We start from the raw sequence: 136180 nt of genomic DNA, 5'->3' as shown, positions 1-136180 counted from the left end.
CAGAAAACTGCAAACAAGGGGGTCTCAGCAAGAGTAGCAAGTGTTTCTTTCTTGTTCGTGTAAACAAAGCGCAGTGCTCAGCAGCCCAGAGCTGTGTCGCGGGGGAGCAAGCTCCACCTGGTGAGCGCTGCAGCAGCGCAGAGCACATGCTCTAGCGGGGGACGAAACTGGGGGGCTGTAAAAGCAGCATTTTTTGTTCAAAGTGACAAGATACACATGCATGCCCAAACTATCACCTATATGTAGGCTTTAAAAACAAACAAAATGGAGAATTTGAGGGTCCACTTTAATTGAAAGCAGTTTTCTAGGGAGAAGGCAGCTTTCTAGCCTTTCAGAAGCTTTATGAGCTGCCAGTTCTTTGGACCGCCGGACTTGACGGGCCCCAAGAAGACACGTGGAGGCGCTGGGGAGTACAGCCTTCAAACCTTGCCCCTCAAACGCAGCCAAGGACCTGTCTCCTGAGACACACGGAGCGACTCCCAAGTTCCACTCCAAAGCCTCCGTCTCTGAACGAGCACACCCACCTGTTGTCTGTCTCAAGCACATGGAGCACTCCTTCCAACTCACTCCTTTTAGAGGCCAAGCACATAACTGAAACTACAGCAAAACAAAAACAGTACAAGAAAGGAACATTAGAGGCCAACATACTTGTGAACAAAACCCAAAAACTGCCTAACTGGCTGTATTAAAATAATAACAGGTTATGACCAAGTACAATTTGCTCCAGAAATGTAAGAATGACTCAGTCTTAGAAAAAGATGTCCAACAAGAAGTAAAGGATGATAATCACAGCATCATTAACATTCACTAATTGATCTTTTAAAAATGCTGTGACCCCTAGGAACAGAAAAAGTCAATAATAAAAGTTACCCACCAGAAACCTCAAACACCATACTTTGTGGCGAAGCATTCAAATGCTCTCACATAATCCAAGGATGTGACGAGCCCACGCACCGTCCCAGCTAGTCAGATATGGTCAGCCTCGACAGTGGGGGCTCAGGCACATCATGAAGGAAGGACTGCAAAAACGCTTCTTCTCAGCAACAACCCTGTCAGCTAAAATCCCTCCTATTACAGACCAGTTAAAAATGTCACATGAAAAAAAAAATCTGAATACTTTTTAACTGTACACCAACCTAATGTGAACATTTCAGAAGAGGAAAAAAGGAAAGAAGAGGGGAAGGAAAGGAAATAAAATAATCTTTACAATATACAGTGAGCAAGGAGTGAAGCTGGCAGCTGCTTCAGCATATTTGCTCTTTTTCTATCACCATGAGCCTCAGGTTGGGCAGCGGACAAGGCACTGGGTTTCCATGAGAGAGGAAGTGAAAGCAAAAGACATAAATGAGGCACTTCAGAGGGGATGTGCTCTAAATTAAATACTAAACTAGGGGAAAAGACTCTCTCTGCACAAGGAAACTTGTCTATGTCAGCATTGGCTCCACATGGAGAAAAACGTATGAAGAGAAGTTTTTCCTCAGAATTAGATACTGTCATTATCACTTGGGGCTTGTATTTCCACTACTGGTTTATTCCAATAAACCTAAGCCACAAGATAAATGTTAAGTGGTAATGGATGAGTTTCACCCTGTGATACCTACAAAAGCAAAGGAAAATCCTTTCTGAAGGAATACTCACTCAGCTCAGAAGTCAGAGTCCCAGAGGTATTATCTCAATAAATATCTGCTAAAAATCAAAATTCACAAAAGACACAAGAACACAAGAAACAACAAGTAAGCAGAAGTGGATCACCAAAAGTTTCAAACATTGGAAATCACAGGTCTGTAATACAAAATAAATTTGCTTTTAGAAATAAAAGAGCATAGAAAAGATGAGGAAAAGAATGACAGACTGTCAAAAATATTAGGCAAAAAACCAGGAAACTGCTGGGAGTGAGTGATGTAACCTCTGTAACCTTATACAAACTCAAGGGAGAAATTAAACAGTAGATCACACATAGATGACGAGATGACAACACACTGGAATTTGAGCTGAACAAATGATTCCACTGCAACCAAGAGGTTAAAAGAGATGGGAAACACAGAGACGAAACTAGACGACACAAAGAGTAAGAGAGAAGCTAATACAGAAAACAAGCAGGATTCCAGAAGAGGACAGAGAAAGCAGAGCACAGGCAGTGTTCAAACAAAGAGCAATGGGCGATTTTCCAAAAGCGATGCAACAGCATTCAGGTCAAGCAATCACAACAGGCCCGCTGCTCCGAGACACACTCAGAGCAAAACGTCCAGACTGCAAACCAAGAGAAAATTACAAAAGCCTCCAGAGAGAAAACACGCATCTGGAAGCGAACAGCAGTTATATCCTGCGCAGGCCACAGCTCAAACTGGGAGGCAGAGGGCAAGGCAGTGGCAACTTCAAAGCGCTGAAAGAAAACAGCCAAAAAGTAACTTGGCCTTGAATACTAAAAGGCTGTTTACAATAAGTAAAAAATAAAATGGTTTACCACTGACTAGTAATTACTAAAGGAACTCCCCCAAAAGCATTAAGAGGAGTGAAAATAATCCCAGACAGCAAGACGGAATGCAAGAAAGAACCAATTTTTAAAAAACACGTTAATATGTGGTGCCATGGACTGTACTGTATCCCCACAAATTCCTGTGTTGAAGCCCTAATTCCTGGTGTGACTGTATGTGGAGGAAGGAAGTAAATAAGGCTAAGAGGTCATAATGGTTGGGCCTTGATACAAAAGAATGAATATCCTTAGAAGATGAGACTCCAGAGAGCTCTCTCTCTCTCTGCCACGTGAGGACATGGCAAGAAGGCCACCATCTGCAAGCCAGGACGAGGGCTCTTGCCAGAAAATGAATCATCCGGTACCTCGATCTTGAACGTGCAGCCTACACAACTCTGAGAAACAAGTGTCTGCTCTTTAATCCCCCTAGTTCACGATGTTTTGTTGTAGCAGCTGGAGCAGACTAAGACATGTAAAGTGAAAGTCGCTCAGTCCTGTCTGACTCTTTGCAACCCCAGGGACTACACAGTCCATGGAATTCTCCAGGCCAGAATACTGGGGTGGGTAGCCTTTCCCTTCTCCAGGGGATCTTCCCAACCCAGGGATTGAACCCAGGTCTCCTGCATTGCAGGCAGATTCTTTACCAGCTGAGCCACCAGGGAAGCCCAATTGTGGATAAAGCCAAATAACACTAACAAGATAGCCCCAAAATAATATTTTCTCATTTGGAAGGTTAAAGAAAATAAGACCATACTGGATACAAATGGTGTGAAAAGGCATGAGGCACATGATTAACAATGAAATGTTCTCTGGTTTCTACGTGGTTCACAGAGAAATCAGAGATGGCCATAGGCATAAAGGGTCAATGCCAAAGTGTCACAGAAATGGAGTTTGCTACCTTCTACCTAGCAATAGAAAAAAGAAACCAATACTTGAGAGAAAATGGATAGAAGAAATTTAAAGGTACTAAATAATAGGTGATAGAAATGCATCTGTATGCCTTAGCAATCACAATAAATCAAATCACCAGCTCAGAGACAGACTATCAGATTGAAGTTTTGTTTTAATCCAGAAAAATACTCAAAACAAAAGACCACGGAAAAATTCATCATAAAAGACAGAAGAAGATACAGTAGACTTAAACTATCAGTGTTAAACAAACAGACTTTAAGGCAAAAATCACTAACAGACATAAATAACAAAATGTTCAACTTACCAGAAAAAAGTTTTTAACAAATTAAAATTTATGTGTATCTAATGTAAGTGCTCCAAAATACATAAAGTAAAAAGTGTTAGAACAAGGAGAAATGGACAAAACCAGCAACAAAGTGGAATATTTAGACACACTTCTCCCAACAAGAGACAGACCTGAGGGCAGAAGTTGAGTAAAAACACTGAACAACGCAATTAACATGCCTTGAGCTCTGCACCCAGCAGTCAGTGCAGGCGCTCTGCTGAAAAACAAGACCCCGAATGAAAAATGTCAAGTCCTGCAAACTGGACAGTTAAAGTCTCCACAAAAAACAAAAAGATACACAAGGGAACACGGAGATAAAGCTATAGCATCTTCCAGGGGGAAAACTGACAAGCATTTTAAAACCTCAATTTTTATAATAGAAGAACATCAGAAAATCAAGGAATTACACATTCCATTTTGAAAGTTAAAAAATAGTAATGAGACAATAATGAAGTGGCAAAAATTAATGAAATAAGAATCTAGAGTATGACAGAAAGGACCAAGAGCTGAATTAGCAGCATTTGAAATAAAAGCAAAGACAGGGATTTCAGTAATGGAGAAGAGCAGTAGGTAGAAAACATCAGACTGAACACTGTACCACTTTTAAAGAATGGAAAGAGCTTGATAACTGGGCCATGGTGAAGGGTCCAACATACTTGAATGCAGATGTAAATGTGGACTCCATTTTTTAACTAGTACTTTGCCATGTAACTTTGCAGCCCCATCAACCAAAGGCTGGATTTATTTCCTTTGACTTGACTTGGGGCTCAAACTTCTAATTTGTTAAGGTCTACTTTCTTATTTATGCCTCTATCACCATCATGAGTGGGGCTTCCCAGGTGGCACGAGTGGTAAAGAACCCGCCTGCCAGTGCAGAAGACACAAGAGATGCGGGTTCAATCCCTGGGTTGGGAAGATTCCTTGGAGGAGGGCATGGCAACCCCACTCCAGTATTCTTGCCTGGAGAATCCCATGGACAGAGGGGCCTGGCCAGCTACAGTCCATGGGGTCACAAAACGTCGGACACGACTGAGCAACTTAGCATGTATGCACAAATGTACCATCATGAGGAGAAACTGCTCATTATAACCCTCGTAGTGGAAGGATGAGAGACACATATGGCTGAATCATCTCAGCTGAGCCCAGTTCTGAATGAGAAGCACAGCTACCCTCTGGGCCCAGCCTACCCTCAGATGCACAGATGAGACTGTCAGTGCTTTAACTCTGAGAACTTTCGAGCCTCTGGTGACATAGCAGCAGCTGAGACAATGTGGATCCATTAAGTGGAAAAGAAAGAGAATGGGTCAGACACAACATTTCAAGATTCAGGAGCTAAAACTTTCCCAAAACTGATTACATATCACCCCATAGATTTAAGAAACTCTTTACAAAATTGAAGTAGGATCAAGAAAAATCATATCTATGCACATCGTAGTGAAACTAATGAACACCAAGAATAAAAGGAAAATCCAAGAGCAGCCAGACAAAATAGCCACAAAATAAGAGTTCCAAAACAGAAAGTAAGCAATGAAAGGGGACAATGCAATGACACCGTCAAAACACTGGCAAAAAATAGCTACCAATCTAGAAGCAAAAATACTGCTCAAAATTCAAAGGTGAGAAATGAAATATTTCCTGCCATATCAGTAACCAATGACGCCCCAGCCACCAGGGACTGCAGCCATCGTGCATGGTGAGCTGGTGAGCTCTGAGGAAGCTCAAGGTGTGGACACAGGGCACTGGCCTCAGGCAGCTGAGATGCATATGAAAGTAATGATTCCGGTGAGCCCAGGCTCCTGCATCTTCCTATACATAATAAAACACTAAACTCCTTAATTTGGGATATTTAAAAAATTATTTTAATTAATAATAATCTTTTGATGTTCAGACTAACTGCCCTTTGCTGCAAAACTTCTAATAACCAGACTCCTCCCCGCATCCCCTCGCAACGGTCTTTCAGGGTTACTTGAGACGCTCTCTCCTGGCTTAAAGTCCTAAAACTTCCCACAGAATAAAACATAACTCTCAACTTTTAGGTTGTGAATATTTTTTGGTAAGTCCGCAAAGGTTAACAGCAAATTCAATGAAACAAAAATCTCAAAGAACTTATCCCCAGCGGACCACACTAAATACACACACACACACACACACACACACACACACACGAAAGAGCTAGAAAAATGATCTCAAACGTAAGCCCAGAAATGCAGAGAAAAAAGAAAGAAAAGAAGCAAATGTGAGTCAATCTAAATGAATATTGAAACAGTAATAATGAGGTCTTGGGGTGTCACTATATATAAAGAACTACATACATCGTTAACCCAATGATATCAATAGTGTAGAGAGTTGCCTATGACAGGAGCGGCACAGGGGTCAGCGAGAAACCAATACACGGGGCCAGTGCTCTGAGAGGCGGTAAACACGACAACAGACGAGCCTAGCTGCGTTCCAAAGACACCTTTACTTTTGGTCAATGAAATCTGCATTTTATAGATTTCCACAAAAGATGCCCCGCCTCCCCCACCCCCGCCCCCCCATCGTTTACGTGTAGGAAAGACATTCTCAGCTCCCAGGTGCTGTAACACCAAGCGGCCGGCCCGGCCTCAGGAAACCGCTAACATGCAGAAGCGCCAAGGAACGGGCCAGCTCACGGAGCTGACGAGACCCCCCTCCATGGGGAGAGTGGAGCCCGAGGCTTCCGGGCCAGCACAACCGCGGCCTCGTTAAGCAACTGCGGACGGAAACGCTCAAACCTGCGCAAAGGCCTCAGGCCCCAAACTCGGCAGACACGCTCTCGGCCCGGAACAGGCCAAACACAACCGGAATTACCGCGGAAGGAGTGTGTGCTCCCCCGGCACCAGCCCCACCGCTCCCTCTGGCGCCCCTAGCGGCCCAGCCTCGCTTGGCTGCACCAGGACGCTCCAGTGTGATCTCCAGACTTGGCGGTTGCGGGTAGGGGTGGAGGGTGGGCAGTGTCCTGGGCTGGTGCAGATGTTGGATCAGAAGCTAGTCACGGGCATAGGCTTCAAACAGTAAACGAAGGAAGGGTGGTAGAGCATCTAATGTCAGACAAAGGTGATTCCAACACAATATGCATTACTATAGTGGAGAGCTTTTCGTAATTACCAAAGGGTAAATCCGAGGCTGAAATGATTCTAAATGGATAAGCATCTATTAACATAGCCACAAAATTTAAAGCAAACATCAACAGAAGCAAAAGACAAGTTGGTAGATTTCAGTACATTTTTCTCTGTGTAAGATAGAACAATTTCAGTTCAGTTCATTCATTCAGTCGTGCCTGACTCTGTGATCCCATGGACTGCAGCATGCCAGGCATCCCTGTCCTTCACTATCTCCCGGAGCTTGTCAAACTCATGTCCACGGAGTCGGTGATTCCATCCAACCATCTCATCCTCTGTCATCCCCTTCTCCTCCTGCCGTCAATTTTCCCAGCATCAGGGTCTTTTCCAGTGAGTCAGTTCTTCGCATCAGGAGGCCAAAGTATTGGAGCTTCAGCTTCAGCATCAGTCCTTCCAATGAATATTCAGGGTTGACTTCCTTTAGGGTTAACTGGTTTGCTCTCCTTGTTGTCCAAAGGACTCTCAAGAGTCTCCTCCAACATCACAGTTCAAAAGCATCAATAGAACAAGGCAGGACATTAATAAAGCTATAGAATATTTGCACATCATGACTAACAGTCTTGACCTAGTAACTGTCAACTTCAATAATATAACAGCCAGATAGTTTACTGGCAAAAGCAAGTTTACTCAGGAACAGCAACAGAAATTTCGACTTCAGACAAGCAATCTGGTGCCGACCGTAAGCAAACCCACAGGACAAGGACGGAGAACTTGCGTTTACAGGAAAAAGGAGGAGATGGGCGGGGCCGCAATGATCACTGAAGAGTCCATTGGAGGAACTAAGAGTATGGTTGATGGAGGCTTCCCATTGGTTCTGCTGCTGCAGACTGGCTGAGCTGCGGAGAGGTGTCTTTTCTGCTGGAGAGTAAGCAGAGGTTAGTTCCTGTGGGGATGTAGGCCCCTTGTCTGTTCCCCTTGAAGTAAGTGATTATGCATGTAGGGGGAGAGCTCCCCACTTCAGGTCTGTCCCAGCAACAACTTTAGCTGCTGCTGCTGCTGCTGCTAAGTCACTTCAGTCGTGTCCGACTCTGTGTGACCCCATAGACGGCAGCCCACCAGGTCCCCTGTCCCTGGGATTCTCCAGGCAAGAACACTGGAGTGTGTTGCCATTTCCTTCTCCAATGCATGAAAGTGAAAAGTGAAAGTCAAGTCGCTCAGACGTGTCCGACTCTTAGCGACCCCATGGACTGCAGCCCACCAGCCTCCTCCATGCATGGGATTTTCCAGGCAAGAGTACTGGAGTGGGTTGCCATTGCCTTCTCCTGAGATTTCTTTAATTCCACATAGCATATGTGAATTATTACATCCAACAAATAAACAATGTTGTCAAGGGACACGGAATAGTCACCAAACATTTGTCCATATGCTTGGGTGTAAAGCAATTCTCAACAATTTCAGTGGATTGAAATCTGGAGTATGTATGTGTTTTACCATAGTGACATTAAATAAGAAACTAAGAACAAAAATTAAAATACTCCCAAATATTTGGAAATTGAGCAATACATTCTTGAATAGCCTAAGACTAAAAAAAAAATAATAATAGAAATTAGAAAATATTTATATTAAATTGCAATGTGTCTGACACATTATTATCTGTGGTATAGTGCTAAAGCCATGCTTATAAAGAGAAATTTGTGATCTGAAATCATATATTAATGGGGAAAATCTGAAAATCAGAGATCTGGGTATATATTTCAAGAATTAGAAAAAGAATAGCAATCCCCAAAGAAGTAGAAACAGACTAGTAAAATAGAAATGCACAAAAGAATAAAAATCAAAAGTTATTTCTTTGAAAAAATAATAAAACTGATAAACCCCTAGAAAGAATGATTATGACTAAGAGAAGACACAAATTATCAATGTAGGGAATAAAAATGATGACATTTCTACAGGTCCTATAAACATTAAAAAGATATGGAAAAAGGTACCATCTAGGACTAGGCAACGGAGAAGGCAATGGCACCCCACTCCAGTACTCTTGCCTGGAAAATCCCATGGATGGAGGAGCCTGGTAGGCTGCAGTCCATGGGGTCGCTAAGAGTTGGATATGACTGAGCGACGTCACTTTCACTTTTCACTCTCATGCATTGGAGAAGGAAATGGCAACCCACTCCAGTGTTGTTGCCTGGAGAATCCCAGGGGCGGGGGAGCTTGGTGGGCTGCCGTCTATGGGGTCGCACAGAGTCAGACATGACTGAAGTGACTTAGCAGTAGCAGGACTAGGCAAAGAGTTCTTAGAGTTGATACCAAAAGCAGTCCATAAAAGGAATGATTGATAAGGTGGGCTTCATTAAAATTAAAAACATGTTCTGCTAAAGTCTCTGTTAAGAAGATGAAAAGAGAAACTACAGATGGAGAAAATATTTGCAAGCCATATATCCAACAAAATATCATCCAAAATTCTAAGGAACTCTCAAAACTCAACAATTAAAAAAATATCCAATTTGAAAATGGGCTAGAACACATGAACTGACATGTCACCAATAAGCAGATGTAGGTGGGAAATAAGCACATGAAAAGATGTTCAACATCACTATCCTTTATGAAAATGCAAGTTAAAGTCACAATGCCATAGCACCATACACATTTCAAAGGGGCTAAGGTAAAAAATAGTGACCGCACCAAATGCTGATAAGGATGCATAGAAACAGGATCATCCATACACTGCTGGCGAGAAGGTAACATGGCATCGCCATAGCGGGAAACAGGGAGACAGTCTGACAGCTTTTTCTAGGACTCAACACGCAACCACAAGACGACCTACACTTCACTCTAGAGCACTGAAGACATGTTCACAAGAAGACCCTGTGGATACATGTTTATTGCAGCTCCGTTCAAAACAGCCCCAGACTGGGAACAACCCAGATGTCCTTCAAGGGGCAAGTGGTTAAACCGACTGTGGCCCATCCATGTCACGGAATACCTCTCAGCAATAAAAAGGAGCAGACCAGTGATACGGGCAACAGCATGGATGAACCTGAAGGGAACGATGCTGGGTGAAAAAGCAACCCATCTCCCCCTCAGCCAATCTCATTATGGAGATTCGTCTGCATAATGATACAGACTTTCTCAAACCATCCAGAAGCCCAGGACTTCTTATAGGGAAATCTCACAGTAGAGTCCCCATGATCAGAAGGCAGCTGAGTCTTTGCAGCTGGTGATCAATAAATGAGTGAGTTGTATGTGGCGGGCTCTTGTCCTGAGCTCGCCACTCACAGATCCACCAGTGAGAAGGGCACTCCCACCTTCTCCAGCCTACACATATTGAACACATATTGCAAGCTTGCCACAAGGGTAAAGCCCCAGAGCAAGCCAAGTCAGAAACCTTCTTCCTCTCCAGGACACTTTACAGGAAAAAGAAGTGGTTAGACCAGCACTGATCCTCGGGCTCTGGTGGCTCGCTCTGGGCTCCGCTTACCTTCTCAGATCTTTGAGAAACATACTCAGGGCTTCAGAAGGTGCGACAGAAAGCCCAAGGGCTGGGCTGGAAAGTTCTATGGCAGGGCTGCCTCCTCACGCACTGCCAGCTCCTCTGGACAGCTCTTTGTCCCCTTATGGCAAACGGAGGAAGACGGGATCATGGTCACCCCCCACAGGACCACTGGGACAAGTGGAACTTAAGAGACAAGGTTGGTTTGCAAGCAGAAGAACTGTGCACCTAACGGGAGTGCTGGTTTGTGTGTGGCTGGGGGTGGGGGCAGGAGGAGAGCGGGGGTGAGCAGGGCTGGGGCTCTCCGACTGTCAGCACCGCGCTGAACCGGGGCCACTTCCACTCCACCCGCCCGCAGGTGCCTAGGGCAGGAAGGGTTGCTGCTGTGATGGAGGAACTGATTTTACGTTATTTAATTTGCATTAATTTGAGTTTAAATACCAGGAGATGTCAGGACATGATCCTAACAGATCTTAAGTGTCTGTGTCTTGCTGTTTGTTGCAGTTTTTAAACTGAACCAAGAAAATACATTCATTGTGTCCTAATAGTTTAAACAGCAAGTTAAGTGCACGGCTTTCCCTGCTCATGGGGTCTCAGCAGCTCGGGAACGGTCTGAGGGACGCGCTCGGCTCAGCTCCTGCTCGGGGAGGCTCTGCGAACTCAGCAGCCCAGGGCAGATCCAGCCACAGTTTCCTGAGTCCTCGGCTGCGGGCAGTCAAACAGACCTCTGGTCTGCTGTCCGGGTCCCCGGGGCCTCCCTGGTGGCTCCGTAATTCCTGGAATAATGATGAGCCTCAGGGCTGTGGTTGCAGGCTGCCGGTCAGCTCTGGGCCAGGTGCCGAAGGCCCCCAGAAGCAGACCAGAGAGGAGGGCTGAGGGCTGATGGTTTCTTCTGGAGGGGATGGCATGTCTCCAGGGCAGGCAGGGAGGGAGGGCGCCATCCAGCTGTGCTGCCGCCCACACAGGCAGGCCACACACTCTGTCCCGGGCACCCGAGATCCTCAGAATCGTCCCAGCTGGGCAAGGGGGTGGGGATGCAGGCTCCCAACCCCAGGGGCCGTAGTTGGGGCCTCAGAGACTGAGGAGGGGAGATGCGGTCCAGGCCAGGAAGTGCCGACCAGGCCTGGGAACCTCAGGCACAGCTGTGGGTGCTGCTGTGGGTGCAGCTCTTCCAGGGCTGGCCAGGTGGGACTCCTTGGTGAGAACGAGAGCAAAGCAGGAAGCCTGCTTAAGGCCCCACTGCTGAGGGCCCGCAGCTGCACACATGCAGACCCCTCTCTAGATCTTCTCTGCTTCCTGGGACTGTGCGGAGTGTGTTCAGAGACACAGGGGCCAAGGCTGGGCACAGTGCCCAGCGTGTAGGAGGCACATAAACAGATATTTGTGGGATGAGTGAATAAATGCATGACTACAGTGTGCAGCGGCCTTCACTGTCTCCAGCTTACCTGTCCTCCCTGACCTGTCTCCCAGCTGTAGACTGAGAAGAGCTGCCAGGGTCCTGGTGGCCGGGGGGTGCCAAGGCCCTGCGTGCCCAGCATCTAGACCTCTGCAGCAGAACCAGCAAGGTGGTGCCGCCCTTGGGGGGGCCAGCGGGCTTCTCCAGGCCCAGGTGCGGTCCTGCAGGAGCCGCCTGCCCCACAGTGACGTGGGCCGTCCAGGTAGCAGGCCCCAAGATGGGCACAGCAGGCACAGGAAGGCAGAGGGGGTCCAGTGGTGGCGTGAACTGCGTGGGGTGGAGCTAGGAGCAGGACCCTCGCCAGCCGAGAGGGCATCTGAACGCTGGGGAGGAAGAACCTCAGGGCAGCATTAAAGACACAAAGTTCTCCTCCTGGCATCCTCCAAGCTGGGGACAGACAGGTGGCAACGCTGTGCCCACTCTGCCATGTCGGTGCCCATTCAAGACCCTCCCCCACCTGGGAAGGGGCACGAGCTGAAGGTCTGGACCTGGCAGAGACAGCCCACTCCCTGGACAAGCGTGGCCTCAGCTATCCCCTGCGTCCTCACATGGATGGGGAGTGTGGCCCTGGAGCCACCCTGCTCCTGCCCCTAGGTGGCCTCACCCTCTGGAGTCCCAGAAGCCTGACAAGAAGTATGCTCCAGGCCAGGCCCAAGACGCCCTCAGAGGGGTCTTCTGAGACGGGAGAGAGATCAAAGGCCCCAGTGAAAGTAACAACCTTTTGCTTTCTCTTCCCTTATCTTGTTTTAAACAGCTGCTGCTCATCAATCACCACTTTCGCTTCTGTGATCTTGCTTGCTTGTTGCAGGGGAGGGATCTGAGCTTTTTGAGCTAGAAGTTTCTGGTGTATAAAAGACACCCAGAACAAAGCCAGGACACTCAGCCTTTGGAAGTAACTCTGCCGAGCGGGCACCAGTGCTGAATAAACCCTGCTGTTCTGTGCCGGGGTCCAGCCCCGGCTGATCCAGGGTATTCGAAGCGGGGACGGCGTCGACAACCTATTTATTTAAATATTTTATCAGAGATATAAAGAGTAATAGGATGAGGATAGCTCAGTGAGGAAATTTAGTGGAGAAAAGAGGCTGAATAAAATTCCAAAGCAGGGAATTTACGTCACCTACGAAGGCCGCAGCCGTCCTCCCGTTCTCCCAAAGGAGAGGAGACACTAAGGCCTCCCCGGTCGGATCTTAGAAGCCCAGGCAAAATTAGTAGGCTTGACGAGCTTCCCCGCCTCAGAGGAAAAATTCAGCTAGAAGGTGAAAGAAAGAACGACATGGGGAGATCAAGTTTCGGTGAACAAGGCCCGCACTTTATTTTCCAAAGTAGTTTTTTCTACCTTAAGTTGTGCATAGAGGATAATGGGGGAAGGGGTGGAGTCGCGCAAGGACAGCAGTTCCTGGTTCTAATCGAAGCCAGGCTTTCAAACTTATCATATGCAAAAGTTCAGGTGAATTACATCATCTTCTTGCCAGGAGGCCTGTTAACATTTTAAGGAACTTATTTTTCTCTAAAGGTGATTATTCCAAAGTCAGGCACCAGCCTCCAAAAAAGCATTGGACAAAGCTGCATTCCTATAGGGCAAAGGTGAGGTGGGCTCAATCAAGAAAAGAATTAACTCAAGGGTCCAAGGTTACAAACATTGAGGCTACTACTTACATTTCTATACACCCATTATATCAATCAATACACCGCCAAGGACACAGTAGGTAAGGGGTATGGAGACTTAGCAGCAAACATTGGCCCAATAAGTGAAAAACCCTTCACCAATACAATTTCTAATCAATCTTTTAACTGCTCAAAGGAATCTGTGTTTAGACAGTTTAGAACATCTCATGCCTCTCACAGTTGGGAGGCTCTGAGCAATCACATGTGGCCGGGAAAAACCTATTCAGGCAGGCTAGAGGATTTCCAAAGGAGTTTGTAGGTTGAAACACTGTCAGACCCAGGAATTATTAACTGGAGCTGTAAGCTAACTCTTTTTTCAGAGAGAGGTGGTGGGGGACAGCCCCCCGTAAAGTCAGAGGTGTAGGTGAAAGCACAAAGCAGAAAGTAGGCAGACTCTGGTTTTGGGGGTAGATGCTCGAGAATTTTCAGGGAGACTCCTGAGGCTCGATCCCGCCTTTGCGTATGCCGAGCCTCCTTCCTCATGACCTTTGCCACGGGCGGAGCTTGCTCCCCACAGTTCTGCATCTTTGAGTGCCGCTTGTCTCTTTCCGACGCCACGGTTTCTATAACACTTCCAGTCTTGAACTGGAGCGTCAGTCCACTCCACTCCCCGAGGTTTGATGGAACCCTGAGGGCCGTGTGGTCTCTGCCAGGGGAAGGGGTTGCTAACAATAAAGCAGCCATTATTTACCAGCCAAATGGGTTTATTCGGGAACAGCAAAGGATCGCAATTTGGGATTGGCAAAGAACGCAGCTCTGGTGAGCTATACGCACTGCACGTCTAGAAAACCAAAGACGAACCGCTTTTGCAGAGGAGAAGGGGAGAGGGGAGGGGCCGTTATGAACCAAACGTCCACTGGAGGAAACTGGGAGTTCACACCGAGGTGGCTTTTCATTGGCTGTGCTGCTGCTGGGCGGGGAGAAAATCTTCCTTCCTCCTGCTGGTCTGAGTCACCGCCCGCCAGAGAGGCGAGGTAGATGTCTTCCTGTCAGGACCTGCACTGACCTTGAAGACGACGTGCCGGGCGCAAGTGCTCCTACAGGAGCTGCCTGCCCCACCGCGACCCAGGCCGTCCAACTCAGTGACTTTCCCTTTGTTACTCTCACTGCTGGTGGTGAACCAGGCTCAGCTCCACACCCCACTGGTGCACAGCTTCTGGCAGCGACACTGCCTGCCACACTCCCACTTTGCCAGCAGGGGGTGCTGGAAGGAGCTGGACGCTGGAAGGTAGGAGCTTGCCTCTGACTTGGCTGTTCCTTGGCATTACATTTAACAGGATAACGGAGAGTGAAATTCCCCGGCCAGGCTCTGCCCAGGGTGTGCCAAAGTTTCCATGACGTGCTGCTGCAACAGAACCCAAGGGCACAGTCTCAGACAGGGAGCCTCTCTCATGCACCACTTCCTGGAGGCCTTGGCCCCTGCTCTGGTTGATGAGCTTCCTGGCCCACCTCCAGGGCCCCCATTCCGTGACTCAGCCCCAACCTGCAGGGAGGGAGTGCCAGGCTGTCCTGGGTGTGCCGCACAGGATGCTGGCTGCTGGGACACCCCTGTTTATCCAGTTTATCACCCTCCTGCTCCTGGAAAATACCAGCTGCCCACGCTCAGGGGCCCAGGCGTCCTAGCACCCTGGCTCCTTGCTGCCCAGACCAGCTGGAACTGGAGCACCTGCCCACCCAGAACGGGGGGACCCAGAGGGAATGATCTCATCCTGCAGCTCGCTCTGTCTCACCTTGGAAGGAGGCAGCTGGGACAGTCCTGTCCACGTGGACACTCAGAGAACCCCGCCCCAAGACAGGGGTCTTTAGGGATCAGTATGGAGAAGCTGAAATTGTCCTTGCTGCGGGAAAACAGAAGGCTGCAGTGCTGGGAGCAGGGGCCAGGCTCTGTGAGAAGGAAGGGAGGGAGGAGGCGAGACTGGTCAGGGTGGGTGCCAGAGTCACTCAGGACACATGGCTTTCTGCTCAGGACACTCCAGGACCCACCAGCCTGAGCTCTCCACTGACTGCTTAAGCCCTTTGTGAGGCACCTGGTGCCCCTGAGCAAGCCAGCCTTCCTCTCCTTTCCCAGCACTCTGCTCATGGGCCCTAAGATGAGAAGAGTTTCCATTCTTTGTGGCCAGGACTAAGGCTCAGCGTGTGACCAGGGTCAGGGCTCAGTATGGGACCAGGGTCAGGGCTCAGAGTGTGTGAACAGGGTCAGGGCTCAGACTCGGACCAGGGTCAGGGCCCAGAGTGTGACCAGGGTCAAGGCTCAGAGTGTGTGAACAGGGTCAGGGCTCAGAGCGTGTGACCAGGGTCAGGGCTCAGAGCATGTGACCAGGGTCAGGGCTCAGAGCATGTGACCAGGGTCAGGGCTCAGAGCGTGTGACCAGGGTCAGGGCTCAGTATGGGACCAGGGTCAGGGCTCAGAATGGGACCAGGGTCAGGGCTCAGAGTGGGACCAGGGTCAGGGCTCAGGAGACTCCTTGCTGGAATAGACATAGGAACACCCTCTTCCCAACCTCTGAACTCTGGGGGTCCGAATCCCACCTGGGACCTCACTGCCCCTTGCCCAGCACGGGGTGGGAGGTTGGGTAGGAAGCAGGGAAGGGGCAGGAGCAGGCCTCAGCCCCCTGTTTATGGGGAGGCCCTGGGCTTTGTCCCTGGGCCAAGGTCTTTTCCTGGAGGTGGGATCAAGCCCCTCTGGGCAGTGTCCAGCCTCGGGCCTCACTGTCACCTTAGTCTCCTCGCCTGCCCCACAGGTGTGCGGGGCAGGATGCTCCAAGGCCCTCTCAGCTGCTCTGGGGAGAGGAGGGCAGTGCCAGCCTGAGGAGGCCTTATGTCAACTGGCCTGTGCTGAGAGTCTAAGCCTTAACGGGAGAGCACCCAGCTTGTAGAAGAGTGAGTTTTAGATGCCTTCTGGGTAGACTCTCCCCCTACCCCAGCCCCTGGGTGAACAGGTGCTTGGACACACTTCTCTGCCCACACCCGGGCCAGGCAGCCTCTGCCCTCCTGCTCTCTTTGTGGGGAGGAGAGGACCCCCTCCCTGGAAGAGGTCTCTACAGGTAGCTGACCCTCTCAGACCCCCACCCCACAGGACTGCAGAGGCTTTGCTGCAGAAGAGAGTCTGCTTTTCCATGCCGACCTACTAGGGGAAAGGAGCTCTCACAGGTCCCCAGGAATACCAACCTCAGCTTGAGGAGCGCTGTGCCCGCTGGCTGAGACCCCTCTGACCTTGCCTGTCGGAGGGTTTTGGGAGTCCGCCTCCCTTGCCTATTGCTCTGCCCTGGCTCCTCCTCCTCAGAGCACCCCCTCCCCACCCTACTTCAAAATGCAGCCCACCCTGGAATCTGCCCTGTGTGTGCCCCGAATGACTGATCTCTGATTGTGGCTCTCCCAGTTCCCCACCCCCAGCCCCTCGTCCTTGCACCCCGGACCCAAGCCTGGCACTGAGCAGTAGTCAGCAACACCTGAACAAGTGGCTGTTAGCCACCTGCAGCAGTGGGGCTGGGGCTCCAGGTGCTGTCTGCCTCCCACAGCTTCTCTGCTGCGTGCACAGACCCAAGGCCGTGTCTGGCCTCCGCCTTCTGGACCCTAAGCTGGGTCTTTGGCTGGCTCACTGCTCCAAATAGAACTCTCCAGTCTGGGCTCCATCTTGCACTTCCCAACCACATGCTCCTCCAAGAAGATCAAAGAACTTGCTCAGGCTTGGGCTGAGTGCTCAGGCAGAATCTGGAAAGGCACCCAGGCTTCAGAGTCCAGTCTGTCTGTCAGGACAGCTCCAGGCAAGACTGGGCTTCAGGTCAGGGAAGCCATGGGCTGCAGCGCAAGGCCTGGTCATTGCCATGGCTCATGGCCACAGGAGGTCACCAAGCTAGGAGGGAAAATGGAGTGGGAGGAGTGGATGGAGTGGACGCCAGGATTGCTCAGCCAGTGTCTCCCACAGTCTTAGGGGAAGTGAGGAGAGCTCTGGTTCCTTACCCACCCTCATCTTTTGGGGTCTGGGACAAATGGGAGCCCACACACCATAGAGCCAAAAACATGAATGTTTTAAAAGAAGCATTAGAAAAGCTAAAATATCATTGACAAATGTACCATCAAAACAAACTGGACAGGGACTTCCCTGCTGGTCCAGTGGTTAAGACTCTGCGCTTCCAACACAGTGGCACAGGTTCTATCCTCGGTCAGGGAACTAAGATCCCATGGGTTACGTGTGCAAAGAAAGAAAAGAAACGACAGTCTAGTGTGAATTTAGGTTCCAGGTTCCTTGGCTGCACAGAGAGAGCTTGGCCCCAGCTGGAGACCTGACCCATCCTGCCCTGCAGGGGCCCAACATGCGTGCGTGTGGACCCCAGCCCAGACATCTCCACCTCCCACCCCACCGACAGCTGCCCTGTGCTCAGCAGCTCAGCCCATTCTCTGCAGGAGGATGGAGACTGGGAAAGACCACAGGCTCCAGGTGGGCACCTTGAGGCCACAGGCAGGGCAGCGGGGTCTGAGGGTGCTCTAGACAACACACTTCTCCCGGGGAGGGGAAGCTGGGGAGAGGGCCATGGGCACTGGCCAGGTCTGGGTGAGGGAGGGCCAGGAGGTGAGTGGGGGTCCACTCTGGGGGCTGACGCGGGGGCAGAGTTACTCAAAGCAGACGGCGCTGACTCTGGGCAGACAGACCCAGTCGGAGCTGCATCCAGAAGGGTGGCTGTGGTCACTGGGGAGGGGACCATAGCTGCAGGGGAGAGAGGCTGGTGGCCCCCGGAGCGGGTGGAGTGAGACATCAGGAGATGTGAGCGCCCTCCACCAGATGCCAAGCGCGGGCCGCCCACTGTGAGCAGGCTGCACCCCCCAGGGCACCCTGGTCACCCACTTTCCCACAAGCCTGGCCTGGAAGCCTGATGGGCAGTGTCACAGCTCCCAACAGGGTGTCAGGTGCCCCCTGGCTCTGCTCGCCTCTGGTTAGTTAGCCCCCAGACCAGCAGCACTAGCTCCTCAAGGATCTTGCTAGGAATGTGGGCTCGGGTTCTGCCCAGGTCTCCTAATCACAGCAGCATTTAGCAGAGCTCCGGGTGGTCCAAAGCCAGCTTGAAGCCTGTGATGCCTCAGTTTCTCCATTAAAATGAGTCTGGAGCCTCCCTGCTTGCCCTGGCTCAGGGGAGAAGCATGGGAGAGATGGCTATGCCTACTTGGAAGAGCTCTGGGGGACTGTGTCCCCCAAACCCCAGAAAGGACCCTGTCCCTAAGACTCCAGAGCGGGTTGTCACCACAGACACCATGCCTGCGCCTCCTGCTTTCTTCCCAGCTCAACCTGGGCCTTGTGATGATGGCAGAGACAGGGAGATGGATGGTTCCGAACAGAAAGAGGGGAACGGAGGCACAGGGGACCTTCTGAGAGCCCCTGGGGACCGTGGGGGCAGGGCAAAGGGAAGCCCAGGCGGCGTGAGTCAGGCTGGCCTGGCTGGCCCAAGCTCATCTCCAGCTAAATTACTAGGTCTGCTCTGGCCGGGAAGCCAGCCATATAAAGGCGCCCGCTGCTGGCTCTTCCTCAGTCCCAGCTGGCAGATACCCCACAATGAGGCCACTCCTGGTGCTTCTGCTTCTGGCCACGCTGTGCACTGACCTGGGTAAGGGATGCTGACCTGGGTGGGCGGCGCCGGGCAGGGCTGGCTCCAGTCTGAGGGTCTGTGGCGTCAGCCTGGTGTGAGGCTTTAGAGAGTGGGGGGAGAGGCCATTGAGGCTGCTCCCTGACCAGCCAGACACAGAGACCTTGGTACCCTTTGGGGCATGGTTTCTGGAACATCTGCCTCCTGTGGATGCAAAAGACTGCAGCGAGCGGTCTGAGGCTGCAGAGCTCTGGGCCAGGCAAGGGGACCCGGGTTCCAGCCAGGGGGACCAAGTGTTCTGTTTCCCTGGGATTTCTGGGAGGTGGGACTCCAGTGCTAAACCAGGAAAAGAAACTGGTCACCCCTCTTCAGCCCCGGCTCTGCCCCTACCTGATGACCTGGCTTTATGACACTGAACATCAGTGCCTGCAGCTTTTGAGGTCACCGGAAATGGGGCCTGGGGAGGGGTGATACAGCCTGTGATTATTAACTGAATAATTATCACCCAGGGGTAATTAGCCCCAACACTTCCCCTCACCCCCAGCTTGGCTGGGGGGCGGGTGTGGAGGTGGTGCTGTCTGGGGAAGGCCAAGGGGTGAGCGGGTGTGGAGGGTGGCAGCAAGGGGGTGCTGCAGTTGGAAAGGGGCTCCTTGGGGATCAGCCCCAGGTTGGGAGGCCTGGAAAGACAGATGGACATTTGTGCAAGGACGTGAGGCTGGTTCGGTGGCCCAGGCAGTGTGCAAGTTCACTTCTCAAAAGACAGCCTGGTGCAGAGGTGGAAGTGGGAGTGGAGAGCTGGTGCTGGGAGGCCCAGTTCAGCGGTGGGAATCAAGGAGGGGAGGGTGACCTCTGGTCTTGGGTTTCCTGGGAGCATTAACCCATTAAGGCTCAGCACAGCTCAAGCATATGGGGACTACCTGGACCCTGTGGGGGAAACCGAGGCACCTCAGAGTGTCCCCTGCCCACCAGCACCCAGGACTTGGTTGCACATGGGGGACTAGGAATGGCTGGGGCTCACCCTCAGGCAGAGAGGCCTCTTCTTGGGGAGTTCCAGAACACTGACCTGGGAAGGATGGCCTCGAGCCTCGGGCTCTGAGGGTCTGAGCTTGGCCTTCCTGCTTGCCCACGGCACAGCCGCCAGCACCCCGACTCTCCATGTAGAGGGGAGAGTTTTGACATCAGTCGATCCGTGTGTGCAAGGACACCCCCATAGGGCACCCCTCCCAGAAAACCCCCAGGGACCCCCACAGATCCCCCTGCCCAAAACCCTGGCAGAGAGGTGCCCTCTCCTGCAGCACAGCCCCCACACCGCAGTAAGGGGCTTCTGGAGGTCCCACCTACCCGCTTGTCCTGTCACAGCTCCGGGGCCCTCCCAGCCTGGTCCCCGTCGGCCTGGCTTCTGCCACGCTGTACCTTCTGCCTGAGAGCTCTTTCCCTGGATGACAAATAAAAATCCGTTCATCTGTCCGGCCCAGCTCCGGGGCCACCCAGTCCAGAAAGCCTTCCCAGACGGCCCCTCCCTCTATGAAGACCACAGTCCTTCTCGGCCAGGTGCCCACAGCGTGTCCAGTGCATGCCCCACTCCAGCCCACTCCGGGTTACATGCTGTCCCTTTGTCCGCCACACTTGCATGGCCTGTGGGGTCTCCAGGCTGGGAGCCTTGTCCCCATCTCCGTGTCTGTGGGACTTGAAGCCAGGCGCTCAGCACTCTGGGGCTGGCCGGGACAGGACTTTTGCTGCAGACTCCCCGTCCACCCGCCTGTTAGTCAGCAACCCGTAGCACTGCTGTGTGCAGAATCTCAGAGCCTCGGTCCTCCGGTCCAGGCAGCAGTCCTGGGCCAGGCGAGGACACTGTGGCCGAGAGGAACAGGGGCCAAGAAGGAGCACTCTGGTCGCTTCTGTCCTGGGGGCTGCCTGCAGGCCCTGCCCACCGTCTCCACCCACACTCCTGCTGCCAGACTGGCACTTGCAGGGGGCCTGTGGGGCACAACTGTCCCGAAGCAGAGCCCGAACTCACAGCTCATCTCAGGGGACCAGGGACGCCTCCAGAGCAGGAGGAGGAGAAGGAGGTGCCCAGCCCAGCCCCAGGCCCAGGCCCCAGGGTCCCTGCCTGCCATGGCTGCCCGAGGCCTGGCCCAGACTGACCGGGAACACCCCCAGAGCAGGAGGAGGGAGAGGAGGCACCAGCCCAGCCCCAGGCCCCCAGGGAGCACCCCGTGGCTGCCCGAGCCCCCAGCCCAGACTGACCACGGGCCTGTGCTTCCTTCCCTCCCAGCCCGGGCCCTGCAGTGCGAGCCTCTGGTGGAGTGTGCCCCGCCCGACAAGTACTGTGTGATTACTCGGGCCGGTGAGTACCCACACCGGCCCCACCTCCTGCACGTGGGCCTCTCGGCCCAGCCCGGACCCCGGGGACACCATGTCCTCCTGCAGGAACCCAGCAGTGGGGCCCACCCAGGGCTGTAGGGGAAGGGACGGACCCATCCTTCTTTGTAGACTTCGTGTGTCCATGCAAGGGCTGGTTAAGAGAAACTCCTTCAGCAACCCAACAACATTGTCACCCTGAGATCCCAGTGCCGGCTTCCTGGTTTGAGTGAGTCCCTGCATGGCGGGAGATCGGAGTTTGATCCCTGGTTTGGGAAGATCCCCTGGAGAAGGAAATGGCAACCCAATCCAGTATTCTTGCCTGGAGAATCCCATGGACAGAGGAGCCTGGCGGGCTAAGGTCCATGGGGTCACCAAGAGCCGGACACGACTGAATGACTAAGAACAAACCAATGTAAAGTATTTGGGAGGGAGGGAGCAGGCAGCCCATGGATTCACCAAGACAGGGACAGGGGGCTGGAGGGGACATCTGCACAGCCTGGCCTTGGTCGGCAGCTCAGCCAGTGTGCCTTTCCCGGGCTGCCTGCCTTGCACCGTGGGCTGCAGGACCCGTGACCCCTGACCTGGGCACCCTGCACTGTGCTCGGGCCCCCCGCCTGCCTGCCCAGCCACACCGGGACCCTGCCTTCCCCAGGGCAGGCCCACGCCTTCCTCTTACCTCCTGGGATTCCTCCTCAGGTCTGAGCTGCCACGGGCCGGGTGGTGCCAATGACAGGCAGGGTCAGGGTGCAGGTGGGGCCCCAGGAGGTCACATGGCAGGAGTCTGCTCAGTGGGAATGCCTGGCCTGGATGGGTGGCAGAGATTGGGTAAAGATCTGAAATGAAGGGGGCCCCTCAGAGAGAAGAGATGTGAGGGGCAGGGGCAGACGTGGGCACTGCGTGAGGGCCCAGAGATGCGGGCTGGGCATCTGGGTCCGATTCTGGGAGGGAAGGAGGCACCCTCTCCCCTTGCAAGTGTGTGCTTAGTCGCTCAGTCATATCCAACTCTGTGACCCCATGGACTGCAGCCAGCCAGGCTCGTCTGTCCATGGGATTCTCCTGGCAGGAATATTGGAGTAGTCTGCCATTTCCTCCTTGCAGGTAGCTGCTGCCACTGAGGTCATGTCTGCAGAGGCCCCGCAGAGTCCCCCAGGCTCCCCACATGAAGCAGGGCATCCAGGCAGCCTCACAGGGGTCACCCTCTGGGCCATCGCCCCTTGTCAGTCCCAATGACACAGAGGCCCTTGCAGCCAGGACACATGACAGGGTCATAGGGTCTGGCCCAGAGCCCCAGTGAGTGCACAGCAGGGCTGGGACCCATGCTGGGGTCTATCTCCCCCAACCCAGCTGGCCATCAGCCATGTTCAGCCCAGAGACACCGTGCAGGAGCAGGGCACCCCTCTGATGCCTCTTGGAGCCTCCCCTTCTGTCAGGCAGAGAAAGACCTCACCCAGAGGCATGAGCATGTCCCTGTCTCGGGACTAGGGGACGAACCCTGCTCCCAGCAGAGCCCCGGCTGCCAGGGCCGCAGCTGCGAGCTACTCCCCCTCCAAATCACCTGGCCGGTGGCCCTGAGTACCCACTAGGTGCCCCTGCCTCTGGCCCTGGTGTGAGGCAGGGACCACAAGATTGCTGGCTTCAAGGGGCTTACTAGGGAGAGGTGGCCAGGACATAGTGAGCCTTGAAGTGAGAAGGAATAAGGGGGTGGACGCTGCTTCTTCCCAGCAGGCCCAGGATGCCCCCTGGCGCTCCCTTCACCCCAAGAACCTCAGCTCTCTCACCCTGGATAGGACTAGACACCCTGAAGGTGCACAGTTCCATCCCGGGTCGGGGCTTCCCTTAGACACCCCAGGTCTGCTGTCTCTGCCTTCACCCCACTTCCCACCTGCCCCTCACCATCCCTCTGTCTGTCCATCCCCCTGTCTGGCCAGGCCACACTCCCTGAGTATCCCTTCCGGAGCCAGCAGTCAGACTCAGCCCAACCTGAGTCAGGGGTTCCCCGGACTGAGAAGTAGGGACGGAGCAGTGAGACCCCACCCGAGGGGGTGCTGCAGGGGAGCCTGGAGCAGCAAGTGGGGGGACAAGGACCCTCTGGCGGGTCAGGCCTGGGCGGGGGTGGGATGGTCACTGCTCTGTGCTCCCTGTGTCACCCAGCGTGCCTCCAGGAGGTTGTGAGTCCTCCCCAAGCCTCAGTCTTCTCATCTGACCATGAGGACGGCAGCTGGGCAACCCTGGGAGTTGGGGTGGTTTCTGGGCCTCCACTGCTGTGGATCTGCTGAGGAGGGGCCTGAGACCGTGGCCCCGCATAGGTCCTCGCTGCAAAGAGCCAGCCCCTACTGGGCGCCAGGCCAGAGTATTAGTCATCTTCTCAGTCAGTCCGCTGACAGCCCCGCCTAATACACCATTCCTCAAGCCAGGAAGCTAGAGCTCAGAGCCTTCAGGGGAGGACGTGGCCACACTGGGAGGTGTCTTCTCGGTTGTAACTCAGAAATGGGTTAGCCAGTTACCAAACAGTACTCAGGTCCGCTCAACCGACACGCAGCAAAGCCAGTCTGCTCACACCAGGTGGTGATGAAGGGAAGTTAGCATTTATTACAGGATCTAGCAAGGAGAATGGACAGCTCGTGCTCAAAAGCCCCAAACTTTCCGAAGGCCAATTTTAAAGGCAACATTAGGGACGAGGGTGGAAGGTGCGTGGTCATGGGTTGGTGGAGAAGTTTTAACTGCGGGATTTTCTGGAATTTTGACCATCTGGTTTCAAGCCATCTGGAGTCCAGTGCTTCTGGTCAGTGTAGTCATCATCCCCCACTGGCTGTGGACAAGCATCAGAGTGTCATCCGTGGCCCTTCCAGAGGAGCCAGCCACCCTGGCTCTGTCGTCCTGATCATTAGCTGCTTGAGTTTGCTCTTTGGAGTTTGAGGAGGGCCAAACAAGAAGCAAGGACACCAATGGGCTTGTATCCAGGAGACCCCCAAGTTCCTACTGGTTTCACCAAGACCGCCCCTGTTATGTTCTGCCCACAGAAACACAGCTCCTTACCCAAATAACTCAGCAGAGCTGCAATTAATCGTTGAATTAACTGAATCCACTGCTGGGGTACAGATAAAGAAACACCCCATCCAGTGTGCAGCCCTGGGCGCCCCGCATCCAGGGGCTTCCTGGGGAGGGACAGCTGCCCATCTGGGCAAGCTGGTCTTTGCTCGATGCCCCTCAGAGGGTCACACTGGCCTATGACCCTCCTGGTCAGGGCACAACTTTGACCCTCCGGGAGCAGGCGTTTCTGTCCTCCTTGGCCAAGGCCTTGGCCTTAGAGAGCGAGAGCCTTCCTGGCACCGGTGGCTCTGATGACAGCACCCTAAACATGGCACCCAGCCACGCCGGCCGAAAGCCGATGCTTATTCAGCTTGCTCTCAGTGCTCCTCACAGATGAACCCATCTAGCCCTGAACAATTGCACAGTTGGTTCTCTGATTATCCACACTCTCCAGACGAGGAAATCTCCAGCCTCTGGGCCGACTGTGAACGGGAGTCCCCTTCGGGCGGGCTCACAGTTTCCAGCGCGTTGTGCATTAAGAGAAGTGACTCACGCTGACCTAGCACCACTGGGCTCTGAGCTGCCAGCACCATCATCTCAGGAGCCCCGCTCAGCATCCCCCCCAGGGCAGGTGCAGAAACTGAGCCAGTGTCCATGGAGGAAGGCATCTTGCCAAAATGCCTTGCTCACTCCCCGGGGCCCCAGCTCACCCTGTCTCCCTGCACGAGGGATGTGAAGCTCTGAAGGCAAATGTGCAGGCTGCCCCGTGTCCTCTAGCCCCCACCCACCTTTTCTAGGGCTTGCCAGACCCACAAACAGACCAGTGAACACAGGGCCTGGCCTTCCCTCTGGAGCCTGAAACCCAGAGCAGAGAAGCGCCCGACGTCTGTCAGACGTCCCAGGCAGGGCGTGGGAGCCACTGTCAGTCCCTGGCCCTGGGCATCCTGGAGGAGCCGGTGTGAGCGGGAGACACACACACTCACACTGGAGAGCCCGGAGCCCGGAGCCAGCTGTGCCTGCGGTGCCTGGGGCCCCAGCGGCAGGCCCTCCCCGACGGCCGGCTGGGTGGTGGAGCAGGCACCCACGGGCCCTTGCCCCTCTCTCCACAGCCAGCCCCAGTGGCGTCCTGGTCATGAAGTCCTGCGCCCCGACCTGCCCCAACAGCACCGTGACCTCGGACGGCCTGGCCCTCTCTGTCTCCTGCTGCCGGGACAGCCAGTGCGTTAGCAGCGCAGCCACAGGCCTGCCAGGCGGCCCAGGCGCCCTGTGGGTCACCACTGTGGCCAGCCTGCTGTGGGCTCTGCTCCGGGCGGCCTGCTGAGCCCAGTCTCACCCGAGCCCTCGCAGCCTGTGTGGGGTCCGTCTACAGCACTTGTCTCCCCGTCTCTCCTCCCTGCCTCCCCCAGGCCCCACCAGCCCCCTCCCAAGAGCAGTTCTCCCCGCCACAGGGAACCATCAGCTTGGACACACCTTCAACTCAGCCTTCTCCTGGGTTCCGGGGGTCCCCTGACCATCCAGCAGTGGGAAGGGCGCCTGGATTCTCCCCAGCCCCCTCCAGCCCACTTGAGGGGCTCCCCCTGGGGACCCCCTCTCCCTCAGGCCCTGCCTCTCAGGGCCCCCTGTGCTCCACGGCGACCCCCGCTCTGGTCATTCCTGTGCAGGCGAAGGCAGACTTGAGAGCAGGGCTTTGCACGCACCCCTCCGGCCACTCATGCCCCATGCGGACACTCGCTCACCCGTCCACCTGTTCGTTGCTCAGCTGGAGCACCCATGCCTCACAGACCCAGGGGACATCTTCAGGGCCAGTGGGCCTGCCTCCTCGGGCTCTCACGCTGGGGCTCGGGGTGCTGAAGTCCAGGGGTGGGATGGGGTTTCTGGAAAGTCATCAGCACCCCTGCCAGCCCCTGCCAGGTTGGCTGACCACTGCGGGGATGGACCTATCTCCCCAGGGGCTTTCCCCCAGGATGTCAAGAGAGAAGGAATAAAGCTGCAAGGCTGCTCTCAGCTCAGTCTGAGATGTTGAGTCTGGGGCGGGGGGCGGTTCCCGTCCTTCGTCTTGGGGAACCCCGTGCCTTGAAGGCAGGTGGTGGACACGCTGTAAGTGTGGGGGAATTTCAGCACACATGCTCAGGTGGGGAAGAAGCACTTCTGCTCCTCAAAGAGCAGGGTGTCCCCAAGCCCTCTGGCCAGGGTGGCAGAAACACACTCTCAACAAACCCCGAGTTGGGGGGCTGACATGGCAGCCCGTGGGGTGCCCGTCTGAGCCTCAGCCTCCCCCAGCACAGGTGGTCAGCTCTGCGCCCCTCTCCCCTGCCCACCCTACCTCCCTGATTGGGGAACATCAGGCGCCCAGAGCTCTGGGGCTCCTTCCAGGCCCCAATGTCTCCAGTTCTCCCGATGGTCTGCTCCCCAGCCCCTCTGCCCAGGGCCTCTGGGAGCCCCCTTCCTGCCCCAAAGGGAGGAAGGCCCTTCTCTGGCCCCAGGGCCTTTGTCCCCAGCCACTGCAGGGCCGCTGTGCCTGTCACAGGGCAGTGGTGGCCATTCTGTCACAGCAGTCCCAGGACATGCGGGACAGCAGAGGTTCAGGCCAGTGGCGGGGTGTAGGGGGCCTGCCCTCTCATGGGGCTTCCTCCTGCCGTTGCATCTTGGGCCGTGTGGAGGACAAGACAGGCTGCGGGCGCCCTGCCTTGAACCAAGGTGGTCAGGGTTCCCTCGGGGCCCGTCCCAGCCTCCGGCGCAAGCTGCCTGCACAGGCCAGGCTGGAGACCCAGGAGGAGGTGGCCCTGCAGGGTGGCCATCCCCGCAGCAAAGTTGGAGCTCAGGGCTGGGCCACTCCGCCCAGCCTGAGAAGCTTGGGGTTTCTCTTCTTAAGGAAAGTGGAAATTTCCTTCCTTGATTCTCCTGTCAGACCAACCTTCCCTCTGGGGCAGGCCCCACCCCTACAAGTCCCAGCGGAAAACCACGATGGACGCCACCCCACGACTCGTGTCCGCCTCCTCTGTGTTCGGCAGACGGGTGGGGCGAGGAGACTGTTTCCGGATGAAGTCGTTCACTTGTCCTCAGATCTCAGAGCTTTCTGGACCGCCCCCAACCGCCCATCCCACCCTATGCCTGCTCCTGGGGGCCAAGTGGTGCACCGAAGCCTGAGTCCTCTCTGAGTTCTCCCCAACCCTGTCCACAGCTGCCCGCCCCCGCCCCCCACCCTGTCTCAAGTCCGCAGACCCCCGGAGAGTGCCTCCCGCATGGCAGGACCCCACACTGACACACACGGGAGCCACGGCCCACAGACCGACAGGCCGAGCTGGGCCCGCGGTTTCCCACCGGGGCTGGAGGGCTCAGAGGCGAGGCTGTGGTGGCGATCCTGACTGCGGGAAGGCCGCAGGGTGGCAGGTGCAAAAACCTGGAGGTGGGCAGGACTGACCCCCGGCAGGAGGCCGAAGGGCGGGCAGCAGACGCCCCCACAGGACAGGCTCTGGACAGCGGGGTGGGGGGCCGGTTCTCACCCTCGAGCCCCTGCTCCTGCTGCTGGCTTAGGGAGCGGCATTTTGGGTGGCGTGGGGGTGGGGCTGCGGCCTGTTATTCCTGATGTCCCTAAGGGAGAGCCACGGTGGGAGGGCAGGCACCAGCTCAGAGAGACCACTGGCCAGCGGGGGTCCTGGAGCCCTGAGCCCTGCATGTGCCCTGGGGTTTACTTTCAGAGCTGCCTCCTCTGGCCTGGGCACAGCCCTGGGGCTCCAGGGTCCCCTACAAGTCACGTTCTCCCCCACTCCCCAGGGGGCTGCCCCTGCTCCCCTCTTACGTAACATCACCAAGTTAAGATAACACAAACCCCTTGATCCGCTAAGCTCTTGTGACTGAACTCCTGACAGGCCCAGGTGGGGATCCACCTCCCTGCCCAAGGGCCTGTCCCCACACCCAGAGCAGGCTGCAACAACACGCACACCCCTGGACTAGGCTGGTGCCAGCACCAGGCCCCCAAGGCCCCAAGCAAAGCAGAGAGCGGCTGGGTTGGGCGGGTCCAGGTTTCTCGCTCAGCAGCAGACACCAGGTCTCCTCCACTCTGGGTCACGTGAGGACAGCGTGCCATTAGTTCCCAGGCCACGCGGCTGCCGCAGGGGCCACGCTGCTGCTCCCCATCATCCCGGACCCAGGAACCTTGTCGGTAAAATGCAGGATCTGAAGAGAGGCTGTCCACGTGTGAAATCTGGGTCTCAATGACAGACGGAAGCCCTCTCACCGCAACACACGCTTGGGAAAACAGTAGTCCCCATTCCACAGTTTCATCAGCTGTTTCCACAGAACCTGTAAGAAAATTCTAGGTCGTCCTGGCTGTGTTTCACTGGGGTTTAAAGAGTCGTATCTCCAAATAAGGGGCCATTTCTTGTTCCCAAGGGGCAAGGGACAGAGAGACAAGGGTGGAGGGTTGTCATGGAAAGGAATTTATATAACGCTCTGGATAAAAGGTATGAGTGCCAAAGATGGACAGACCAGCAGGGCCCGTGATTTTCATTAGATATTTATTACAGCCTTAAGGGTTATAGTCAACGATGTCCTCCCAAAGCCTCCTCCTCCCCTGTTTCACGTATCAGTCCTGTTCAGTTGCTCAATTGTGTCCGACTTGGCGACCCCATGGACTGCAGCAATCTTAAGTAAAAAGGGAGTATCTGCATTTCAGGTGTTGCAAATCCCAGAGCTGCCCACCAACTACCCACAGACCTAAGGCTCTTAGAGCCCCATCAGGTCTCACTCCATGGCCTCTGAGAATGACTAGACGTGTACATAATTAAGAAAGGGAAGAGGACTGAGGACATAGAGAGACATCATTGTAACTATCTCCTAGAGCACACGTGAGTGGTATGAGTGGCTGGGTGGATGGATGGACAGATGGACAGATGGACGCATGGATGAATAAATGGGTACATGGAGTGGTGGATTAGAGAGTGTGTGTGTTAGTCACTCAGTTGTGTCCAACTCTTTGCAACCCCATGGACTGTAGGCCACCAGGTGCCTCTGTTCATGGAATTCTCCAGGCAAGAATACTGGAGTGGGTGGCCATTCCCTTTTCCAGGGGACCTTCCAAACCTAGGGCTCGAACCCAGGTCTTTGGCACTGCACACACATTCTTTACCATCTAAGTCACCAGGGAAGTCCTGGATGAGTAGATGGATGGACAGACAGACAGAGTAATGGATGGATGGAAGAAAGATGAATGCATAGTTAGACGGGGAGGTGGAAACATGGACGGATGGATTGACAGGTGGATGGATAGATGGACGGAAGATGGAAGAATGCCTGGATAAAAGGATAGGCGGCTACACGGATGGAGAGGCAGATGAGTGAATAGATGGTGGGGAGGATGGATGGATGGGTAATGGATGAGTGGGTGGATCCATGGATAGATGGATGGATGAATGCGTGATGGGTGCATGGGCAGGTGGGTAGGTGTTAGGAGCAAGTGATGGCAGTGAGCGAGGGAGGAAGGGGAGAAGGGCTCCATGTTCACTACCTTAGAACCTCTACCCAGGCCTTCAAGAAGGACACGGCTCACATCTGAGGGCTTCACCCTCATCACCCAGATCCCCAAGCTCCGGTGTCCTCTCAGGGATGCAGCAAGAGGAGCTGACAGTCAGGGCCCATGCAGGGCTCCACGGAGAGGTGCCCAGGGCTTGTCCTAGGTGCTGGTGTGGGCAGGGGTCCTGCAAGGGCTCTCCCAGGAGAGTTTGTCTCTCTTGGCCCTCAGAAAGCTAAGGCTCCTGTCTGGCCATTCCTGGCAACAGGCTGCGCCCCAAGGCAGGGAAGGGCTTCCCATATGGCTACTCCTTGGATTTCCCATCTAGCAGAGCAGGAAAGAAGGGCCCTGCAGGTAGGTGAGGCCAGCACAGTGGGGCAGAGCCAGCCTGGAGCCCCATCCCCCAGCCTGGCCCGAGGACAGTAAGGGCATCTGGGAGCCTCACTCAGAGTTGGAGGAGTGCCCCTGGAGAAGGGCAGCTGGTGGCCCGGGATCGGGCTACGACGGGGGGTGGGGGCCCACCTTAGGCCCTGGGAAGTAGCTGGCCCATGGCCTTGGGTGACAAGGTGATTCTCCTTGACTAGGAGGGAGGAGCAGGGGGGCCTGGGCGGGGGAAGAGCCCCGGCCAGGGGGCCAGGCCCGCTCTGCTCCCACGCCTCTGTGCGTCACTGAGGGGCCCGAAAGTGTGGGCAGGTGTGGGACTTACAGGAACAGAGCAGGTCAGAGACGCCGTGTCATCGGAGGCCTGACTCACAGGGAAGTCATGGCTCTCCAGCTGCGGAGGAAGGAAGACAGAAACGGAGCCTGATCCCCAGGCCGCGCACGGCCTCTGAGCCAGGCCCTGGCTCCCTTGCCGGCGTGTCCTTGCCCCACTCCACCCTGGGGGAGCTCCTCAGGCCCCTGGCCTCTGCGGCATCACGCCCACGTGCGGCACACACAGAGATCGCAGGTGCACCCCCACACCTCCCCAGTGAGTCGGGGGCCCCAGAGGCCTGTCTCTCCTGTTTTGGTCTCTACTTCACCCTCTGTGCCTGGCCTGTGCCGAGTCCTAAAGCTCGGTTGAAGGAATGAAGGAGAGGGTGAACTGGGCACCTTGAGGTGGAGGGAAGTCTAAGGGTACAGCTGGGTGATGCTGCCCCTGTAGTGGCCTGCAGCTGAAGAAGCCTGTCCCGGCACCGGGTTTTAGGGGGTCCAGACTGGGCCTGACTCGCCCGCCCCGGTGCCCACCCTCAGCCCAGGATGGGCCTGGGGGCCTTCCCAGGGCTACACTTCCAGGAGGCCTGGGTTGGCCACTGTGCTGCGCTGAGCCGGGCCCTTCCCTCTCTGGGCCACCCTCCTGCTCTGTGGTCCTGATCGCCAGGAGGTCTGGGCCCAGTCCTGTCCCGTGCCCAGGCTGAGACTGGGGAGGAGGGCAAGGAGGCAGGGAGCAGGCAGGGGCAGGGCTTGTCTTGGCTTCCTGGCCTGCTGAGTCCAGGGAACAAGCAGAGCAGGGGGGCGGGGGAGGGGTGGTTCCCCTTCAAGGCCTCTCCTGGCTATCATGCCTGCTGGTACCATCAGGCCAGGGACCCAGGCTGACGGGAGGGCTGGGGCCCAGAAAGCAGCAGGAGGAAGGGAAGGAAGGGCTACTGATGGTAGAGAGAAGTGCCAAGTTCTGCCCACTCCCAGGTGACCTGGTGCCAGCCCCGTCCTCTCTGGCCCCTCATTTCTTTACCAGGAAAGAGGATGAAAGACCAACTTCAGGGCTCCTCTCTCCCCTGAATCCTGCCTCCAAGACTGTAGTGGCCAGGTCACTGCCTACAGGAAGCCCTCCCTGACTGCACTGTCCCGGTAACTCCCAGTCCTCTGAGAGCTCTTGTCATCGGGATCACCCACTTTCTCCCACAAGTAAAGGGTATCTGGCCTTGATGTTTCTGCTAGGAAGCCCCCAGGAGAGGCGAGAGCCCTGTCCAGGGCAAAGGCCTCCTCCCCACAGAGCAGGGTCCAACGCCACCTCTGCTCCAGTGAGCAGCCCTGCCACCAGGGCACACAGCCACCGCCCCGGAGGTGGGCACAGGGTACAGGGACCCCAGCCCCACGTGCGGGGATCCCACTGCCCAGCGGCCTCATGCGCAGACTTCCACTCCCAGCCTCGACTGTGCGGTAGCACGGGGCTGACAGGAAATCCAATCCCCTAAACTTGTTTTTCCAGCAGTGTCTGTGCCCCCGGGCCCACGTGAGTCACCGGCCCCTCCTGCGTTCCCCAGCCCTGCCAGTCTCCGCCCTGTCACTGCTCCCACTTCCCAGGCCTTCTGGGCCCCCTCCCTCCCGCTCCTGCCTCCTGCCTGTGGGGAGGCCCCAGAGCATGGGGTGACTTTCTCTCTCTGGATCAGGGCATGAGAGCCCCACGTTGCCCCCTTCTCAGTCCGGACCCCCAAACAAGCCCTGGGATCAGCCCTCAGGACAAGCAGCCTTCTCGGGCTCAGCAGGCTGAGTGGGGCTGCCTCATGGGCTCTGGTGCCCCCCTCCTGTGCCCCGGGGTCCCGAAGGCACCGGAACACTCCCTCCACCTTCAGGAGGGCTCTGCAGGCCCCGTGCGGGCAGGCAGTGCCTGCTTGGGCCCCCAGCTCTGTGCAGTCCGCTGCAGTCTGACTCGGCCCCACCATGGCAGGGAAGAGCAGAGGCCAGCTCAGCCGTCTGCTCGCCGGGGGCCTCTGGGAGGAGAGGCCTGAGCCGGTGCCTCAGGGAGCCTTGGGCAGGCCCTGCCCCCAGACCTTCAGGGGCGTGTCCATCGGCAGGCCCATCGGCAGGCTTGCTGCTGGCGAGGCCCGGGGCTGACCTTCGTCAGTGCTCCAGCCCCACCCGCGGTCCTCACGGCCTGCCTCTGTGCGTCTCACCCACACCACCCAGCAGGCCCTCCAGGAACAACAAAGAAGTGGTGGGGCCCCAAGACCAGCAAGGGGTTCCCTGCTGGCTCAGACGGTAAAGAGTCTGCCTGCAATGCGGGAGACCTGAATTCGATCCCTGGTTTGGGAAGATGCCCTGGAGGAGGGCACGGCAACCCACTCCAGTATTCTTGCCTGGAGAAGCCCATGGACAGAGGAACCTGGCAGGCTACAGTCCATGGGGTTGCAAAAGAGTCAGACGTGATGGAGCGACTTCACTTGTACTTTCAAGGCCAGCAAGTGGACAGAGAAACCTGTGAGCAGAGGGGCAGGGGGGCAGGAACCTCTCGAGAGGCCCGAGTCCCTCCTGTGAACACTGCAAGAGTGGGATGGTGGTGCGGATCTGCTCGGCACCCCCAGGCAAACCCTGCACCAGATGGGCCCCTGGGCCTGGCCGGGAAGAGCACATTGCCTCTCAGGACCAAAGCAGACACAGAGAGCACCCGTCACAATGAGGGCCTGACTCTTCCCTCCACACCGCCCCTCCCCAGCAGCCCGGCCCTTGCCCCTCCTCTGCCACTCCAGGTCCCACTGGATCACATGCCCCCGCCAACTGTGGTGCCCACCTCTCTGCAAGCACATCCAGCATCCACAGCCCTGCCCCGAGGGCTTCTCCGTCCCCCTTTCACCCAGGTCCAGACAACTTAGTGAACGCTTTGCTTCCAGGTTGAGAAACAAGGACATCACAGTCAAGAGCCATTCCAGCCATCCAGGGCAACCAGGAAGGAGAAGGATACCTGCCATCCGGCAGCCACCGGGCTGCAGCCGCTCCCCCGCAGTGAGCACTGAAGACACTGTGATAGCACTGAAGATACCCAGGTCGCTGAGGTGCATATGGAAGGAATGACCTCAGCAAGCCCAGACTGTTACATCTTCCCATACAGAGGAAAACCTGAAAAGGCTTAACTCGAGATAACCGGTTTTCTTTAACTCACAAGAAATACTTCGGATGTTCAGACTACACGCCTTGTGTTACAAACTCCTATATAAGCTGACTCCTCTCTGCCCTGCTCCTTGGAGCAGTTCTCTCAGGGTCAGTTGAGGTGCTGCCCTCCAGGCCTGAAGTCCTAAACATTCCCACCAAATAAAAACGTGTGTGTGTGTGTGTGTGTGTTAGTTGCTTAGTCATGTCCGACTCTTTGCAACCCCATAGACTATAGCCCACCAGGCTCTCAACTATCAGGTTGTGACTGTTTTTTAAGTCGACGCTGGGGTCTTTTTCTCAGGAGACCTGGTGGTTGACCTAGCAACCCTGAGCCCCTGGAGCCCAAGAATCTAGGGCCTCCTCCCACCCCGGCCCGACATGGCACTGGGCACCCCCAGGGCACCTGCACAGACCTGGGATTCTGTGACCCTATCTGAGGGTGGGGGTCGGAGACAGCGACCAGAGCTGGGCAGAGGGTGAGAGCAGAGTGAGCTGAAGACCCAGCTGACACCTCTGTCTACAGCCTGACGAGCGGGAGGGGGCGGGAGGTGGAGAGGGACAGACAGCCCTGCAGCTGGCAGGCAGGGATGTGCTGGGCTGGAGGGTGTGGGCCAGGCAGGGTGGGGCAGGTCCCGCCCCTCCCACCAGCACCTGTCCCAACTATAAGGCCTCCAGAGAAGGGGGCCGCCAGTGCTCCCAGAGGCGCCCCAAGATGAAGACAGTCTTGCTGTTCCTCGTCGCCTTGGCTGCGGCCGCTGGGCCAGGTGAAGGGCTGGGTGGGGGCTGGGGGAGTGGGAAGCCAGGCCCTGGAAGCCTGGAGTGGCTTCCCTCTAGGCACGGAGAACCCTGGGCTTGCGGGGGCTAGAACAAAGTAAACCCCGCACCTTAACTTGGTGGGATCACAGACTTACAATATTTCAGAATCAGAGAATCTTAGAGTCAACCTAGAGAATCAGATACGCGGAGAGGGAGCAATGCTGGGGGTTGTCTTGATATGCTTCTCCCCGAGAAAGACAGAGGCCAGAGGCCAGCCCCAATGCCCTCCCAGGCCCCAGGGCCCTCCCAGGGTCGCCCATCCCCCTGCAGGCTCAGCATGGCCAAACTGACAGTCCCCAGGGTGCCGACTCAGCCTCAGGTCCTCACCGTGGGCTGCCCGCTGTGAGACAGTCCCCGGGGAGGGGACAGCAGCCAGGTCCTGTGAGCTGCTGTTAGCACACCCCAGAGCCTCTGAGGCCCCTGGGGAAGGGTCTTCAGTGCAGCCATATTGGCCGCCTCGCCAGTCCTCTAGAGACGCCCAGTGCTGGACAGCTCCTGGGGAGGGGCAGGCGCCAGGGCCCCAGCCGATGGGGACGTTACCTCCTGCCTCCCGGGGCTGTGTGCAAGATGTGAGCCCCGGTGGGGCCCGGGGACCTCAGAGCGATTGGCCCAGGGCAGGGGCAGCAGAGAGCTCTGTCTAGCAGGGGTCTCCCCAGCCTCTCTGGGAGGGCTCCCTGGAGTCTGCTGAAGCCCTGGCTCTCTCCCCAGCCCAGGCACTCCACTGCCACGTGTGCACCAGCTCCAGCAACTGCAAGAAACCGCAGGTCTGCTCAGCCAGCTCCAGCTTCTGCAAGACTGTGATCAGGGGTGAGCCATCTGGGGGAGGGAAGGAGGCCCTGTGGGGCACCCTGGGGCTTGAGGATCATCCCTGGGGAGGCTGGTGGAAGAGATCTCAGTGACAGTCTGGTCCTGGTGGCGATGGAAGCTGGCACTTGGGAGGCCCTGGGGGATGGGGTGCCACCTGGCCTGACCTCGCCCACCCATCCCCAGTGGAGCCTCTGTCTGGGAACCTGGTGGAGAAGAACTGCTCGGTGTGGTGCACGCCCATGAACAACCAGCAGGGCCAAGTCAGCAAGGGCCAGGAGACCACCCTGTGCTGCAATAGCGACCTGTGCAATGAGGCTCTGCAGAGCTGGCAGAGCGCCGCGCCCGCCCGCACCAGTGCCCACCTCGGCCTGGCGCTGGCCTGCGGCCTCCTCGCCCTCCTCTGGGCCCCTGGCCTGTGACCCCCAGAACCAGGGCCCCACCCCCTCCTCTCCCTGGCCAGGATGGAGGCTCATGGAGGCTCAGACACCCGGGGCTGGGGTCTCTGCAGAAGGTCTGGGGCCAGGCGGGCGGCCCAGGGGCAGGAAGAGCTGAAGGCTTGGAGCCGCCCTGGCACAAGACAGGCGCCTCCCTCCCAGAGCAGCGGGGTGGGGGAGGGGACAGGAGGCCTTCCGCTCCCTCCTGATTTCATCTTCATCTGTTTGGTTTCTGTTTGTTTTTCTATTCAAAGCCCAGCGTTGGAATAAATGACTGAAAACCAGTGTGGTCGTGTGAGTGCTATTCCGGAGTGGAGGGGGTGGGGGGCGGCGGTCATCCGCACACACAGGCCCCCAAGTCCCAGGGCTTGTCACCCAGAACCAGTTTTGGCAGCATGCACAAGGCCTGAAGTGCCGCCATCACCCTGCCTTGCTGGAGGGGACATGGCCCTCCCCAGGCCCCTCCTCTGCAGCCCCAGACAAGGAAGGCCCTCCTGAGGGAGACCTGAGAAGCAGGGCGCAGGAGCTCGTGGGTGCAGCCGTGATGGGCAGGCCAAGCTCTCCACCTGACTGCCTGAGACCACCCGGGGGAACACCCCGCCCACCCTGCCAGCCCTTACCCAGGGCCCACATCCAAGCCCTGCCGGCCTAGGGTCTCTAGGATCCCGCTTTGTCCTACCAGGTCGTCTTGAGCAAGACCCTTCTGCTCCCGGAGCCTGGGAGCCCTACGCGTGCCAGCTGCGCGCGCCCGGGGAATCCAGCGCGTCGCAGTGTCGGAGGTCCGAGGTCCCGGCGCCTGGCCGAAGCTGGCTTCTCCCTCTCCGCCCTCGCAGGGCCAGCGATCCGGCCGCCGCTCCTTCTGCGTCGGGAATATTCCGAGGACCAGTGCGCCTCCCGGTGGCCACACGCGGGAGCCGGGCCTTGGGAGGAGCTGCTAAGGGAGGCTGCCCCGCCCCTAACTCGGAGCCCACTAGGGGCCCTGGGCGCCCCGGAACCCGCAGCAGGGAGTGGAAAGAGCGGGTCAGACACGCGGGCCACAGAGGTCGGGCAGAGGGACTGCGTCGCGCCAGGCGAGGACTGTGCCTTGCCCTCAGGGGACCCCACGGCAGTCTGCCCGTGTGGCTGGGCTTTGGGTCAAGAGGTGGGGAGCAGGGACAGGGACGTTCACCTGGAGGGAAGGGACGGTGATTCCACAGGGGACCCCACCCCCACCTGGAAGCCCGGGGCAGCCGGCGAAGTTCCGAACAGAGGAGGTTGTCGCCATGTGGGACCAGGAAAGGCTCCACAGAGGGGACATCCCTCAAGGGACAACCCAGGCCACATGGCCCAGGAGGAGCTGAGAGGTCGGAGGTGCCTTCCAATTCCTGGGAGCGCCAATCGCCCCCAAGCAGGAGCAGCGTCTGTGAGTGAGGGCAGCAGTGAAGGGCAGGGTAGCCTTCCGGAGCTGCTGGACAGCAGCCGCCTGCCTGGTGTCTGTGTCTCCAGCAGCTAAAGAAGTGACCTCGTGTTTGGACCATTCAGTGTGAATGCAGGTGGCATGGGTTTAAGGCTTTCATCCTGCCTTCCCTGTTCTCTGTCCATCTGTTCTTTTTTCCTTTCCTCTCTTTTCTGTCTTCTCTTCTGTGAAGAGATTAATCTTTTGTGATTCCATTTTATCTCCTTTGTTACTTTATTAAGCAGAGCTCTTTGACTTTTCTTTTCTTCCTCTGTCTTTTCTTTTTTAATTTTAGAAAGGAATTCTTTCTGCTTTTGCATGTCTGAAAACTGTATTTCCCCTTCACTTTTCAGAGATGTTTTCACTGGGCACGTAACTCCAAGTTGTTTGTCTTGCTTTTGTGCTTTGGTATTTCAAACATTGCTTCACTGCATTGGCTTCACTGTTTCTGACAAGAAATCTGCTGGCATCCCTATCTTCAATCCTCTGTCCGTCATATAATCTCTGCTTCTAGTGTTTTCTCCTTACCACTGGTTTTAAGCAGTTCATCACACAAGGTGCTTTGGTATCAGTTCAGTTCAGTCGCTCAGTCGTGTCCAATTCTTTGCTACCCCATGAATCGCAGCACCCCAGGCCTCCCTGTCCATCACCAACTCCCGGAGTTCACTCAAACTCACGTCCATCGAGTCTGTGATGCCATCCAGCCATCTCATCTTCTGTTGTCCCCTTCTCCTCCTGCCCCCAATGCCTCCCAGCATCAGAGTCTTTTCCAATGAGTTAACTCTTGCATGAGATGGCCAAAGTACTGGAGTTTCAGCTTTAGTATCATTCCTTCCAAAGAACACCCAGAACCAATCTCCTTTAGAATGGACTGGTTGGATCTCCTTGCAGTCCAAGGGACTCTCAAGAGTCTTCTCCAGCACCACAGTTCAAATGCATCAATTCTTCGGTGCTCAGCTTTCTTCACAGTCCAACTCTCACATCCATACATGACCACTGGAAAAACCATAGCCTTGACTAGACGGACCTTTGTTGGCAAAGTAATGTCTCTGCTTTTGAATATGCTATCTAGGTTGGTCATAACTTTCCTTTCATGGAGTCAGCATCTTTTAATTTCATGGCTGCAGTCACCATTTTTAGTGATTTTGGAGCCCCCCAAAATAAAGTCTGACACTGTTTCCACTGTTTCCCATGAAGTGATGGGACCAGACGCCATGATCTTAGTTTTCTGAACATTGAGCTTTAAGTCAACTTTTTCACTCTCCTCTTTCACTTTCATTAAGAGGCTTTTTAGTTCCTCTTCACTTTCTGCTTTGGTATAGTTTTCTTCAATTTCTTGTGCTTGAAGTTCATTGAACTTCTGGGTTCCATGGGTTTGATGATTTCCCTGAGGGGAATTCAGGGTGGAGGAAAACAGGATACTGGCCCTAGATAGCTAAAGTGGAGATGTTAGTCACTCAGTTGTGCCCAACTCTTTGGTATCCCATAGCCTACCAGGCTCCTCTGTCCATGGAATTCTCCAGGCAAGAATACTGGAATGGGTTGCCATTCCCTTTTCCAGGGGAATCTTCCTGACCCAGGGATTGAACCTGGGTCTCCTGCATTGCAGGCGGATTCTTTACCCTTTGAGCCACCAGGGAAGCCCCAGTAGTCCTCAGCAGGGTCCCCAAATAAAACATTAACGCGTGGCTTTTAGGTTGTGCCGGGCTCTGTTTTGCTTTTCAGTCGACACGAGGTTTGTCCTCCAACCTTGTGTGAGCTCTGGGAACTCTTCCTAATGTTTTACCTCTCTTTAATTTTCGTCAGTTTGATTACTGTGTACACTTGTGTTCCTCCTTGGGTTCATCCTGCCTGGGACTCTCTGCACTTCCTGGACCTGGTTGACTGTTTTCTTTCCCACGTTAGGGACCTTTTCAGCTATTATCTCTTCAGATATTTTCTCGGGTCCTTTCTCTTTCTTTGTCTTCTCCTGCTGCTGCTGCTGCTGCTAAGTTGATTCAGTCGTGTCCGACTCTGTGCAACCCCATAGACGGCAGCCCATCAGGCTCCCCTGTCCCTGGGATTCTCCAGGCAAGAACACTGGAGTGGGTTGCCATTTCCTTCTCCAATGCATGAAAGTGAAAAGTGAAAGTGAAGTCGCTCAGTCGTGTCTGACTCTTAGTGACCTCATGGACTGCAGCCTACCAGGCTCCTCCGTCCATGGGATTTTCCAGGCAAGAGTACTGGAGTAGGGTACCATTGCCTTCTAGGACCCCTATAACGTGAAATGTTGGCACATTTAATGTTGTCCCAGAGGTCTCTTATGGTGTTCTCATTTCTTTTTATTCTTCTTTCCATATTCTGTTTTGCTTTAGTGATTTTCACCATTCTATCTTCCAGGTCACTTATCCATTCTTCTGCCCTTGTTATTCTGCTATTGATTCTTTCTAGGGTATTGTTCATCTCTGTTGTTTCTTCTTTAGTTCTTCCAGGTCTTTGGTAAACATTTCTTGCATCTTTTGCATTCTTTTTCCGAGCTCCTGAATCATCTTCACTGTCGTTATTCTGAATTCTTTTTCTGGAAGTGAAAGGTTGTTGCTGAACCACAAAAGACGCCGGGATTCTTGGCCTCTGGAGGAAAAGAATTCAATCCGGGGCCAGTGACGAGGCCTGATTGCTCAGAACTTTTGTGTCATAAAGTTTTATTAAAGTATAAAAGAGAGAAAGCTTCTGACATAGACATCAGAAGGGAGCAGAAAGAGTGCCCCCTGCTAGTCTTTAGCTGGATGTTAGCAGTCTGCTAATGAGAGAAAGGAAATGTCTCAAAACTCAGTGAATGGTGCCAGGCTCCTCACCCACAACATGCATTGAGATAACATTGGCACCAAGTGAGTCATCCAGGGCATATAAAACGATTGACATGAATCCTGAAGAAAAGCAGATTTCCATACAAATATATAGTTTCATTAACATAGATTAGGAGAACATAGATGAGTATAACAAACTAGTTTATCAAGTAGGTTCTGAGCCCTTAGGCGGAACTGACTTGAAGACAGAGTCTAGGGTAAATGCAAAGCACAATAACATAGCTTAAGACAAATATTTCCGTAAGGAAAATGCATTGGTTAGCTCAAGATTTAAGACAAGTTAAGTTCAGGTGGGACCAGGTGTCATTATGGCAACACAGAATTTTAAGAGAAACCTCTTTCTAAATTTGTATAGAGAAGGGAAAAAATATATATATAACACTGGTTTGTTTCCTCCTGCTGCTTAAGAGAGAGATAAAAAATGTCTGACACTTGCAGCCTCTTTCCTCCGTTTGGAGACCCCTGGCCTTCCTGCCTGTTACCCTCTCAGAAGATTGCTTATCTCCACTTCATTTAGCTTTTTCTCTGGGGATTTATCTTGTTCTTTCATCTGGAAGACAGTCCTGTGCTTTTTCATTCTGAGTAGCTTTCTGTGACTGCGGGTTTCCATTCTGGAGGCTGCGGGATTGTAGTTCTTCTTGCTTGCTTGCTTCTTGTAGTTTGTCTGCCCTCTGGTGGATAAGGCGAAAAGGCAAGCTTCCTGATAGGAGGAACTGGTGTCGGAGAAAATTGGGTCTCCCTCTGGTGGCAGACCATGCTCAGTAAAACTTAAAACCAATTGTCCGCTGATGGGCTGGGCTCCTTCCATGTTAGTTGTTGGCCTGAGGGGACTCAGCCCTGGAGACTACAGGCTCTACAGTAGGGCTAACGGCGATCTCCAAGAGGGCTCACACCAAGGGTCACCTCCCAGGACTGCTGCTGCCGGTGTCCTGTTCCCGTGGCAAGCCACTGCCTACCCTCACCTCCGCAGGAGGCCCTCCAACACTCACAGGTAGGTTTGGCTCAGTCTCCTGTGGGATCACGGCTCCTTTCCCCTGGTTCCTGGTGCACACAAGGTTTCACCTGTGCCCTGCAAGAGTGGAGTCTCTGTTTTCCCCAGTCCTGTGGAAATCCTGCAATCCAATCCCACTGGACTTCAAGCTCAGATTCCCTGGGGATTGCTAGTCCTTTTGCCGGATCCCTGGGATGGAAAGTCTGACGTAGGGCTCAGAACCTTCATTAGTGTTTGAGAACTTCTTTGGTGCTGTTCTCCCATTTGTAGGGTGCCCATCTGGTGGGTGTGGGATTTAATTTAATCATGATTGTGCCCCTCCTACCATTTCATTACGGCTTCCCTGGTGGCTCAGATGGTAAAGCGGCTGCAGTGTGGGAGATCCAGGTTCGATCTCTGGGTGGGGAAGATCCTCTGGAGAAAGAAATGGCAACCCACTCCAGTACCCTTGCCTGGAAAATCCCATGGAAAAAGCAGCCTGGTATATTACAGTCCAAGGGGTCGCAAAGAGTCAGACACGACTGAGCGACTTCACTGACTCACTCACTCACTACCATCTCATTATGGCTTGCTCTCTGAGCTTGGATGTGGGTATCTTTTTCTGATGGGTTCCAGCATCCTCTGATCAATGGTTGTTTAACAGCTATTTGCGACTTTGGTTCTTTCAAGAGAAGATTATCGAACGTCCTTCTGCTCCACCATCTTGAGCCAATCTCTTTTATTGTTACTCTGGCTGCAAGAATAACTATTTTTTCACAGTGACTGATGATCCAATCTGACTGAATGTTCTAAACTCTCTAATATTTTTTGATGGAACTTCCTAAAAGCAAATTCTGATGAACTTCTTTTGATCTCTGACTAACTTTGGGGTGCTTCAGAGGACTTTTGAGGCATCCCAAAGAAAGATATTAAACTAATTAGGTTAATTTGGTGTGTTAAAGGTGCATGGGAAATACTGTCAAATAAGTAATAAATCTTCTCAGGTTATATTGTGTGGCAAATGTTACTAACGGAGATAATCTAGAAATTATATAGAATTCATAAAGATTTAATATGTATTGGTAAAATATTATCAGTCATAATTCTAGTTACTGTCTATCACATGTCACAGTAGTAACCAAGTTACCTTGTCAGTTTCATTGTAATCAGATTTTATACCTGCCTTCTTGAGCCTTTTTTCATTATAGAGAGATATAGTTTCACTCTGATGCCTTTACAAAAATACTACCTCTTCAAGATTTATTGAAGGGTCTTTCTAAGATTAAACTAAAATTAACTAGATGAACAAATTTTGTTATCAACAATGAACTGGTACCAGACGGGAATCTGGCTTTCTCTGTTAAGAGAATAAAGTTTTCTTGGAATGCAGCTTTTAACAACAGGCTATACAGATTTCTTTGCCTTCAAGTGATTTATATTTGTTTTTAAAATCTTCTGTTACTTTGATAAAGTAAATGAGTATTATTTCACAATGATTTATGAAGATTATGGCACGCATAGATAAAGCTCATTCTCTGTCTACAAAAAATTAACCCCTTGTTGTCAGACTTTTGCTATCCTGATATCCTTAAAACATGACAACAGTCTACTCCTAAATCAGGGAATTTAAAATGAATAAACAATAACTGTAAACTAAAAAAAAAATCAAGCGTATGGGAAATCCAAGACGGCTGCTTGGCTTTTTCCCAGCTCCCTGACAAACCGCATTTCCTGTCTGAAGGGTTAAAGCCTTCCCTGGTTTCAGGGCTGATGTCCTCACAATGAAAAAGAAAAGGTTAGAAAATATGTTTCCCATCTGGAATATAATTTCTACAATCTCTAGTGATCAAGACACCCACTTAACTGGACAAATCATAGTAACCTTAAGAAAAAATTCACAAACTTCTTGAAATTATCCCTGTCACTATGATCTTCGATCACTAGGCAGGGTCAATGCCACTAACGGAAAAACTGGACTCAAACAGAACAAAGATTAATTATATGGGATTCAATGAACAGCTAAATATGATTATAATTTTTATGACTTGTCTGACATACTAATGCCTTCTAATCTGTTTTTCAGATATAGAAAAGCCCTTTTCCTCAAACGACTTTTGATTTATAAAAATCTGGTAATAAACACCTGTGGATAAAATTAAAATATTTTTCTTTTCCCTCTGCCTGATTTCTTCAAAAATTGGAGGCCCTTGAGGTCTAAGCAACTTTATCAAGTGACTGGAAAAGGCTGTCTCTTGACATATACAAGAATCTAGATGTTCAGTTCAGTTCAGTTCAGTCAGTCATGTCCGACTCTTTTCAACCCCATGAACCACAGCACACCCGGCCTCCCTGTCCATCACCAACTCCCAGAATCCACCCAAACCCATGTCCATCGAGTCGGTGATGCCATCCAGCCATCTCATCCTCTGTCGTCCCCTTCTCCTCCTGCCCCCAATCCCTCACAGCATCGGGGTCTTTTCGAATGAGTCAGAACCAAAAGAAGAGATGTGTTTGTTATTTGCTCAGTCATGTCCAACTCTTTACAACCCCGTGGACTATAGCCTTTCAGGCTCCTCTGTCCATGAAATTCTCCAGGCAAGAATACTGGAGTGGGTAGCCATTCCCTTCTCCAGGGGATCTTCCCGACCCAGGGATCAAACCCAATTCTCTTGCATTGCAGGCAGATTCTTTATCATCTGAGCCACCAGAGAAGCACAGGTAAAATCTGAAGGCTTAAAAGAGCCTATATGAGCAATTACATTTATATGAATAAGCAGGCCATGTTTATTGAAACCAGACTTATTTGGAACAAATCAGCCTTGATTTGGCTGGATTTAATAAAAATGAGGATAATCTAGAGAGAAAAACTTTATTTCAATAGTATACCTTTGTGGATATTGAAGTTTTATATTTACTGAGGCTTTGCTATGTCCAAGATGACTCTTTGTTGCTCTGTTAAGCTATTATAAGATTTAATTGAATTAGTAGAAGAATATTGGAGCTTGTTTCTGAAGCTAATCACAATAATCTACCTTTGCATGAAGATCAGATGCCCTGTGAGTTACAACTAAGAGATTATGGATGCTGGAAAAGGCGTCTTTTAAAGGACTGTCTCCAAACTAAATAAAAGGACCCATATCAGGCACTCTTAACTAGTACCTGTGGGACAATACTGAAGGGAACTGACTCTTGAAAATTCATATTTCCCACTTGAGAAAGGCCTGTGCATTGGCCTGTCTATAGAAAAGACTATTGACCCCAAATAACACCCATATTAAGATGAGAAGAAGACAACAGTAGAAGACAGCTGATTTTAAAATCTGGACCAAGCCTGTAAGAACCATCCAACTAATCCAACTGCACTGTCTACCAAATGGTTGTCTTCCTATCAAAATGGAAGGTTATCGTTTTACTTTTAACCATGCTTTTGACCCCAATGTTCAGGATTAAAAAAGAAAATTCTCTAGTGAAGCTGTCACAGACGTGTATCACTGCATCTTTTAAGTGCACTGCTTAAAGCACATGTACAGTGCTTGTGTGACAACTGGGGATAAATGATAAACAGCATAGCCTACAAAGCACTTCCCCATTCGCGTATCTCTGAGCCGATTCACGATATCTGATTAGTTTCCCCCCAACATGGACAAGTAGGCAAACATGTAAACAAAGAGGTCTCTAGCACCGAGGGAAGTAGACGGACCAGAGCAGGTAACTGTGTCACTCTGGCAACACGGGAAAAATATATTGATGGCCAATGCCATTTATGGAAAGATTTGCAATCAAAGGGGGAAAATGATGGAAGAGATTTTTGCATGTTCAAGTATGGGAAATCATTCTGGCTTATACATGATTGTTTTGAACTTTAGGCTAACCAAAACAGCCTGTTTGTGGCCTATTAAACATGCATTGTACATCTGCTTTACCCATTAAAAATTACATGGAAAAATCAGAATGGAATAACTGTGGTTCAGACATCCAAAGTGGAACTAGATTGTCAGTGTGGATATGGGTTCAGACATATTTCTGGATTACTGAAAACTTGAGTTCTCTAAGCTTCATCAGACTTGAGGACACCATCAGCCATTTTTAAAACAGTACCTACTAGCGGCTGCCAACTGCAACCTTATGGTTTTGAGGTCTTCTTGTAACTATGAAATCTTTATCCTACTTTAAAAACAATAGTTTTTGAACTGTGGTGCTGGAGAAGACTCCTGAGAGTCCCTCGGACTGCAAAGAGATCAAACCAGTCAACCCTAAAGGAAATCAACCCTGAATATTCATTGGAAGGACTGATGCTGAAGCTGAAGCTCCAATACTTTGGTGACCTGATGCAGAGCAGTGACTCATTGGAAAAGACCCTGATGCTGGAAAAGATTGAGGGCAGGAGGAGAAGAGGGCGACAGAGGATGAGATAGTTGAATGGCATCACTGACTCAGTGGACATGAGTTTGAGTAAACTCAGGGAGATAGGTGAAGGACAGACAAGCCTGACGTGCCACAGTCCATGGAGTTGCAAAGAGTTGGACATGACTAAGTAACTGAACAACAAAAACAGTAGCAAATGAGACAACTCAACCTACAGCCTCCCAGCAAAAGACTACTTGGTTACTGAATATATGTAAAGAGCAAACACTCCAAAACTTATTTTTCCTGGTTGCCATCAAAAGACAGGAAGACTTCTTTGAAAAAGACTACAAAGGTGTGTTTTAACCATTATCTTCATTGCAGTTATGTCTAATAATTTTCAAATGGTTGTCCAGGTTGCTAGAGCAAAGCAATCAAAGAGATACAACATTTTCTTAATACAAAATATTGATGTTAATCTTGAACTCAAGATTATTTCCAACTCTGTGTCCATTCCCCAAATTAGGCAGGACTACGAGAATCCCAGGGACGGGGGAGCCTGGTGAGCTGCCGTCTCTGGGGTCGCACAGAGTCGGACTCGACTGAAGCGACTTAGCAGCAGCAGCAGCACGCCCCACTTCAGCAGGACATAACCAGAGCAGTTGTTATTTCATTTCCCTGAGGAAAATTGAAATAGAAACAGAACAGAAACTAAGTTCCTCTGCCAAGTTTACAATTAACCTCTCAATCTAGAACTTGCGTCCCTTTCTTGTTCTGCATCTGTTCCTCCTCAAGATTGAGGAATACCAAAGAAAAGGTGGAACTTGAAACCATCTACAAGACCCTGTATCCTTGTCTTTGGAAGTAAAATTCTGACTCGGGAGTTAAAAATTGGAAATGTGAAAATGTAGAAACGAAGAATAGCTGTTGGGTTGGGGAACTGGTAATGATGTAGACTGTAATTCTGCCCCATAGCAGAATTACCAAACTCCCAGATCCCCGAAAGATCTTCACGAAGGCCTGACACACATTCCTAACTTGTTTTACAGGAAGCAGACCACCCCATCCCCGCCTAGATGAAAACTGCTGACCACAAGGACACAGACCCTAGACTGGCTGAAACCAGAAGGTTGATGATGCTTGAAACTCCACCCTGACACCAGCCAATCCAAGACTTGTCCAGGAGTTGATCATGCTCCTTGAACACTATAAACTCCTCACCACCCCCTCCAGGGTGGGCCAGGCTGTCTTGAGGGCACTAGCCCACTGTGGCCCCCTTTGTCTGGCAAAGCAATAAAAGCTCCTCTTTTCTGCTTCACCCCAAACTCTGTCTCTGCATTCTATTTGGCAGCAGTGAACAGAGGCTGAGTTTGGCAACACCCTTAATTCATCATGATCTGAGGATGAAGGCCACAACACACACAGGTTTCCACACCCTTGCATTTATTTTATGCCTCATTAGATTGTCAGCTTTATGATGTCAAGAATATTTGGGAATGTTTGTCAGTTTTATCCCCAACACCTGGCATCTGTGGCATCTCAGTGACTATTTGACAAACAGGGTCACCAACCATCCCAGTCCCTCCAGAGAGAGTGCCCACCTCACTTTGGAGGCTCAGTGCCTAGGGACCCCAAAATGGCTCAGCTCTTTGAAAGAAAAATAAAATTTAGGGTCAAAGGAAATGTATTCTTTTCTCACATTAGAAAAAAAAATTAGAGCCCATGAAAGTCTTAAATTTTGCCTTAAACATTATTATTAATGTTTAAGGGAGTTATGAAACAGTGGACTCCTTTCAAGACTTGCTTTAACCCTGTGTTGGGTGGGACCAGGTGTGGGGAGGAGGCCCAGAAATGCTGGGTGGCTTGCGGAGGTCACACTGCAGGTAAAGGAGGGCCAGGTTGGGGACGCAGAAGCTCGGTCCAGAAGTCGGCTCCACTCCACCTCCACCCCTCCCTGTTAAACTGAGTGGAAGGAAGGAGGGGACGCACGGGCTGCTGGGGTGCGGGGCTGACTACAGAGAGAGCGAGGCAGGGCCAGACGTGTCCCGCGGTGCGCGTGCGTCTGAGTGTCGCGTGGGTGTTCCTGCGGGGCCTAAACGCCTGGGCACCATGGACTGTTGCCAGGGGTCCCAGCCCCGCAAGAGGGACGAGCCCGCGGGCCGGCCGGGCGGGGCGGGGCGGGGCCTGCAGTGAGGTCACCGGCGACGGGCGGCTCTGCCGCGGGGGCGACAACGCGGCGTGGTCTCTGCGGGGCGCACGGAGGGACGGCCGCGCTGTCAGACCCGAGTTGCAGGGGCTGGAGAGCGGCCGCGGGTGAGTCCCAGGCGCCAACGGGGCCTCGGTGTGGTGAATGAAGGTCATGGTTGAGGTCATCCCCCAACTTGGGACCGCAGTCTCGGGGGCGGGGCTCCCCTGGAGAGGGCGGGGAAGAGCTGGCGCTGCGGGCCCGGCCTTACTCAGACCTTCGGTACCCCGAGGGGGACGCCCTGAAAATGGGTCATGGAAAACGGGTTTGTTGTTCTCTGGAAGGGGAGAGTCTGATTTAGCCCCCCTTGGCGCAGAGGCGGGGCTGGACTGTCTCCGCGCAGGGAGGGAAGTTGTCGGTTTCGCCCAGAGCCTGTCTGGAGAGGGGGCATCTCCGCTCCAGACAGCGGATCCGGCTGGGAAGTTCTTGTCCTGCCAAGGGCCCCCTGCAGTCCTTTCAGAGTGCGTCCCCTGCAGACTGGACAGAGCTGCAGCCCACCAATGCCGCGAGCCCCGCGGTGGCGGAGGGCTCCGGAGGCCTCCCAGGAGAGGGGCCCCTGCTGAGCCCTCAAAGTCCGTGCAAGGACACACCAGAGGCACAGGGGAGGAGAGCAGTGAGGCTAGGCCTGCTCCCGGGCCCAAGGGCGCCCTTGTACTCAGGGTCCTGGGTTGGGGAGGGCTGGGTGCCAGCTCCCTAGGGCCCCTGCCCCAACCATCCCTAGGGAGGGTGTGGGTTCTGGCCTAGCATTCAAGCTTTCTCCTCCAGCCTTCACCTGGCACCCCACCCTAGCTGTGGCACTGCCTCATCTGGTGTGCACGGGTCTTGGCCTTTTGCAGGCACTGGTGTCTCTCATTGAAGCATCCCACCCTGCTTCCTTCTCATCTCATTTGTGTCTCCTTCTCCAGGAAGCCTTCCAGGCTGAACTGGGTGGCCCCTCTGCCCAAGCCCCCTGTGGGTGCCTCAGGCCCTGCTATGACCTCCCGTCCTTGCTCCCTTCTCTGCAGGAATACAGCGCCTCCAGTTGACCAGGAGCTCCAGGGGGGCAGGGGGTTGTCCCACCCTCTCTGTGCCCTGCCCCAGCCCTGGCCTGAGTTGAATCAAGGACCAACCGCTCTCCACATCCCTGCTCTCACTCTGCCCTCTAGCCCCCGGCCATGACGCCCCTGCTCGCCCTGTTCCTCGTGGCCCTGGTGGGCCTCCCTGTGGGTAAGATGGATGGAGAACATAGGGATGGACAGACCCACCTTTGGGGTCAGCCAGGCTGAGCTGGGGGGATGGTGGCAGAAATCCCAGTGACCACCTCTCCTTCCAGTTCTTCCTGGGGAAGGTGATGGGACCTGGGGGCTGATCTCCCTGTTCTCTGACCCCCTCTCCCTGCGGCCCTCCCGGCCGCAGCTCAGGCTCTGGACTGCCATGTGTGTGCCTACAATGGGGAGAACTGCTTCAACCCCATGCGCTGCCCGGCCATGGTCTCCTACTGCATGACGACGCGCACTTGTGAGTTCCTGGGATGCTGCCCCAGCTCTCTCTGGGGAGCACCGGGGCGGGGCAGAGGGTAGAATGGGGGAGGCTGAAGAGGGAGGCTCCCACCTGCTCCAGGATCCTTTCTGGGAGCCCCAGGCAGAGGGGATCCTGGCCTAATGGCCCTGCATGCTTGGGTTGGCCCCTCTCAGGGTCCTGGCCTGCCTTCCCCCCTCTGCAGACTACACCCCGACCAGGATGAAGGTGAGCAAGTCCTGTGTGCCCAGCTGCTTTGAGACTGTGTACGACGGCTACTCCAAGCACGCATCCACTACTTCCTGCTGCCAGTATGACCTCTGTAATGGTGCTGGCTTTGCCACCCCCGCGACCCTGGCTCTGGCCCTTATACTCCTGGCCACCCTCTGGGGTCTGTTCTAAAGCCAGGGAGGGCAAAGCCCTGAGCAGCATAGCCCCACCCTCTCCCCCTGCACCCCTCACCTACCCTCTGCCCTCCCCGGACCCCCCAGCCACACCCAGGACTGTCTGCAAGAGGACTGGACCTCCCCCAGCCACCCTGAGGTCTGCTTCCCGTTTGTGATCTGGTTTCCTAAAGGCTGATGTGGGACTACACCTCCCAAGGCTTCTGGCTTTGACGAGGCAGATAAGCCTCTCCTCATCCAAGGATTGGAACATGGGCACAGTGTGCTGTTGGCCCAGGAACACTGATTTGAAGGGGCCCTTTGGCCCCTCTGCCTTGTAGGTGTGCTGGAGGGGGAGGGACGATCGGGGCCCCGGGGGTGGGGGCCGGTTTCAGGAAGTAGGCTCTCCGGGGCTCCAGGAGGGCTGCCTGGGGCGGAGGGGGCTGGAGGGCAGAGGGAGGCAGGCCTGGGCCCCTGGGCTGTGGCAGGGGAGGGACTAGCTCAGCCTGAAGAGGCCCCTGAGGGCCCTCCGGATCCGGCGCTGGGCCCCTGCGCAGGACTTGGGTCTGGATAGATCAGGCTATATTTGGTGGAGCTTGACAGCTGATCCCGGGGCTATTTTTGGGCCGGCCAGGAGGGAAGGGTGCTGAGCCGCAGCCATCCGAAGCCTGGCCTCCTGCCTTAAGCAGGCTTGGCGGAGGGTGCCCTTTTACGGAGTGAACTCTTGCCGGGTGCCCGAAAGGATTCACCCAACCCCGTCGGACACGGACACGCGGGGGCGGGAGCGACGCCCTCTCCGGACGGTCTGGCCGCACTGGGCGGGCTGGGCCAGCCGGAGAGGAGGGGAAGGCGGATTTCGGGAGGCCGGAGAGGCAGAGGACGGGAGGAGGGATCACAGCAGAAGGATCGGGCCGTGCTCCCTCTGCGCGCAGCGGCGTTCCCTCGCCCCTGGCCGTGGGCGATCGCAACAGGGTCCTGACTGAAGGGGAGCGTGGCGCGCCGGCCTCAGGCCCTAAGGCCACGCCAGCTGTCCCGGGGGTTTCGCGGCCCCTCGACTCTGACCCTGCCCGCGGGGAGGCGAGAGCTCTGCACCGGCTGGAGCGCTCCTGCCTCATCCCTAGGAGCAGCTCTCAGCTGCTCCCTCACTTCAGGAGGAGACCAAACCCCCCGCTGCACGTGCAGGCTAATAGCAGGGGCAGCCGCGGGCAGACCACTCTGCTGACTCAGCATGAGAGGCCTGGGAAGCTGGGTCACTGACAGCTTGTGCAAGCGCTTTGTCCCGGGTCTAGTGGCTCCTCGGCCAGACCGGGTCATCCCTCCCCCGGCCCAGTCCCAGCGAGGATGGGTGGAGCCCTGCCTCCAGTGGCAGCTGAGAGTGCTGTGTTGGGGGCCGGAGGGAGCATCTTACTCCTGCCTCCTGCATCCATCTGTCCACGCTGACCCGGGCCCCTGCCAACGCCCATGGCACTGCCGCAGTGCCAGGGGCCAGTCTGCCCACACCACCTGCACAGATGGTTCTGCCTGGCTGGGGGAGAAACCCAGCACAGAGCTGCGGGAAGATGTTCCCCTCCTGCCCAGGCCCGGCCCCTGGTGGGAAATGTGTGGCTTTGCAAAGGCAGGAGCACCAGCAGAGCCTTGGACACCAAACAGGTGAACTTGCCGGGACTGACTGTCCAGAAGGTTAGTAACTAACAGCTGCCAGTTTCCCTGCAGTTGTGGCTCTAAGCACTCCAGCACAGCCCTACGTGTAGGAGCCGTCAACCGCCCCTTTCACAGATAGGTAGACTGAGACAGAGAGATGAAGTGGCTGCCCAAGGCGGGCTGGACTTCTTGCCCTGCTCCACCACACCCCCAACCCAACCCCACCGCACCCCGCCCCACCGTGCAGTTGCTTCTCCCATCAGCTGGGAGAGAAAGGGGAAGCTGGGAAGGTGGGTTAATAAGTTTAAGAGGATTTTAGCATGTAAAGTAATTATAACAGCTTCAGGTCAGGAAAGCTTAGAAGAAAAACATTGGAGCTAGGTGTGAGAAGCCATAAATGCCACAGTCAAGGGGTTCAGCCCGGTGTGTGGGCGCTGGACCAGGGTGGAAAGCAAAGAGGAGGGCAGAGGGGCGCCCAGCGCTGCAGGCTTGTCTGGGCCAGACCCCTTCCCCACCTGTGTCAGGGCCGTGGGGCCCCAACAGAAACGAGAGCCTCGCAGGGCGGGCGGTGGGCGAGCTCATCCTTGCAGCTCTTGGCGGCATCTCAAGTCCGGAAGCAGCCTGTGCGTCCCAGTAGCGGCTGCCTGAGCAGGTGAGGCCCTCTGTGGACCGCCCTCCCTGGGCTCCTGCGCCATCCGTCTGTCTGGAGTCCAGCTGAGAAGCCAGTGCCAGAGCTCTGACCCAGAAACCGGACTGGTTCTGGCGCCATCATGTAAGGAGGGCATGGGTGCCCCGTGGCTGGTGCCCGGGTGTGGACGACGCTCCAGAGGGGAGGTCGGATGGCTGCTTCTCCTTTTCCCTTTGTAGCGTGTGATTTGTGGCAATGAAATGTGTCTCTTCATGATTCTAACCCTCTGAGAAAGGTGGAAAGAAACTGAAAGGCCTCTTTCCTTTCTATCCCAGCCCCCCCAACCCCCGCCAAGTTTGTTGGGTCCTGCCGCTCAGGCTGACCTGGAGCTGCTTCTTCACATCTCCGAGCCTCAGTTGTTCTGTGGTTAAAATGAGGACGATAGCGCCCACCAAACTGGGGCCTGGTGCGAGTGAGGGAGGCTGTGGCTTAAGTGCCCACCCCGGGCCCAGCACACCGGAGGCCCCAGGGGAATGAATGGACAGACGGATGAACAGATGGTGCCCTTCCCCTTCAGTCCACTTGCTGAGGTCCAGGCACTTCCCAGGCCCATGCCCCAAGCCTTGCCACTATGGGGCATGGAATAGCCTTCAGGCTATGGCCCCCCTCTGTGTACACCAGAGATGTCATTTGTACCGCCTCAAGCCAGTGAATAAATGAATGAATACATGTACCTGCTTTCTTTCGGTCCTCACCAGCCACCCAGTTGCACTCAACCCCGGTGATCTGGTCTGGCTGGTCCTGCTGGCTCTGTCCCTCCTAGACTCCCACCTACCCTGGTTCTCCCAGGCTTGGCCCTGGAGCCAGCCCTGGACCAGGGCAGATGATAACCCAGGGGAGGGGAGCCAAGCAGGAAAGGCAGGAGAAGCCCGGGGCTCACTGGGACCAGCCCTGGTTCTGGTTCCCAGGAAGCGAGACCGACCTACCAGGTCACCCAGCTGGCCCCTGGGAAAGGCTGATGGGGCTGGAGAGGAGGCAGGACCCCAGGAACCCACCCAGCACCCAGCTTTCTACTCCTAACACTAGCTAGTTCTTCCTCTGCTGGGGGGCGGGGTCTGAGACCGACCATCCCAGAGGGGCCCACCAGGTAGAGGGAAGGACAAAAGCCACTCTCGGGCTGCCAGAGTGGACACACAAGGGCCCCTGGGCCGGCAGGACTGGCCCCTGCAGACGGTCACCTCTGCTGCCCCCACAGCACATCGCCCGTTTTAGCAGAATGGCTTGCCTGGCACGTCACTCCCAGGAGGTCTGGCTCCTGCTCTCAGGATCACTCTTCCGGGCTGGCACCCATCACGGGGCCTCTCTTAAGAGCAACGGCCTTTCTGCTCCTCGCCACTCCACCCCTCCCCAGCACTGGGCAAACACCCACAGGCCCGAGCAAACAGTCAAGATCATGACCATCATCACTCCCCAGGGGGCAGGCCTCTCAAGCCACTGCTTCTGGAGGGAGGCCCACTTGACAGATGGGAAAACAGGACTGTTGCTCTGGCTTTCTGGAGGACAACTGGTCCACCTACTCACTGCAGGCTGGCGTGCTGGTGAAGCTTCCGCTTTTGAGGCTTTGAGATTCATTTGCAAGCTTAGGGACAGGAGTGGGCTCGCAGGCCTTGGTGTAGGAGATACGTGGGCTCCCGGTTAGACATTCACAACTGGCCTCCTATTTGCATCTCCTGAGGCAAAAGACAGGTAGTTTCCAGTTAAGGCGTTTACAGTCAGCCTCTTTTTGCCTTCCGACAGGAAAGTAACAACAGAAACAGAGTCAATAGTCAGTGTTTTCCTCTTGTGAATGCCTTAAGGCAATAGTCATGGCAAGGACAGAGCAGTGCAAAATCCTGTTTGAGTAAAGGATGAAGGGATCTCCACTTCCCCCTTTTGGAATAAGGGAGACACTACATACGCACAGAAAGGCTCTTTTGTGGGTCAAAAATCAAGGGGTAACTCCAGACCATAATGAGTCTTGCTCCTCTCAGAAGCCTTCACTTACAGATCCATCTTGGCTGAGGGGTGTGTGCACATCCCAGGGGAGGGTCCCAGGGTAAGTCAGGTGTGGAGAAAGAAACCAGATAGCCAGCCCGAAGGAAGGGAAAGACCCAGAAGAACTGAGCAATAGAAATGACTTAACGGCCTCTTTACAGGGCTCCTCTTCAGCAGGGGGGTTGCCCACACCCTTCCTCTCTGGGTGTGCATCTCTGCCTTGCTTCTATCTCAGCTAAACCATTTCTCTATGGTCCTCCCACTTGCTGCTGCACAATGTCCCTAATAATAAACTTTGTACCTGCGTTTACAGTTTCTGCCCACGTGATAAATGCATTTTTCACAAGGGGCAAAGATCCAGGAGAAAACAGCTTCTAGCCTCTAACCCTTGCTGGTTTGGTGGCTAGAATCCCTGGTTTTCATTCAGGCTCCTTCGGTTCAATTCCTGGGCAGGGCATTAAGATCTTGCCTCATGCCACTGCTCACTGCTGCCTCGCTGAGATCAAATGGTGCCTAAACCCCGGGGGTGGCAGGGAGGGGGCTGCAACCTGGGAATTAGGTAAGCTGCAGGTCTCGCCCACGCTGCTGGCTGGAGACTTCTGACTTTTGCTCTCTGTCTCTCCTCCATGGGAACTGGCTTGCGCTCACATTCCCTCTGCATTGTTCCCTTCCCAAGACCTACAAGGCTTCATCAGCTCGGTGAAGGAGCCCAGGCTCTCTTCTCTTTCCTATCTCCCGCTTTCTCTCACTTTGCCTAGACTACGACCCCATGCCCAAGGACTGTGTCTTCATCAACGTTGGGAGTAAAGTGCTGGGAGCTGGAGCTCGGCACCTGCCCCTGCCTCCAACAACTGCACCCTGCTACCTGACGCGCTTTATTTCCTAGGGTACAAAAATTACCTCCCCCTTCTAGGGGGAGGATTCCAGAAACACTCCCTCCCTGCCTTCCAGCATCTTTTCCCCCCACGTTGCTCACCGGCCTGCTCCCAGCTCTTTACTTTTTCTCTTACCTACTCTAACTTGGGAAACAAGATTTACCTTAGACCCCACACAAGTGGAGTGATACACTTGGGGTTCTTCTTCTGCTTAATCTCCCATCTTACTCTGTGTCCAGAAATCCTCTGTGGAAATGCTTCCACCTCTCAACCCTCAGACCCTGACCCTGGTGGCGTTTCCCACTGTGGCCACCTCTGTCCCTCTAGGAGTTCCCCTTCACTCCAGGACTTGACAGCCCACGCACTGTAACAGCCAGCCTGTCAGCCTGGCCACTTTAGTGCAGACTGTGATGCTACAACAGACCTCACTCAAGGAGAGCCCTGGCGACACGCTGGCAATGGTCTAAAAGCCCTTCTCTGGCCATGCTGGGTTGGACACCCTGTGCAGGGTATCAAAGCGGGCCAGAGACATCTGGCCATGATTCAGTGGATTCATGACTCAAAACCTCATCAGACAATAAGATCGAATGGAATTCAGGGGATGCTCAGGTCCTCCTAAATGGATTGTATACTGGTATACTGGATTACTTTGCTACAAGCTCTGTGTTCTTGGTTGCAGGCTATTCAATGTGGGTGGATCCCTTTCTAAGCCAGAAGAAACACAGATGTGCTAAGAAAGGAAAAAAATTAAGTCTTACTGCAGCAGTGCCTGGCCTTTAAGTTGGGGATTAAAAAATGACCTGAAAATGGGTCTCTTATCTTTATTGCCACAGGATGGGAAAATGGACTGAGGGTCCCTTATGTCTAGGACTTTCTCCTATAATCAAAAGCCTAAGAAATCAGAAAAATTCTCCTAACATTCTAAAAAATTCCCTTTTAATTTCTCCTATCTCGCAGGCAGGGTTAGGGTTAGGGTTACCCTAATTTCCCTTACTCCTTCAGATTCTTCTGACAGGACAAAGGCCTCACCTCCCCAGAGAGACAGTCTCTGCTGGGACAAGATTTTATCAGTCAACCTGCCCCTGTTGTCAGAGTCAATTTGAGCACTCTCTGATTTAAATTTAATTAGGAGACCATGATCACAGAAAGAAAAAAAGAGTGTGGCCACAATATTCTTTAGACTCTGGAGAAAATGGGCTGAAACAAAATTTCTTTTTTTTGAAATTGCAAAATCAGTTATTTTTGCATATGCAGTTAAAAACTGGCTTGTTAAAAGCTTGGGTTTCCCTGATAGTTCAGTTGGTAAAGAATCCATCTGCAATGCAGGAGACCCTGGTTCGATTCCTGGGTCAGGAAGATCTCCTGGAGAAGGGATAGGCTACCCACTCCAGTATTCTTGAGCTTCCCTGGTGGCTCAGCTGGTAAAGAATCTGCCTGCAATGCAGGAGACCTGGGTTCAATCCCTGGGTTGGGAAGATCCCCTAGAGAAGGGAAAGGCTACCCACTCTAGTACTCTGGCCTGGAAAATTCCATGGACTATACAGTCCATGGGGTCACAGAGAGTCACACACAATTGAGCAACAGTCACAAAGCTTGTTAAAAAAATGTATACCTAGAGAAAACTTGAAATTAACTCTTATCATGTCCTTGAGATACACAGCCCACCTTGCCTGAAACTTTAGCTTTGAGGTAATTTTTAATAGAATTTCAAGCCAAGGGGAAAAAAGAGGGGCTAAGAGACATTTTAAATCTCAATCAGAAACTATGACATCTCTGTCTGTTCAGGTATATATGTGTGTCTCGATATGTGTCTTTGTCTTTAGATAATATTGCTGAGTTTAATTGTAAATGAACTCTATTCAATTGGTTTAAAGAAAAGTAAGCACTTATAACCAGTCCATTCTGAAGGAGATCAGCCCTGGGATTTCTTTGGAAAGAATGATGCTAAAGCTGAAACTCCAGTACTTTGGCCACCTCATGCGAAGAGTTGACTCATTGGAAAAGACTCTGATGCTGGGAGGGATTGGGGGCAGGAGGAGAAGGGGACGACAGAGGATGAGATGGCTGGATGGCATCACTGACTCGATGGACATGAGTCTGAGTGAACTCCGGGAGTTGGTGATGGACAGGGAGGCCTGGAGTGCTGGGATTCATGGGGTCGCAAAGAGTCGGACACGACTGAGCGGCTGAACTGAACTGAAATGAACTGAAGCACTTACAAATGAAACTTGTAATTCTAAGTACAAATGCACTTAATTCTAAGAAAAATTAAGCTAAATAAATTTCAGGTTCATGTAAACTGTGAAATATTTAGTATTAAATTAACAGCTGGTATTAATGCTTATTGATCTCATATAGACAGGTCTAAGAGTCATTAACATTAAGCATAATATTTTCATTGTGACTACATTTAATATAAGTTAAATAAAATTTTGTTATATCTGTTACAAGTTTTGTCAGCAAGGAAAGTAACTCCAGTGAAGAAATTTTTAAGGAAAGAATGCAAATTAGACTGGAGCTTTTAGATAAACTCTGTTAAGAATAATTATTCTTTCAGTTCAGTTCAGTTCAGTTCAGTCACTCAGTCGTGTCCGACTCTTTGCGACCCCATGAATCGCAGCACGCCAGGCCTCCCTGTCCATCACCAACTCCCGGAGTTCACTCAGACTCACGTCCATCGAGTCAGTGATGCCATCCAGCCATCTCATCCTCTGTCGTCCCCTTCTCCTCCTGACCCCAATCCCTCCCAGCATCAGAGTCTTTTCCAATGAGTCAAGTCTTCGCATAAGGTGGCCAAAGTACTGGAGTTTCAGCTTTAGCATCATTCCTTCCAAAGAAATCCCAGGGCTGATCTCCTTCAGAATGGACTGGTTGGATCTTGCAGTCCAAGGGACTGTCAAGAGTCTTCTCCAACACCACAGTTCAAAGGCATCAATTCTTCAGTGCTCAGCCTTCTTCACAGTCCAACTCTCACATCCATACATGACCACGGGAAAAACCATAGCCTTGACTAGACGGACCTTTGTCTAAAACAGTCTGTCCAGATTTTGGTAACCTGAATTTCTAGGGTTATGCTAAACTAAGTGATGAAAAAGTTTATTGACTAGCTATGTCATTTCTAAATAAAATTAGATTCTGAAGCACTGATAACTGGAAACTAATTTCCTCTTACAGAAAAACTAAAGACATTTTGGACTATTAATGAAGAATGGTTGGTGTCATCCTGAGATGTATTCTATAAGAAAGCAAAGGCTTTTAGAAATTATCACTGGTATTTACGCTCTCCCATCTATGGAATGCTAAGATAAAGATCAGTTCTTGGTTCCTTAAAGAGAGGAAGATGTGTGTTTTTGGTAAACACGGTATGAGGAATGAAATTGCATTTTCTTAAGGGAAAAGGAAGTAGGTCTGGCTCACAGGTGACTGTTTCTGTGTGGGAAAAGTTTTACTTTGGATACACAAAGTGAAAAAGGGGGCTTTTGGAAACCTGATAAAAGAGTTTTGTACATGGTACAAGTTTTCTTAAGATGTTGAACTGCCTTTGAAATCTTTCATTGTTATTTTTGCTAAGTGAATACCTTGTTACACTGTAACTATTCTGTGGTACGTGTTACTAATACAGGTGTTCTAACAATTAAATGGAATTCGTAAAGACCTGACATGTCCTGGTAAATGTCATTAGTCATGGTTCTAGTTACTCTCTTAAAATGCTATATGTCACAGCAGCAACCAAGTTGCTTTGCCTATTGAATTGCAATGAGATTTTAAACGTGCTTCTTAAGCCTGTCATCACAGAGGGCTGTGGTTTCATTCTGACGCCCATGCAAAAATATAACCTCTTCAAGATTTGTTTAAAAAGGGAGGGGGCTTTCTAAGATTAAATTAAAATTAGGTAAATAAATTTTTATTAACAGAATTTAATATGTTTAATATAAATTATAAATATAATATATTTGATATATTATTTATTATAGTTTTCTATATTGCCCGTTTCAAAAAGTGTTGTTTCTTACATTACCAAGTGTGTGACTGAGCCCCTGATAAAATGGTGGGCTACAGTTCCATACGAGATCAATGATTGTAATAGTGTGACTGCAGGTAGAAGAAGAAGCAACAAGAGGGACTATTTCCCTGGACCAAGAGGCCGGTAAGGTAGGTGCGGTCCAGAGACTTTGGCTACTCGTGGGGCCTGGTCCAGAATCAGCACGCTGAGTGGCCCGTGAGTGAAATCTTTGACAGACCTGGGAGTAAGCATTCCCGGCACCGAGGGACAAAATGGTCACGAAATGCCCCCAAACCGTGGCCAACCTGTGGCTGTGAAGGGGCCCTGCCCACTGAAAACTGGCACTCGCTGCTGCCTCTTCGAAGGTCAAATCACGCCACTACAGCTGCTGTGCCCTTCACGCCCCCTGAAGGAACTCAGGGCGGAGAGCAGAAATCAGGCACTCAGTTTGTGCTCTGGGAAAACGGACAAAACAGGCCTTCAGATAGTTAGATATCTTCATGTAAGCATTTTCTTGAGCCCAAATTCTTACATCTTCTCATACCTAGAAAAACACTAAAATTGTTACTGGAGACAACTACTTTGGCTTATATGTTAATACCACATTAAAAGGCTAGAACCTACTCAGACAAGCGTAGACAACTGGCTACCTGGCAAAGCACCATGTCCGGATTGGCTTTCAGGCTCGTTCTCCTGGAAAAAAAAAGATTTATTTTGTCTGCTAACGTTCAGGTTGTCAGTCCTTCAACTACTTTAACTAGGTTAAAATACATAAAAAAATATATATGACCACTCCAAATGGCTCCATTCCTGTGAAGAGGGTAACTCAAGTGTTGACTCTACCTGGACCAAGATCAAAGTTGCTACTGGTTCTTACTCCTGCTTGGACTGCCAGTTACAGTAATTCTTTTACTGACCTCTGCTCCCTGCCTTTTTAACCTACTTGTCTAGTTTGTTCTTTCTAAGGACACAAGAGCTTCCCAGACGAAGTGAAGGTGACACCTGACCCCTGACCCCAGTCACACACTGAGCCTGACTCTGGTCACAGTCTGACCCCTGACCCTGGTCACACTGATCTCTCACACTCTGACCTCTGACCCTGGTCACACTGTGCACACTGACCCCAAGGCCTCTAGAGGAACAGGGAAGGGCATAGATCTCTTAGCAGGGAGGCTTCCCAGCAGAGCACCCAGACCCTGGCTGGGGCACATTCCTCCTCACTCTGTGCACAGCTGTGACTTCAGAAAGGCTCTCTAGGAGGAGCTAACGCCCAGAGGCCAGACTTGTTCCAGAAGAAAAGGACAGGTGAGGTCTCTGGGTCTAAGGACAGAAGGCATTGGGCTGGTCCAGCCGCTGGGAGAATGGCCCAGGAGGAAGCTCGGGTGTGCAAGGTGCTGTCTGCTCCTGTTAGCCGCGCCCAGCATCACCCCGGCGTCCTGGGGAGCGGCAGAATCAGACAGGCCCGGCTGCCGTCTTGGCTGTCATCCAGCACTTCCTTTGAAGTGACCAGCTTGTCAACTTGCTGCGACAGCCTCTCATCCCGAATCTGAAACTCTGGCACCGCCCCTCGCTGTGGTGTCAGGAACCAGGTCCAGGGTCTGACACCGTCTTGGGCGTCTGACACCTTCTTGGTGTTTAGGGAAGGCTGGTCGCCTCTCCCCACCCTGGTGCCCAGGAGCCGCAGCTCTCCCAGTCTCAGGATCAAAGACCACAGCCCACATGGAGCTGCTGCCCCCGGACTAGAAAAAGCCACTGGGGGCCCTCGGGTGGAGTGGGAGGTTCCCAGGCAGAATTTCAGCCTCAGGACGAGAGGAGGGAAGGACACCCTGGAGCAGGAAGGCAGGGGTGGAGCTGGAGGGGAGTGAGATCTGGACCCGGTGGGAGAGGAGGGAGGAGCCCAGCCGGGCTGTGGTGGAGCCGGGTGAGTCGGGCCCAGCCCGGCCAACCAGGCCTGTCAACAGCCCTGTCCCACACCTACCCATGCTGACTCGGGCAGCGTGGGGCCCAGAGTGGGGAGGCAGGGTCACAGACAGGGCAGACCCTGGAAAGGCCGAGGTGCAGCCCCCGGGGCGGGGGGCGGGGTGGGGTGGGGGGTGGGCGGGCTGGGGAGCAGTGCCTGGAGCTGCTTGAACCTAGGACCGGGTCCGTTTCTCCCCCTTCTGAGTCTGGGGCCAGGCCCATCCTGTCAACTCGCTGACCTGCAGCGGGGCCAGGGGCTCCGATCAAGGCGTGCCGGACCCTGGAGGGGACACCAGGATTCGTGTCCCCCTCCCCCTCCCCTGCCACCGTCCAGGATCTTTCTGTTGACCCAGCAGTTTTGCTGTCTTTGTGCCCTTAGCCTCTGAGCACATTTTGGCTGGTTGTCCAGGCGACCATTTCCCCATCAGGATGCCCCACGTGACCACCTCAAAGAAGCCGTGCACTGGGGCCTGGGCACCCTGGGAGGACTCGAACCCAGAACCACTAGCCCAGGACTCAACACCGCAGACAGGAGTGGGCATCCAAGGCCCTTGACAGAGGCGGGAGTCAGGGTGCAGGGGAGCCCCCCTCTGCCGCTCCCTTCCAGGCAGGCTGAGACCATCCTGAGGGGCAGTACTGTCTGGTGGGGAGAAGTCAGAGCACCCCCGAGGGAGTTACAGAGGCAGGCAAGGACCCCCAACCATGAGAGAAGGGTCATGAGGGGGTCACAAGGGTGCAGGGAGGGGCCCAGACCGCGGGAGGCGGAGGAATGAGGAAGGGGCAGGGAGGGGCGGAGGAGAGCCACGGAGGATCGGGTTCAGGTGGAAGTGGGTGGGGCCCCCGGGTAGGGGGCGGGCCTCCGTACCTCCACCACCCGGGAAACCAATCCACCTAATCTGCACGGCTGACGGGTTGGGTGGCTGCACGGTGCTCCCATCCCCTCCGAGGGGTAGGCCTAGGACCGACGTGCTGCAGGAACCAGACCATGTGGGGACACGGCTGGCACTGCCAGCGCTGGTGCTGGCCGCCTGCTGTGAGCTCGGTGAGGGGTGCCCGGCGGCCGGAGGGAGCAGCAGGGGCCAGGGAAAGGCAGAAAGCAGGGAGGTGAGGAAGGCATGGGGGGCAGGCACAGAGGGGCACCGGCAGAGGAGTGCCTGGGGCCCAGGGAGGATGAGGACGGGGACAGCGGGAGGCGCTGTCCAGGGCTGGGACTGGCAGAGTGGTTGGCCGCCAAGGCCCTGGGTGCCCACTGTGGGGAGTGGCCCTTCATCAGGGGCGTGGGCACCAGGGACGGGCTCTCCGCTGGGGCAGGCGGGCAAGGTCAGAGTCACATTCCCAGATTCCGGGGCCGTGGTTCCTGGGGCAGGACTCAGGAGATGCCGTGGCGACCCCAGGGAGGCACTGGGGTGGGGGCAGCAGTAGGTGAAGAGGGAAGCAGACCGGACATCCTGGGGGACTTGGGTCTCAGATACCCAGACCCTCACGGGCCCCACTCCCAACCTGAGGAGGAGCTGGTGGGGTGGGCCCCAGCCAGGCTGTTCTGTCCAGGAGGAAACGGAAGTGTCTGGGAGACACAGTAACAGCAGTAGGGGCGGAGGGCCAGGCTGCAGGGACCCGGCTGGGGCACTGGCGCTGGAAGGAAGGGGTCAGCCCACCAGCCCGCACCCTGACCCACCTGGGTCCCTCTGGGCCTGAGCTCTCCTCCTCACCCTTGTTAAGCTTCCACCAGCGGGCACAGCAGGCCCGGCTCAGCCCACCCTGCACACCATACACCTCCCTGCCCGATCTCCGATCCCCCTGCAGCACTTGGGGTCCTGCATGTTGCTGATGAGGACGCCGGGGGTGTGTGGGGGGTGACCTGCTGCAGTGAGGCCCTCCGGGCCCCTGCCTGGGCCTTTACTGCAGAGGTGTGGGTGCAGCCCCACCTCCGTGTGCCTCCCCAGCACCCCCAACACAGCAACATCTCAGCTTTGGCCGGCAGGCTGAGCCCGACCGCCAGGGGCATACTCTGCCTCGGGACTCAGCGACCCAGCTCGCAGCTCTTGAATCTTCCTGGGGTTTTGGTTGGTTGGCGACTGGAGGATCGGTGGCATTGTCCCCCTCAAACCTGGGCTCGAGTCCCAAGGCTTGGGAGGGACAGGCCTGCCTGACCAGCCCTGGCCGCCCCTTCCCCAGTGGTCACCCTGCAATGCTACACGTGTCCTGAGCCCATCGACGTGTCCTACTGTGTCACCATCACCACCTGCAATGTCAACGAGACCATGTGCAAGACCACACTCTACTCCCTGGAGACAGGTCAGTGGGGCGGGTGAGCAGGGCCCCAGAGTCGGAGCTGCCTGCAGCCCAGGCCCTGTGTGCGGAGAGCAGCTACCACCTTTGACATTTCCAGAAAGAGCTTTTGGTCCAAGCAGCCAGGCTCCCTCCCTCTTTCCTCACCCTCCTTCCTGGAATGGGAGGCTCTTGCAGCCTTGCTGGGGAGTCACGGAGTGGCCTCACCCCTCGAGGCAGCCTGAACAAGTCACTGCGCGCCCCTGGCGCAATGGTGGTGGAAGGAAGGAGGGGCCAGGTCACAGAGGGGCTGAGCCAGAGTGGGTGCTGTGGGAGGAGGCTGGGCTGGGGCTCGGGGGCCAGCCTGACGCCGGTGCCCCCGTGCCCCCAGTGTACCCCTTCCTGGGGGACTCCACGGTGACCAAGTCCTGTGCCAGCAAGTGCGAGCCCTCGGACGTGGATGGCATCGGCTGGACCCGGCCCGTGTCCTGCTGCAACACTGACCTGTGCAACGTGGATGGGGCGCCCACCCTGGGCGGCCCCTGCAGCCTGGCTGGTGCCTTCCTCCTGCTCACCCCACTCTTGAGCCTCCATCTCTAGACCCTGGCCCGCAGCCCCATGTAGCCCAGCCCCCAGCGCCTCTGAAGAATCACGGCCCACACCTGCACCAGGCCTCCTGAATCTGTTTTCTGGGAGCAGACCTACCCGCTGGATGGGGGAGGGCTGCCCGCTGCAGCTCTGGCTCCTCAGCCTAGGCCGTGTCCCCCTTGGCCATTCTAGCCCCTCCATCTCCCCACCCTCTCTGCCCGGCCCAGGCTCTCTCTCAGCCCACGCCGCTGCCCCATCTGTGGGCCCTCCATCTCCCTGTGATGGGGTAAGGGGGGATGGTCACTAGACCTGCACACCCTCTAGTCCTGCGCACCCACTAGTGCTGAGACACCCTCTAGTCCTGCACACCCACTAGTCCTGCACACCCTCTGGTGCTGAGACACACTCTAGTCCTGCATACCCACTAGTCCTGCACACCCTCTGGTGCTGAGACACACTCTAGTCCTGCACACCCACTAGTCCTGCACACCCTCTGGTGCTGAGACACACTCTAGTCCTGCACACCCTCTAGTCCTGCGCACCCTCTAGTCCTGAGACACCCTCTAGTCCTGCACACCCTCTGGTGCTGAGACACACTCTAGTCCTGCACACCCACTAGTCCTGCGCACCCACTAGTGCTGAGACACACTCTAGTCCTGCACACCCACTAGTCCTGCGCACCCTCTAGTCCTGAGACACCCTCTAGTCCTGCACACCCACTAGTCCTGCTCTAGTCCCCACTAGTCCTGAGACGCACCCACTGCACAGTGCTGAGACACCCTCTGAGACACCCTCTAGTCCTGCACACCCACTAGTCCTGCACACCCTCTAGTCCTGAGACACCCTCTAGTCCTGCACACCCACTAGACCTGCACACCCACTAGTCCTGCACACCCTCTAGTCCTGCGCACCCACTAGTGCTGAGACACCCTCTAGTCCTGCACACCCACTAGTCCTGCACACCCACTAGACCTGCACACCCACTAGTCCTAGCTCTGGGGGCCTGGCTGTGGCAGGACAGGAAGTGGGGCCCACAGGCACACCACGTCCACCAGGGCTGGATCAGGGGTGGCTTCTTGGAGGAGGGGGCATTAGGACTGCCCTTGAATGACAGAGACATTGGGTACAGGATGGCAGGCCAGGCCAGGCGGAAGGTAGGCAAGGGGGGCCAAGAGTGGCCCAGGACCTGGGATTACTCCACGAAGCCCCCAAGGCTCATCGGCCCAGCCCCTGAACAAGGCCTTACCCTGGGTCAGGCCTGTGGTGACAGGGTCCCCTGCGTCATGTGGCGGAGGGGGCAGAGTGGGGGAGTTCCAGGCCCTCTCCAAGCCCACCCCAGAAAGTCCCCCAGAAAGCCCCCAGCCCCGCTCTCACAAGCCCCACTCCCTGGTGCCCAGGCAGCCCAAGCTCCAGTGCAGAGGGGAGCTCCGTCTCTCCTGGGCCTTGGGCCAGCCCAAAGCCTCCAGGCTGCTTCCCCAGGAAGCCCCCGCCCCACAGGCCTCTCATACCCACTTCCTGCCCCCGTCCCTCCCCCCGGGCCCTATGAGCACAGGCCTGGGCACTTGACGGATGGAGGGCAGAAGATGGACCCCAGGTACCCTGAGACGCACCCCCAGTCTCTGCCCCGCCCCACTTCAGAGGCTGCTCTGAGGCCCTGGATGCACACAGCACCCAGAGTCTCCAGCCACATCGAGACAGGGCTGCACGGCTTTCCTTCTGCACCACAAGGTGCCCCCTCCTAGCCCACAGCCCTGAGTCCGGAAAGCCCCCACTGTCCGCCACCCCCTTTAAAGGTTTCCTGCCCCTGGATGGAGGGAAGCAGCCGATGGACGCACAGTCGAGTCCCACTGAGGGCGCCCCATGCCTGCGGGACAGGAGGTGGGCAGCCTCGGAGGCCTCCTGTCCCTCGGACCCTGGGAACGCCACACCTCCTCTTCCTGCGGGCAAGACTCGCATTCCCAGCCAGCTCCCAGGGGCAGGACCCTTGCAGACGTGCTGCTGGGAGAGCACCTTGGACAACCCCCCGAACAGTGGGGGCCAGGAGGCCAGGAACGTTCACACAGTCTCAGACACCACCCCCGGGGCCGCATCTCTGGGTGCTGACCCTGTCAAGGAGGAGACCCTGCCCTCAGCTATCCACCAGCCCTCCCACCTGGCTCTTCCCGCCTCTCACAAAAACAAGGGCAGCCGTGGGTCACTTAAGCCTTAAACTCTGGATTGAGACTCAGTAAGGGCTCCCCTGGTAGCTCAGCTGGTAAAGAATCTGCCTGCAATGCAGGAGACCCCGGTTTGATCCCTGGGTCAGGTAGCTACCTTGGAGAAGGGCATAGCAACCCACTGCAGTATTCTTGCCTGGGGAATCCCATGGAGGAGGAGCCTGGGGGCTACAGTCAATAGGGCCGTGAGGAGTCAGACACGACTGAAGCGACTATGCGCCCAGGTGTGACTCAGTAAACACACACACACATGGCCCTACAGGCAAACACGGGAAGGCTGTGTGTCCATCCTGGTCACTACCCCACTGCCCTCAGCACCCTCCCTGCCATCTCCACCTCCAAGGTCTTCCGGCTCCTTCAAGGCTGCTTTCCAGCGGCCTGCCCCAACGCCCACGGGGTCTCCCGGCCTGGAGCCCGACCAGCCCACCTGGCCGCCACTCCACATCCATCACCACCGCAACCTTCGCTGGCTAGTTTTCACAGCTGCCCCCCGGGTTGATGGTCCTCTGCCTGCTTTACATCTAAAAGAAGGGGGTCAGGGTGGCTCATGAGCAGACCTGGTCGCACAGAAGCCTGGGGGTGCCAGGACCCACTGTCTCTGAGGCTCAGACCAGACCCTGCCTGGCTGCACTTGCACAGCCCTCGTGCCTTGGCAGCCCAGGCCCCAGGGAAGGGCCGCCCGGCTGTGTGCTGGGCCACGCCCGCAGCGTGTGACTGCATCGTTTGACCTGGATTAACCACGGTCCTCCCTTTGCAAACAATTCCCTTTGTTTCCTTGCAACCACCTCCCCATCCTCGAGGCCAGGTCACTTCTGCTCTCCAACTGCCCTGGGTTCCTAGTTTCATCACAGAAAACAAAAATCCAGTCTGGAGGAAGGAGAGTCACCCCAAGGTCACACATGGAGACGGCAGCACAGCCAAGGCTCAAACCCAGGCCTCCTGAGTGCCAGCCCTAAGCTCCTCCCAGCACGTCACCCAGCTCTGAGACTGGGGTGTAACTCCCTGCCCCACGGCAGGGCCCACCCCCACCCTCCACCCAGCACATACCCCTTCATCCACCACCTCTCTTACTCTTTCATAAGTGGTGAAAGAAGTGGGCACGAGGCTCAAGTGCCGGAATGTGCCCCCTCCCTTTCCAGCCAGCCCGCCCGCCACCCATGCATCGTCCATCCGTTTATTCCTCCTTCCTCCCAGCCACTCGCTCAAGCATCACCGAGCCATCTGTCTTTTCAACCATCCATCATCCATCTGCCCGTCCATCCACACACCCACCCATCCACCCACTGCACCCTCAGAGGACAGAGAAACCAGAGGCTGAGACAGCAGACGGGACCGAGGCCTCTGGCACAGGGGAGACGGGCGGTAGGGTCAGTGAGTGGCAGAGCACAGGGGTGGACATGGGGCAGTGTGCGGTGGGAGGTGGGCCGCACGGCGGGTCCGGGAGCCCTGCTGTCTGGGGCTGGGAACAGGAAGCTCAGGCCTGGTCTAAAGGCCATTTGTGAGGAAGGGGTTGGCAGTGATGAGGGAACCATTGGGGATGTGGGCCTGGGACACCACACTCAGCAGTGGGAAGGGGCTCCTGTGTGGCAGCCAGGGGAGGGGCCGGCCTGGCCAGCTCCAGCATCCGGGGCTCCCGCCCCGAAGGCCAGCACCTAAGCGTCCTCTGCCAGCTGCCTGCCCAGCTTCCACCCTGCTGACTCACTGGCGGCTCCTGCCGCCACCCAGAGTGGGGACCCAAGGGCTGGGTATAAATCCCCACGGGCAGCTGGCGGAGACTGCGGCCGCTCGGCTTGACTAGAGGGATGGCCGTCCCCAGGGCCCTGCTGGCCCTGATGCTCGCCGCAGCCTCGGCTGTGCACCTGGGTGAGAGAGGCGGTGCGGCTGGCTGACGGGGGGCCTGGCACCGGTCCTCGCCCAGCCCACCTCCGGGGCGGGGAGGGGGTCACCAACTGGGCTGACCGCCCTGACCCTCTGGTCCTGAGCCCGGCTCCACCCAGGGCAGGGGTCACGCCCTGCTCTCCAGGCAGGGAGACCGAGGCTCGGGTCGGCGGGGGGTGGGGGGGGCTGGGGGGGGTGGGGGAAGGGGCGGTGCAGGGATCATGTCTAAGCTGGAGGCTGGGCCTGAAGGGACTCAGCAGGGCAAGGCGGTCCTCCAGGGAAGGACTCCGACACACACTCCAGGCGGACCTGTGGGGAAGGGCCTGGGGCTGGACCACCCCTGGCCTCTTCTCCTGCCCTTCCTGTGACCCCCAGGGTGGGTCTCAGGGCCGGGTGATGAGGGTCTGCCCCCGCCCCTCCCCCAGGTGAGGCCTTAAGTTGCATCACCTGTGAGCAGCCCACGGCCCTTCCTCTGTGCAAGAACATTACCTACTGCAAGCCGAATGAAATAGCCTGCAAGACCACGCTGGTGACGGTGGAGGCAGGTGAGGAGGGGGCCCGGGGCTCCCAGCTCCCACCTCAGGGCCACACTGCAGACCCCAGTAGGGGCACGGGTGACTTCCAGGCCATCGGTCAGTTAGGGTGGCCTGGGAGGAGGCAGGAAGCGCAAGGTGAAGGGCGCAGACTGGGATGGCCAGGGAAGGCCAGTGGGGCGGTGGTGACTGTGCTCTGACACCTGCCCTCCCTCCAGAGTTCCCTTTCAATGAGAGCCCCGTGGTGACCAGCACCTGTGCCAGCTCCTGCGAGGCCACCGACCCAGACAGCATCGGGGCTGCCCACCCCATCTTCTGCTGCTTCCACGACCTCTGCAACTCCGTGGGCATTGCCAGGCTCAGTGCTGGGGCCCTGGTCCCCCTGGGGGCCGTGGTCCTCAGCCACCTCCTTCCCTGAGGCACCCGACACTGCCAGCTGGCCGCTCTGTTGGCACGTGCCCACGGCCCAAGCTCAGCAGGCACCAGGCTACTCATGGGACCCCGGGGGAGAATCGTTACAGGGTGCGCTCTGCCCTCCTCCCCCAAACCTGTGGAATACATAAATAGACCGAGGCTGGAGACCATCTCTTCCTTCTGGACACAGAGAGCCCACGGGGCCACCTTCGGGGAGCTGGGTGGGACCAGGTGTGTTCCGGCACACGAGCCTTGTGCCCACCATGGCCGTTCTGAGCAGCTTCACAGGCAGGCAGGCAGAGGCTTCAGGGGACAAATGCCTTCCTGCAGTCTGACCAGGACTCATTGCTCAGCCAAAGGAAAATCTGACTCTGCTTCCAGAATATTTCCTGGGGTTCTGGAGGCATCCTCCCCACCCCATGCCACCTCCCCAGGATGGAATCGTGTTCGCCGTGGGTGGGTGGGTCTGCGGGGCCCAGGTCTGCCGCGGCAACAAGGGGGGGCCTGAGGAAGAGGGTGTGTGGGGATGGCCTGCCCCCCCAGGCTGGGTCTTCCGAAGGGTGTGGGGTGGGGTGTACCTGGGTCTGCGGGCACCCACACAACTCTCCAGGCCCCAGTCACCTCCTGCGACAACAGGCCTACTATACCCTGGGCCCCAGGGACAGCTGAGATTAGAGGGGAGTGTGTGTGCAAGACACGAAGGCTGTGTCGGCTTGCCCCGGACCCCAGGGCTGGCTCAGGGCCACTCCCTGCGTGGTCTAGCCCGTCTGCTCAAGGATGGGCTGCAGAGTGTCCTTGGGGGCTGACCACTCCCCTGGAGCCCAGGATCCTTCAGCTCCAGGAAGCCCTGCCAGCTATCCCTGGCGCCCCTGGCGGTCCCTTGCTCAAGCCCACTGCAGGGAGTGGGAAGCAGGAGCTGGACTGACCCCCGCCTATCAGTGTCACCTTGCTGTCGGGCCTCTGGGCTGGAGATTCTCCACATTCTGCACCACAGGCAGACTTCCAGACCACCCCTGATGTGACCCTGATGTGACCCTGCACCTGGAGGCCAGGGCCACCACTCACCTTGGCGCACAGTGAAGCCACATCACTGCCCCCTTCAGCCTCGCCAGCAGAGCAACAGGGGGGCACCTCTGGGCGCTTCAGGGGTGCAGAGCAGGTGTGCAGCTGGGAGAGGCGTGGCAGCTGACCAGTCCCAGGGAAGGCAGGTGGCAGGCACCTGTGGGGCCTTCACGTGGCCAGCAGAGGGCGCGCGCCCTTCGGACTCCTCGCCTGGCGCCAGGGTCACCGGTCCTCCCCGCCTGCACCTCCACCGGGAGCCATGGAGGGTGGCCTGAGCTCACGGGGGCCCGCCAAGCCCCTGCCCTGGCCCTGGGCACGCCCGCTGGTCTGCACCCCTTTGGGACCTGGGGAGGCCATGGCTGGGGGCCACAAGAGTGGCCAGCAGGTGGCTGCAGGGTGGACGGCAGCTGTCCACACCATCTGCGGGGGTGTGCGGCCTTGAGGCAAGTGGGTGCTGATCGCACACCCCCACCTCCCGTCACATGGAAGTGGGTGGGTCACAAAGAGCTGCGGTGGGGAGATTCTCAATACTCCCCCCTCCCCGCTCACTGGCCAGAGAAAGAAGGGCGCCTCTTCCATCATGAGAGATGACAAGGAATGCCACCACTGCCCCCAGGAGCTCTGCCTCCCCGGACGTCCCGCAGGCAGGTGGCGGGGGTGGGGGGGAACGGTCACCTGGGGAGCCAGATGCCGCACGGACCACAGGGGGGGGGCCTGGGGTGGACGGTCCTGTACCTACTGGCGTGTGGGAGGGGGAGCATGGTCTAGGAAGAACCAGTGCCCAGGCCACATGCGGGCTGACAGTCACTTGAACTTCTCAACAAAAGCGGCCACTGCATGGGATCAGTGGGTCTTGCGAGAACTAGGCTGCAGATACACTCCCAACACCCCAGTCCTGAAGCCAGGCCCCTTAGTCAGCAGGTACCCTTCTCCTTTCTGCTGTGGGCCTGTCCTCCAAGTGCGGACCCAGAACCTCCCCTACCCACCCAGCTGGGCTGCATCTCCCTGAAGTGGACACAGAAGTCCCCATGCCCCTGAGGCAGCCACATGCAGCCTAGATGTCCATGACCATCCTGAACCCCACCCCCACCACGCCAAGTGAAGCAGACCATGCCTGCTGCTGCTGCTGCTGCTGAGTCACTTCAGTCATGTCCAACTCTGTGCGACCCCATAGATGGCAGCCCACCAGGATGCCCCGTCCCTGGGATTCTCCAGGCAAGAACACTGGAGTGGGTTGCCATTTCCTTCTCCAATGCATAAAAGTGAAAAGTAAGTGAAGTCGCTCAGTCATGTCCAACCCTCAGCGACCCCATGGACTGCAGCCTACCAGGCCCCTCCATCCATGGGATTTTCCAGGCAAGAGTACTGGAGTGGGGTGCCATTGCCTTCTCCGAGACCATGCCTAGGCACCTCCATTCCATCTCCTCAGCCACTGGTCCCACATGCTCCCAGCCAGTCACTAGAGGCCACTGGCTGAGTGCACCGTTTCCTGTCTGTGGTCCCACCAGGAACTTGTCCTGTCTGGCAATGAACGGTCAGCTCAGTCACCTGCCACGATCCCCCAAACCCCACCGCCCCTCCCTACAGGACCTACGCAAACATGTGTCATGTGAAGAGAAACAGACCTTCTGGGAGGGGGCCCATGTGACCCTCACGTGGCCATTGGCTCAGGACAGGCATGAGGCCCCGCCTGGCAGGCCCCAGGGCCCTTGGGGAAGGTGGAAGGTGAAAAGGGCTGAGGCTCCAGCCAGCCTCCCTGGCAGCACAGCACTGCCCTGCTCCAAGCCTCTCCAGCCCCACCGCCCCATCGCTGAATGCCTGCTGCACACCCAGCCACCTCCAACAGCCTTTCTCTCCCGGCACGCTCCCAGTGCCGGCCCCTCCTGGGGCAGGTGGTCAGAGCACGGACACCACCCCCCCCCACCACTCACCTGCCTTCTGTCCCAGGGGTCCCATCCCTGCCCTCCTGGGAGGGCCTATACAATGGTCCCTCTGTTCACCCTGCCCCCCACCCCACCCACTAAAGCCCACTGACTTCTGCCCCACCTGCCAGCCCTCACCCTGCCCAGTGAGCCCAGGAGCCTGGGGGCCCAGACCCAGAGTCTGGGGTGGGACCTCCCAGGCCTCTGTGGACAACCACAGAGAAGGAGAGGGCTGTCTGTGAAGGGCTTGGGGCAGCTCCTTTCAGGCCGCGACCCCGTGAACCGGAACGGGCATAGGTCCTGTCCTGCCAGCGTGGACCCCAAGCTCACCCAACAATCCCAACAGCGACCCCGCCCGTCAGAAAGGGCTTCGGAAATGAAGACTCCCCAGCACGCTCACATTGAAGGCCCTTTACTCTTGGGCTTTCCTTAAATAAAACAAACACCACGATGTTCCCACTGGCTGAGGCAGACAGCGCCGTGGGGGCAGGGGAGGAAGAGGGCTGTGGCCGTGCTCGGCCCCGCTGCCGGGGGTGGACAGGGTGGCCAAGGAGTAGTCCTGGGCCCCTCTGGGCTGCCCCGGGGGCCGCTGGGGACACAGGTGAGCGGGCACCCTGCCCAGGGCAGAACCCACCCCCAGAGCCCTGACTCTGTCCCCAGCCAGGGACGAGGCCCACCTGCGCTGCCCTCTGAGGCCCCGGGCCAGTGCCTGCTTCTCCCCAGGTGGCCATTGCCCCAGCTGCAAGGCAGGAGAGCGGGCAGGCCCCAGCTGGCACCTCAGCAGGCTGGTAACGCCAGGACAGAGCTGCTCGAGCAAAGCCAGGAAGACCCTGTGTGGCCCCAGCCCACTGCGCAAGCAGCTCTCAGTGCAGGAAGAAACTAACAGATCAACAGCCGGGCAGGACGTCAAGTCAGGCAGGGACAGCCCCAGCAGGAGGGCAGGACCCCAGCCAGGGTCACAAAGCACGGTCCTATGGGCACCCAGGCAGGACCCCACGCCTCTCCCCAATCCCTCCTCAGCAGCAGGTTCCGACTAGGACCCCACCCCCACCCCCAGCTATGACAGCTCACCGCCTCCACCGGAGTCTCTGCACATCTGACCTGCGCTGGGCCCATCGTACTCTCCAAAGCCCCAAGCCCCTGCTGCAGGCCCTGCTGCCACCCCAGCGCCCGGTGACCAGGCCTCTCTCCTGAGTACCCTGGGCCGGTCAGCCTGCGCCCTGGCAGGCCACACTCTGCCCCGCCCTCACGTGCAGCAGAGGGATCTGCCTTGAAATGCTGCTCTGATCCTTCCAGCTCCTCAGGGCCCACATTAGGGCCCAGGCCTTGGCCAGCTCCAAGCCCTACCCCCGGCCCCACCCCCAATGGCAGCCTCAGACTCCAAGCTCTGGCGCTCAGCGCAACCCCAGCCTGTTCCCTGCCTCAGGCAACCTGCCCACTCAGAGCACGGAAGCCTGACTTCACCTGTAAGGCGGCCCACCCTGACCCCCTGCTGCCTGCATGCCAAGGGCCCTGGGCCTCCCAGTTTGCCCACTGTCATCACCCCGAGGGCAGAGCTGGCCTGGGTGCCTGCGTCACCCCCACCCCATGCTGGGTGTGGGATGGGGTACGGAGGGGCATCAATTGGGGGTGGGGGAGGGCCTTGAGCATGTGAGGGGGCTTGGTGGGTCACAAGGCCACTCCAGCCGGCCCATGCTGCCTCCAGGTCAAGGCTGGTGGGCAGGGTGGGCAGGCTGTGGCGGTCACTGCTCCTTGAGAATGTCGTGGAGCCCACTCTCGGCCCGGAGCAGCTGGCTGCTGGCCTCATTGTAGGCGATCCAGTGCTGCAGGTCGGCCGGCAGCTCCGGGGGCTCCACCTGCAGAGGGAGGGGAGGGTGAGACCGGATCCAGACTTGCCTGGAGCCCAGCCCTCCCCACGAGGCCGGGCCGCCCCACACCAGCCTTTCAGCAGGCAGATCCCGGCACTGGGCTCAGCCTGCCCCACGTTAAACCTGACACTGGACCCGGGGCCCTCCGCCCCATCTGGGACCGGACGTCCACAGGGTATCCCTGCCAGGCCGGGTGAGGGCCGCCTCACCGGGCATGGGTGTCACCCTTCAGCCCACGCCTGACCTCATGGCACCCTCCCCTGCAGGAAAGTGCCCTTGGCTCCCTCTCCTCCAAACTTTGGTCGCAGCTGAGTCCACGGATTTAAAGCCTCGATGGCTCTCCCCTCCCGGTCTCCTGACGATGCAGGGATACACACAGCATCTCTGTGGCTGTGAGGTGGGTGGGATCCAGGGTCTCTGGGGGTGTCCCTGACTCAAAGAGACAGAAAAGCAGAAGGCTGGGCCTCTGGCCTGCTGTGTAGCCTCAAGCAGTTTGCATCACCTCTCTGAGCCTGTTTCCCCACCTCTGATACAATGGAAATACATCATGCATGCCCTCACCATGACCGAGGTGAGGCTGTCTCCCTCTTCTGAGCCTGTCCAGGGCCAGAGAGGGCAGCGCCCTGCCTAAGGGCACCAAGGTGTCCAGCAGGTCCTGGCTTTGGCATGCAGGTGCCTGCCCTGGCAACCAGCACCGCAGCAACGTTCCCAGGGCCCCGTTGCCATGCCGCAGCTGCAGGCCCGACTGTGCCGGGAAGAGCAGGCCTGGGGGAGGGGCCTTGAGCCCCAGGCAGGTGCTGCCGCCCTCCTTTCTCCAACTGGAAAAGACGCAGGTCCTGCAGCTCTAGAGAGCTCAATTCTCACCCGAACCCAGGGGATGGTGACCCAGCCCCTCAGCTCTAATCTGGGTGAAAGGGGTCTCAGGACCTTGAGAACGCCCACCAATCTCTTGTCACCGACACCACCCCCACCCCAAAGCCATCCTTCGTTCAGATCCGAGGACCCGTGAGACGGGCTCAGCACTCTTAGCCACACTTGGACTGAAGAGAGGGGTCTTCCCTGTTTGGAGGGTGCGGCCGGGAGCCTTGAGGAGCTAGGTTCCTAAGAAGCGGCGGGAGGGGGGCATGCTGAGTCCTGCTACAAAGAGGTGATCAGGGAACCCTGAGGGGTCCCACGAAGAAAGGCATCAGTGAAGAAGGCCCTGGCCTGGGACCAAAGGGAAGGGCGGGAGCGGTACCCGGCGGGAGGAGAGCATCCCGCAGAGGGAAAGCGGCAGTGTGGGGCCAGGAGGCCAGGGGTCCTCAGGGGCCAGGGGAGACGTGCGGGGACGGGGACGCTCACCCTGCGCTTGCACAGATGCTGAACAACTCGCTCTGGCGAGGTGCCCAGCACGTGCTGGCGCGAGCGCAGCAGCGCGCACACGAAGCCGTCGCGCAGGCTGATGAAGCGCGCCTCCACGTAGAAGGCTCGGTCGTCCCAGCCCAGTAGGCGCGTGCGCACCTCGAACGGCTCGAACAGACGCAGAGAGCGGCGGTAGCGCGCGCAAGAAGCGGCCAGCACTGCGCGCGCCCCGAGCGCGCGCAGTGCCTCGAGCACACCACAGCGGGTCAGGTGCGCGATGCGTGCCACGTCGGCCTCGCGCAGGTAGCGCGCGTTGTTCATGTGCAGCAGCAGGTCCAAGTCCGAGGGCAGGACGCGGCCCGCATAGCTTTGCTCAGCCAGCAGGTCGCGGACGCGCGGCTGCAGCAGGCGCGCGCGCAGCACAGCGCACGGCACGCGAACGAGATACCAGCCGTCCAGCAATGCGAAGTAGGCGAGGGCCAGGGCCAGCAGCGCTACGAGCAGCTCCAGCATCGTGGCGGCGGCCGTAGCGGGCGCGGGGCGCGGGAGAGCCGTCAGCGCGGGTGCGGGTTCCGCGCGCAGCGTTGCAGCCGGCGGCGCTGGTTTCACTGCTCTGCCGGCCCGCCTGGGAACCGTTGAGCTTTGCGCGGGCGGAGCGAACCATCTCGCGAGGCCGGCTGAGGGGGCGACGTGCCTGGCTCCGCGGGCCGAAGTACCGCCTCTCGCCGCGGGCCCCCCCTCCACGCTCTCAGTGGTTCGTCCCACTCCGGGGCGCGAGCGGCTTTCGCTTTCTCCGCGGCGGGCGGGGCACAGGGGGCGGTGAGCCCAGGGATCGCAGCGGCACCTGGCGGTCACTCCGGGCGCTACGGACGCAGGAGCGCCCCCGGGTCTCCCGCAGTGTCGCCCCCGCCCCTTCTGGGAGCGCGAGCTCCTCGCACCTTCCCTGGCGCTTGAAGACTCGGACTGACCCCGGAGATTCCACCTCTAATTTGGGAGAGCCTCCAGCACTTCCCTGGCCTAGGCTGTGGAATTTTGCGGGAGAAACGGAAAATAGCCCGGTCGCCAGCGGCGTTACTTGGAGACGACTGGAAACCGATCCTCCTCTGCTCCCAAACCTCCAGGGGCTCCCCGCTTTCGCAGGACGACAGCCCCACGTGCGGGCGGATTCAAGGAGTGTCTCAGTCTGGCCCCAGTACACCTGTTCAGTCTCAGCCTGTGACCTCATTAACCCCGCCGCACTCACCTCTTCCCCGCAAGATCCTGACAAACCGCAACCTCATTTCCAAGCATTCCTACCCTTTACCCTTTTTAGAAACGGGAGCAAAGAACATCAGGGTGGAGAGGGAGGAGTTAGTAACTGAAATGACTCAGCAGTGGATTCAACGGTAACTTGAATTAGGCACCTGGACGCCTGGCCTGACGCGCTGCTGCACTGAGTCGCTGTCCTGTCCCTTTTCTCTGCAGGGCTTTGCGCGAAGGCCCAGAGAAGGCAGGCCAGCTCGCCTGACCAGCCTCCAGGCCTCTCCAACGACTTCATCTGCCAGTGACCCCCGAGGCCTCCTGCTCAGGTCAGTATTAGAGTCCCGGGACGGTGGGTTTGCTGAGTGATTGCTGCGGTCCAGTGGCTCTGAGAAGACATCTGGCAGCAGCTGGACTGAGGAAGCTGCCTGTCCATCCAGTCCACACCCAGCGGGCTTGAGCTGCAGGGTTCTTACAGGCCGGGAAGAAGGAGCTCCTGGGGCAGCCGTGGTCCACAGTCCATGGAGCTGGGTGCTAGGCGGCCTCCTTGCCAAGGTCAGTGTCGGGCAGAGGCTGAGTGGTTTGCTTTTCTGGCTTTGCTTCTGGGACCAGCAGCTGGGCGGAGTAGGGCCAGCGTTGTCCTGGGTCCCTGGATCTGCTTGGATACTTCCAGGAACAGAGGGCTCATTTCCAATGTCAGGGCAGGTCCACCCACCGTAGGAAACCCTGGCAGTAAGAAGACCCTTCCACAGATGCTCACACTTGTCCCTATAACGCTGTCCCTGCCCTGGCTAGGCTCTGAGCCATCTGTCCAGGGGTGGGCTAGCTTCTCAGGGCCAATGGAATGCCATGCCCTTCGAGGCCCCCTTGGCTGCCCCTCAGAATGCAGCCGCCTTGTCACCCACCTTGTCCCATCCCCCAGGGAGGACCCTGTAGCTAGAGAGCTAGTTCTGGAGACCACAGTGCAGCTTGGTGGGCGAGGCTCCGGCAGCCCCGCCCTCCTCACAGCCCCCGCTCCTGGGTCCTTCTGAGCTTCTGCTGTGCACATCACCCAGCACACACATGTACACACACACATGCATACACACACGTGCACACATATGCACATGCACACACGACACGCGGGCGCACACGTGAGCCCACACACATGTACACACACGTGCACACACATATGCACACATCCACACACGTGGGCACACAGACGTGCACACACGAGTGCACATGCACATGCACAGACATCTACACACCACACGCAGGTGCACACATGCACGCCCTCACACACATGCACATGTGCACACACACATGCACACACGACACACAGGCACACACAGACGCGCACATAGACACGCACACACTGCACATGCTGTTCCCTCTGCAGGGGACCCTTCCTTCCATCTGCCCCTTTCTGGAACCCCAAACTGGGCTAGATCCCCAGAGTACTTACTTTTACACTGATGCAATCCGTAGGTAGGGGGTGCCCTCTCCCCGCCGGACCCTGCGGCCAGGTGGCCAGGGCTGGTCTGTCTCGTTGACTGCCAAACCCCAAGGCCAGCGGGATGCTTGGTGCACTGAAGGTGTTCAAAATGTGAATGCCATAAGAACCAGTGCCTTCTCCATGGACGTGGACACACCTTCACCCAGTGGACACACGCCAGCGCCTTCTCCACGCCCCCACCATCCAGCTGCTTCTGTCCCACCCGGTGGACACATGGATCTTGTGACAGGTCCCTGGCACCTTGTGGAGGGCTGGAAGGAGTCCTGGGCACGGGACCTCGACCCCTTCCCTTGGCCCTGGAGCCTCCAAGCCTGCAGAACCAAGCAGGGCAGATGAACAGAGGGGTACTTCTGGGTCCCCTGGGTTCCTAAGGATTCTCCTATCTGGGTAACGCTGGGCGTCGCCGCCAGGGGCAGGCCCGCATACTAAGCTCCACTGGCCGCCTCCTGGGTTTGAGCCTCCAAGTGAAGAGAAGCATGGGCTCAAGACGCCGCCCGAGGAAACAAAAGCAACAGTGCATGTAGTCAGAACCAGCAGGCAGCCCCTGGACCCCGGCCCTGCCTGGACCCCGCCCCTGGGTCCACACCCTATCAATTCCACACAGGGGTCCCGGATCCGGCGGCAGCAGCTCTGCGGGCCCTTTTGGCCTAGCCAGTCCCGCTTGGGGCTCGCTTGGATCCATGCATACCTTGGTCACCACCACGTTGCCATGAAGAGGTAGCCTGGGGGTCGGACAGAACCAGGGTGCAGACCTGTTTGTCTGCAGCGCCAGCTGGGTGGCCGGTCCACTGTGGAGCTGACGGGGTGGTCGCTCTGGCAGAGAGCAGCTCTGTCAAAGCACAGGGGTGGACCCCAGGAGACTCTGGGGGGACTGACCGGATTACTCCCGGGGCTGGAATTCTTTTCTGGGTGCTGTGTGCCCAGGCCCAGGCTGGGGGCAGGGACAGTCCCTGAGCATTCAGCAGCAAGGCGGTGACTCACCTGGGGGCTGCCCCACCCCCACAGCCTATGTGGGCCAGTTGATGGGGTCTCCAGGGGTTGCTCTGCAGTCCTGGGGTACCTCAGAGGGCCCTTCCTGAGTCAGGAGAGATGCCCACCAGGCGTGGGGAAGCACTGGGCATCTCTCCTGACCCAGGAAGGGCCCCTGAGGTACCCCAGGACTGCAGAGCACCCTGGAGACCCACACTCCCTGCTGTCCAGCCTGCCTCCTTGAGCAGCTGGAGTCAAGTGGGGAGGGTGGGGATATCCCTAGGGAGTCAGACCAGTCATCAGCCTAGGGGGAGCCCACCAATCTCAGCCCTGGAAGGGCCAGACAGGTAGTCCAGTGCAGCCAGAGTCCTTGGAGGAGGACGGCCTGGGGCTGACTGTGGCTGGGAGCTGGGGCCAGAGCAGGAGATGCCCACTGCGGGGCCTGGTTTGGGGTGGGCAGGAGCCAGCTGTGTGACCTCAGGTCAGCTCCTTCACCTCTCTGAGCCTGTTTCTACTGGAGTTCGAATATGCAGACTTGCCAGTTCTAACCAGCTGACTGCATGATCTTGGGCAAGCCGCCTCACCTCCCTGCTTCAGGTTCCTCCTCTGCACAGCCTCACCTCTAAGTAGGGAGGAACAAATGAACGAGCGGGAGGTGGCAGAGAAGAGCCTGGCGTGTGGCGAGGGCTCTGTCAAGTCTGCTGGGTCATCACCGGCTACTGGAGCTGCGAGCGGATCAGATAGCATCTGCCCCCTGGAAGATGCAAGGGTCATCTTAAAAACAAACACGCTGGTCCATCTGGAGGACCACTTCGGCCACCACAGGGTTTCTATTCCTTACCGAGGAGAGAGAGAGGTTAGAAACAAAAGTGGTTTCCCTTAGAGAGTGTGACCAGGTGTGTCAGCTCGCAGAACATACCTTGTTCCGTACAAGAAGCAACACCATGAGGGTGAGATGGGGGCAGGTGTCGTCCAGAGCTTGGGGACAGGGGTTTGCACTTCCTCTTTGTCTGTGGGGACTGGGGGGCTGCCCCTGCAGGTGGCCCCGTGCTGTCCGTACCCTTGGGGGCCCGTCAGTGCCCCGTCCCGCAGGAGGGGAGACCTCTGCCCGGGGAGCTGGGCCGGGAGCCAAGCTGTTGTGGAGGCTTATGGCTGCGAGGCCTCAGGGACGGCAGGAGGTGGGGCAGGACCTGGGTCACAGGGCATGGAGGGCGCAGCCAGGGCTCCCACCTCCGGGGGCCAGCCGCCTCCCCTCTCACGCTCGCCCGTGGAGTCCAGAGTGGGGTGTGGGGACCCGGAGCACCTCCCCTCCTGAGCCTCGGCCCAGGGCGGAGCACCCCCCACAGGGAGGGGCTGACATGTGAACACCATGGCCTGGAGCCCTGCTCGGTGGACGTGGCTGCTCTCAGCACCACAGTCCTTCCCTCTGGACCTTGGGTCCTGCAGAGGCCTTCCGGGCGCCAGCGCTGGGGATCCTCGTCCTGGCTTTCTTTCTTTCCTAGAGCTCTAAACGTGCTCCACATTTCCATGTTTACACCCGCACAACCCCGGACCCTGACCCTGACCTCCGCCTGGGGGCAAGCAAGGACAGAGGCTTTCTGCCGCCAAGCCCACAGGCCTTTGTTAAGGGCCTACTGTGTGTATGGCGTTGCTGCCCCCCGACCCCCATGAACAAGCCCGCCCCTCTGAGCTTCCTCTCTTGGGGCTCTCAGGACCTCACACTGCTGACTCTAGGACTACTCGGAACACTTCCTCTCAGCCTTTGCAGGGCCCTCCAGAGAGCCTGCTCCGTGCTGGTTGTGGAGGACACTGCACGCAGAACCTGGCTCAGCTTATGGAGGGGCAGGCAGGGAAGGCTTCCTGGAGGAAGACGTGCTTGAGCAAGGGTTAAGGGTGGGTTGGAATATTGAGCAGGGGTCTGGTGGGCTATCTGCCGGCTGTTTCACATCATGAAGCCCAGCCTGCTGGGCGGTGGGAGCTGGGCAGGAGTCCTCGAGGGAGCCACGGAGCGCTGGGAAGGGCGGGGGGCATCGCCCGACCTGAGTGAGGGTCTCGGAGGGTCTGTGACGGGGCCAGGTGTGTCAGGAGTGGCCCGGGCCATGGATACCGCTGCCTGGCATGGGGCACAGCAGGGTCCTCCTGGATCCTACAGCTGGGCCCGCCCCAGAGCAGCAGATGGCCAGGAGCACCGAGCAGCACCTGGGTGACACCGGCCGGCTGCAGGGCCTGGGCCCTGCTGGCGTTGCACAGGTCAGTGGAGCAGCAGGCGATATTTTCTTGCTCCCGAAGGAATTCCCCGAGTCCTCCACACAGTGCGAGCTGCAGCCTTTGCTGATGACGGTCAGGAGACTGATGCCTTTTGTGGGGGGAGGGGTGGTGGAGATGCTGGGCAGGGCTGGGCCTTGGGCACTCATCCACCTGCCCTGGCCCAGCTCCTGCGGCCTGCCTCCTGTCCTGACTCTTGACTGAAATTCCAGAGCTTGGGTCGACCCCAAGACGACAAGCCCTGTGAGGGCGGGGGCTTGGTCGCATCCATGTCCACATGCCCAGGCATCCAGACCCTCTGCCGGCACTGGAGATGCTCAGTGAATGACTGGATGCAGGGTGGAGGGACGAGGGCCAACGGGTGCGTGGAGGGTGAGCGGTGAAAGGGACGGGTTATGGGTGAGGAGACAGATGGATGGGTGGATAAGGGGTAGGGCGGGGGTGGATGGATGGGAAACGGAGCGTCCGTATCTGTGCCCGGACGGGAGAACAAGGGGGCCGGTGGGCGGGTGGTCCAAAGGATGAACAGTCCAGTTCGGAGACCCAATCCTGCGCCCTTGGAGCGCCTGAAGGAGTCCGGGGGATGACGCGGGGGGCGGGGCGTCCTGGGGCGTGCGCGGGCGGGGGGGGGGGTGGCGTCCGAGGGACAGCGCGGGGGGGCAGGGCAGGATGCAGAGAGGCCAGGGGTACACGGGCCGCTCACCGACATGCTCGGTCCAGCACTGGTTCTGCAGTTCTGCACACGCTGGCAGCCCTCGTTGTTGCCCTGGTCCTCGCAGGAGTAACACTGGAGGGCGGTGCCTGTGGGGGAATGAGGGGTGGGGTGATGGGTTGCCCCTCTCTTCAGCGCTGGGGGACAGGAACCTCGTTTCCTCCTCTCCTGCATGGAGTGGGGGGCACCATCCGGTACACAAGAGCCACAGACTAGGGGCCCTGCACACGGGGGAGCCCTGCCCAACCTCCCGAAGGCCCTGTCATGATGCCACGCTCCTGAGAGGGAGGGGCACCAGGCAGCGGAGGGCAGGGTGGATAGGACCCTTCCCAAATGGTCTGCATCACCGGGCAAGGTGCCTCTCAGTGGCCCCGTCCCCGGAGCGATGAGCGGTGGGTGCATCCCTGGCCAGGCCAGCTCTGTCCCTGGGGCGAGGCTCCAGCTCCTGGTGATTCATCTCCTCGGGCAGGACAGGTCGAAGCTGAGGTCCACACGGCGGCGCCAACAGGCCGCCAGCAGCCCACCTGCACGCAGGCTCCACCGGCGCCTCGAGCCCCTCTCCTGCTTGCCTCCTCCCAGCCGCCTCCTCCCTCTCGGCCCCTCTTGCCTCCCTCATCGTCCCACCCCCAGGGCCCTGCTCCCCCAGCTCTGCCCCGGGCCCACGCAAGCCCCACCCGGCTGCAAGGCCAAGTTAGCAGCGAGCAGGGGGAGGACGAGAGCCTTCATGGTGGCGGGCTCAGGTGAGCAGAGCCTGGGCGGCTTTAAGGGCTCTGCTGGCAGGGGGGGCAGCTGCCCACGGTCAACACTAATGGTCCGGGCCCCAGGGCGGGGCAGATCCTCAGTGCCTGACAGGCTGCACCCTCCCTGGCCTTCTCTATGTTTCCAGAAGGCAGAGCCTGCCGGGGACGGGGCCCATTTCTCAGCCACCCCAGGAGGAGGCCCGCAGGCAGCTTCTCCACCATCACAGAGACAGCGGTTCCATAAGGAGCCTAGAAAGGCTTCCACCGGTTAAGACCTGGGGGTGGGAGATTCATCAGCAGGCCAGCTCTTTGGCCACACCGGGACGCCAGGGCCACGGTGGCACTGACTGTGTCCCTTTCCCAGCCTTCTCCCATCAGCGGCTCCGGCCAGCCTCTGGGAACCCGCCTGTATTGCCGAAAATCGTTTTAGGTTTGACGGATTTGTTAATGAAAGAAACCACTTGTTACACACAAATAAACAATTTCAATTTTTAACAGAGGACTGTTTGACTTAATTCTAATATACAGTCATTAAAAGAAAAGCAAAGAAAGAAATAGAACAGAGAGAAGTTAACAGCTTATTAAACATCACCAGCTTGGGCCAACTACTTACCCAGACTTAAAAGCTCTGGGAAGACCCTCCAGCAATCTGGAGTCCTAATTGGGAAAGGGTCCCCAGCGGTGCGTCCACCCCACGGGTGAGACTTCAGATTGCAATTTTGGGGGCTCCTGCTTATAAGCCCAGGCTGCAAACTGATACCATCATCAGCAAAAATGCAGCTTTGTTTTTTAGAAGTTTTACAATGCTGATTGCTTCACGTTGTGAATTAGACCCGGGAGGTTGGCCAGACCAACCCCTTCAGGGGTTCAAGAATTCCAAGACCCACTCCCTTTCTGATCTAAAGTGTCGCCTGACTCTTTGCGTGCGGGCAGGCACAGAATCCACGCAGTGACCAGGCAAGGCAGAAGCAGGCCAGTGGTCTGATCTCCTGCTTCTGAAGCCTGAACAAGACTTCTTCCATTTTAATTTCCCTAATGTGGCCCTTCCCGCATTCCTCCGAACCCAGCGGTGGAGGGTGGGACCGGTGGCTCCCGACCACTGTTGACCTGGGGGCCAGGAGTGATCCCTGCTGTCCTTTATCTGACCTTTGTGAGCAGTCTTCCCGGGACCCCTTGGAGTGTCGGCAGGGGCTGACGGCCCAGGCCACACCAAGTGCCTGCTGGCCCCGGCGTGAGTCTGGGGGCAGCAAGCCTCCTGCGGGGGAGAGTGCCTTTCGTTTCCTCAGATCTTCCTGGCCCCCAGATGGCCTCAGGAGCAGATCTTACTCCTCTGCTTGATTTACCCTGGAAAAGGGCCAGGGCATGTCACGGGTGGAGAGGACACTGCTGGAGGGTGAGCACTGGAGGGGCTCCCTGGGCTGTGGGGAGGCTGAGGGCCAGGTGGGTGCCTCACTAGGGGGCAGCCCCGGATGGCAGGGGCAACCTGAGACCCGGCCCTCCTGTGGCTCAGCACCCCTGGGTCTCCCCCACCCCCCGGCCCCCGGCTCCCACAGGCTGGGCTCTGTCCAAAAGAGCCTGGGGCCAGAGACAGGGAGGAACCCGACCTTGAGCAGAGGTGAGTGTGGCACAAGCACGGCACACCTTCCTTGCCCGGGCTGCCTACCTGGAACTTCCTGAATCCCGTGTCCCCCCAATCCCCAGGCCATCGCCCGCCCCCCAGGCCATCACCCCCCAGGCCATCGTCCCCCCAGGCTCAACTGCCTCACATGGAAAGCAAAATGCTTGTTCCTTTGCTGTTCCCACTGGGGCCACCTGTGTGCACCCCACCCTCACTCCATTTCACCAGGGCCGGGGTGCCCTGGGCTGGGACCTTTCTTATCTGTCTTTGTAGTCAAGTCACCCAGCACCAAGCACCAGCCTGGAAACCTCATTCTTCAAACATTGACCGTCGCATCTGTGTTTGTTGATGTGATTTGATATGAAGTGGTCATTGTGAGGCAGTGGTTCTCAGACAGGGGCGTTATTTCTGCGGCCCAGGCAGGGGACCTTTGGCAGGGCCTGGAGACATTCTCGGTTGCCCTAATGGGGGTCTCCTGGTGTCCAGGGGCACAGGTCAAGAGCGCTGCCCGACGCCTGCAGTCACAGCAGAGTCGTCAGCTGACACCGGGCAGGACTGGCGGCTTTGCTGGGGTTGGAACCCGCCACCCTTCCTTCCAGTTTCCCCCTTTGCAGTGGGAATGTCTGTTCTCAGTCTATCCCACTGCTGTATTAACTCGTCTGGCTTCACAGATTCGCAGCTGGAGAGGAATCTGCCAGGATGAATCCCACCTGGACTCGGCCACGTGCGATAAGAGATTGGGGAGACTTTGGGCTCTAGGCGTTCGCGTTGGCGCTGTGATGAGTTAGGGCTTCTGAGGCTTTCGGGATGACATGAGTTCACCGTGCATGTGAGAAGGATGTGAATTTTGAGGGGCCAGGGGCTGGACAGTGTCCTCCCCAAATTCATACACTGAAGCCCTAAGCCCCGATGTGGTGGTTCTCAGAGACGAGGGCTGGTCTCTGTCCCGAAGGGTCCTGGTGGCCGAGGAGGTGCCCCCCTGCACATCCCTGCAGAGTGAAGTCAGGAGCCCAGGAGCCGCAGCCACGCCCCCACCCCCCAGGTAAAGTCCCCTCTGCCGTGAAAGACCCTTGCCCTGGATCTGGTCTCCCCACTCGAGGGTCCAGAACCTGGGGGAGCGGCTCTACTGTGCCCAGTGTGGCCCTGGCCGAGGACCGAGGATCCCAGCACTCAGGAGTCCCGTGGACTCGGAGGCTGGTGATGATAGCTTACGTCGACTAAAAACAGATGCACAACTTGAGAGCTGTGAGGTAAGTTTTATTTGGGCCAAAATGAGGACTGCAGCCCGGGCGGCATCTCAGAGAGCTCTGAGAGACTGCTCCAAAGTGGCAGTGGGGGAAGGTCAATATATAAGGTTTTGGGGAAGGGGGGGTTCAATACCATGAAGCACTCATTTTACAAAAGGTTTTTGTTAGTCATGAGAATCTGATGTCACCAGGAAGGGATTTAGTGCTTCTCTAGATAAGAGGAGATGCAAGGATTGAGATCACAAAATCTGTTCCTAAAAACATCCAACTAGATAAAGACCGGTCCCACCAGATTCCCAAGAATCACCAGATCCTTGGTAAGTGCCGATTTGTAGTTGACATGGCCCCCTTGTGGTCATACATCCGACCATACTTTGGGGGGCATTTCATGACCATTTCGTCCCGCATTGCTGGGAAGGCTCGTTCCCAGTTCTGAAGGTTTTTGTCCTAAAACACTCAATGTGCTATTACTGGACTAGGTTTTAACAGTCAAAGATCTCTGGACACCTGTCTTCTAGTTATGGTCCAGGAAGGTACTTCCTTTGTTGCATCTTTTCATACCTAGAGTTACACTATTACAGTCATTGATCATATATCGAGCTATTCATTTGATCAACTGCTTCAAGTCTAGTCATCATTTCCACTGGAGGCTCAGTCATATACTTGGTAATACAAGAAATAATAATCTTGTGAGACAAGCAAAATACAAATGGTATATTAATAACGTTAGTGGAATTAAAAGTAAATATTTTAGCCATGAGGCTCCCACACCAGTTTTTTTTAAATATCTTCAAGACTAGGGAATGAATCACTTAGAGCAGAAATCTGATTTTTCACGTGGTTCAAATGTGTTACATTAAAGGATTTATCAGGTACCAAAATACAGTATTCGATTTGAATTATAGCACTGATATCTCCCTGAGATGCTGTAAGGTGTCAAGGGCCTTGCAGTTGCCTAGCACTGCCTTTCTCATCATAGAGACAGAATTCAATAGGCTAATAGCCCGGTTACTACCATTTAAAGCTTTTGGAAGTTGTTAAGGCTTAGATATGGTCGATTACATCCTCCAACACCATTGAAGGCACACACACACAGATACACACAAGCTGCTAAGTGGTCATACCAGTAGAATACAGGTCTTTGACGCACTGGGATCATACCAATGGTAGATTGGTTAGGGTTACGTCTAATTTGTTAACATGTATGAGCTAAAATTCATGGGAATCCCAGGCTACACCTTCGTATCCATCCCTGTAGATGTGAAGGCCATAAATTAGTGCCACAAATCCCCTGAGTTCCATACCAATCACTCTCTCTATGGGCAATAATAGGCATAGTTCATAAAGCACCCAGTTTTGTCTCATAATTAGCAGGTCGATCATTTTTAGTATGATTTAACCGTTCCAACATAGAGGAGCCTTTAAACCTAAATGACCATAGCCTGGTGTTAACCATGTAGATCTTCCCCATAACTGTGGGAGTTTTCCTTTTAATGGATGCGAAGATGTCCATGATAGAAAACATGTGGCTGACAGGCATAGGTCCAAGGAATCAAGAAAACATTATCAGTTCAGTTCAGTCCCTCAGTCATGTCTGACTCTTTGCGACCCCATGAGTCGCAGCACTCCAGGCCTCCCTGTCCATCACCAACTCCCGGAGTTCACTCAGATTCACATCCATTGAGTCAGTGATGCCATCCAGCCATCTCATCCTCTGTCGTCCCTTCTCCTCCTGCCCCCAATCCTTCCCAGCATCAGAGTCTTTTCCAATGAGTCAACTCTTCGCATGAGGGGGCCAAAGTACTGGAGTTTCAGCTTTAGCATCATTCCTTCCAAAGAAGTCCCAGGGCTGATCTCCTTCAGAATGGACTGGTTGGATCTCCTTGCAGTCCAAGGGACTCTCAAGAGTCTTCTCCAACACCACAGTTCAAAAGCATCAATTCTTCGGCGCTCAGCCTTCTTCACAGTCCAACTCTCACATCCATACATGACCACAGGAAAAACCATAGCCTTGACTAGACGAACCTTTGTTGGCAAAGTCATGTCTCTGCTTTTGAATATGCTATCTAGGTTGGTCATAACTTTCCTTCCAAGGAGTAAGCGTCTTTTAATTTCATGGCTGCAGTCACCATCTGTAGTGATTTTGGAGCCCAGAAAAATAAAGTCTGATACTGTTTCCACTGTTTCCCCATCTATTTCCCATGAAGTGATGGGACCGGATGCCATGATCTTCGTTTTCTGAATGTTGAGTTTTAAGCCAACCTCTTCACTTTCCACTTTCACTTTCATCAAGAGGCTTTTGAGTTCCTCTTCACTTTCTGCCATAAGGGTGGTGTCATCTGCATATCTGAGGTTATTGATACTTCTCCCGGCAATCTTGATTCCAGCTTGTGTTTCTCCCAGTCCAGCGTTTCTCATGATGTACTCTGCATATAAGTTACATAAGTAGGGTGACAATATACAGCCTTGACGTACTCCTTTTCCTATTTGGAACCAGTCTGTTGTTCCATGTCCAGTTCTAACTGTTGCTTCCTGACCTGCATACAGATTTCTCAAGAGGCAGATCAGGTGGTCTGGTATTCCCATCTCTTTCAGAATTTTCCACATTTTATTGTGATCCACACAGTCAAAGGCTTTGGCGTAGTCAATAAAGCAGAAATAGATGTTTTTCTGGAACTCTCTTGCTTTTTCCATGATCCAGCAGATGTTGGCAATTTGACCTCTGGTTCCTCTGCCTTTTCTAAAACCAGCTTGAACATCAGGAAGTTCACGGTTCACATATTGCTGAAGCCTGGCTTGGAGAATTTTAAGCATTACTTTTCTAGCAAGTGAGATGAGTGCTAGCTCTTAGACAAATCAGTGTTACAGCTCTATTTTATTTAGAAGATAGCAGGAGAATCCATCCTCGAAGCGTGAGGCCATGCCAACCCAAAGACGCGAAGAGAAGAGAGTGGAGGAGCGCGCCAGCACGCGGGAGAGAGAGAGAGAGCACGGGCGCTTTGGCTCCTCTTTTTATGTTTCTTCCTCCCCGGGCCTGCCCTATGCAAACTGGGCTTAGCCAGGAGTGCTGTTTGTTCCACTTGAGGTCTTCACCCCGGTCCTCGGACCTTCCTTTCTTCTATTTTCACAGGCTTTTCCCTTCCTTGTCTTTTAGCCACTGCCATTCTGGACTCTTTTTCCCTATTCTAACTACCTAGCATAACCATATATAAAACTTTTCCTCAGGGTTGACTTTTCACAAACCTTATCCCTTTCTGTACCCATTACTGTCGTCGTCCATCTAAAAAGCCACCTGTAAGTTAGGCTTACTTCCTTTTCCCTTCACAAAATGCAATTTCATTCCTCATACCCTTTTTACCGAAAACACACTTCCTACTTCCCTTAAGCAACCAAAAACTGATTTTTATATCAGCATTTTATAGACTGGTGAGCATAAATACCAGTGATAATTTCTAAAACCTTTGTTTTCTTAGAGAGAACATTTTAGGATAGCACCAAACATCATTTATTTTTAATCCTAAATCTCTTTAATTTCTCTATAAGAGGTAGTGTTTAGTAGTAAATGTTTCAAATTCTTATTTTATTTGGAAATGACTTAGCTATTCAATAGACTTCCAACACTTGGTTAAGCACAACCCTTAGAAGTTCAAGTTACCCCAGTCTGGATAGACTATTTTAGACAGACCTTCCTAATAGAGTTCTTATTTCACGTACATTTTTTAAGAAGTTTCTTCATGCAAGGTAATTTCTTTGCTGACAAATTTGTAACAGATATACTAATATTTAACTTACAGGCATTTAATACTGAATATTTCCCAGTTCATGCATGTGAACCTGAAATTCATTTTGAAGAAGGAATTCATAGGGCCTGGACTCCATCTTAGGCCTGTTCATGCTGATCATGCTCGGCCATCTTTCCAGTGGACTCTAAACTCTGTGTTTAGTGCCTATGAAAACAACAACAGAAGGATAAGACCCCCTCCAGACAGGGGAACCTTGAAGATCGTATCTAGGTTACTCATCGCCTAAGAGAAAACATATACTAATCACCCCTTCCTCCAGACAGGCCATAAATTTTTCTGTATCTATCGGAGTGTCAGATCAGATCAGTTCAGTCGCTCAGTCGTGTCTGACTCTTTGTGACCCCATGAATCGCAGCACGCCAGGCCTCCCTGTCCATCACCAACTCCTGGAGTTCACTCAGACTCATGTCCATCGAGTCAGTGATGCCATCCAGCCATCTCATCCTCTGTCGTCCCCTTCTCCTCTTGCCCCCAATCCCTCCCAGCATCAGAGTCTTTTCCAATGAGTCAACTCTTCGCATGAGGTGGCCAAAGTACTAGAGTTTCAGCTTTAGCATCATTCCTGCCAAAGAAATCCCAGGGCTGATCTCCTTCAGAATGGACTGGTTGGATCTCCTTGCACTCCAAGAGACTCTCAAGAGTCTTCTCCAACACCACTGTTCAAAAGCATCAATTCTTCGGCGCTCAGCCTTCTTCACAGTCCAACTCTCACATCCATACATGACCACAGGAAAAACCATAGCCTTGACTAGACGAACCTTTGTTGGCAAAGTAATGTCTCTGCTTTTGAATATGCTATCTAGGTTGGACACAACTTTCCTTCCAAGGAGTAAGCATCTTTTAATTTCATGGCTGCAGTCACCATCTGTAGTGATTTTGGAGCCCAGAAAAATAAAGTCTGACACTGTTTCCACTGTTTCCCCATCTATTTCCCATGAAGTGATGAGACCGGATGCCATGATCTTCGTTTTCTGAATGTTGAGCTTTAAGCCAACTTTTTCACTCTCCACTTTCACCTTCATCCAGAGGCTTTTTAGTTCCTCTTCACTTTCTGCCATAAGGGTGGTGTCATCTGCATATCTGAGGTTATTGATATTTCTCCCGGCAATCTTGATTCCAGCTTGTGTTTCTTCCAGTCCAGCGTTTCTCACAATTGCACTCATCTCACACGCTAGTAAAGTGATGCTTAAAATTCTCCAAGCCAGGCTTCAGTAATATGTGAACCATGAACTTCCTGATGTTCAAGCTGGTTTTAGAAAAGGTAGAGGAACCAGAAATCAAATTGCCAACATCCGCTGGATCATGGAAAAAGCCAGAGAGTTCCAGAAAAACATCTATTTCTGCTTTATTGACTATGCCAAAGCCTTTGACTGTGTGGATCACAATCAACTGTGGGAAATTCTGAAAGAGATGGGAATACCAGACCACCTGATCTGCCTCTTGAGAAATCTGTATGCAGGTCAGGAAGCAACAGTTAGAACAGGACATGGAACAACAGACTGGTTCCAAATAGGAAAAGGAGTACGTCAGGGCTGTATATTGTCACCCTGTTTGTTTATTTAATTTCGGTCTAGTTAGTCTAAATTTTGGCTATAAAACTATGGTCACCAAATAAGAATTACAATTTTTGACAATGTGGTCACAATGTTCTTTAGACTCCAGAGGAAACTTGAAGAAAAATTTCTCTCTTTAAGAATTCTTGCCCTGAGGAAATAACTCCTCCTATACCTTTAGACCAGAGCTCTCTGGATCACTTATCTGCTGCTGCTACTGCTGCTAAGCCACTTCAGTCGTGTCCGACTCTGTGCGACCCCATAGACGGCAGCCCACCAGGCTCCCCCATCCCTGGATTCAGCAGGCAAGACCATATCTAATTCCTGAAACCAAAACGAACAAAAAGGGGATTTTAAAATCTTACTCCAAACATTTTTTTATTCATAACTAAGTTTGGAAAGCAAAGCTATAAGACCTCTTGTGTCTATTTGGATGAATGTATATCTCAGTGTGTGTCTTTTTTTTTTTTTTATAATATTGCTGATTGCTGAGATCAATTTGTAAATGAGCTGTAATCTAATTGGCCTTAAAAGAAAAAGAAGTAAGCACTTACAAATCAAATAATTCTAAATACAAGAGAAAGTAACCTAAATTGTTGTAGCCACGCATTCCTGGAAACAAACTCACTCAGAAGGACAATGCGGATAGTGGAGTGCAGTTTATTACACCGGTGGGCCCAGGGCAGAGTCTCCTCTTAGCCAAGGGAGCTAACCCTTGGGTTAGCTGGTTGGGTTCACAAACCCAACCAGCATTTGTGAAAATCATGTGTATGTGTCTGAGCCCACCACTCCAAATTCCTTGAGACTTACATAAACCGAGGAAAATACAATCCCAATAACCCCCTCATTCATGTCCTATGTGTTCGTGTGCTCAAACAGTCAAACAATTAGCCAATAATCAATAAACTGTTCATCAAGGCTGTATATTGTCACCCTGTTTATTTAACTTATATGCAGAGTACATCATGAGAAACGCTGGACTGGAAGAAACACAAGCTGGAATTAAGATTGCCGGGAGAAATATCAATAACCTCAGATATACAGATGACACCACCCTTATGGCAGAAAGTGAAGAGGAACTAAAAAGCCTCTGGATGAAGGTGAAAGTGGAGAGTGAAAAAGTTGGCTTAAAGCTCAACATTCAGAAAACGAAGATCATGGCATCCGGTCCCATCACTTCATGGGAAATAGATGGGGAAACAGTGGAAACAGTGTCAGACTTTATTTTTCTGGGCTCCAAAATCACTGCAGATGGTGACTGCAGCCATGAAATTAAAAGATGCTTCAGCCATGAAATTAAAAGACGCTTACTCCTTGGAAGGAAAGTTGTGTCCAACCTAGATAGCATATTCAAAAGCAGAGACATTACTTTGCCAACAAAGGTTCGTCTAGTCAAGGCTATGGTTTTTCCTGTGGTCATGTATGGATGTGAGAGTTGGACTGTGAAGAAGGCTGAGCACTGAAGAATTGATGCTTTTGAACTGTGGTGTTGGAGAAGACTCTTGAGAGTACCTTGGAGTGCAAGGAGATCCAACCAGTCCATTCTGAAGGAGATCAGCCCTGGGATTTCTTTGGCAGGAATGATGCTAAAGCTGAAACTCCAGTACTTTGGCCACCTCATGCGAAGAGTTGACTCATTGGAAAAGACTCTGATGCTGGGAGGGATTGGGGGCAAGAGGAGAAGGGGACGACAGAGGATGAGATGGCTGGATGGCATCACTGACTCGATGGACATGAGTCTGAGTGAACTCCGGGAGTTGGTGATGGACAGGGAGGCCTGGCGTGCTGCGATTCATGGGGTCACAAAGAGTCGGACACGACTGAGCGACTGATCTGATCTGAGACCAAAATTTAGTACTCAACTTGGCCCTGATAACAAGGGCAGATTGGCCTCAGCAGGGATTGTCCCTCTGGGGAAGTAGGTGTCTTAGTTTGATCAGCCCCAAGCTGTTGATTACAGGAGGAAGTCCTGGACATAAGGGAACTTCAGTTCATTTTCCTATCCTATGTCAATAAAGATCTAATATCTTTAGGCCACTTTTCTTGTCATTGGATCATAACTATAGATTAGCCAGTCATTTAAAAAATTTCCCCAAGGGGTTCCCAGGTGGGGTGTGGAACCTTAGAGTGAGAAATTCACATATTAGCTCGAACAGTTTGTACCAGATGTCTGTGCACTTAAACCAAACCAACAAACCAAACCAGAACTTCACCATCCAGGAGTCACACTCCAAATGAAACAAAAGGCAAAGAGATGCCCAGAAATCAAAAGCCAAGTGGCAAGAGTGCCCCAAAAAGATGGTAAAGTGATGCCCCAAAATCAAAAGCCAAATGGCATAAATGCCAAACGTGACCTCCCAGTTCAACTAGGCCTGCGACCTGCAAAGTGAGTGCCAGCAGCCTTTTTCGTTCCGATAGTTTCAAGCAATTTCTTGTTGATTTGCTGCAAAGAAGTTACTCTATCATTTCCTGCTTTAGAAGCTTTTAGATACCAGTCAAAGCACAGCCGGCCTCTTCTAATTGTACACGCAAAAACTTTTAGAATATCAAAGAACCCCAATTTGGCCATTTTAGGGTAAGATTTCTTTCAGTATAATTTCTCCAATTAACTAGGTACTTGCGAGTATGAGCTCTGTGTGTATTGTACATGAGTGTTAGTCAGAGGCTGGCTTTCTGACATCCTTTTGTTTCTATTTTTGAGAGTTTCTGTATCCCATTTTAAGCTGAATTTGTCAGGGATAAAAGTCACTAGTGAACCTGTGTAGTGGGCCCACGTGCCGTTGTGAGCTTAACTCCTCCAGGAGTCACTCCAGAGTCACTTCAGCTCATCTTACGTGTCTCGGATTCTGCCTCCAGCAATCTAAGACCACCGTGGCTGCTCAGGTCACTGAATGGCAGTTCTTATGTGCGACCCCCAGATGAACAAGTATTTTAGTTAATGAGTGGGTTTCCCTATGGGACTACTGCATGATATGAGGACTAGGCCTCCACCACTCCTGTACATTTCTCAGTCATCTGAGAAAACCAAAACCAGCCGGGAGGAGTCTTGTCCCTTTTCTTCAGAGCAAAGCTCTCATGTATTTTCCTCACTTTTACCCTGACAAATTCTATAATGGCAGTCAAATTTAGTGTCAGATCAGCCTCTTACTTAACCACTCAGCCAACACCGTTCAGTCCCCTACAACGGAGCGACCTCAGCATCTTTCAGCCGAGCCCTGGGTATTCCTTGATTTTTTTCCCAATCGAGCCCCCCTCCCCAGTACCTTTCCACTGGGTGGGCAATTCTCCTGGCGTGTTTCAGCCAGCCCCTGACCCAGCAGCTTTTGACTGGGTGGGAATTCCTCTGTATCTTTCAACTGAGCCCCTCTCAGTGTGTAGACCATGAGTGGGTATGCCCCGGATGTTTCACCCAGGCCCCCCCAACCCAGAGTCTTTCCTGGTGGGAGGGGACAGGTAACTGCCTCCACCGCCAAATAAAACTCAGAATCTCAAACAATACGGGAGATTCAAGAACCAGGAGAGACTTTACCCAAATCCGTCTGCACTCCCCGAGGAAGCGGATGGGTGCAAGGGGCCGCTGCTGGTACAACAGCTCCGGTTCCTTGTGGAGTCCAGTCGCAGGAAGGAAGTCCACTCTGGGTTGTTTCATCGGTCACCATGACTGTCGACTAAAAACAGATGCACAGCTTGAGAGCTGTGAGGTAAGTTTTATTTGGGGCAAAATGCGGACTGCAGCCCGGGAGGCAGCATCTCAGACAGCTCTGAGAGACTGCTCCAAAGCGGCAGTGGGGAAGTCAATATATAAGGTTTTGGGGAAGGGGGAGTTCAATACCATGAAGCACTCATTTTACAAAAGGGTTTTTGTTAATCATGAGAATCTGATGTCACCAGGAAGGGATTAGTGCTTCTGTAGATAAGAGGAGATACAAGGATTGAGATCACAAAATCTGTTCCTAAAAACATCCAACTAGGTAAAGACCCGTCCCACCAGATTCCCTGGAGCACAGAGTGTCTCCCTCCACCCTGAACCCCCTTGGGGGGTGTTGAAGGTCAGCAGCTATAGGGCATGGGGTTCAATCTCTGTAGAGACAGATGGCAAATGCCTTTGTTGTTCAGTCGTTGGCAATGCTCTTGGTAAGTGCCAATTTGTAGTTGACACTTAGGATGAACGGTGCTGGGTTTGTGATCTCCGAAGAAGAAGATTTAGCTTTGGGACCAGGGACCAGGTTTGATCACTCAAGAGCTTTTGTGTAGCAGAGTTTTATTAAAGTGAAAAAGGGACAGACAAAGCTTCTGACACAGACATCAGAAGGGGGACGGAGAGTGGAGCTGTATACTTTTTAGTTATTACAATAGATCAAAAGAATGTCTCAAGGTTGTAAAAATTTTACCAGACCCACTCCCACAACTTACATTTTAGGATGACAGCATTAGAATTTAACAATAGAAAGATCCTACCAGACCCATTCCCTAATATACATTCTAAAATATCAGGATTAGTCAGAAAGTTTTCAGAAAGGAGAAACTGTCCTCCTGCAGAATACATTGTTGTTATATAATCCATAGTACAAACTGAGTTGTTTGTTGTGTAATTATCAGTTTTGGGCTTAAAGAAAAAAAAAAAAAGTTTGTTCTTTCCTTTTCGAGAACCTCAGACCCCTATCTCCTCCCTGGGGACGCTGGACTTATCAAACTGCCTAGGAACTGACTCTCTCAGTGACAGCTGGATCCAGCCAGGCCTGGTGGCCCAGGAGGACCTTTCTGGGGCGCACGGGATGCGGGGACGTCCACTCAGCCAGATCCTTTCCAAGACTTCCGGGCTGGGGACCATCTGGCATGGTTGGGGGCCAGACACTGTCCACTGGGGGGATACTTAGGGACGGGGCCCTCCGCGTCAGGCTTCATGTGGCACCAGGAGAGGGTCTTCCTCCTCCTGTCTCTTCCAGACCCCTTCCTCTCTACCAGAGTGGACTCAGTCCTGGAGACAAGGTCTGAGGTCCCAGTGAGCCGGTGGGAGCTTCCAAGGGAGCTCTATGCAGGTTCGCGGAGGCGCAAGTGATCCTGTGCCCACAAGGTGGCAGCAGAGTGCCCCGCGGGGACAGAGTGGCCTGGACCAGAGAGAGGGGCTGGCAGAGGCCAGATGCTGCCTGGATGTGGAGGCCAGAGTGCGCGTGTTGGGGGAAGGGGGTGAGAGGCAGAGGGCGGGGATGGCTGGGTTTTTGGCTGGAGCGATGGAGACGTGGAGCTGCTATTCACTACGGTGGGGAATGTGAAGCTGAAGCTCGCGGGGCGGGAGGGGTGTGCACCCAGGTTTAGAGATGGCTGGTTCACAGTGCGTTAGAAGGCTATGAGGGGACGCTGGGCGCTGGGTAGGGCACACGCGGCTAGAGCTTGTGGGCGGGGTCCTGGCAGGAGGCGTACATTTCGCCGCCTGCCTTTGTTGATAGGCACAGCGTGAGGCTGGAGGAGATACCCCGGGAGTGGGTGTGGACAGAGAGGAGAGAGCCAGAGATGAAGTTGGCCAGGTGGCAATCAGCAGGAGAGGGTGAGGAAGGAGGACCAGGGGTGGGAGCATCCTGGGAGCCAAGGCAAGAAGCTATGAAAATCCATCTAAGTTCCCCGCGGCCACCATAACAAGTGACTAAACTTGGCTTCAAACAACACATATTTATCATCTTGCAGTTCTGGAGGTCAGAAGTCTGACATGAGTCTTAGAGCTGAACTCAAGGTGTCCACAGAGCTGGTTCTTCTGCAGGCTCCGGTGAGAATGCCTCCTTTTCTTTTCCGAGTCCTAGAAGTTCTGCATTCCTTGACTCGCGGCCCCTTCCTCCTGTGTCTGGCCTCACATCTCCTTTTCTGGCTCAGCTCCCATGGTCCCATGGTTCTCCAGCCCTGTGCCTCCTTCCTCCTCCTCATGAGGAGCCTGTGACGGATGACACCCGGCCCATGGGATAACCGGAATAATCTCCCACCTCAAGAATCGTAACTCAGTAGCATCCACAGTCACTGATAACAAGTGAGGTGACCCAGTGACACAGGGCTCTGGGCATTCGGGCTCGGACGTCCTCTGCCCCTCATGCAAAATACATTCACCCCATCCCAAGGTCCCCAAATCTCAACTCATTACAGCGTCAAGGCTTCAAGTCTTATCATCCAAATCGTCTCAATTAGGGGAGGATGAGGCTCTAGCTAGGAGACGCGGGTTTGACCCCTGGGTCGGGAAGATCCCCTGGAGAAGGACATGGCAACCCACTCCAGTACCCTTGCCTGGAGAACCCCACGGACAGAGGAACCTGGTGGGCTACAGTCCATGGGGTCGCAAAGAGTCGGACACAACTGAGCGACTAACACACGGGAGGCTCTAGTGGAGGCTGGGGAGGAGAAAAACAGCCTTGGCCTTTGGGCTTCGCAAAGGGAGGGGCTCAAGCACTGCTTTCCCCCATCCGCAGCCTCCTGCCACCCTCGCCCAGCGATGCACCCATCACCGAACCCACAGGTACGGTCACCACCCGGCCCGGGCAGCCAGCCGCAGGCTCCGGCCGCCCGCGAGACCACAGAGATGCCGAGTCCTCCGAGACGCCTAGAGCGCCCCGGAAGTGGCTGGGGGGGGCCGCGGGCCGGCGGGGCGGGGCGGGGCGGGGCGCTTCCGGCCGGCGGTGGCGGCCAGGCGTCCGCAGGTGAGCGAGCTCTGGGCCGGTGTGGCGGGTGAGGCGGGCGCCGGAACTCGGGGCCTGGCTGCTGGTGCGGAGCGCCCCTGGGTCCCCCGGAACCGATTTGGTCCCTCCGGAGCCTCCCTCCGAACCGGGCCGGCGTTCCGGCCCGAGGCAGGACCGGCGTCCGAGTTCCTTTCCCCCGGAAGGAGCCGGCCTGAGCCCTGGCCTCTTTCTTCTCTGTTTAGCTTTTGCCCTTCTGCCCCAGACGTGGTCCCCGGAATAGGAGCGTTCTCAGAACAGGCCTCGTCTCTTAACCGAGCCGGTCCCTTGCCCTAGGCTGCCCCAGGCTTGGGCCCCACAACTGCGCCCACGACGGCCTCGCTTCCCTGCAGGGTGTGCCGACGTCCTCGCCTGAGCGCGGACCCCTGCTCAGCCCCTCTTCCCTCCCAGGACTCCATCCAGCCCTTCCTCGGGCCAGAACGTGTGTCTTGAGCACTTCTCCCGATAGTCAACCCCCCACCCCTGCCCCGACCTCACGCTGTTGGCTGCTCCCAAAGAAAGGTGCTTTCTCACATGCTCCCCCTGAATTCCGCAGGCCTTCTCTGAGGACGAGCCACTCCCTGCTCGCAGGAAGGGGCCGCATGCAGGTGGTGCCTCGCTGCTCTCTCTCTTGCCCACAGTCTGCCCCCTGCCCCCTCCTACCCTCCCCTATGGCACAGGAGGATGTCCACAGCGAGGCCGCAAACGGTCTTCATTGTTCTTGCCCTGTTACGGTACCTTTTAGCGTAAGTTGCTTCAGAAGTAATATATCTGCATGTCACTTTTAAAGGAAGTTTCTGCCTCGCCAGCAGGACCGGTGTGTTCTAGCTCCTGCTGCACACACCTCGTGTCAGGCACCCAGTGAGCAGTTTCTGGCACTGAGTCCCCTTCTCTGGTCCTTCCTCCTCCTTCCTGTTGTGCTTAGAGTCAGTCCCTCCGACGTGATTGGGGCCCCCTGTTTCCTCCTGGTTTTTACAGTGGTTTTGCACTACACGTCTTCTTGAGGATGGATTTTGGCCTTTCATCCCCTCTGCTCCTCATGGGGCCAGGCAGTGCACAGTCACACTGTCACACAGCCATTAGGATGAAAACAGGTCCCAGAAGGACCAGCACCCCCACTTTGCAGCCCAGGAGACTGACTCAGAGGGCTCAAAGGACGAATCTGGGGCTGGCTGCTGACAGGCCTAGTGTTTGTTTTTGGGAGTCTTGCTACATCTGAAAACACTTCACTTGTGTTGAGCTGTGTTCTCAAAGGGCTGCTTTTGTACATTCCACATGTGAGTAGTCCTGTGGCTTCACCCACAGCATGAAGTTGGGTGGGGCCACACGTGAGGGTTTGGGAGGGAGGTGAGGTGGGGGTCCCGCCTGGAAGAGCAGCTGTGAGCGCTGCCTGCCTCTCTGCGGTGGGACGTGCTGGCAGTCACTCCCAGGTCAGAGTGGGTGTGAGTGCTGTTTGCACGCTCATATGTGACTGTGTGACCAGAGGTGTCCGAGGCTGTGGGGACCAGTAGTTGAGAGACTGGCAGCCCCTCCCGGCTCTGGGAGGAGCCTGAGGCCCACTGAGCTTATCTTTCTAGAAGGAGTTTGTAGCCTACTCTTGAAGAGAGGGCTTGAGGGACTTGTTTCTGTAGAGGCTTGCAGGCTCCGCAGCCCCAGACTCCTAGAGGAATCCCTGCCCACTGCAGCTCCTTCGCCCCTGCCTCAGCTGCTCTCTAAGGAACGAGGGTTTTATGAAGGCGCTCATGTCGGGTGGCCCAGTGAGCAACTGTGGAGGGAAAGTTGAGTCTGGATGTGGGACGTGGCCCTCGGGTCCCAGCGCTTGGTGACACCCCAGCTTTGTTCAGTAGCCTCACCCGTCACGTTTTCCTGGGAGGTCAGATTGCACCCGAGAGCCACTTTTAGTTTGGAGCTGTAGCGAGCGACTCCAAGGTCACTGTGGAAGCTGAGAAGAGCCAGTGAGCCCAGTAGCCCCCGAGCTGGCCTCTTTTTGCGTCACCGCCGGCAGCTCTCTTCATTGTCCCCCAGACCCCGCCAGTGGCTGCTTCAGCGCAGGTAAAGTGCCGAGGCCGTGCTTGCGAGGCCGAGGCACGTGCCCTGTGATGTTTCTCTTTCTTCCCCCTTTTGCTTTCCAGCTGATAAAGCACCATGTGCGAGAGAGAGACCCCCATGGCTCAGGCGGCGAGACCTCGATTAGCTGGAAACCAGCTCCCAGGGGCCCTCTACTCTCCGGTCCATGTTTGAGGGGAGTCGCTGCCACCATCCCTGCAGAGAAGGCCAGAGGTCCAGCCGTGGGAACGCCCAGGGTGGCTGACGCTGGTCCCCCTGCAGAGAGGGTTGGGAAGCTGCTGGAGCTTGAGAGAGGAGCCAAGAAGGGGCCCTGACTTGTGCTGGCCCTCGTCAGCACCGGCAGGCGAGGGTGGGGGAGGAAGAGGCAGGAAGGCCGCCAGCCCCTGCCCAGGCGCGACCCCTTGGCTGGGACGAGCCCCCTCCTCATGGCCTCCAAGCCGGCTGCCGGGCGGAGCCCTGGGGAGAAGCGCAAGAGGGTGGTGCTGACCCTGAAGGAGAAGATGGACATCTGCCGGCGCCTGGAGAAGGGTGAGAGCAGGCGGGCGCTGATGCAGGAGTACAACGTGGGCATGTCCACCCTGTACGACATCAGGGCCCACAAGGCCCAGCTGCTCCGCTTCTTCGCCAGCTCCGACTCGGACAAGGCGCTGGCGCAGCGCCGCACCCTGCACACGCCCAAGCTCGAGCACCTGGACCGCGTGCTGTACGAGTGGTTCCTGGTGAAGCGGTCTGAGGGCGTGCCCGTCTCGGGCCCCATGCTCATCGAAAAAGCCAAGGACTTCTACGAGCAGATGCAGCTGACCGAGCCCTGTGTGTTTTCTGGCGGCTGGCTCTGGCGCTTTAAGGCCAGACACGGCATCAAGAAGCTGGATGCGTCCAGCGAGAAGCAGGCGGCCGACCAGCAGGCAGCCGAGCAGTTCTGCGGGTTCTTCCGGAGCTTAACCGCTGAGCACGGCCTGTCCCCGGAGCAGGTCTACAACGCTGACGAGACTGGCCTCTTCTGGCGCTGCTCCCCCAGCCCCAGCCCAGAGGGCGGGTCGGCGCCTGGGCCCACACAGAGCAAGGACCGGCTGACCGTCCTCATGTGCGCCAATGCCACGGGCTCCCACAGGATCAAACCCTTGGTGGTCGGGAAATGGGGCAGCCCCAAGGCGGTGCAGGGCCTCCAGCACCTGCCCGTTGTGTACAAGGCCCAAGGCAGCGCCTGGGTGGACAAGGAGATTTTTGCTGACTGGTTCCATCACATCTTCGTGCCCGCAGTGAAGGAGCACTTCCGAGCCATGGCCCTGCCAGAGGACAGCAAGGCCATCCTCCTCCTGGACGGGTCCCGGGCCCACCCTCGTGAGGCTGAGCTGGCCTCGGAGAACGTGTTCACCATCTTCCTGCCCGCCAGCGTCACCGCCCTGCTCCAGCCCATGGACCAGGGCATTCGGAGGGACTTCATGAGGAACTTCGTCACGCCCCGCGGCAGGCTGCAGGCCTTGGCCCCGCGCTGCAGCGTGCAAGACGCCGTGCTCGACGTGGCCTGCGCCTGGGACGCGGTGCCGGGCGCCGTCCTCAGCCGGGCCTGGAGGAAGCTGTGGCCCGAGGCTGCACTCACGGAGGGCTCATCCTCCGAGGAGGAGCCCGAGCGGCTCAGGACTAAGCCCCCTGACCAGGCCTTCACGCACACCCCCGGGCTCACAGCAGGCGCCCCGGCCCGCCTCGGGAGCGCAGCCTCGGGGAGCCTGGAGCCAGCAGAGGCTGGGGGGGTGGACAGGGCGGCCTGGGAGCAGGCGGCGGTGTCCTTGATGCCCTGGTGCGCTTCGCAGAGGCACAGCCCTGCTTCTCGGTGCAGGAGCTGGGCCAGCTGCGCGCGCTGCGCTCCGTGTTCAGCAGGCGGTGGCAGGCGCAGCGGGGTGGGGCCCCCGCAGCCGCGGTCAAGCTCGAGGCGCCCTGGGAGCACCCTGGGCCTCGCGGCACCCAGCCTTTCTCCCCACTGCCCGGCTCGTCCACGGCCCGGCGAGGCCTGAGGCAGTGAGGCCTGACCTGCGGTCTCGGGGTCACGTTTCTTGGAACAGCCTGCCCCGTCGAGGTTTTGCCGTGTGCTCTGTCCTGCCACCTGAGTGCGAGGAGGTCTTCCTGAAGGGCCCACCCAGACCCAAAATGTCCCAGAACCTCCAGGGGCCACCACCCAGCTTGTATTCGCTGCCTGAGCCTTGCAGTGTGCAAGGGTAGGGATGTCTGTCTGTCCAAGCGGGGAAGGGCCACCTTCAGCCAACTGACTGCGGTCCCCACTGCTGCTTGATGGGGCTGACACTTCCCAAGGGCCCCCTGCTTGCGCCCTGGGGCTGTATGCAGGTCTGGGGGCCAGCCCTGGGTCAGGCAGGTCACTGAGGGTGAGACTTGATTGTGAATGAGAGTCCCGGTGGCCCCTGCCTGTGGCGTTGCAGGCCCTGTCCCCACGTCAGTCGTCAGCTCTCCTGGCAGAGTGAGCCTCACTTCCAAGTTGCCCTGGGCCTCGGGCCCCAGGATGCAGTGGTAGAGTTGTTAGAGCCAGCAGGAGCGGGCCACTGGGGAGCGCATTGCCGCAGTGTGGGGCCCCAGATCGCTGCCAGTGTTTTGAGCATCTTGGCTCCAAGTCCTGTATGTGGTCCATAGTCCCTCAGTCCCTAGAACTTGCATTTACAGCCTCTGCATTAGTAAAACTGGACCAGGCGTTCAGAAGTTCGTCTTAGGTGATGTGACAAGAACAGTAAAAGGAGCTGCTCAGATGCCTAGCAGCGTCGGAACTCTCATTTTGAGCTGTTGGCCCCATAGTGATTCACGTGGGGAAAGCTGACTGTGGGGGCCGCTCTTGTAAAGACCCGTACCAGGAGACTCGCTGTGCTCCCTACGCTTCTGATGCCTCCGTTCTGTATCGCTCGTCACCAGACGGAGTGCCCCTGGCCAGCCTGGTCCTTATCACCAGACAGAGAGCCCCTGGTCACTCATGACCGGACGGAGCGCCCCTGGCCAGCCTGGTCGCTTGTCAGCAGACGGAGCACCCTGGGCAGCCTGGCCGCCCTCTTTGAATGAACCGGAAGTGGGCATCCTTTTCTGGGCTCTTCAGCATTTGCCTTCTGTTTGGGCAGCTGATTGAACACACAGTTTTCATTCCTGTTATTTATCGCACTGAGACACCCTTGTTCCCGCAAGAGCCGAGGGGAGGCGAGGGTTTGGTTTGTGGTCGTTTCTCTGGTCTTTGCGTCCTTCCAAACACTGAGGTGACAGTCATGGCTGGCCTGCCACTGCTCTGTGAGCCGTGTTTCCTGCTGAAAACGCGTGTGTGAAGATTGTGAAACAAGCACAGGTCATTTTCAAAGTGGCGTTGCCGATTCTTTGGGCCAGACCGCCTCCTGCTGAGCCGTCACGTCGGTCTCCCGCACGTGTGGGGGCGACAGCTGTGCAGCGTGCACTCGCACCCCTTCTGCGCTCGTGTGTCCCCTGTGCTGTGGGCATGTAGCAGGGTCAGATGTCGGGCAGCAGCCTGGACGTGAGGGATGGACACACGGAGACCCTCCCCGGCCAGCCCCAGTCCAGCGGCCTGGAGCCGCAGGACGGTGCTGGGGGTGGGCCAGCTTCCTAGGCCCCTGGGGGTGCTCGGTCCCCACCAGACGTAGCCCCTGGGCCGGATTCTCGTCCTGCCCACACAGCCTGCTCCCGTCCCCACTGTGTCATGGCCGGTCAGTAAGCAGCCATCACCACTGGCCGAGGGAGCTTGTCCTTGGCGCTCCTTCTCGAACCACTGCTCCCCTGTTGCACTGGGCCTCGGGGGTCTGGTTAGACCTTCAGTGTGGGAGGCCCTGGAGGCTGTGCAGATGGAGAAGGCTGATCTGGCCTGCAGGGTCGAGGTGAACCGCCCACCTCACCTGCATTTCCTGTTGGGGGTGGGAAGCAGGAGGCCCTGCCCTGCGCACCCACAGCTCTGGTGGCCGGGGTGGTGGGGGCAGGGGGGTTGATGGGTGGGTGGGTGCAGGACAGAAAGGCAGCTGGTTGCAGCTCCTGCTTGGACCTGTCAGCCAGGCTTCCCTGGGGTGGAGCCAGAGCCCCTTGGAGGCAGCTCGAGGCCATAGTAGCCAGATATTTCTGGAGGGAGGGGGGTTGGAGGAAGGGACTCGCGCTGCTTCTGTTCCTGGGAGGCCATGGCACAGGGCAAGCAGGACCCACCCCCGAGGGCCTGCCCGGCAGCTGCACAGACACCAGCTGCAGTGGGTTTCCTTGGTGCATAAGTGTGCTTCCAGCACAGGGCATAGCGTTCCTGAGTACCTGCTGTGTGCTGGGCATCGAGCTCATCTGGAGGCCCAAGGGTGGTCAGACAGACCCTGACCTGCTTCCATGGAGCACAGGTCTCCCAAGAAGGGCTTCTGGGGGGCCGCGCTGTCCATGAGTCACATTCTCCACGGCTGTCTCCACAAAGACGCAGGCAGACTGCTGAGGTGCCGGGGTGAGCCGTGTGGCGGTTCCACACTGAGGGGCTGGCCCCGGAGGCCTGGACTGCTGCCCCCTCCTCGCAGCACTCAGCCGTCACTCACCGCCAGCAGCGAGCGTGCTCAGAGGTCTTCGCCAGGGGAGAAGCGGGCTGGGCCTGCAGGAGCGCCGCTAGTGCTGCTGCTGGAGCTGACTGTGTCTCCTGCAGAGCGTGGCGGGGCCCACCCCAGGGTGCTCTCAAGAGACGGACGTCATGGAGAGAGTCTGGACTGCAGGCCCCCTGGGGTCAGGGGAATCCCCAGCACTGACCTCAGTATCTGCTTCAGAGGAGCCAGGTGCAATGGGATTGGTCTGAGAAGCAGCTTCTGCCCAGGGCATCGTTGAAAACAGCAGTTGGCCAGCTGTGAGTGGAGTTTAACCGCTGACTGCAGGCAGGGACCACACAGTCAGAGCTTTGCCAAAATCACCGCCATGGAGTGGGGTGGGTGGGGTGGGGGGGACCGTGGGCCTTCCTGAGGCCGTGCCCCTGGGAAGGAGCGTCAGAGCCTCTGTCAGGGACGGGGAGCCCCTAAGAAGAGCCAGCCAGCAAGACACAAAGTAGAGAAGGCAAGTCCCAGTCTGGGGTGACCAGTACCCAGAGCTGGTATGACACGTTACCTAAAAGGACCAGTTTCCAATCCAACATTACGAACATACAAAGAAACAAGGAAACACGACCACATACCATGCTCCTGAAATGCAGGTGGCGGAGTGAGAAGGGGGCTTTAACAGTGAAAGACTTCAAATTGATCATTACAGATGCAGTGAGAGAACTAGAGGAAACTAAGATTGAAGAAGGAAACGGGGGAAAGGAAGATAGTAAGTGGAGAAATCAGTAAAAAGATGATAAATAAAAAGCTGTTTTTAAAAACATGGAAATCCTGGCATTGAAAGGTACTGTAACATGACAGATTGGCCAGAGGGCCCAGCAGTAGATGTGAACTCGTGGGAGAAAGAGCGTGATCTTGATAGCGCTTGAGAGATGATGCCATCCAAAGAACAGGCCCTTTTGCTGCAGGAGGGGCCTCGGCTCTTGATGAGCTGCTGGCCCAGCTGCAGGCCTGCTGCTTGGGATGGGGGGAGATGCTCTGAGGCCCAGGTGGTCTCAGAGCGGTGTGGTCTCCCCACCCGGAACTGGAGACTGGCTGGGGCAGCAGCCTGGGCCTCCATCTCGGCTGGAGCACCTGCCGCCTCCCACCCACCTACCCGGGCTTGCTGGGCGCACAGCCCTTGAAGGTAGAGAAGGCCAGTCCAGGTGGGTGGATGGTCCTCATGATGGCCCCATTTCACGGAGGCGTCCTGAGGCCCACTGCCGGCCACAGGCTTCCCAGTCAGTGTGCCCACCTCTGTGGGCCTGGGGCAGGAGGGCCTCCTTGGGCAGTGCCAGGAGGGAGGGCTGGAGACGCCAGGCTCGGTGGAGGATGGCCGCATCGTTCTAGCAGTGTTAGCAGGCGCACAAGCCCAGCAATAGGGCCTGGGCCTGGAACTGGCCTGCAGGACAGAGTGAGGAGAGGCCAGAGGCCCAGCAGAGGGCTCCGGGTGGTGGCTGGAGTCTGGGCATCACTGGCTGCCCCTCCCCTCCCACAGGCCAGGCTATGATGTGTGGTCACCCCTCTGCCACACCCTCTTGAGGGATGGTCTCCCGGCCTGGGGACAGGGCGTGTGTGGATGTGGAAGCTGCCAGGAGTTGTAACAGCCCCACAGACCCTTTCAGACAAGGAGCTTGCTTTGTCTGTCTCTGGGGGCTGTGTAGCACCTTCTGGGAAACTCTAGGGAGTGCAGGCAGCCCCAACCTAGAACCTTGAAGGAGCTGGAGGGTTCCTGAGCAGCCAGGGGTCTGCCGTGCATGGCCTGGGTGAACCCTGACGCTGGTCCCTCACTGAGCCCCAGTCCTTGGCCCCACTCCTGCTTCCTGACCCTGGTTGCGGGCTGAGCCCCCACTCTGGCTCGTGTGCTCTCTCAGCTCCCAAGGAGGGCAAGACCAGGGAGCCTGGAACCATGTGTGGGACTCACTTGTGCCCTGGGGGAAGGTGAGAGCTTTGTGACCTCGCCCCTCCTCCCCAACGTGTGACGTGGCGCTCTCTGTGACCACACACCCCCACCCCCACCCCCACCTCTGCCCTGGCTCCAGGCCCTGCTGACAGTGGTCCCGGGGCGGAGAGTGACTGTGTGGCTGACTCACGGCAGGTGGGAGAGGTGTGAATGTCAGAGCTGGGCTTCCCCCAGGGCAGACCCCCGCGCATTCGGGCAGCTCCTGGGGGTGCCTCAGGGCTATGCCAGGCCCCTCTGTGTCCCCCATTGGCAGGCACACACCCGAGCCAGGGTCAGGGCCCCTCCAGAGCAGCCCCGTCCTCCGGCAGCTGCCTGTCCTGCCTCTGCCCATCCCTTGCTGGGGTCCTGGGCTCTTCCCAGTCCAGCTGAGGCCAGTCATCTCTGGCTGCAGGAGTCAGGAGGCTGTAGGTCCTGGAGTGGGAGGAGCCCAGAGAGCCTGCTGGAGGCATCCTTCAAGGCCGGAGACTTCCCTGTCCAACCTGACTCTGTGCTCGCTCCGGGACCTGCAGCCAGCCAGCCCTGTCCAGACAGCCTGCAGCCCAGGGCCTGGGGGAGCTTCCCAGAGTGGGGTGCTGGGAGGACAGAAGGGACCTGGAGAGCAAAAGGCTGGCGTCCTGGAGGAGGGGGACCATGGTGCCCAGGGCAGCATGGGACTCACCTGTGGGGGTCCCTCTGCAGGCTCTGGTACCCTGACTTTGAGGGTGGGGCCCAGAGGACAGGTGTGAGGAACAAGGGGCTGGGGAGCAGGCGAAGGGCAGGCTTTGTGCCCTTGTCCCCCAAGGCTGCAGCATGAGCTCAGGCCTCCAGGTGCCGAGACACTGGCCACCACTGAGGGCAGGCAGGGCTCCCTGTGTTGGAGACGCTGTGTTCTATGTCTGAACCTGGCAGGGTGGAAGCCTGTGTCAACTTGCCCATATCTCTGCGGCTTCCCAGTAAGCCTTGGAGGAGGCCCTGCTCCCCATCTCCAGATCAGGATCCCTGGAGCACATGCAAGGTAGTCTGGGTGCAGGTTCTGGCCCCGGGCCCCCAGGCTCACTCTCCACCTCCCCCCATCCCGAGCAGCAGCCCTGCAGCCGGGCCAGCAGCTCGGCAAGAGCTGAGGCCCCCCTGCAGCGAAAGGGCCAGGGGCTGCCAGAGGGTCTAAGGAGGCATCTGTTAGCTCAGGAAGCAGCGTGGGCCCGAGGGTTCTCCTCAGAGGAGGCTCAGCTGCAGTCTCCAGTGAGTGGGCGTCCGTCCCCCCTTTTATTAATAAAGCAGAGTAGTGATGTCACTGGCGCGCTCAGTGAGCCGGCCGCTCCACTGGCCGACATTCCCTAATTAGGAAAATGGAGTCCAGCTGTCTTTGGGAGGCTCCTCAGTGGACAGCACGAGGCCTTGGGTGGCTGCCGTCCACTGGCCTCAGGTGTCTGACCTGCCCCACCATCCAGGAAGGGGCCTGGCCAGGAGGTGTGGTGCCACTTGGCAGTGAGGCTCCGGAGACGGTGATGCTGGTGAGGATGGTGGTTATAGTGGTGGTTGTGGCAGAGGTGACCAATTGTGGTGCTGGATGAAGACGCTGGTGATGGGGTTGCTGTGGTCTGGATGTTTGCATACGCCCCCCCCCCACCTCCGCCGCCCGGATTTAACTGAAATCCTAACCCCCAAGCTGATGGTGTTGGGAGGCGGGGGCTTTGAGAGGTGATCAGGTGGAGCCTTGAATTGGATTAATGCCCTTAAAAGAGAGACCCCAGAGGGCTCCTTGCCTCTTGGGTCATGTGAGGATGCAGCAAGGTCTGCCGTCCTCAGCCAGGAGGGCTTTCACCAGAACCCAGCCACTCCGGCACCCTGACCTGGGATTTCCAGCCTCCACAATGGTGAGGAATTAATTTCTGCAGCTTGCAAGCCGCCCTGTCTGTGGTGCAGTTAGAGCACCTGGATGGAAGAAGGCGGGGATGAAGGTGGCATGGTGGCCAGGGCACTGGTGGTGGCGCATGGGGCAATGAGGAATGCATGGTGTCAATGGTGTGGTGGTTGGCAAGATGGTGGTTGTATCAGTGGTGGCGATGTTGAGGATGGCAGGTGATGTGAACTGATCTGTGTCCCTCCCCCATTCATATGATGAAGCCCCAGCATGACAGTGTTCAGAGATAGGGCTTTCAGGAGGTAATTGAAGTTAGATGATGTCATAAGAGTGGGGCCCTTTTCCAATAGGACTAATGCCTATATCAGAAGAGGATGATGGCTCTCAATTCCCCTTTCTCACAAACCAAGAAAGGGCCTTGTGAGAACACTTCAAGAAGATAGCCATCTACCAGCCAAGAGAACTCTCACTAGAAACCTGATGGACTGACACCCTGATCTTGGACTTGCCAGCCTCCAGAGCTGCAAGAAAGAAATAAATGCTGTTTAAGCTGCCCAGTCAATGGTGTTTTGTTACAGAGACCTGAACTGACTCCCACTGGGAATGGTAAGGGTGATGGTGGTGATGATGGTGGTGGTGATGGTGATGATGGTGGTGGTGGCAGAGATGGTGATGATGGTGGTGGTGATGGTGGTGGTGATGGTAGTGTGATGGTGATGGTAGTGGTGATGATAGTGGTGGTGGTGGTGGTGGTGGTGGTAGAGATGGTGATGACGGTGATGGTAGTGGTGGTGGTGGTGGTGGTGATGGTGGTGATGGTAGTGGTGATGATAGTGGTGGTGGTGGTGGTGGTGGTGGTAGAGATGGTGATGACGGTGATGGTAGTGGTGGTGATGGTGATGGTGGTAGAGATGGTGATGACGGTGGTGGTGGTGGTGGTGATGGTGGTGATGGTGATGGTAGTGGTGATGAGTGGTGGTGGTGGTGGTGGTGGTGGTGGTAGAGATGGTGATGACAGTGATGATAGTGGTGGTGATGATGGTGATGGTGGTGGTGGTAGAGATGGTGATGACGGTGATGGTGGTGGTGGTGATGGTGGTGATGACAGTGATGGTGGTGATGATAGTGGTGATGACGGTAATGATAGTGGTGGTGGTGGTGATGGTGATAGTGGTAATGCGGTGATGATGGTGGTGATGATCGTGGTGGTGGTGATGGTAGTGGTAGAGATGGTGATGACAGTGATGGTGGTGATGATGGTGGTGGTGGTGGTAGAGATGGTGATGACAGTGATGGTGGTGGTGATGACGGTGATGGTGGTGCTGGTGGTGGTGCTGGCCATGGAGACAGTGGTGTGACAATGATTACACAACTTACAAGTGGGACACTTGGAATTCAGAGCCTGGACTGTGGGCTGTGGATCTTTTTTTTTTGAGAATTTAAAAAATTTTAATATAGTTCAAAGCAGCATACGTGGTTCATTTCAGCTCCTTCACTGCCAAACCTGGGAGCAGGGACTGCTTCAGCTTCTCTGCCTTCTCTTTCTTTGTGATGACCAAGGTGTAAAGGTATCTGCTGCATCAAAATTTCAACTTCACATTATCCTTATTTTTCTTGATCTTGAAGACCTGGCGTCCTTGAGCCAGGCCGTGAGCAGGAAGTCCTTGATTTCCTCAATTTTGCAGGGCATAGCGACAAGCAGGGCGTGTGACTGGAACGTCAAGGGGCAAGAAGCAAAGACAGCCTGGGCCATGGATCTTAAATGAATGCCTCCTGCTGAGGGTGGCACCAGGGACCACACGTGGTGGGTAAGCCTGCAGGCCTGTCTGGGATGGCTCTCCAGGAAGCCACCTCCTGCCTCCCCAGGCTCCCTCTCATATTGCCAGGGGAGACACTGAGATGCGGGCTCCTGACATGGCATTTTATGTTTATCTAGGAAAGTCTGCCTGCCCAGTTCAGGGGGCACAGCTCCTCAGACGGTGCTTAGATGGTAGATGGAGGGCCTGCTTCCACCCAGCTCCCCCGGCAGGGGCTGGGGCGGCTGGAGATGGACGGCTCCCCACACTGCTCTTGCCCGTGGACACGGGCAGTGGGTGGTAAGCTCCTGGGCGGACGAGTCTGCTCTGGTGATGGGCTGGCTTGGATAGGTCCCAGGCTGAGCTGGGTGGGGAGCAGGGCCTGGGAAGGAGGGCCGCACTTGGGGGTCCTGACCCTGCAGGGGTGGGGCTGCCGTCTGGCTCCCCAGATCCCCAGGCTCTACCCCAACCCTGAGGGAGCCAAGCCCCTGAGGCACCCCTGTGGAGGCACGTGGGGCCCCAGGACAGCCTGGTTCTGGGGTGGGCAGCACTGTCAGGGCCGAGGGTGGGGAGCTAGTGCAGACCCCTGCCAGGAAGTGGTCTGTTCAGGGCCCTTAGAGGAGTGGCCCTCAGGCCTGCCGCGGGGGCCGGGGGTCTGTGGAAAGGCCCTGCTTCTCAGCTCAGACGGTCTGTGTCTGTGGACATGGGGCACTGAGGCTGGAGAGGGTGGGGGGCAACCCAGGGCGCTGGACCCTATCCTCACCTTGGGTTGGGGAATGGACCACTGCCCCCAGAGGCCATACCTGGGCCCTCCTGCTCCCCTCCTCTCCAGTCCCCCCAGGGTTCTTCCCCAGCCCCAGCCCAGGTGCCCCCAGGAGGGCTGGCCTCCTTTGAGGTGGACAAGGACGTGCCAACAATGACCACTGTCTGCAGGAGGACTGAGGGGCTGGGGCCAGTGGGTGCCACACAGAGGCGGGGGTGGTGGGAGGTGTGGCGGCCCCAGTAGGGCAGGGAGAGCCTCCACCCGAGACCTGAGGGGTCCTAGGGCTCCCTCCCTGCAGGGAGCACCCTGTCCACAGGGCAGTCATGGGCCGGGGCCAGCACTCGGGTGGGTGGGGACAGGCTTGCTCCCAGAGCCGGTGGGCGGCACCCAGCCCGGGACAGCTGGCCCAGCCTGGCCTGCGCCCTCAGGCCCTGGCCCCGGGCCCAGTCCCTCTCTCAGGGGCCCATCCTCTGACGTGCTGCCCAACCCCAGCAGGGCCCTGATCCCCAGGCTGTGTGGGCACAGAGGGGCAAGTGTGTGTTGAGAACCCATGCAGTGGGGGGAGGGTGGGGCGCCCGTGATGGTCTGGGCTGTGCACTCCTCGACCATGTTGGTTTATTTCTGACCCTCCCACTGGAGCTCAGCCAGGAAAGGGAGGGAGGGAGCGGGGAGGGGGTGCTGTGCCAGGGCGGCAGGGAGAGCCCAGGGGTCCGGGATCTACCCTGGCCTGTGGGGGTCGGACCGGTGTCCCCAGGCCAGGAGGCAGGCGTGCTGTGTGCAGGTCACGGAGGTCACCAGCCCCTCCCCCGAGTGCCCCGCCTCCCGCTGCTGTGGCCCCCACACCCTGGGGAGCACCTCCAGATCCACACACAGAACTCAGGACCAAGAACGCGGAACACGGGCTGTGTGTCGGCTCTCCTGCCAACCAGCCCCTTACCCTGAACCTCCGAGGGGCCACCTGCCCATCAGCTGAAGAAACTGAGGCTCAGAGGGTGTCCGGGTAGCCTGACCCTGCACCTGGCCAGTGGTGGCAGATGGCAGGATGGGGATCGGCCTTGGGGCCAGGAGACTCAGTCATGTGCTCACCAGCTGGTTCCCCAAGCTCATCCCCTACCCTCCCTGCACCTCAAGCTCCCCGTCTGTAAAATGGGTGACAGTGAGCACCCAGCTGTGTTCCAAGGCACAGGGAGATGCTCGGCACGCACTGAGGCCCTGTCTCCCACACGCCTTCCATGTCGACCCTCTTTCCAGAGAGACCCCCGAACCAGGATGGGGGCCCTGGCAGGTGGACCGCTGTGCAGCGGGTGGGGTCTGCGGCAGAACACAAGCACAGACCCTTTATTCAGAATTGGTAAGAGCTGCCTGGCAGTGACGGCCGGGCACAGGGCCAGAGGGCACAGACGGTGCCCCGGAGACAGAGGCCCAGGGAGGCGCGGCTGAGCCGTGGACAGGCCGGGTGGAGATCGGGGCCAGAGGTCATTGCGGCCGTGACTGGCATCTGAGAGGCCGGCAGCAGACAGGGAGGCACCACACCCCAGGGCGGGGAATGGGGCGATGCCAGCCTCGGCGGGCAAGGGGCCTGCAGCTGCACCAGGCATGCAGCTGTGGATCAGGAGCCCAGGAGAGGCCTCGGCCGGACCGGGGGCGTGGACGAGACACGCGCGTGGTGCGGGTGGCTTCAAGGGCAGGGGGCTCAGGCCCCAGCCCCAGGGGCAGGGAAGGAGAGGCTACAGGGAGAATGGAGGCGGGACCCTGGGCCTCCTCCGGGCTGGCCGCCACCTTTTCCCGCGCGCGGGGGCGGAGCTGGGACAGAGCCTGCCTTCCGCCCGCCTGCGGCGCCGCCTGCACCTGCGTGGGGAAGCTCCCCGCGTCACAGCGAGCTATTCTCAGCCCCACTCCTTTTATGGCCCCGGAACTGAGTGGTGGAGGCTGGCGCACTGCGCTGGCTCAGAGATGTAAATGGGAACGCAGAGCACGGCAGAGCAGCGGCCACCACCCGCTCCCTGGCACGGGCGTCTGAGGCACCTGGCTCTGGGGACATCTCCCTGGGCCGGTTGGCAGTGCACCCCGCATCCTGGCTGAGGCCCAGCCACCTTCGGGGTTTCTGCTGGGCCCCTGGGGGTCCAGGGAGGCGGTGGGGGCTGTGCGCAGCCCGGCTGTGCCGCAGTGGGCAGAGGGGAGGGGGCGGCTGCACGATTCCAATCCCCCAGCCCCCGCCCGGGAGCCGGCTCTGCTCTCATCCTGACCCTCTCCAGGAGCTCTCAGAGCGGCCCTCCCACCTCCCCCGCACCCCTGTCGCCCTGCTCACTCTCTGGCCCCCGCAGGACCCCGCTGGGCTGCTGGCCCCAGCACGCTTGGGGTGTGGGCGCACCGCTGAGCAGGCAGAGTCTCTTCGGGCAGTGAGCAGGGCATTTTGTCCACTCCGTGTGTCTAGAGCAAGCTCAGGGCCTGGCCGTCGGCCAGCAGGAGCACGCCTCGTCCAGAGAGATCAGGAAGCACACGCACTGACACACTGACACACTCTCACACTCTGACGCTCACTCACACACACCTACAAACTGCACAGGTGGGAGGATGATGCGCTCAGGGGCTCCAACAGGGGCCCAGGGCAGACGAGGCTCACGCACCGGGAGCCCGGGGAGCCTTCCTGGAGGTGGTGACTCTGGGCTGGGATGTAGATGCCCCGTGAGCCTGGCTGAGCTTCTGTGCTTAGCTTCTGACACTGGGCAGACCTCCGTCACCTGAACAAGGTGGTGTGGTGGGCAGCTGGCTGGCCGGGGCCTTGTGCGGACCAGCGTGCCCAGCAGCCCAGTGCCCTTTTCCTCCCCACCTGCCACGGCTGTCCACCCTTCAGGGCGCCGAGGATGGCGGGGTCAGTGGGGTCAAGGGGTCCGCAGGACGCCACCCTGAGACGCCTCGAGGAGAAGTGGGGGTGGGGTGCGGAAAGGGGGTGCCCAGCTCCCGGCCAGGGCGCCTGCCCAGCAGAGGGGACACTTGGCTCCAGCTGCCGTGCGGGGCGTTGGCCAGCGAGCGGCAGGCACAGGGGTGTCCTCGGCCCTGGCGGTGTTCCTGCCCCACACCTCTGCCTCCTGGCCCCATTCTCCAGCTCCCAACAGCAAAGCCACACAGCCTTGCTCCCCAGGCCCCACCTGTCCGACTCCCCGGCAGGCACCCTGGACGCCGCGGCTGCTCCTTGAAGGGCCTGACCCTCTGAGCGGAGGTGCCGCCAGCTGGCGGCCCAGTGCCAAGGGCAGTGGCCCCGTGGGCAGCATGCCTCAGGCCATACCCAGCCCGGTGTCCTCTGGGGACTGTGGGGGGGGTCACGGCGGTGGCCCTATTTCATGGGTGACCTGCACCTCCCCACCACCCCACCTTGCTCGGTGCCGGCCAAGCCAGGCTACGGAAGTGCCGCTTGATTGACTGACTCACCTCACAGCCAAGCAGGGCAGCGATGGCTGGACCCACTCTGCGGGTGAGGAAACTGAGCCCGGGAGGCGGGTGCTGAGGGGGCCCACCCCCGGTCATGCAGGACGCACCTAGCGCCTTGGGGAGCCAGCAGACCGTCCCCATGCCCTCTCACCAGCCTGTCCCGGCTCTGGCTTCCCTGCGGAGGGGCCTGGAGCAGCCCTGGACCCTCTCGCTGGGGGCTTTGCCTTCCCTTGCGCAACGGCTGGGGGTGGCAAGGAAAGAGTGTCCCTTGAGGACGGGCCCCGCCCCGCCCTGCCCATGGCCCCTGCTGGGGCCCTGGCCTGGAGGACGCAGGGAGGCCCGACCAGGCTGGTATTGTCAGGAAAATGCAGAACTTTCCTTGGCGAGGAGGGAGGAGGGTCTGGAGTGTGAGGCTGCCTGTTCCGGGGACAGGACGCAGCACACACCCTGCCAACTGGGAGAGGAGAGGAAGCCCTGGAGGAGGGGCGGGACAGGAAAGAAAAAACGCTCCGCTCCCGCAGCACAGGGAGCAGCTCAGCTCCCCGCCCCCCCACCGTCCCCACATGGTCCAGCGCCCGCTGCCTACCCCGGCCCCCAGGCTGGGCCCAGCCCCCTGCTCAGGGTCACTCCTGTCTCAGGTCAGCCCATGCCGGATCCCCGGAGCTCCTGCCCTGGCCTCCTGGGCCCTCCCAGAGGCTCTGCTGCAGCAGGCCCCCTGCAGGCATGCAGAGCAGAGGGACCCCAGCCGTTCGCCTGCCGGCTCAGGGCCTCTGTGAGATGAGGGAGATTGTCTCCCCAGGCAGGAGACCACCAGCCCCAGCGGCTCTCCCTTCTCTGTGCCTCCGTTTCCCAGTGGACGTGCTCCTCCAGGGCTCAGCTCTGCCCCCATGTCCAGGGTCCCCACCCGCTGTCCCGGCCTCTCCGCGGCCCGGCCCCCAGCAGCTGGGCTCGGGACCGTGGCTGGACCGGCAGTGCCCTCCTGGCTGCCTGGGCTCGAGCCCCAGGCTGTGCAGCCGGCTGTCCCCAGGGCCTCTGCTCGGCCTCATTGCTGGAGCCCGGGCAGGTGTTCTGGCCCCACCACTGCCTCAGGGACATGGGCGCTCCCCAGGGGCCACAGGGAGGGGTTCCAACCACCTCCCACCTCCCAGATCCCGGAAGTGACGCTCCTGGGAGGCTCTCGGCAGGACTCAGGACGAGGGGGGCGTTCTCGGGTGGGGACCAGGTCAGGCAAGAGGACCAGCACTCGGCCTCACTGGACCCCAGGCCCTGGCACCGTCAGCCCACTTTACAGATGGACAGTTGAGGTTCACGTGGGCAACCGCCAACTGTCTCCCAACCAGAAAGGGAGGGAGAAGGGCCCACTATCTCGCCCGCTCCACGACCCATTGCGCACGCACGCTCTGTGCCAGGCCGGCTTCGGGCTCCGTGGCTCAGCTGTGAGGGTGCGGACGGTGTTCTGGGGCCGCCGTCACACCCGGCTCTCGGCTCTAAGTGCCTGGCTGAGCAAGAGGGAAGCAGCAAGCGCGGGAGACCTGGGTTCGTACCGGGTTTAGGGCGAGGGGCCGGCAGCAGTGCTGGCCAGGGTGGGCACCGGGACAGCCGGGCCGGGAATGACAAACGAACGGGCAGGCAGGCGCAGGAGGCAGGAGGAGGCCCCACTGGCTGGCAGGACGGGTGGCGGGCACACGTGGAGGGCGGGCACCTGGACTCCAGGCCAAAGCTGGGCAGGAAGGGCCAGGTGAGACTGGGTGGCTGACGGCTGCTCCGGGGACGCTGCGGCTTTCCCTCCACAGCCCCCCTCCCCGCCGCAGGAGGCAGTGACCTGGGCCCAGGGGGTCCATGACAGCGGGAGCTCTGCCTGCAGATGCTTGTGCCCACACTGTGGGCTGATGAGAGGCTGCGAGTCTGCAGGGCGGCTGAGGCCCTGCTGGAGAGGCAGGCCAAGCCTGGCTCCCAAAACGCACCCCAGACCCCGGAAGAGGGGCGAGGAGGGAGGCCCGGGCCCAACAGCCTGTCCCACCCCGCCCCGCCGAGGAGTGCCCCTGTGCCTGTGGGGCCTGGGCCCGGCTCTGATGGGTCTGCAGAGGTAGGTGTGCACCCTGGGGACGGAACCTGGTCAACCTGATCATGGAGCAGTCCTGGAAAGGCAGGTGCTGCAGGGAGGGGAGGGGTGGCTGGCTGGAGAGGGTGAGGAGACCCGGGGCTGAAACAAGGGTCTCGGCATTGGGAGAGCAGCCCTGGGGCCTGGGAGCCCCGAGCCCTGGGGTGGGGTGTTAGAACCCGCAGGGGCTGGAATGGGGGCTGCCCGGACCCTCACATTGGGCAGACCCAGCCTCCCCCGCTCACCCACCTCCGTCCGGAGCAGGTGAGGCCTCAGGAGCTGCCAGGCCTGAGGAGCAGCCGCCCAGCTGGGCTCTGAGAGCTGGGGTGGGGCTGGGCCCCACTCAGTCCTTGCACACCCCCGCTGCCCGCTGCACCCGCCCCTCCTCAGCCTGAGCCGGCCTGCTCTGGGTGGGCTAGAGCTGGAGGCCTTCAGCCCTGACGACAGGGGATGCCGGGGCAGCCCCCCTAAGCACAGAGCTGGCCAGGCCTCCTCTCCGGAGGCGGCAGGAGAATGGAGCCTGAGGCTGCAGCGCGGGGGTGTGCTGAGGGCTTCTGGGGCGATAATTGGGCAGCGATTAAGTGTTCCTGGAGCAGCGGCTGCGGCCCGTCACCTGTCACAGCGGCCTCGTGAGCGCAGCCTCTGTGCAGCGCCCCCCGCGCCCACGGCAGGCCGGGCAGAGGGGCCACCGAGGGCCGGGGTCGAGGCCAGCTCGCCTGCCAGGCTGCCCTGAGACCCGCTCTCCTGCCCACAGAGGGGATGCCCACCTCCAGCCTCCTGCCCCAGCCGCCCCACGGCTTGGGGGCCACAGGGCCTCTGTAGACTGAGGGCTGACCAGCCATTCCCCACTGGTCACTCAGGTGCTGGCTCTGGCAACCCCGCCACACGCAGGTGTACACACACACACACACATGCGTGAGCACACAGGTGCACACACGCAGTCCCTGCCTGGCTGGCTCGCCGCAGGCTTCTCCTGACCAGGGCCCTCAGACGTGGTCGCAGGCTCATGGCCCCACTCCGGCGGCGGTGACCAGGCCCGCTCACGCACACAGACATCCTACTGCCTCCAGCCCCGGGATTCCTGTTCTGGCAGTGGCTGGCCCACTCCCCACCCTGCTCCCTCTCTGCTCACCCACTTGCCTTTAATTAGAAATGCCAGGAGCGCGATTCAGGGGGAGTTTCTGCCAGGGAGACATTCCTCCTGGCTAGGGGAGAAAGCTTAGAGTGGGAAAGGAGGTGGCAGCTTGGCTCTGAGGGGTGCTCCCAGGACAGCAGGGGCCTCCGGGGGGGCCCAAAGGGGGGATTGCAGCGTGGGCGCCCGTGTGCCCTCGCACGTGTGAGCAAGACGCTGGGGGCGGGTGGGCCTGGCATGAGGGGGTAGGTGTGGACAGACAGGGATGACTGGATGGGGGGAGGATGGGCGGGTGGGAGGTATGAGTGTCTATGTGGGGGAGGGGTGAGTGTGCAGTGTGTGTGTGAGGGCGCTGGCCGCAGGGAAGGCATCTGGACAGGCAGTGGTGCGTGGCTGCGGGCAATGTGTGCCACCTGTGCCCGTAGAACTGCAGAGGACCTGGGACCACAGCCATCTGTCTCGGGCATCCAGGGGGACGTCCTTTCCCCACACTGTTGCCAGGGAGGCAGAAGGGACCTCCCTCTGGAGGGAATCTCAGCTTCCGGAGCCCCGTTTCTTATATGGTATATGGTGCTTTGCTTCTCAGCCTCCAACCGCATCAGGCTGCCAGCACCCTCCCCCCTCCCCCAACCCCCCACCTCCATCCTCCTAGAAGTCTTGGAGCTTCTACCAGTTCTGGTTGTGCCCTGGGGGTTCAGGGGCCACACCCTGCAGTGGGAGGCAGGACCCCTCCGTCTGCCCCACCTCCTGCCCCCTGAAAGCAGCCTCCAGGTGTCCCTGGAGGCACCAAGTGAAGAAGTCCTGGCCTCAGCAAAGACCTGGGAGTGGGGTGACAGGCGGTCATGCCCAGCTACTGCCAGCCAGGCACACACACACCCACTCCATGGCCAGGGGAGCCGGGGGAGCCAAGCCCTGGGTGTGTGCCCCTCACACAGGGAGCAGGGCCAGCTCCAGGCCTGGATTCAGGGGCTCCAGGGCAGGGACAGAGGGATCAGGCCACGTCGGGACTCACACCTGACACCTGTGAGTGTGTGTGTGCACGAACATGCCTCAAGGTCTTCATATCAGGGAAGAGGGTCCGAGTGCCGTGGTGGCGGCTGGGTCTCACCTGTGGCTGAATGTCCTGCAGACCCGGGCTGGGCAAGGTCAGGGCCTGCGCCGGTGGCCCAGGACTTCCTCCCACCCCCCACCCCCCAGCCCCTCCGCAGGCAGGAGGTGGCAGTCACTGGAGGAGCAAGCCGGGAGGGGCCCGGGAGAGGGGCTTCCTTCTTAGCTCCGGGTGGGGGCCCCGGGGCGCTCACCTGGCCTCCGGGCCCCGCGCTGGCTGAGGGGGCGTCGCGGTCCGTGCACAGCTCCATCCCTGGGTCCCCACGGGCTGAATGGGTCGGGGAGGGGCGGCGCGAGCGAGCGCATTAGTCACCCCGGGCCGCCGGGTGTGCAGGGGGTGGGTCCTCCCTCCGCCGGGAGCGCGCGTGGGCGCGGGAAGGCGGGCCGGCAAGCTGGGGGCGCGGGCGGGGAGCCGGCGCCCGGGCCAATCGGAGCCGAGGCTCGGCGACGGGGCCGCCCACGGGCCGCGCTGGCGGCATAAAGAGCCGGCGGCCGAGCCTCAGCGCAGAGCTCGGGCGCTGAGTCCTCCTGCTCCGCCGCTGCCACTGCCGCCGCCGCCGCGACCAATCGGGACCGGCCGCTCCTCCGCGGGACCCGTCCGCCGCGCCTCGCAGCTCCGCGCAGCCGGCCCCCAGCAGCCCCTCGCCATCCCCAAGAGGATTTTGCAGCCTCCCTCTCCCGCCTATCCGAGCGAGCCCCGCCGCAACCTGCAAGCCGATGGAGTTGGACCACAGGACGACCGGCGGCCTCCACGCCTACCCCGGGCCCCGCAGCGGTCCGGCCGCCAAGCCCAACGTGATCTTGCAGATCGGTAAGTGCCGGGCGGAGATGCTGGAGCACGTGCGGAGGACCCACCGGCACCTGCTCGCTGAAGTGTCCAAGCAGGTGGAGCGGGAGCTGAAGGGGCTGCACCGGTCCGTGGGCAAGCTGGAGAGCAACCTGGATGGGTACGTGCCCACCAGCGACTCGCAGCGCTGGAAGAAGTCCATCAAGGCCTGCCTGAGCCGCTGCCAGGAGACCATCGCCAACCTGGAGCGCTGGGTCAAGCGGGAGATGCACGTGTGGCGGGAGGTCTTCTACCGGCTGGAGAGGTGGGCTGACCGCCTGGAGTCCGGGGGCGGCAAGTACCCGGTGGGCAGCGACCCAGCGCGCCACACCGTCTCCGTGGGCGTCGGGGGTCCCGAGAGCTACTGCCAGGAGGCAGACAACTACGACTACACTGTCAGCCCCTATGCCATTACCTCTCCACCGGCTGCCGGCCAGCTGCCTGGGCAGGAGGAAGTGGAAGCCCAGCAGTACCCGCCCTGGGGGCCGGGGGAGGACGGGCAGCTGAGCCCCGGCGTGGACACGCAGGTCTTCGAGGACCCGCGGGAGTTCCTCAGCCACCTGGAGGACTACCTGCGCCAGGTGGGTGGCTCCGAGGAGTACTGGCTGTCTCAGATCCAGAACCACATGAACGGGCCGGCCAAGAAGTGGTGGGAGTTCAAGCAGGGCTCGGTGAAGAACTGGGTGGAGTTCAAGAAGGAGTTCCTGCAGTACAGTGAGGGCACGCTGTCCCGGGAGGCCATCCAGCGGGAGTTGGACCTGCCGCAGAAGCAGGGCGAGCCGCTGGACCAGTTCCTGTGGCGCAAGCGGGACCTGTACCAGACGCTGTATGTGGACGCTGAGGAGGAGGAGATCATCCAGTACGTGGTGGGCACCCTGCAGCCCAAGCTCAAGCGTTTCCTAAGGCCCCCACTGCCCAAGACCCTGGAGCAGCTCATCCAGAAGGGCATGGAGGTGCAGGACGGCCTGGAGCGGGCGGCCGAGCCCACTGGCCCCCACCCGCCCGCTGAGGAAGAGGCCGAGGCCCTCACGCCCGCCCTCACCAACGAGTCCGTAGCCAGCGACCGGACTCAGCCTGAGTAGAGGGTGCCGGGCCCCGCCTGCCCGCCCGTGGCCCTTGCCCGCCGGGACTTTAGAGTGGCCCGCCCCTGCAGGGGAGCCCTTAATCTCCTCGTGCAGCTGGACACTCACCTCAGCCTCCTAGCCCAACTCCAACAGACACGCGTGACCCAGATGCGGGCAGTGTTCCCCCAGACAGCCAAGGGGCTTCCCTTCCTTGCAGACCCAGCCCTCACCCTCCCTGCGTCTGTCTTCCCCGGTGGTGGACTGGCCTGAGTCAGCAACCCCGCCCTCCATACTCTCAGGCCATGACAGTTTCCTCATCCTGCTCAATGCCTGGGCCCTCTGGGCACTCAGAAACCCAGTGTCCAGATGGCACGGGCTGGCGTGCACCCAGCTCAAGGAACACCCCAGAGCAGAAGCTCAGGGGCCACCGGTGCCCCCGGAGCCTGGGCTTCAGGGAAGCTACTTCTCCTGGCAGTCGCCGTGACTGGCTGGCACCCCTGCTGCCTCTCGGGGCAGCTGGCCAGCCTTGGGCAGTGTGGCTCCCTCCCCCTGGAGGAGAGCCCAAGCTCAAGACACAGCAGCAGCAGCCGCCGCCGCAGTGGCAACAGACCTGGCGATCTGGTGCCTCCTGGCCCCTCAGGTGAGACCCTGCCCCTTGGCACCACCACCAGGGGGCACCATAGGGTTGGGAGGGCCCTGGGCGAAGCCCACCCCACCCCAGGTGAGCTCATGGAGGCTCAGAGCCCCTGGCATCCCCATAAATTAGCTGCTGGGATGGGGTTGGGGTGGTGCGGAGGGGAGATCTCAGGGGTCAGGGAGGGGGCTGGAGTGGGGAGCAGGGCTGGGGGAGGTTGCTGACCCAGCTCTCACAGGGCCCTGTGTTTTCTCTCCCCACAGCACCAGTGATTCACGCCAGCCTGGAGAGGGACAGAGCCCCGCGCGATGACTCACCCATGGCAGGCGGCAGGTCCCCTGGGGCCTGAGTCCTCCAGCCGGCTGAGGCAGCAGCCGGCCTCTGCAGCCAGGAAAGTGACGACAGGTATGCAGGGGACCCCGCCCCTGGCTGTCCTCACCAAGGGCCCCCCAGCTCCCCCCAGCCCCTGGCCCCAGGCCCCCAGTCCTCTGGCCTAGCTGAGAAACAGCCCCCCAGGACCCCAAGGGCTTGCTCTCTGAGAGGTCAGCCCTGCCCCGCCCTGCCCTGGCGGTCCCTGAGTCCCTGACCACCTGTGTCTTCCTTCCTTTCAGGTCTCCAGGCTCCATGTAGTGGAGCCTTTGCTGCTGTGCCCGGCACTGTCCCTTGTCCTCTCCCCCTACAAGCTGCCTGCACGAGAGGAGAAGCCTGAGACCAGAGGAGGGGGCCTAACAGAGAGCTGGTGGTGAAGAGGGGCCAGCGCGAGGGCCAGGGCCTGCCGCTATGCCCGCCCCGCTGGCTGCCCACTGCCTGCCCGCCCCCAGGGCCGCCGCCTTCCCGGGCCTGGCCTGGCTCCCACCCCGGAGCCCCTGCCCGTTGCGTGGCCATCCTCTGCTGCCAGAGCTTCCGCCACGGCCGCCCCTGCCCGGTGGCCCCAGGCCCAGCCCCAGGAGGCCCGGAAACCTTTGCCCCTGGGGCTCACTCAGGCTCCCTGCCAGGCCCTGCTGCAGCCTGGCCCGGACCCCCACTGCCCCAGCCACCAACACCCTGGTGCTGGCGGCCACCTGTGTCTGCAGCCCAAGCAGGCCTGGTTGGGGGCTCCCAGACTCAGGAGACCAGCTCCGCAGGAAACTCTGCCAGCCCCTCCGTCCTGCGTCCTGCCAGCGCCGCCTCCCGCCCCAGATTTTATTTTTGCATATAAGCCATAACCTGCTCTCCTGGCGCAGGCTACGGGGAGGCCCCAAGGTCCTCAGGGGGGTGTGGTCAAGTCCCTGCCCGCCGTGGATCAAGCCTCGAATGTCAGGCCAGGCCATGTCCACCTTGCCACCTCACCTGAAGACAGACGCTTTTTCTAAGACTTTGTTAATAAAACACTGAAACTTACTAGTGTGTGTGTGCTGTTGTTTCTCTGCCGGCCGGAGGGCGCCTACAGAGGGAGGCCGCTCAGGGTGGCAGGATCCTGGAACCCAGGGGTACGGCTGGCCATCTTAGAACACCAGAGCCACTGACATTCACGCTGAGTGGGCGACAAGGTGTGGGACGCGCTGGGGGAGGGGGCTGGCGGGGGTGCCAGACACGCATCTGCTGCCAGGACTACGCCTGCCCAGAGGCCTGTGGGCCCAGAGGGGATTCTCAGGGTGTGGACCCATGAGAATTGGGAAAGGTCCCTGCTGTGAGAAGACCCTGGTGAGTCCTGGCTGCAGGGTCTTAAGCTTGGTCTTTCTGAGCCTCAGGTTGCTCAGTCACTCAAGTGTGTCCGACTCTGCGACCCTGTGGACTGCAGCACGCCGGGCTCCCCCATCTTTCGCTATCTCCCAAGGTGGTGATGCTCTCTAGCCATCTCATCCTCTGCCGCCTCCTCCTCCTGCCCTCAATCTTTCCCAGTGTCAGGATCTTTTCCAATGAGTCAGCTCTTCGCATCAGGTGGGCAAAGGATTGGAGATTCAGCTTCAGCATCAGTCTTTCCAGTGAATACTGGAAAGTGAAGAGCCTCACATTCCTGGTCTGCAGACAGAGAAGCCATCACTAAAACCATTATGGGCTCGAGACCTTAGACAGTGTGGACCTTAGACGGTCCACACTGCGCACATAAGCCGTAACACACCTGCTTTCTTGGAGGACGCCAGGTCCTTACCGGAGATGGGCAGGTGGCCTGTGGGTGGGGCGGCTCAGACCCCTCCACCAGGCAGCGTGGGATTAGAAGCAGGCCTGGGGAGGTGGACACGAAGGGGTTTGTGTCGAGGAATCAGCTCACCGGCTGGTGGGACTGCAGGGCCAGCCCCAAGTCTGCAGGGCAGGGGGGCCCCTTGGGCATGGGACGTCTCCTCTGGTGAAGGCTCAGCTCTGCTCTTCAGGTCTTTCAACTGATGGACCCGGCCCACCCAGATAATCTCCCTTGATCTTTAGTTCCAGTTGTCTGATACAGAATGTCTGTCGCACTCATAACAGACCCTCAGGACCTCTCGGGGATGAGGGTCTGACGGAACGCCTGGGACAGGCGTTCAGGTACAGGTGTACAGGTTCGCCCCAGCCAGGCTGGTGGTAAAAGCCCCCTCCCAGCCTCCCAGCTGCCGTGGTCGTCGGCAGGCCCTTGTGGCCTGCCGGGGCCGGCCCTGCCCTCGGAAGGGGCTGCTCTGCTGGGTGGGGTGGGAGGCCGGGCGCGGCCGCCCCTGCTGAGAGGACGGCGCCCACGGGGACGCAGGGGCCACCCGGGAAGGCCGGAAGCACACGGGAGCCGCAAGAACCACCCGCTGCCAGGAACGCCGTCACCGTGCACGCAGAACCGAGCGGGTGCCCGGTGTGACGCCCTCGGTGAAGGCCGCCTCTTCCCTGTTCTCCTCCTTTATTCCTTTCAAACGCTCAGAGTGCTGACAAGAATGGGGAAGGAAATCGGCAGGAACAGGGGCTGGGCACCATGGTGATGCCTGAGAGTCAGTCATTTCTCCGGGAGACCTACTCCTGCTCGCATCAGAAGCTGGGTGTTCTGGGCCCTTTTTCCTTTTAATATGAATTTCCTGTCTGTAATTGGATGATTGTAGAACAGGCAAGCTGAACACTCGAAGTAATCTGAGAGGCAGCTCTGTGTCTTTGTGTCCCGAGAAAAGAGGCGGGAGGGCGGAGTGGAGTGGGCTGGCCCGGGCAGGGGAGTCGGACCTCCAGCCGCCCTGGAGAATCCCCCAGCCCAGGCCCCTGGACAGAGTGCTCCCTGTCCCCACCCCCACCGTCCTGCCCATCCAGACCCCTCAGGCCCTGGTCTCATCTCCTCCCTCCCTGGCAGGGAAGCTGGAGCTGGGAGGGCAGAGATGGGACTGGGGCAGGGCTGCCCCAGGGGCCCACCCTGCACGCCCAGCTTGGTGGGGGGCTTCTGAGCCGGGTGGGCTGGGGCTCAAGTCCCAGGGCCTCTCTTTCTATAAAATCGAGTCTACCTGCAGAGCTGATGTGAGGATGTGAGGGCAGGGTGCCGGTCAGGGTAGGCTCAGCACGTTGGGTGTGGCTGCCCCCAGGCCCAGCCAAGCCTGTGCCCCCAGTGGGCTTTCATGGGCCAGCAGGATAGGTCTTGTTGCCTGTGACTTCGCTGGCTGCCCAGGGGTGTCATAGACTCTCTGTGCCCTGAGGTGGGGGGTGCACAGCCAGTAGCTCATCCACCTGAGAATTCCAGAGGGACACCTAACTGCAGGGGGCAGGGGGACAGTGACTCTGGGTCCAAGGCGTGAAGTACGCTCCAGGCCTGCCCTGATCCGAGGCTCGGGGGTGCAGGGACCCACCCTGGACTCCCTGTCTTCCAGGCCTACCTCCTGGAAGATGCTCAAAGTAATGACTTTCTTGAAGGGATGCTCCTGACCTCGAGATCCAAGCTGGTTCGGCCACTAGGGCTGCTGCTATAAGCCACTCCTCTTCCTGCTGAGGGTCAGAGGACTGTCCACGGGAGGACAGTGTGCTTTCTGGCCTCCCTGTCCCCTCCCCTTGGCCACTCATGACCCCTGCTTCTGACCAGTCATCGCCCCCCGGGCCCTGGCTGCCCACTGGCCCAAATTATGAGACTCCTCTCATGCCTCTTCCCCTTTCCTGGTTTCCCCCCTGCTAGGGGCCCCCTCAGACCTGCCAGACAGCCTAGGGGCTCTCCCACGCTGCCTGCCGAGCGCCCAGCTGGTGTCCCCTTCCACAGCAGCTGGGACGGGAGGAATACATCCGCTTGTTTCCTCCAGGAAGGAGGCCGGGCAGCCCAGCACCCAGCCCTCCGCGCCAGGGGGCAGCAGCTGCGGGGGCTCCTCTGGCCCTCCACCCCCACTGCTCTCCGGGATGGCCTCTCTACAGGTGGGGAAACTGAGGCCCAGTAGAAGCCGGGGTCGGCAGTTTCTCCCGACGGCCTCCTCCGCATCTCTGCCATCCTGGATCAGGCAGCCAGGGCCCCTGCTCTGGGCCCCTCCGCTGGGTCCCCCTGCCCTCTGTCACCCTGAACCGGCATTACACTGTCCGTCCACTAGCCGTCCTGTCTTCACCACTCCGGACCCCTGCAGAGGATCCCAGAGCCCCAGGGCTGCCCCCAGGCCACCTCAGGGGCCCCAGGAGAGCAATGTGGGCTGCGGTGGAAGCTGGAGCCAGACCCCAGGGCTGTGGAGTAGCCAGCGGGGCGGACTTTCTGAAAGTGGGAAGCCGTGGGCAGGGCAGGGGTGCCCTCTCCCAGCCCCCCACCCTGGCTGGCCAGTCCTGCTCTTCTCTCTGCACCCATGTGTCCACCTGGAGCTGCGTCTCTGTCCCCAGCCCGGGCCTTGCAGCCTAACGACAACCCTGTCTCCGTGGGGACCCCAGGAGAGGCCTGGACCACACCGGGCCCTGCCCACCCATGGCAGCTCTCCCAGGCAAGCTGGCTGGGGCTCCGTGTCTCCTTAGAGAACGAGTCATCCCACTGGCTTCCGGTGTCCCGGATGACCTGTCCCTGAGCGGCAGCCCCCGCCCCTCCCCGGGAGGCCAGCGTGCCTTCCCTGCTAACTTCGTGTTGCATGCTGTTAGCCCGACCTGGCGTCCTCCAGGCTAGAGGGCTAATTTTCCTCCTTCTACTTGTTTTGCTTCTTCCTGGAATTTCAAATAGCTTCTCTCATTCTGTTTACCATCACCACATACATGCTTTCCCCCGGGGGTGCCGCTGTATGAGACGCTGGGGCCTGTGTTTGCATTTGGTTTGTGTTGTTCTGGAACACCCTCCCTGAGTAAAACAGTCTGGAAAGAATAAAATCACTACCGGGAAGGCCCTGAGCCCCGATCTCTAAGCATCTCTGCAACCTCTGGGTGAAGTCCCGACTCCAGGCCAGCCTCCAGGGCCCCGCGGTGGAAGGTGACGCCCACTCCCCAGCCCCGTTTTCACAGCTGCTCCCAACCTCCGTGTCCTCTCCTCTCCGCCCGCCCCTCAGCCTCTGCCGCGCTCCCTCCAGCCCTCTGGCGCCTCCCCACCCTGCTGGGCTCTGTCCTTCCAGAATCCCTGAGCAGCAGACCTCCTCCACCTTCCCTCCCCGAGGCACCTGGCCTGCCGCAGGCTCTCATTAGCTGTTTCCTCCCACCCGGCTCTGTGGCAGGATGCATCCTCCCGCTGACCCGCTCTCCTTGCAGGAGCCTGGGACCTTGGGCTCGGCCGCGCCTCAGGCACCTCCAAGCACAGCCTCCTCAGCTCAGCCCCAGAGAGGGTCAGGGCTGCGTGGTGCCCTTCACTGAGGCCTTCCCCATGTCCTGGCTGAGCCCCAGGCTTGGCCCTGACCTGAGGAAGAAGCACGGGGGCAGCTGGGGCTCAGCTGGAAAGGGTGCACGTGGAGCCCGCACGGAGCATAGGCCCGGGCTCAGAGTACCCACGGGCCTGGAGTCTGGCTTAGAGGCTGTTCCCCAAATGCAGAGGCTTCCTGAGGAGGAAGTGAGCCCCCACCCCGAGGTCACCAAACGGCTCTGACCGTGGCCTTGGAGGCCCCTCTGACACCACCCTTGCCCGCCTTTCCGACTGTCCCACTGGGAGCCGTGACGCAGCCCACGGTGCCCCCACCTCCATCCCTTCTGCAGGGAGCTGTCACTTTCTGCCAAACTCTTATTCACCCTCCAGAGCCCTGCTCTCGTCGTCCTCTTGCAGAGACCCCCTCCCCCCCGCCCCGCACCTTGGTATCAGCTTGGCTCCTCCCCATCCTTCCTGGCCCTGACAGTCGTTGCCTGAGCACGGATGTCCCCACGCTGCCCTGCACCCGCTCCTCGCCCGCAGGCATGCCAGGGGTCCACCGCCTTGGCAGCCCTGGTCTGGCTCCTGTGCTGGCTCGTCTGGCTTCTCCAGTGCCAGGAGTCTGGGCTGCGAAGGAGGCTATTTTTAGTCTCTGTTATCCCCGTAATTATCTTGTCTCTGTTTTGCCCTGGTGCTCAGTACATTTCTGCTGGAAAATGTTAGTCTGTGTCTCTGCACTCAGGAGAAACGGGGACGAGGGCGCCTGCCCTCGGGGAGGGCGTCGGCCGAGTGGTCAGAGACCCTCTGCCACATCGTTCTGTCCGCTGTGGGAGGTATTGGCTAGGGGGGCCTGACCAGAAGTCTTAACGCCTCCCAGTAAAGGGGACCAGGCATCCCAGACTATGAGACCCCAGTCCATCCTCAGCCTCAGAAACAGCCTGGGGAGGGAGGGGCACTGGACCCGGCAAGGATCCCCGCCTGGCCTTGGGGGGGCATGAACACCGCTCTCCTCTGACCCCTGGTGGAGCAAGCTACGCCTCCCGGAGTCCCGTCCCTGGTGAGAAGGAAACCCGCATTCCCGCCGGGACCCTGCCCGGGGTTTGCTCCTTTCTGCTCATGTAGGAAAACCCCTTGCCATGTGGGCTTTCCCACCAAGAACAGATGGGCCGTGGGCGCCCGCACTGCAGGCTGGACCGGGAGTCCACGTCCTTCCTCGGGCTTGAGGTAGACATCTCAGAAGGAGGCTTCTCAGACGGGGCGGTGTGGGGGAGTCTGGGGACACTCCTCCGGGGCTCTGGGGCCCGGACGCACCCGGGACTCCAGTTCATGACCCCCTGATCTGACTCCTGAGGTTGTCTGGCACCCCTGGCACCCTCCTTGGCTCCCTCGGCAGGTCTTTGAGGCCCTTTGGGTGCCCCTCCACACCCCTGACCCGTGCAGCCCGCACTGGAGGCTGACGTGCTGCCTCGCCCTCTGCCTGGCCACCCCTCTCACAGCTGCTCTCCGCAGACCCAATCCTCTCCTCCTCTGCAGGCTGCCTCCTGGGCAGCCTCCTCCCGATGCTCACTCCCATCCAGGGGTTCCGGAGCTTAAGTCACCCCAGACGAGCCACCCACACCTCAGCCCTGCTCCAGTCCTGGCCTTCCGCTGGACAGCAGAATCCCCCTCCCCCAGGACGCTCCTCCCACACACCGGGCCTGGCCACCCCCATGACAGACTCAGGGATGCTGCGTGGGCCTGTCCTCTGCTGGCAGAGCCATTCTTTGGCCAGCGCTGGCCAGTGTGTTTGTGTGAGGGACGGGCAGCGGTGCCTTCAGCCCAGGGCTGGGCTGCCCCTCAAGGTTATTTCTCCCTGAATGCTCATTTTTGTAAGTTGTTGTTCTTGATCAAGTGTTTCTCTGCATTGCCACTCTCTCCCCTCCCTCACCATCTATGTGTTGCTATGGGAACCAGGCTGTGGTACCCACAGCATCCTTGATGGATGGGTTTCAGGGGCACCTGTGTGTGTGTGAGATATGGTGGGTGAGGCTTGAGAGAGGCCCCTGGGGTTTCAAGATCAGGATGGGAGGTCCAGGGAGGGGGAGGGGTTATTAGAAACCAGCTTCTGACTTTTCCAGTGTCCCCACCAAGGGCACCCCGCTGTCGCTGCCACTCTCCCCTTCCCCGCGATCCCCTTCTGGATGTCACCGCCCTGGTCCCGGGTGACGTCAGCCTGGCCCTCACTGTCTGGGAAGGCCATGCAGCCCTCACCCTGCGCCCACGCCCTTGCAGAGGTCCCTCCCCGCACACCTCACCTGGGGCCTTGGGGTGGGTGGTGCTGGCTGATTCAGCCCTTTCCCTTTCCTGGCTTTGCATTGGTGCTGGCCCTGTGTTCCCTGCAGTACACAAGGTGACCGCAGCTGCAGGCCGTGGTCACGGTCAGGTTCAGTGCCCAGTGCTGGGACGCTGGCCTGGTTCCTCATGGACTCACTCAGGACCTGTCCCCTGGGGCCCCTTGGCTCCCCTCCTCCCTCCTGGTGGCCCATGGCAGCCCTCGGGGTAGGGGCGGGGTGGGGAACTTTGTCAAATTGCCGAAGCCCTCCAGGCTGACTTGGACACAGGCCACTGGATGCCGGGGTAGTGAGGGGGAGGGGTCCCAGCCAGGATGGCGAGGCGGGAGGCACCGGCTTGGCGGGGATGGGGGGGGCCTGCAGCGCTGACAGCAGCCCCCACCTGTCATGCAGCCTCCCACCCACCTGGGAGCTCTGTGCCTGGAATCCCGATGCTGCGTGGGTGAGAGAGGGGAGCCGGCAGTGGGGGGCGGCCTGCCTCCCTGCGCCCCGCACCCTGGGCCAGCAGGCAGGTGATGGGGAGGGGGTGCAGGCCCTCAGGCCCGCGGGGTTGGGAGGAAGATGCAGAGCCAGGCAGTGGCCAGGGTCTCGTCCCAGGGCCCCAGGGCAGGGCAGTGCCTCCCCATCCACCCTCAGCCATGTTCCGCCACAGCTCTGCACACTGACAAGGGGTGGTCCCGATCGCACCTGCCTGGAGGCTAGAATAAACCCCACACTGAGTATTTTGGATATATTGGGTTAAATAAAATGTAATTAAAATGAATCAATCTCTATTTTTTTGTGAGATTACTAGAAAGTTTTCAGTCCTATTTTCGGCCCTCTCTGTCTCTGTTGCTTGGTGCTGTCCGCCTTGCCCAGAGCCCGCGGGATGAGGGCCACCAGTGGGGCTGAGCTTCCCTCCAAGAGGGGGTGGGTGAGGGGCAGGCCGCTCGGGGAGGCCTCAGGGCCGTGGGGGTGCCTGGTGAGCTGGTCCCAATCACCCTGGGGGAAGGCCGAGTACCTGGGGCCCCTGGAGTTCCGGCTTCCCCACCTATCAACCTGGGGGCCCCACAGGGCTCGTGCTCTGGGCGAGGTCTGCCCAGCCTTCAAGGCGGCCGCAGTCTCAGCGGTGGTGCCCTTCCGGAGCCTGAGGCCCTGCCCTGAGGACACCCTGGGGCCTGCCTGCAGCCAGGCCATGCCTTCTCCTGGCTCCCAGCTCCTGAGGCCAGCTCCACGCTGCCCAACAGAGGCATCCCTCCCAGACCCTGATGGAGTGTGGGGCTGGAGGGGAGCCTGGTGCCCAGTGGGTGCCCTCCTGCCCTCTGGATTCTGACCGGCCTCCCTGGTGGCCCCTCCCCACTCAGGGCTCTACTCTCCCAGGGGTCAGTTTCCCCACCCTGGGGGACTCCCAGCCATGGGGAGGTGTTTCTGGCCCCAAACTTCCGGGGGCTCTCGTCATGAGATTTCAGCCCCAGAGCCTGGGTTCAAGATAGGTCCCGAGGCTCATGAGGCCGGCCCCACAGGACGCGTTTAGGCAGAAGGGCAGCATCTGGGAGGCGGTCTGCCCCTGCCCTTCACAGGGAGGAAACCCCACGACCCCATGCCTCTGGCCTGGGCCCTCTGATGGACAGTCCCGGTCGGCCTCTCTTCTGGGGCCCCTCTTGCCCCAGGCCTCCTCCCGGAGGGCCAGGAGGGGAGCCTGTAGCTTTGGCCTGGATGATGACTCCTTGATCCAACAGGAGGGATCCAACTGGAAGACCGGGTCCTGGCAGGGATCTCTGGGCCCAGCCCAAACAGGGGACCCTTGCTCATGGCCTCCTCCACCCCGGGCCTTGGACTCCAGGCCTGCTGTGGGGGCTCTGCCTCCTGTCCTGTGGGGTACTTCCTGGTCCAGACGTCTGCCTCCAAAATGCCAGCTGTTCAGAGAACCCGGCCTTGGCTACCGTGTCCCTGTGCCCACGGCCCAGCCCCGCCTTCCCTCTGCAGGGACTGGAGAGGGTGGCCCTCCGCCACGGGTGGTTCTGTCTTCCCTTGACCTGGAGCTGCTTACGATTCAGTGGCTGTAGGAGACCACCGTCATGCAGATGGCCCCTGTCCTCGGGAGGCACGGGACTCCTGCTGCGTCTCTGTGTCAGTTCATCTCAGATTGTCTTCCTCCCTGTTTCTGTGCATTCCCTGGATTTACCTCTGAACTGGTCGAAACTTTTTCCTGGGTCCCTCCTTGGCGAGGGAAATAATGACTCTGACGTGTGCATTTCACTGTTGGGCAGAGAACCGAGGCCGTGCGCCCTCCGCCCCACCCGGGCACCCTGTTTACCAGGGAGTGGCACCCAGCTAGTGAGCCACAGGGCCAGCCGTGGAGACCCCAGCAGCCAGCTTTAGACCGGAAACCTGATGGGGCTCTCTCCAGTGGGCGGGGGTCCAGGTGGACGCCCCACTTCTCCATCTGATTTCCTACGCCTTGCTTCTCCTCTCCTCAGCTTGGCCTGAATGCTGCCTTTTCCTACGAGGCTTCTGTCGGCCGGCCTGTGTGGGGACCCGCTGGGACCTACAGATGGAAGCGGGGAGACAAGAACAGGCTGGCCCTCTGGTCCGTCCTCAGGGTGGGCGCCCTCAGCTAGCAGCACGACCGCAGGTGAGCGGGCTCTGTGGGCCATAGCTGATTCGGCCTGTCCCAGGACTGGAAGGCTGGCTGTACCGGCAGGCGGTGGTGGGGCAGGGGGAGTGGGCTGTCCTGGGCTGTTTGACAGCTAGACCCGGAGCTTCTCAAGACAGAGTCCCTGCTTCATTGTGCTGGGCGGGGGCCGGGGGCAGGGGCACCCCACCACCTGGCCTGTGCTGGGCACTCATTTGACATATATCAACTGAAGGGAGGGAGGGAGACAGCAGCGGATGAGGGGAAAGCCTTTTTCAGAAGCAACCTCATTCTGGCCAGGTGGCTCCCCTGCACAGACCTCGCCTCATCCTCCCGGCCCGGGGCTGGGGCTTGGCGCGGTTCCTGTGAGGCCCCAGGCACCCATGCCCCAGGGCTCTGCCCAGGGCTCTGCCCGAGCCCTGCAACCTGGGCTCGGCCTGCTTCTTCCTCGTCCCAAACGCCACCATCCGGGACCCTGTTCCCCATTTATCCAACCCAAGGACAGGGGCTGCGTCTTGCCCAGCCGCTCCCTCCCTCCTTCCCCGCTCCAAAACCTGGCGTGGAGTGGGGCTGCGCTCCTCTTCCGGCTTCCTGTTTCTATCCTATTTCTCTCTCTGGCATTTCGGGGCCCCGGCTGTACCAGGACTCAGTTAATCTTCATCACGCCCGTATGTGGCAGCTGCTGTTTTACAGGTGGGGAAACAGAGGCCCAGAATGGTTCAGTGACCTGCCCAAGGCAACACAGCTCACCGCGGGGCTCAGAGCAGGGGGTCCAGTGGCACTGGCCCCCATTAGGCTGGCCACAGGAGGAGCAGCCTGGGCCTGGGGCCACCAGCCGTGAGTGCCTTGCTGTCCCCGGTGCCCTGTCCCATGCCCCTTCCCGGCACACTCCGAGTGTCCCTGCCAGCCCAGCCTCTCCTCCCAGCCCCACTCCTGCCCTTGGGCGTCTGGAAGGAGAGTCAGGAAGAAAGGGGTGGGAAGGAGGGAGACAGCAGGAGGTGCGTGAGGTGGGGAGGCACTTCTTCTTGGGGGGCTCTGAGGAGACAGATGCAGGAGCAGCTGGGGTTGGTGCGGGCAGGAGTCAAGCGGGAGGAAGGCTGCTAGGAGCGCAGCCTGAGAGGTGGCAGGGTCCAGGAGCCTGGCGGGGCCCCTGGACACCTCATGTTCTCTGCTGGCCTTGGCCGCATGGATGCTCAGAGGGATCTCGGAGCAGAAGGACTTAAGGGGGCCTGGAAGCTCCTGTCTGGTCTGACCTCGGCCTCGCCTCCCATTGTCTGGCCTCCCCGGTCCAGCTGGCCCTTGGTTGGACCATGTGACCTTCCTCAAACCCAAGCCCCCTCCCAGACACCCCCTCCCACCTCCGGACTGGCCTTTGCCCCTCTCTCACTTGCTCTGAGACTTAGGGCTTCCCAGCTCCCCACCTCTGTGCGCCAGCCCCTCCGCTGAGACACCTCTTCTTTGCTCCATGTCTGGCAAACTCCTATCTATGCATCGAGCCCCAGCTCCTATGCCCCTTACTATGCAAGGCCTGACCTGAGTACCCCAGGCAGAAAGGGACTGTTGCCACTGAACACCTGTCTTTTTGAATGGCTGTCCGTTGGTGAGTCTGTCTCCCTACCAGGCTATGAGCCCCTAGGGGCACAGACTGCCTTGTTGTCGTTCAGTCACTCAGTCATGCCCGACTGTCTGCGACCCCATGGACTGCAGCACGCCAGGCTCCCCTGTCCTTCACCATCTCCCGAAGTCTGCTCATGTCCATTGAGTCAGCGATGCCATCCAGCTGTCTCGGTCACATCTTTCTCATCCTTTCTTAAGCCAATGAGGGACAGTACGTTCCGAGTGCTTGGTTATCATATGCTGAATAAATAAATGAGTCAGATGGAGACAGCCTGTCATGGGGAGGGGGGCGTGGGCTGCACAGGATTCAGAAGAGTCCGTGTCGTTCCATCCTGTCTTCCCACCAAGACAGGCTCCAGCTGAAACTCGAGTTCCGTGCAGCCTCCACCATCCTGCCTGGCCCCGGGCCCCTCCCCATGTGACCATGGGCAGCAGGGAGCCAGGGAATCACGTAGGGCTGCGTGAGCCTTGGGCAGAGCCGGCCCCTCGAGAGGGGCTCCTCATGGACCCCCAGGCGCCCGGCCCCTGTGCTCCACAGCAGTCGTCTCGAGGTCTACCTGCCTGACTCCGGGTCTTCCAGCTCTGGGACTGACAGGTGCACACCCAGGGGTCAGAGCCGGGTCCAGGAGCGCGCACAGGGCGGGCGGAAGCCCCCTCTGCCGCGGCACCCTTCAGTCTGGCCTGCCGCCACCCAGGGAGGGGTGCCCCAGGGGGGAGCTGCTTCCCTGGGACAGTCGAGCCACCCCAGCTTCACTCTCACAGGGGTGCCAGTGCCTCCCGCCTGGGTCACTCGCGAGTGTTTGAACTCAGGCAGTCACAGTGGGGCCTGTCCCCTCCTCAGCCTACTTGTCCCACTGCCACCGTGTCCATCCCTGGATTCTGCCAGTACAGCCTGCATACTACCTACCCCCTCCGCCCCGAGCCCCTCCGCCCGAGCCCCGCCGCCCAGCAGGTCTCACTGCCCCCCATCTAGCCCCACCCTCTGCCTCTGCCCTCTGGCCACTCCCATAGCTCCTCTCACACCATTTCCCCAAGAGCACCCAGGGTCCTCCGTCCCTCTGCTGCCTGCCTCTGAAGCCCTCCCAGGCTGCGCCAGCCCCATGGCTTGCCCATACCTCAGGATCCTCCATCCCTGGTCCCCACATCAGAGCACACTGGCAATGCCACAGGTAGTGAGCTCTCCTTTCAGCCCTGGTCACCCTGTAACGTCTGACCCTGATGGTGATGGATCCAGCCCCCTCCACCCCAAGGTCCCTGAGCCTCCATTTCCCGCCCCTCAAGCCTCTGCATCCCAGACCCCTCCCTCCCCCCGGGACCCCTCTCTATAGGCTGGGTCGGGGGCATGGGCAGAGCTGCCTGGGGGAGGGCAGGTGTGGCCTTCTTCCCGGCCTGGAGCAGGAGGGGGCCCTTCCGAAGGGATGGCTGGGCAGGGGTCACTTCCTAACTCTCCTCCAGGAAAGGTTGTGTTGCTTCTGTCCCAGTGACCCCTGTGCTCAGCATTAAGGCTGCCCCCCTTGATGGGGAACCCCGGCTCTGATCCGGCCCCTGGGGACCTCGCTTTGTCCTAGAAGGGGCTGTCCCCACCCCCACCTGCCATTGCTCCCAGAGCTTCGAAACAAGCTTCGGTGCCCACGTATCATCCAGGCCCTCGGCTCAGCCCCTCCCCAGTGGCCTCGTCGCCATGGAAATGGCACCAGCCTCCAGGAGCCCCCAGGATGGAGGTGCTGATTCAGATCTGGGGTCTCTGAGGACCATGTGTCCTCCATGGTCAGTCCCCCCACTGTGGCCGGGGGCTCAGCGCTACCCCATGGGGCCTGAGGGCTATCAGGGTCCTTACAAGCCCCCCTGTGACACATCCCCAGGGCCCGTTCTGGTACTTCGTCCAGTAGCAAATGGTTCTGATGAAAGTCTGAAGGGTCTGCAGGGACAGCAAGACTCCTGTGTGTCCCTTCAGCCCTAGAGCCTGGGCTGGGCTCCGTCAGGGTCATCTGTCCCCCCGAATAAGCACAGAGGTCAGAGGCCTCGCAGGCCCTGGTTGGGAGCAGTGGGCACGAGTGGAGAGAGTGGACAGAGGACATAGCTCCCCCGCCCGGCCTGCAGCCTTCCGCTCTCGGGGAGCCGCGTACTGGGGGCGCTCCTATAGCCCAGCTCTCTGGGTTGGGAGACTGGCCCACAGATTGAGGTCTGGGGCCAGCTGCACACAACTCCCTCCTCTCCCTGCAAGCCCTGGGGCCCACCTCTCCAGGGTGCTGTTGGCTGGGGGGCACACGGTAGAAGCCCCCCAACTGACCACCCTGTGGGGTTACCCCCGAGTTCCTCGGGGCCCTTGGGGGCGCCTGCAGGACTCCAAGGGCCCGGGTCACTCTTCCCGCTGCTCTTATTCACACCCTGCCTTCCCCAGCCTCGAGCTACCTGCAGGCCCGCCCAGCCCAGCGCTCTGCCCGTGGGTGGGTGGGGTGCCTGGCTCTAAGCTTCCCTCAGCCCCAAGAATTGGAGCCACGCTGCAGGGCAGCAATTCCCTCCAAAGCCTCCCAGATGCCCCCTGGAAGCCTGAGACGCCCTCTCTGACTGGGCAGAGGACCCCCGGGGGAGCAAGCCCCTTAGACTGTCGCAGCAGACCCTGTTGCGGAGCTGCCCTGTCCTGGGGTGCGAGGCGGGGAGGGGGCTTCCTCCAGTCTTCCAACCTCTGAAGGGGCTGGAGACACCGGCAGGGGGAACAGGCTGCTCCCAGAGGCCCCGGCCATGCCCCGGAGGTGGCAGTTGGTGTGGCCACACCCCCAGCTGCCCTCCTGGTGTGACCGGTGGAGACGCCACTAGTCTTGCAAGGGGGGCTGAGCCAGGCCTGGACGGGTTCCTGCTCTCTTGGGGGCTGAGAACCAAGGCCGAGGGCTGGGGAAGCAAGGGAGGGATGCACGTTCTGGAAGGACCCAGCGAGCCCAAACCGACAGAACGGATGCAGTTGGGCAGCATCCAGTGCCGGCAACAGGGATGGGCCCCCAGTCCTGTCTGCGGCCGTGAGAGAGGGCGCAGGGCTCCAGGAAGAGGAACCCGGGGGTAGCAGGGCCTGTCCTGGGCCGCCACCGTCTCCAGGACCTGTCCATGTCTGGATCAGGTCCTTCTGGTCCCCAGAGAAGCAAACTCAGGGCCATAGAAGTCCCCTAACTGCCACGGACAGCGGTTGGAGGACGGAATTCTTAGGTGGGGTGGCTGTTGGGAAAGTAGGAACCGTGGCTTTGGGAGCCCTGGGACAGGACTGGACTCACAGAGGGATCTCTCAGGAGGTACCCACCCCCCACGCCAGCCCTACCCGCCCCCTTTGGGGCTCCCAGCATTGCTGGGTCCCCACCACCTGCTGTCCTTTGGGCTGTTTTGCTCAGAGAGTAACGCCCACCTGCCAGCAGGGGCGATGCCAGAGTGACCCCACATTGGCTGTCCTCGGTGGGCCCTCCAGACCTCTGGATAACCTGGAGGCCCTGTACGCACTGCTCCTGCCCGGGGCCGCTGGGTCCTGTGGTCATGTGGCCGGGCTCTGCCCCCATCCTGTGAATTCATAAAGTCCTCAAGC

At 57.8% G+C, this 136180-nt stretch overlaps 7 protein-coding genes, 2 long non-coding RNA genes and 1 pseudogene across 13 annotated transcripts; 7 read left to right on the top strand and 3 right to left on the bottom strand.

Annotated features, from left to right (window-relative positions):
• Positions 1-19000: 19000 nt before the first annotated feature.
• Positions 19001-20413, bottom strand: LOC138990769 (uncharacterized). Its single transcript, XR_011466869.1, has 3 exons — positions 20319-20413; positions 20041-20128; positions 19001-19181 (listed from the first exon to the last, which is right to left on the bottom strand). It is a non-coding gene; the product is annotated as an uncharacterized lncRNA (long non-coding RNA).
• A 14025-nt stretch (positions 20414-34438) lies between these two features.
• Positions 34439-35978, top strand: LOC102266179 (lymphocyte antigen 6 family member D). The gene is made up of 3 exons (XM_005897606.2): positions 34439-34490; positions 35251-35349; positions 35533-35978. The coding sequence occupies exons 1-3, from the start codon at positions 34439-34441 to the stop codon at positions 35766-35768; spliced, it is 387 nt and encodes a 128-aa protein (XP_005897668.2). The 3' UTR covers positions 35769-35978.
• Positions 35979-47452: 11474 nt separating this feature from the next.
• Positions 47453-52505, top strand: LOC102266458 (ly-6/neurotoxin-like protein 1). Of its 3 annotated transcripts, none has more exons than XM_005897607.3 (4): positions 47453-47691; positions 48628-48829; positions 49019-49120; positions 49326-52505. In XM_005897607.3, exons 2-4 carry the CDS (start codon positions 48778-48780, stop codon positions 49520-49522), a joined length of 351 nt encoding a protein of 116 aa, XP_005897669.1. In that variant the 5' UTR covers positions 47453-47691; positions 48628-48777; the 3' UTR covers positions 49523-52505. The 3 variants fall into 3 exon arrangements, with proteins under 3 accessions (XP_005897669.1, XP_070238798.1, XP_070238799.1); XM_070382697.1 differs by lacking the exon at positions 47453-47691 and adding an exon at positions 47790-47888; XM_070382698.1 differs by lacking the exon at positions 47453-47691 and adding an exon at positions 47938-48084.
• Positions 52506-61345: 8840 nt separating this feature from the next.
• Positions 61346-63578, top strand: LYPD2 (LY6/PLAUR domain containing 2). The gene is made up of 4 exons (XM_005897609.3): positions 61346-61356; positions 61492-61685; positions 62819-62938; positions 63303-63578. The coding sequence occupies exons 1-4, from the start codon at positions 61346-61348 to the stop codon at positions 63509-63511; spliced, it is 534 nt and encodes a 177-aa protein (XP_005897671.2). The 3' UTR covers positions 63512-63578.
• Positions 63579-67517: 3939 nt separating this feature from the next.
• On the top strand, positions 67518-68544 carry SLURP1 (secreted LY6/PLAUR domain containing 1). The gene is made up of 3 exons (XM_005897610.3): positions 67518-67578; positions 68019-68138; positions 68345-68544. The coding sequence occupies exons 1-3, from the start codon at positions 67518-67520 to the stop codon at positions 68542-68544; spliced, it is 381 nt and encodes a 126-aa protein (XP_005897672.2).
• Positions 68545-71920: 3376 nt separating this feature from the next.
• On the bottom strand, positions 71921-75394 carry THEM6 (thioesterase superfamily member 6). The gene is made up of 2 exons (XM_005897608.2): positions 74734-75394; positions 71921-73380 (listed from the first exon to the last, which is right to left on the bottom strand). The coding sequence occupies exons 1-2, from the start codon at positions 75244-75246 to the stop codon at positions 73267-73269; spliced, it is 627 nt and encodes a 208-aa protein (XP_005897670.1). The 5' UTR covers positions 75247-75394; the 3' UTR covers positions 71921-73266.
• A 550-nt stretch (positions 75395-75944) lies between these two features.
• LOC138990726 (uncharacterized) lies at positions 75945-82641 on the top strand. Its single transcript, XR_011466822.1, has 3 exons — positions 75945-76301; positions 76451-76527; positions 81888-82641. It is a non-coding gene; the product is annotated as an uncharacterized lncRNA (long non-coding RNA).
• A 14210-nt stretch (positions 82642-96851) lies between these two features.
• On the top strand, positions 96852-107290 carry JRK (Jrk helix-turn-helix protein). 3 transcript variants are annotated; one of them, XM_070382695.1, is made up of 2 exons: positions 96852-96870; positions 99199-107290. In XM_070382695.1, exon 2 carries the CDS (start codon positions 99559-99561, stop codon positions 101143-101145), a length of 1587 nt encoding a protein of 528 aa, XP_070238796.1. In that variant the 5' UTR covers positions 96852-96870; positions 99199-99558; the 3' UTR covers positions 101146-107290. The 3 variants fall into 3 exon arrangements, with proteins under 3 accessions (XP_070238796.1, XP_070238794.1, XP_070238795.1); XM_070382693.1 differs by lacking the exon at positions 96852-96870 and adding an exon at positions 97008-97051; XM_070382694.1 differs by lacking the exon at positions 96852-96870 and adding an exon at positions 97009-98343.
• Positions 107291-108991: 1701 nt separating this feature from the next.
• LOC102267026 (large ribosomal subunit protein eL38 pseudogene) lies at positions 108992-109203 on the bottom strand (annotated as a pseudogene).
• Positions 109204-118365: 9162 nt separating this feature from the next.
• On the top strand, positions 118366-121724 carry ARC (activity regulated cytoskeleton associated protein). The gene is made up of 3 exons (XM_070382849.1): positions 118366-120371; positions 120629-120770; positions 120977-121724. Exon 1 carries the CDS (start codon positions 118559-118561, stop codon positions 119747-119749), a length of 1191 nt encoding a protein of 396 aa, XP_070238950.1. The 5' UTR covers positions 118366-118558; the 3' UTR covers positions 119750-120371; positions 120629-120770; positions 120977-121724.
• Positions 121725-136180: the final 14456 nt, after the last annotated feature.

This window comes from Bos mutus, chromosome 14 (assembly GCF_027580195.1).
Source record: "Bos mutus isolate GX-2022 chromosome 14, NWIPB_WYAK_1.1, whole genome shotgun sequence".
In the NCBI taxonomy this organism is placed as follows: domain Eukaryota; kingdom Metazoa; phylum Chordata; class Mammalia; order Artiodactyla; family Bovidae; genus Bos; species Bos mutus.
Note: the sequence above shows the minus strand (reverse complement) of the source record. Positions and strands in the feature narration are given on the sequence as shown.

What these genes read in the sequence shown, in the direction of transcription:
- JRK (XM_070382695.1), top strand. Translation starts at nt 99,559, where the DNA reads ATGGCCTCCAAGCCGGCTGCCGGGCGGAGCCCTGGGGAGAAGCGCAAG.
- LYPD2 (XM_005897609.3), top strand. An exon ending in GGCCGCCTGCTGTGAGCTCG is followed by an intron (nt 61,686 to 62,818) that starts GTGAGGGGTGCC and finishes CCCCTTCCCCAG; the next exon opens with TGGTCACCCTGCAATGCTAC. An exon ending in ACTCTACTCCCTGGAGACAG is followed by an intron (nt 62,939 to 63,302) that starts GTCAGTGGGGCG and finishes CCGTGCCCCCAG; the next exon opens with TGTACCCCTTCCTGGGGGAC.
- SLURP1 (XM_005897610.3), top strand. Translation starts at nt 67,518, where the DNA reads ATGGCCGTCCCCAGGGCCCTGCTGGCCCTGATGCTCGCCGCAGCCTCG. An exon ending in AGCCTCGGCTGTGCACCTGG is followed by an intron (nt 67,579 to 68,018) that starts GTGAGAGAGGCG and finishes CCCCTCCCCCAG; the next exon opens with GTGAGGCCTTAAGTTGCATC. An exon ending in GCTGGTGACGGTGGAGGCAG is followed by an intron (nt 68,139 to 68,344) that starts GTGAGGAGGGGG and finishes CCCTCCCTCCAG; the next exon opens with AGTTCCCTTTCAATGAGAGC.
- LOC102266458 (XM_005897607.3), top strand. Translation starts at nt 48,778, where the DNA reads ATGACGCCCCTGCTCGCCCTGTTCCTCGTGGCCCTGGTGGGCCTCCCT. An exon ending in CCTGGTGGGCCTCCCTGTGG is followed by an intron (nt 48,830 to 49,018) that starts GTAAGATGGATG and finishes TCCCGGCCGCAG; the next exon opens with CTCAGGCTCTGGACTGCCAT. An exon ending in CTGCATGACGACGCGCACTT is followed by an intron (nt 49,121 to 49,325) that starts GTGAGTTCCTGG and finishes CCCCCTCTGCAG; the next exon opens with ACTACACCCCGACCAGGATG.
- LOC102266179 (XM_005897606.2), top strand. Translation starts at nt 34,439, where the DNA reads ATGAAGACAGTCTTGCTGTTCCTCGTCGCCTTGGCTGCGGCCGCTGGG. An exon ending in GGCTGCGGCCGCTGGGCCAG is followed by an intron (nt 34,491 to 35,250) that starts GTGAAGGGCTGG and finishes CTCTCTCCCCAG; the next exon opens with CCCAGGCACTCCACTGCCAC. An exon ending in CTGCAAGACTGTGATCAGGG is followed by an intron (nt 35,350 to 35,532) that starts GTGAGCCATCTG and finishes ACCCATCCCCAG; the next exon opens with TGGAGCCTCTGTCTGGGAAC.
- ARC (XM_070382849.1), top strand. Translation starts at nt 118,559, where the DNA reads ATGGAGTTGGACCACAGGACGACCGGCGGCCTCCACGCCTACCCCGGG.
- THEM6 (XM_005897608.2), bottom strand. Translation starts at nt 75,246, where the DNA reads ATGCTGGAGCTGCTCGTAGCGCTGCTGGCCCTGGCCCTCGCCTACTTC. An exon ending in AGCATCTGTGCAAGCGCAGG is followed by an intron (nt 73,381 to 74,733) that starts GTGAGCGTCCCC and finishes CTCCCTCTGCAG; the next exon opens with GTGGAGCCCCCGGAGCTGCC.